The following is a 138698-nucleotide window of genomic DNA, read 5'->3' as shown; positions in this document are numbered from 1 at the left end:
CTAGCCTCAAGAAATACTATGCGTAAGCCTACGAATGCCAAATCATGATCACCTCAACGCATCGTCGGGGACAGGGTACAACCCGTGACCTTCGGACTCATAGGCTGCCTTTCTTCTCATTGAGCTAGAGATATGGTAACCCTGGTGGTGTCTGTTTGTTATATATAAGTCTTTCCGTCCCTGATGAACCAAGCCTCTGTTTTGCTAACTACTCTAGATCACTGGTTCCCTAACCATCTACCGATAGAGAAATTGTACGTCTCCTCGGAACCGAAACTAGTGAAAGTAGCCGATCTACAAGCTCAGAAACACGTTGCTATCAGAAAAGCTGTGAGATTGTAGCACGCCCACGTGGGACCCATATGGGCCCAATGCGGGCTACTTGGGTACCAAGTGGGCATGGGCTTGAACTGGGCAAATTATGAGGGTCCAACGTGGGCTGCATGTGGGCTAACTGGGCGTGGGTTGGAAGCGGGCAAGCCCACGTGGTTCCCGCGTGGGCTGCATGTGGGCTAACCGCCATGGGTTGGAAGCGGGCAAGCCCACGTGGTTCCCGCGTGGGCTGCATGTGGGCTAACCGGCATGGGTTGGAAGAGGGCAAGCCCACGTGGTTCCCGCGTGGGCTGCATGTGGGCTAACCGGCATGGGTTGGAAGCAGGCAAGCCCACGTGTTTCCCGCGTTGTCTGCATGTGGGCTAACCGGCATGGGGTGGAAGCGGGCTAGCCCACGTGGTTCCCACGTGGCCTGCATGTGGGCTTACCGGCATGGGTTGGAAGTGGGCAAGCCCACGTGGTCTGCATGTGGGCTAACCGGCATGGGTTGGAAGCGGTTAAGCCCACGTGATTCCCACGTGGTGTACATGTGGGCTAACTGGCATGTACATATGGGCTAACTGGGCTTTGGTTGGAACACCATTAAGATAGAGCCTGCCTGCTCAGGGGATGATTTCAATCTTGACCATCGGGTCAGAATTTGTGTCAGATCCTGTGTCTAGGTGAGACATGACCTTTGACACAATCAAAATGTCTCAATAGAAGAGCAGGGAGACAAAATGCAACCACCCCAATAATATAGTATAAGCTATATTGTATGAACATACTCTACCATACAGATTGGAAATTACATTGTATTTTTAAGTTTTTAAGTATTTGTGTTTGTTTATTAGAGATGGCCATGGCAGGTTAACTGTTTAACTGTTAACCGTTTAACTGGTAACCATTAAAAGGATCCCTGGCTAATAAACCAATCTACAAGCTCAAGCTTGTAGATCGGCTATTTTTGGCAAAGAGGTTTGGTGTAGAGGGGGGAAAAAGAGCAGACAAAGTACAAGTTTACTAAGGGTTTAAGTGGTTAAAGGGGAAGCTACCCAACTCACGTTTTAAAACTTTTTTTTAAGTATAAATGTGTCGTTTGTGATAGGGAGCAATGATAATACAATTTGTTCATAAGCTTGTGGATTCAGAGCTTTCTGCTTTCTTTCAGTTACATGTGCCTCTTCAAGTCAAAGCATTTTTGTATTCTCCTGGTCAAATCCAGACTAAATCCCCTCCCCCTGCCTGCCTGTTAATGGCTGTCTCTCTGTGTGTGACCCTGTGGGGGTCACACATAGCAACAATGAAACAATGGGTATTCAAATTATCACTTCAAAGCCATGCCAGACTAGTCTGGGGTTGGAGGTTGGTGGTTTAGTTTATTTCATTCTTTAAAAGTTAGTTTTCATTTTTTATTGTAATATGGATTAGTCAGAAAATGTTTTTTTTTTAAATGGCCTTAGCTTAGGCAGCAGTGGGGACACACATTTCTTCCTTTTAGAAAGACAGAGAGTCTTTTTTTTTTAAACATAATGAAAACAAGAAGCTGTGTGTGTGTGTGTGTGTGTGTGTGTGTGTGTGTGTGTGTGTGTGTGTGTGTGTGTGTGTGTGTGTGTGTGTGTGTGTGTGTGTGTGTGTGTGTGTGCACACGTGTGTGTGTGTGTGTGTGTGTGTGTGTGTGTGTGTGTGTGTGTGTGTGTGTGTGTGTGTGTGTGTGTGTGTGTGTGTGTGTGTGTGTGTGTGTGTGTGTGTGTACTAATCATTGTGTATATTCCGGCACTATACCTGCACCCAGTGATCTTGGTACATAGAAATTGATCTATTGAAGATTCTGACTTTCAAATGTACATTTTTTTTTTTTTGATTGTATTGCTGTATTGTTGTATTGTGCTTTCTGCTTTGGCAATGTAAACGTATGTTTTCTCATGCCAATAAAGCCCTTTGAATTGAATTGAATTGAATTGAATTGTGTGTGTGTGTGTGTGTGTGTGTGTGTGTGTGTGTGTGTGTGTGTGTGTGTGTGTGTGTGTGTGTGTGTGTGTGTGTGTGTGTGTGTGTGTGTGTGTGTGTGAGAGAGAGCTCGGGTGTTCATTTAGAAAGTCGAATGTTTACATCAGCACAGGTTATGTTGATAAAGGCTGGTGATGTTTGCTTGTATGCAGTATTACACACTTTACTTGAGACAGGCAAGGCCAATGTATTAAGTTTTCAGTTAGTATTTTATTGTTATTTATTTATTGTTTATTTGCTCAGGCATTTCTAAGGACAGCTAAAGGTCCTGCTTGCTTTGGGTCCTAAAGGCCCCTTTTTGCCCACTAAATTCAAATTTAAACTGACAAAGGAATCAAGGAGCAAACAGCAAAGCAGAGAGGAGGATTGCCTTGTGATGGATTTCTGCTTTAACTAAGTAAGTAAATACTTAAATGCTGTACTGATCTCTTTAAGTAGTAGATTGTGCATTACTCTGTTCTCAAGCTAAACTTTATTTTCATGCTGTTTTATGCTGCTCAGTTTGGGCATTCTTCCTGCTTGTCTTGGTGAATCATTATAGTATGCTAGCCAAGGCATTAGCTGAAACCTTTACAAGTATTATATATATATATATATGTATATGTATATATATATATATATATATATATATGTATATGTATATGTATATGTATATGTATATGTATATGTATATGTATATATATATATATATATATATATATATATATATGTATATGTATATGTATATGTATATGTATATGTATATGTATATGTATATATATATATATATATATATATATATATATATATATATATATATATATATATATATATATAGATATATATATATATATATATATAGTTGGTTCAAATAGTTCTGGAGGGGCCCAAGTATAGACCCCTGGGAACACCGGTCATTATATGGTTTACGTTTAAAGTTTAACATTTTGAATATTTTTTTTCTTGTAGATGCCAATGATTGTTTTGTCCAGGCTAAAGTTGCCATGGTTGGAGATATCGGAGGCTCTTCACTGGATGATGCTACCAATGTCGTACCTCCTCTCACATGATTTGGCACTCCAGTTCAACCTTTTTGCGCCTAACGGCAAGAGTAAGTTCAGAGACCTGCTTCTTTATGATGTTTGTAAGTTTGGATATTTAATTTTCCTTTATCTGTCTAACTTTAAATGTAATTTGGCAACACATTTGATGTATACCAGTAGAAGGCATGCCACAGCATATACAGTAATGGAAAGTTTTATAATTCTATAATTTCTAACAGTTGGCTTCTTGTCATTTCTATTAGGAGGACTGAAGAACACAAGGATGCCGAGAAGGCTCTCTCCAAGTGGTTCACTGGGGCTCGTGATAGAGGTGGAAACAAAGTTTGAGCTCAGAGACAGCTTCCACAACTGGATGATGCACCACCCCAGTAGACAATGTCTCTGTCTGTCTGTCTCTCTTTCTCTCCCCTTAGCAGCACAATGCTTGGTTGGTTCTGTCACTGGGGATTTAAACAGAAAGGCTCAAGAGACACCCAGGCACACAGAGGGCCCAGATTCATCTGCAACATGAAACTGGATCTCAGAATCCCTCAGCCCTGTTACATGGACAATGGAAGATTTTGATGCACACTATTTTTTTTATACCATTTTTATTACACTGCTTGGACTCAGAATCCCTCGGCCCTGTTACATGGACAATGGAAGATTTTGATTGTTATTCTTATATTTTGTTCTGATATTAGTCTCTGTGGAGGATTGTGAGAATATTTTTTTGCATTTTAAGTGTACAATTTTTTATGTATATACTGTATGTACACCTGCACATTTGATGTGTGTGCCTTCTCTTCCTGCACATTTACATTGCTGCACATTTACACTGCTGCTTTTTTTTCTCCTTTCTTTCCCCTAAATTAGAGCCAATTATTTTTTAACCCTTTTCTCCCCAATTTAGTTGTTATGCCAATTGATTCCTCCCCACACACATTTGTGTGTTGTCACTGCTGTTGTATCTTACTGACTCACCTGCCAGTGAGGAGCCCCCACCAGGAGGACGCAGAGCCTTCGTGGAGCATTGTGGGAATATTTTTTTGCATTTTAAGCGTACAATTTGTATGTATATACTGTATGTACACCTGCACATTTGATGTGTGCCTTCTTTTCCTGCACCTTTACACTGCTGCTATCTTTATTCCCATTTTTATTGTCATTGTATTTTCATTATCTTGTAATATTGTTTTTAATAAATTTGTCAAAATATATATTGTCTATTTTCATCCTGGTAAAACTGAAGACGTGTAAAATCTTATACCCAATTTTTACTTTAGGTGTGCTTACAAGAATTAACACGGTTCATGTTTGCTGCTTAATCTATTTTATTTATATTTAAATCTTATTAGGACCCACGTTGGAAATCAAAGGAACCATTGCACAAACAAACTCAGTTAGGACCCACCTCGGTCCCATATAGACTTGCCTAGTTGGGGCCCACCTGGGGCCCAGGTAGAACCCACCTAAAGCCCACATGGGCATCCCAGTTGGGACCCACCTCGGTCCCATATAGACTTGCCTAGTTGTTGCCCAGGTAGAACCCACCTAAAGCCCACATGGGGCCCATGTGGGGCCCAGGTAGAACCCACCTAAAGCCCACATGGGGCCCAGGTAGTACCCACGTAAGGCCCACATGGGCATCCCAGATGGGACCCAAGTGGATCCCACTGACATGCCGACATGGGGCCTGTTACGAACATTCGGGGCATACTCGCCTATCCCCATAAATGGAGACAAAGTCTGACAGTATAGAATAGCTAGAAAAGGAGATTCCTAAAAACTACCTAGCTCTGACATCAGAACACTCCTTCTAGAAACCCCATATACGGAGATAACCGGAACCATCCAGGACTGACATCATAGTCCCCGGTTTGGGCATGACAGACATAGCCAGCTCCATATGTGGGAATGCCTGACACCACCTGACATCACCGCCGTGATGTCAGGAGCCACCCTCAGTGGTATAAAACAAGCCGTATGTCAGGGTTGAACTAGTCTCATCATCGGCATTAGACCCAGTCCTAACCCTTCCAGAGTGAACAACATAGACCCAATCAGGAATAGCTCATCAGACAATCCAGTGTAATCAGCGACGCTCGAGGAACATATTTACCCTATACAGAGTACCAGGACAACTGGCTGGCCGTACAAACCAGCTAGGCCTCTCAGTGGCTCTTGAGCCCGGTTCTAAACAATCAGCCGATTATCAGTGTTACAATGGTCCTTCGAGCCGGATTCAAGGCTTACTGTAGGGGCAACATGCCAAAAGTCACAAGGAAAAGGAAACACCAAGGGTGGCGAGAGGACTCTGATCCTGCCGTGACCCGATGGAAGGGGTCCGGGCACCCACCACTGCATTAGATGCCTACGGGGATGAGCTGGTGGTGGGCCTCCGACATGAAGGAACACCGAGAGAGCTCCAGCAGCGGATTCAACAGCAGTCCCGAACGATCCAAGAACTGTCAGAAGGAATGAGGAATGGTACAGACACAAGCAGTCCAGTGCCAACCAATGGTTCCTCACAGGGACTCCGGACTGGTCCCGACACACAGGGACCCATCAACCCCCCACCGGAGCCGCAGGCCGGTCCCAGCACGCAGGGACCCCCAGCTCAGATCACGGAGCCCATCACCAAGGCAGGGTTCCTCCGCGACCGATCAGGGTTCGGCACGCAGGAGACGCCGCTCGAGGCCTGAACGACGGTCCCATAGGGCGACCCGTTCAAGGCAGAGCTCATCAGCGACCGATCAGAGTTCGGCACGCAGGGTACGATACTCGAGGCCTGAACGGCGGTCCCATAGGGTGACCCGTTCAAGGCAGAGTTCCAGTTCCTCCACGACCGATCAGGGTTCGGCACGCAGGAGACGACGCTCGAGGCCTGAACGGCGGTCCCAGAGGGTGACCCGTTCAAGGCAGAGCTCATCAGCGACCGATCAGAGTTCGGCACGCAAGAGACGACACTCGAGGCCTGAACGGCAGTTCCATAGGGCGACCCGTTCCAGGCAAAGTTCTTCTTCGACCAATCGGGGTTCGGCAACCGGAGGTACGCAGTCCACGCAACACTGCTCGGACACATAGGATCCGAAGTCCACAGAGAGCTACCCAGCCGTATAAGAGACCTGTGAATATAATGATGAATACCACAACTACGAACCTTGCACAGTCTAGAAGGCAGAACAGAGGCACGAGGTACCAAGGGCATTGCCCGTACTGTAAACAGGCTTATCACACACTGAACTCCTGTGCGGGGTTCAAGCAGCTAACTACAGTTCAGAAACGGCGCTGGATCATGGATGAAAGGATGTGCTGGAGGTGCGGTAGATCTCACCAGGCCAGGGATTGCGACCTACTCAAGAAATGCTCACAATGCAACCAAACCCATTTGGACATTCTCCATGACGTACAATCTCGAGAATGGATGAAGGAAGGACAGGGGCCTGGAGAGGATGAGCACCCGCAGGTCGAGAGCCGTGACAATCAACCAACGACCAACGACGGATCACAACCTGTCACCAAGATCATGCATACCACCGATGGGTTCCTGTACGTGGACCACTCTCCCAGAGGACGGAATGTAATGCTGAAGATTGTTAAAGTGTTGATTAGAAACGGTGACCAGGCAACAGAGGCCTACGCGGTGCTAGATGACGGGTCGGAGTGGACAATTCTGCTACAAGCTGCTGCTCAACGGATGGGTTTTGTCTGGGCAGCCTGAGGTATGACGTCTCAGAACTGTAAGGGAGCTCCAAGTTCTGCACGGGGCGGCAAAATATCCTCCTCATGGGGCGGCGGGACGCATCTCTACCGCAAGTACTGTATGATGAGTCAGAAATGATGAGCAGAAAAAGATGGAGACACAGCCAAATCCTCGCCGACCAGTTCTGGAAACATTTCTTGAGGTGTTACCTATAAAACCTCCAAGTCCGGCAGAAATGGCAGATCGAGATGGCAGACCGAAAGGAGGAAAGGAGGTGGGGGAAAAAGGAGAAGAAAAAAAAAAAGGGGGGGAGGAATAAGAGAAGGAAGCGGATGCTAGGGAACATCCTGGAATGTTTACGTATTTCCACCGGAAATCCGTGGGGCGGCGTATGCCAGGAATGTTCTTGAAAATATTTTACGTGTTTCCACGGGAAACCCGTGGGGCGGCTGTTACGAACATTCGGGGCATACTCGCCTATCCCCATAAATGGAGACAAAGTCTGACAGTATAGAATAGCTAGAAAAGGAGATTCCTAAAAACTACCTAGCTCTGACATCAGAACACTCCTTCTAGAAACCCCATATACGGAGATAACCGGAACCATCCAGGACTGACATCATAGTCCCCGGTTTGGGCATGACAGACATAGCCAGCTCCATATGTGGGAATGCCTGACACCACCTGACATCACCGCCGTGATGTCAGGAGCCACCCTCAGTGGTATAAAACAAGCCGTATGTCAGGGTTGAACTAGTCTCATCATCGGCATTAGACCCAGTCCTAACCCTTCCAGAGTGAACAACATAGACCCAATCAGGAATAGCTCATCAGACAATCCAGTGTAATCAGCGACGCTCGAGGAACATATTTACCCTATACAGAGTACCAGGACAACTGGCTGGCCGTACAAACCAGCTAGGCCTCTCAGTGGCTCTTGAGCCCGGTTCTAAACAATCAGCCGATTATCAGTGTTACAGGGCCCATATGGTTTAGCCCACCTTGAACCCATATGGGACCCACGTGGGCGTGCTGGCTGGGGGGTGGGCCGCCATAAGTCGGCCCCGTCGAGGGTGGGCACCCCGGAGAGAGGTAGGAGATGACATAGGCGACTAGTCGACCACGAAGGCGGCTAGTTGCGGCTAGTCGTGGCTACCGTCGAACGTTGATCTTGGATTTGGCCCCTCCTGGAAACAGTGACAATTGTAGAATGTGTTGCGTCCCCTATGGGTGGAAGTGAAATCGCATTGACTCTGTGTTTATTATTGGCCCCTCAATGATACAAATTTGGGAGAGATAGGACGCTGTGTTCATGATTTGTGCCATTTTTTGTCCCCAGCGAACATGACACACGTTTTAGTCATGTCCCCGCCTACAAGGCAACTGGACTGCTATTTTTAAACACCTTGCTGAAGCTTGGAACATAGAGCTTTCACCGTGTGCAGAGATGGTGGTTTTTTGGAGTTTTATCAGATCAGCAACTTATGGGGAGGGGTATAAAGCAGAATCTTGCCTTTGATTCTTTATTAGCAAGAAGAAGGATATTATTGGAGTGGAAATAAACACTGGCCCCTAAAGCATCTATATGGCTTAAAGACCTCATGATGTATCTAAATTTGGAGAAAATAAAATTCAATCTGAGCCGGATCAACGGGAAAAATTTATCAGGTATGGGGCCCTATGATTAAACATATAACTAAATTAAAGACGCTACAGAACAAATAAAACAACTACCACCATCGATACGTTGACAAAATCTAGGTTAAGAAATGTTTCGTTTTTTTGTATACACACAATATGTACCATGAAGTAGTACCAGGAGGAATAGCAAGGTAAATCATAATTACTATATGAATTGAATATTTTTTATTTATTATAATGTATTTTTCTTTTGAGTTATGTAATTGTCTGTATGTTGCATGTTGTATGTTGGACCCGGGGTGGGGTGTAGATGTAAAGGCACAACAAAAAACTTTTGACACCCTATGGCTATTGGATACCTTTGTATTTGTCAAAAGAAATAAATACAGATGAAAAGAAAATAGCAGATCCACAAGCTTACAACGCGTCACGTGGAACGCGTTGTAAGCTTGTAGATCTTCTATTTTCCGCTAAGTCATTTAATGTAGAGCGAAAACAGAATTGACACTAACAGAGCCCTGAGGGACTCCGCTCAACCATATGGGGTTTAAGTGGCTAATGATATTAAGTTTTGCAGTTACATTTTGGATGATAATTTTGTAAGATACAAAATGTGTTACTGAAATATAGTATGGAATTAAATGTACTGTATTTCCCAACTGAAATTATTGAAATTATTGAATTAAACACATCAAAGCAGATCCTTTGACATCACAGTTTTATTTCAAGTTAAATGAATGGTTGATTAATGGTTGAAACAAACAGTTCGCATCAATTCAGGAAATGCTATTAAACTGACTGAACAATCTTAAAGTTGCAACATTCTAAACATTCTAATTTACCAACTTGTCTGCATGATAGATAATAGATGTTGGCATCTCTGACTGGATTACTGCTTTTAGTTTAATCTGGTAGAAAACATAATCTATAACTGATAATGTTTTCAGAAATCAAGGATGTATTGTTATAAAATACACACAGAAAAAAATGATCATAATTGAATTTCTGCTTCTATGTCTTCGTGGCACCGCGACCCATGATGGACTTCTTAGTGTTTCTCTCAGGTTGCAAAAGCATTATATAACACTTTGGTCCAAACAGTACCATCAAAAGGCCAAAACTAGATGCTAAAATAGCAAATACCTCCACTACATCTGCATATTTGCCTGGAGAGCTGATATATGCTGGGATGAAGGCTATCCACACGGCACAGAAGATCAACATGCTGAAAGTGATTAACTTGGCTTCATTGAAGTTGTCTGGACGATTCCTTGCCATGAATGCTAGGACGAAGCTGAGGAGTGCCAGTAAACCAATATAACCTAGTAACACTGCAAAACCAACTGTTGATCCGACTTCACACTCATAGACAACCCTATCAGTGTGGTATTCTGTGTTTTTATGAGGAGTTGGTGAGGCAGACACAAGCCAGGCTGTGCAGATTATTGCCTGGATGGAAGTAAGAACCAGAACTGTTCCTCTCTGCTGCATGGCACCAAACCACTTCATAATGTCTGCACCCCCAGGCTTGGAGGCCCTGAACACAGCCAACACCACCATAGTCTTTACCAGGATACAGGAGACACACAGCACAAAGCTGAGCCCAAATATTGCATGCCTCAGCTGACAAGTCCAGAGTCTGGGACGGCCAATGAACAGAAGTGAACACAGGAAACACAGTTTGAGTGACAGCAAAAGTTGGAAGCTGAGTTCTGAGTTGTTGGCACGTACCATAGGTGTGTCTCTATGATAGATGAAGATTCCCAGGACAATGGCACAGGTAAGTGTGCCTAGCAATGAGATGGTTGTCAAGGAGATACCCAGGGCCTCATGGTAGGAGAGGAACTCGATGCTCTTAGGGACACAGTGGTCACGCTGGGGATTGGACCAGAGGTGCTCTGGACAACTGGTGCACTCTGTAGAGTCTAAAAAAAAGATATGACACAGTCATATTATACCAGGTTGCTTATTTCTCTCACTAAACATGGCAACGTTTTTATATCCCATATTCTGAGAGGACATTAAGCAACAGCGCCACTTACCAACCTGGTATAAAGATGGCATCAATGGGACAGACAAGTAAAGTATCATATTAAAGATTACATTACATTACATTATATGACAGTCATTTAGCAGACGCTTTTATCCAAAGCGACTTACAATATGTGCATTCAACATAGGTAGGGAACGAAACTACTAATCACCAGAAGCATTAAGTGCATTCTCTTCTAAAACAAGCAACCAAGAGTATACTTAGCGCTAAAGTAAAAGTACAATATATCAGCTACCTACTTTCATAATCAGATGAGACAAAATAGGAAAATCAAATGAGCAAGAGCTAAAACAAATAAGTGTATCGAATAAACAAGATCCAATAAAACAATAAAACAAGAGTTCGTACAACTAGTTAACAACAAGTAAGCAAGGCAAAGAGGAAGGGTAGTGTTTCCTGAAGAGGTGGGTTTTCAGCCTGCGGCGAAAGATGGGCAGTGACTCTGCTGTCCTGACATCAGTGGGGAGTTCATTTGACCACTGTCTTACCTGGAGGGAAGAGAACAAGTGGTTGACATCAACGGAACCATGTCCTCATCCCTCCCAGTGAGCTGTGGGGTTCCTCAGGGCAGCATTCTAGGGCCGTTACTGTTTCTTCTATACATTAACGACATGAATGCTGCCTGTAACTGCAAATTGTTCCTGTTCGCTGATGACTCGGCACTCCTGATCTCGGGAGAGGACAAGTTGCAAGTTGAGGAGGCGCTCAGCTCCGAACTCTCAAAAATCCGTACTTGGCTTACCGATAACAAACTGTCACTACACCTTGGGAAAACTGAATCCATTCTCTTTGGGACCAAACATTCCCTCAGACAGATGGATGTAAATGATTTCAAGGTCAAAGTCGATGACACAATTATCTCTAGCAAAGAAGAGATTACCTATTTGGGTTGTATTCTTGACAAATACCTGACAGGTGAAAGCATGGCTACAAAGGTGGTCAAAAGAGTAAACCAGAGAACCAAATTTATGGGCAGAGTTTCCTCTTTTGTCAACCCTCAGGCCCTCAGGACCCTCTCTGGGGCCCTGATTCAACCACTTTTTGACTATGCTTGCACCTCCTGGTACTCCAACACCTCAGTGTCACTGAAGACTAAGCTTCAAACCTCCCAAAACAAACTGATTCGGCTACTCCTCGGATTGGGGCCCATGACCCACCTTTCTCCCACCCATTTTGCCAGCCTAGGCTGGCTCAGGGTGGAAGACAGGGTTAAACAACAAAAAATGGGACTGGCCTTCAAAATTGTAAATGCAAATTTGCCCGATATGCCCCCTATTCCCGCATATCTGAGTAAATACCTCCAAAAGGTTAGCGACACCCACAGTCACAATACCAGAGGGAGCGTTAACAACAATTTGGTACCACCCACCCATAAAACAAACATGGGCAAATTCTCCTTCTACAGCACTGCCACCCAGGATTGGAATAGTCTAACTCCATCCCTCAAAAAATGCAGTTCGCTGGGCTCATTTAAAAGAGCCTTAAAAAATCACCTTTCAGGAGGCCAAAAGAGGAGGTAGTACCATTTTTCCGTTAGACAGCAGACCCCCCCCCCCCTGTTCTTGTACATATTTTTTTCCCCTTTTTTTTATTTTATTTTTGTTGTACATAGTGTTTTTTTTGTTGCTGTTTTTTTGTAATGATATTTGAACTGTGGTGCCACTATATATGTCTATGAATTGAATACCAAGGCCCTCATTGGAAACAAGTCCGCAAGGACTTTTATGAACGGACCTGTTAGACAAAGTATTTTAAATGTAACTGTGCTGTTTTAAAAATGTTTGCCTAATAAAATATTCAATCAATATTCAATCAAAAAACTGTGGGGCCAGAACAGAAAAAAGTGGTGACCGTGTAGATCGGCCAGAAGGACCCTTGAGCGACGAGGCGATCAGTCGCCCCGAGGTGGCCGACCGAAGTGGTCGGGCAGGGGTGTAAGCATCGACCATAGCCCGGAGGTAAGAAGGAGCTGTTCCTTTCACTGCCCTATAGGCTAGCACCAGGGTTTTAAACTGGATGCGAGCCGCTATGGGGAGCCAGGGCCCCATTCTGTGGCAAAAAATTCCCCGTTAAATCGGGATAATGGACCTGCGCCGCCCCAATAGGTTATTCTAGCACCTGCTCTACCCGTCACCATTATGCCGACACCGTTATTTGCGCATGGAGGTGTGCCCGTGGGCGTGTTGTTGCTATATCCCCCACATTGCAATTCTACAGACACACATGGGTACGGCTTGGGGAGGGGGGATAGTGGATTCTAGAAGCACCCGCTGGTTTATAAAATCACCCGTCAAGTGCACACAGACACTACAATGGCTTTGTGCGTTGGACCATGAGCCGTGTTGCCAGCCTTGGAGAGAAATAAGCAACCGCAGTCCGCAGGTCTATGAAAACAAAAAGAAGCAACTATAAGGCCACATGAGCACTTCAAACTACTAACTAGAGCTTTCATATCCCCTAAATATTTCAGCCTGGCTCGACTAATAATTGACAAATTAGACCCAGCCCAGCCCGTCAGTCATTTTTCTAAAGAAGCCTTATTTCTCATTAAATCTTGGTAATTCGTTAAGAACAGGAGTCATTCTACCCTAACAGTCTATATTTTATTTAAAAAACAGCTTGGAGCAAATAGGGCTATATAAATATATACACTTCCCCATAACCATTTTAAAAATGATTATGGTTATTCTATGAAATATATGTTTCATAGAATAACCGTAATCATTTTTGCAATGGAGAAATCACATCCAGTGTTACCTTCTGGCCGATGCCTGTGCTTTCATTTGAAGAAATAATCCAACATTTACTTTGAGGTGAAAAAGACATGAAGAAAGCTCTGAAGATCCATTATTTATGTCATGTTATGGTTTAAACTTTAAAGGGAGCTCTCTACTGCTGCGTCATGACAAGACAGTGATTGATTTGACCTAGGCTACTTTAGCGTTGCGCTGCCCTGTTGATTAATTATTTGGCATCAGCTGTGTAGGAATATATAACTATTTTAAATGGCTTTCATATACTCTTGGGGATCTGACTAATATGACAAGTTGCTTATTGTGAACACAATAGCCTACGCTACAAATTAATTAATATGTGAATTTATTTGGATGTAAAAAAAACGTAGACCCAGCTCAGCCGGTGCCGACGGGCCGGGTCGGGTCCCGTTGGGTTTGGGCTAAAATCTTAATTATATTATTATTATATTCCCCGTGTAAACGCTACGTTCATGACCCCCCAAAATAACCATATTTGAACTGGGGACCCCCCCCATTTTGTTTGACTCGGTTCCACAGATAAATATTGTGAAAATAGCAGATCTACAAGCTCGCCAGGCGTTGGGTGCTCCATTGTGGTCTCGACCCACAGGTTGAGAACCACTGCATTAAAAGCTCCAAGCAAGTTACATGTCTAGTATGTTGTTGACCACGTAATGTAATGTTTTTGGTTTAGTGATAGGCTACTCCGTGGCGCGCGCGCGCCTCATTGTATGCTGTCCAAAATAACAGATCTGTAAGCTGTCGACACGACATGACGCAGCGCCGTTGATAGCTTGTATGTCTGTTATTTTGGGTAGGTAGTCGACGCACATACGCATCGCAGCAATGTGTCTGGGTTTGAGAGGCTTTGATTGATGTAAACTTAAAGTTTAGCTCTGTTCGGGATTACTGAACAAAGGTGGATGATGAAAGATAACGGGGACAATATGGATGTAAGTTAACTTTAACTGCGTCACTTCAGAGGAAACTATGGAGCAACTTCAGAGATGTTTACACACCCCTGGAACCCATTAGAATGGTGGAAATAGAACGATAACAGCCAACGTGAGTACATAGGCTATAGACCTTTCCTAAAACTGTCCAATTTATTATACCCATGTGCTACATGTTTGTCTGTGTACCACGTAGGAGCGTAACATGATGTAATTAATTATTTGGGAGCAGCCGGTGTGTACCAATAGTATAAATATTTTAAATGGCTTTCATATACTATTCCGGATCTGACTAATATGACAAGCTTATTGTGAACACAATAGGCTACAAATTAATATTAAAATATAATTTGGATAAAATAAAAAAAAGAAGGAAAACAAGCCCAATGTGGCTTATAATAATCAGACCAGGCAACAGTGCAGACAGGTAGATAGGCTAGAGCATATATTGGATCGGGATGACGGCTAGCGCAGTCTTCTCTTAAAGGCAATGGCTTCTGGCACGGTGATTGGTTTTATCATTGTAACGCCCAAACCACACCTATGCATAATGTAACGGGTAGCTCAGGTGTTTGGCGGGTCACGGGGGTGCCATAGAATACCGAATTTTGCGGGGAAACGCCTCTTGCCTAGTCCGAAATCCCTAATTAGTGGTTTGTTCAAATTTCCCTTGGAATAGGGCCCCCAGTGTAGAGAACGGAGAAGGATAGTTGTGTGGGAGAACTTGGGGCGGTTGAACACCAGACGAGCCGCATCTTTCTGAACAAGCTCCATAGGTCTGATGGCAGATGCCGGAGCACCAGCAAGTCTGTCTGTCTGTCTGTCTGTCTGTCTGTCTGTCTGTCTGTCTGTCTGTCTGTCTGTCTGTCTGTCTGTCTGTCTGTCTGTCTGTCTGTCCGTCCGTCCGTCTGTCCGTCTGTCCGTCCGTCCGTCCGTCCGTCCGTCTGTCTGTCTTCCTTCATCCATTTATCTCCTCATTGAGTTGACCAATCGATCTGAACTTGCACATGGGCATTGACTGGGAATGAATGGATATATGCCTTTGCTTCCAAGTTGTCAACTCCAACTACGGAACAACATTTGTTTTAGTTTTAGTTTTTGGTCTTTTTGGGGGGTTCTATGGCCTCCTTTCTACAAAAGAAAAGGATAAAAAAAAAAACACTCAGTGGTTTATTTGTGGTCAGGGTATTTCTGAATGATGTGTGCACTCAAACGGTACTCTGATGCTCCCTGACAATGACGTAATTGTCGGGGCTAATCCCACCCACCAGGGAGAGACTTAAAAAAAAGTATGCCCAGCATAATTTTTTTTATTTGTTTGCCAGTTTCGCGATTAATTTTTCTTTTTATTAGTTTGTTTAATCGTAGCAAAATTATTTCTTACATAAGCAATATTCTCTACGCACAGCAGTCATGTTGGAAAGAACTTGGGCCTCTTCCTTACTTCCTTCACAGGCATTACCAATTATAATAATTAACGCTCTGTTCAATTCTGGTCAAACAGAGTCAGGGTGCTGACATTGTACATGTTGGCTCACTGGAAACACTCTGCTACACCAGTGCGTCTCAAAGTGGGGTCCAGGTACCCTCATGGTTCCTTGAGGGGGATCCAAATGGCTCCTTACGGGTGTGTAACTCTGAGAATTATGGCGGTCCTTGAAATTAAAACAAGTTTGAGAAGAACTGTGCTACACTAAATGGAACAGCCTTAATAAGTATAATTGGTAAGACCTGTGAAGGAAGTAATTAATAGGCCCAATTTCTATGCTTTGAGCCCATTTTATAACCAGCACCACTGAGAAGCACTTTGTTCATCTAAAATGATGAAACTAAGAGAGATGACGGCGAAAGAAGGGACTAGCGGAAGTGGCAACGGTTTTGTGTCAACATAGATTGGGATCAATTCGCTTTGCATGTTGCAGTTCCTGTCTACGGAAAAGGCTCCTGTATTTCCATGTATGTGTGCGTGGAAAATATTAGATATAGTAGGCGGGCTCTAGATCGGATCTGTGCTCTGAACAGTAAATAGAAACCAGGCTTTCCAACATTACTGTTGATGTAAGGCTAGTGGCAACAGCTTCATACCGTGGGTAAAGGGTGGAATTTAGCCTGGGGGGGGGGACATTTAGTAGGAAAAATTAACAAATAACTGATGGTAATTTCACTGATTCAGTCACTGATTCATTCTTTGAGCCATAACACCTAGGGTTAGACACCAAAACTACCTTTCTAAGTTTAGTAGTAATAGAGATTTTAAGCTCCCGGCAGCCAACTTGGACACCATCTTGAATATGACGTCTTTCCGGAAGTTACATTTTTCATATATTGACCAGTCTATAACATTTCCACTCTACTGGATGGCGGCCATCTTGGATTTATGGGTCAAAAATATGTTACAATATAAAACTATGTAAAACTAGAAAAAGTGCTCCTCGGAGCACAGGTCTCCGCCAGGTCAGGTAGGTTATTGTGGCCTCCTGGTGGCGCTATAATAGGCCAAAGTGAAAAGGGTGCCATTTCTTCTTAGGACTTGCAAGGCAATCGGACACTGCATTCATGATTTGAGGCATTTTGTTCAATTTTTTTGTTTGTTGCTAAATTAGACCTGCTGGTGGCGCTATAACAGGCCAATGTTAAAAGGGTGGCATTTGCTCCTCAATATAGTGTGAATGTGTGTGCAAAGTTTGACCGCAATCGGATGCTTTTCATTCATGATTTGCGGCATTTTGTTCAAAACAAGCCACTACTGCGAACTTTAGATGTCAAACTTAGCCAATCAGGATGGAATATGAAAAATCAAACACATCTGTCTTGATCACATGACTATAGAGATCATGTGTACAAAGTTTTACACAGATCGGTACAGTTATGGTAAAAACACGAATCGGTCTGTTATAGCGCCACCATGAGGCTGATTTGAAAAATTTCAAGTGGCATTTCTTCCTCGATATAGTGGAAATATGTGTGCAAAATTTCAAGGAAATCGCATGCTGTGTTCATGATTTGAGGCATTTTGTTCAAAACGGAGCACTCCTGCAAACTTTGGAAGCCATTTTTAGCCAATCAGGATGGAATATGAAAAATCTGAAAGACCAGTTTTGTTTAATGACTATAGAGATACTGTGTACCGATTTGCGGGGTTTTTGGACAAAATCTGTAGGAGTACTGTCAAAAAATAGGTTTTGCACAAATCGGCCTCCTGGTGGCGCTATAAAAGGCCCATGTGAAAAATTTGGGGCAGAGGTTCTGCTGTGCCATCCAGGGAGTGTGTGTGCACAGTTTCACTGCGAGCAAGCAAACGATGCCGGAGATTAGCTGTACACAGACAGAATGACGGACGGACACACGGACGGACGGACACACGGACGGACGGACAGGGGGCAAAACATACTCTCTCGCCATGCCTTTCGGCCTGGCGGAGACAATAAATAGGAATCCTCATGGTCGACTTCTATGAAAAAGTGTCTTCATATACATGATTCTTGGTGCTCTGGTTCAGAAATTACATTTTCACGATGGCACCAGGGGCCATTTTGGATTTGCCGCTTTTTTAAATCAATAATCAAAACATCTTAGCTAGAGAATGGTCACGGATTTGTTTCAGACTCCACTATACAATATGGATTCACCTGCTATGTTACGTATGAAATGGGTCAGCCAAATGTAGGCTACTGTGCTCCGAGGTTTTGGGTCACAATGAAAAGGTATTACACCAAACATCCAAATCACATTGATAAACCAGCAAAGTTTACGTGATTGTTCAGTGCGTGTAGTATCTAGATCGGTGAGTTGTAGGGGGGGTCGCAAGATTATGTTGGGCGTTGCAGGCCAAAAAGGTTGAGTATGAGAACCACTGGTCACTCTAGTCTGGGACAGTTGCAACGTGCTTCAAGTCATGCTGAATGGCAACGTTGGGTTCAGAGAGTCTGTATTGTTTGTGTGTTCTTTGCCTCTAACAATGATCTATACGCAATGTAATCTATTTGATGTAAATGCTTGCCCGGGGAGTGGCCGAATATTGTAGTAATCGTTATTAATAGTGTTATAAAATAATATCATGCTTACAAGAACATGGTAGTTTGCATGTAGTTTGGGTGTGAATATCCCCGGATATGGACTAATGTAAACCAACCTGTCTTGTTGCTGATCTCTCCCTCAGAACAAGCAATGCAGTCATAGCAGCAGACAGGTTCTCCTTTCCTGAAGGCCCCCCAGGTTCCAGGAGAACATCTCTCATTGCACTTCGACCGAACAGGCTACAGAGTAAAGTAACCATAGTCAATATCAGCTTACACTAAATTACATTCAAACCATGAGCTCAACATTAGCTATTTCAGAAAGCGGACGTGACCTTTTTGGATTCAAAGTTCCAGAAGATTTTGTCTTCATCAAGGATGAATTCTACATCTCCAGAGGCTGTCTCCTTGAACACACCTACAGTCTGAACCTTTACACTTCCATCAGGGAGCCACACCCAATTCACAATATCCCAGATTGATAAAGCATAACCATTCTCATCAAATGATACTTGATCCCCAAATGATGTTGTGAAGTTGACCTTTTCCAGGTAATACGCAAGCTAGAAATGGTGATGAGCAAAATTATGAGTTATGAGTGTGTGTACACATATAAACAAATTAAATCTCCTGTATACAATATACACTATACTTACGTGTGTGTGTGTGTGTGTGTGTGTGTGTGTGTGTGTGTGTGTGTGTGTGTGTGTGTGTGTGTGTGTGTGTGTGTGTGTGTGTGTGTGTGTGTGTGTGTGTGCGCGTGTACGTGTGCGTGTGCGTGTGCGTGTGCGTGCGCGCGTGTGTGTGTGTGTGTGTGTCTTTGTTTTCAACAAATATCACAACACATTTAATTTGTTTTTAGCATGAATACATGTATTTCTGTGTCCCAGGAACATCTACCTCGTCATAATAAGTACCCCCCACCCCCCTCCCCCCAGCTTTTCACAATTTCATATTTACATAATATTCTAAATTTGAGTACAACTTAAAGCATTCACAGAAACTGTGAATTCATACCACACCTGCCATGGTTGTATTGTATGCAAACTGGCACAGCTGTGCCCAATGAAAGGCCCGTTTCCTGGCACACATTGTAACATGTCATGGAGGGCATGGGCCAGAGCATACACAGACTTGTACACATTATACTCTGTCCTTATTGTTGACATATCCAAAATGTCTCCAATAGAATTGACTTGAATTTGTAGGTCCTCTTGTCCAGTACAAATCGGTAACCCCCACCACCACCATGGTGGAGTGGGTGCAAATGTACACCCAAAATTATGCTCCCAAAACTCCCTCACCTGAAGAAACACCATGAAGTCTTAAGCATAAATAAAATACAATGTGAATTACTTTAAAACACACAGTTTGACATTGGAGCTTAAATACTAAATGAAACAGAAGACTCACTAATATGTTGTAAGGGATATTGTAAGGATGTATTGTTGACAAGAAGTCCTTGAGACCTGGTATCTCTGCATGGTGGTAGGTCGTACCCAGGAGGCTTGTCAAGACAGGCATGTGCTTGGGTATCAGGAGATGTTCGGCTGTCGTCGCGCTCGCATCTGTTATCCATTGCAGACCTGTCACGTTCTGCTTTATCAGCTGTTGTGTTGAACAACATATATTGGAGTATATCATTGCTAATACTTTTCATTGGTTAAATACAAATATTTATAAAACCCACAGACAAACGTTATAACAATTAGGTAGCCTATAGCATTGAGATGTGTGAATGGTGTGATTGTCTGTTTGCTTATTATGCAGAGAATTAACCTACTTACCAGACCCAAAGCAAAAGAAAAATAAGAAAAGGTCAGTGTAAAAAACTAAACTAAACAAAAAAACAATAATACACAATTACAAAATGATGAACCTAGAGAGTGATTGAATTGAATTGCAATTAAAAAAAATGCATGCCAAAATATTTTACATTCCTTATAAAATTATGAATCCCCAAATTAACTATCATAACTCCAACCTCATTCATGAGTATATCCATATACGGTAGACGTATGATGACAACACGAGCTGTTGATTTCTTTATCACAGTGACAATCCTCTGAATTTCAGCATTGTCAGCGTTCTTGGGCACAACCTCCACGTATGCCAGACAACCCAACCCAGTCCGTTCTAGCCAAAACTGGTCAACCACTAGATCAGTACTAGTCACCAATCCAACCCATGTCCATCCAAACCGCTTCATAATGTGGAGAAAAGCGTACTCCTGCTGATTGATTACAGAATGGGGAAGTGTTATTAATCACATAGTGGTACATCAGTGAATGAATCACCAGATTCCACAAATAAAAGGAAGTGGTCTAATCATTCTCTTTTGACAGTGACACTGTCTAGTAGCCTACTAGCCTACTTGATATCAACACATCTTAAGAAATTCACCAGAAATCTGGGACTTGGGACGGTTGTAAAGAAGGAGGGGCACCTCGGGTATAGAGGGGTAAGGTAACCGACCTGCAAAAGGTACAAAACATCTGAAATATACAATTTTTTAACAAATGCCCCATGCAAGCAGAGATTATGAGCATGAGAATATAACAATAAATCTTGTGGGATAATCCCCCCCCCCTGTATATTCATACATACAATACTCATTAAATGAGTGTGGTATAAGCAGCAGAAAGCCGACAATTCAATTTCAAATTGTAGCCTATCATTTGATTGAGTGATGATGAAAAAAAAAAAAGAAAACTGACAAAGGAATTAACCATCAGACTTTGCGGATTACAGAGAAATTTGAATGACAGAAATATGATCGAAATGCATTTTATATTATTGTTGTAACCTTATTATATATTGATCACAGTGATTGATAGATAAGGTTAAGGTTACAATATCATACATAACATTGTGAATATGGACTTGGGGACATTCGGATTATTTTCACACCAAGCACGATAACTATAACTGTAACAATAACAATAATTATGTGGGAATCCACACTGATGAACATTACATTCTGAAAGTGGCACCAAACAGTAACATCTGCACAGTTCAGCTGTGTGAGCCTGTTTCTGTGTCAGAGCCCACACGGAGGGGGGGGGGTTGGGGCAGAAAAAGAGAGTGAGAGAGTGTGAGACAGACAGACACAGAGAAAGAGAGAAAGAGAGAGAGATATGGGCTAAGGTGGAGTCTGAAGAGGTGAGTCCTCAGATTATGGCAGTCCTACCTGCAGACAAGTAAACTGTACTCCTGTAAGAATATTGTTACTTTAAAATGATATTGCTCAAGTATGAGCAAAAAGTACTTTACATTTTCCAAAGAGTACAGAAATACACAAAAGTTAGTTGAGTAAATGAAACAAAGAGCATAATACCTACCCAGAGCAGTGATTCAATGAGAAGCGGCACACACATACAAGGTTTCCTTGGTATGAGGTTTCTTTAGTGACACACAGAGTGAACATTCAGAGAGCCGTAGGGGAGGGGGGAGGGGGGAGCCACACACACACACAGGCAGTCAATGAGAGGAGAGAGAGAGACAGAGAGAGAGAGAGAGAGAGAGAGAGAGAGAGAGAGAGAGAAAGAGAGAGAGAGAGAGATTATCTCCATCTCGGTGGTGCTGAAAGACACATGCATGTGGACTCTGCCACCCACTTCAGTAAGAATGATTTTTAAAACAACATATTTATAGTTATCGTTATAGTTATTGTGCCCGGTGTGAACAGTGCTTACACAGGTGCACTCTGACCATCTGAAAACCTGCTTCACACTCCATGTAAAATCTGCCTGCCCCACTCACATTCTCTGCCTGCAAGCTGCAAGTAAATATACATATTATATGTATTTCAAGCTGTAAAAAAATAATAAACACTTTTATATTTGTAGGTTAAATAAATAATCAAAATAAAGCATAATCAAATTGGTGATGGTAAAAGGGGATTCAAGTATGAAACTTACCATGGGCACGCTGTACAAACATAATACACTAGCGATGACATTAGAACTTAACATATGAGGATTACTCAATATTCCGAGCACTGGAGGGGAGCCAACACAGCTCTCATTCAGTTGAAACCGCTCCTCTCTCCCATTGACCAATGACAATGATCCATCGAGTGCAGCTCTCATATTGACACAACTATCATGGAGATCATATCCCAGAGTCACATTGGGAAGTAGGCTGGTGTTCTTGTTGATCTCATTAATGGCAAAGATCATGGTCTGGGCCTCCCTGAACCGCTTAAGGGAAAACCTAGCACACAAAAGTCCACTGTAGGCCTAATCTTGAACATTTATCTTTGTAGAGATACACAACATATTATCTATCAAAACAAGTTCCCCGTTCTCTTGCTTACCATTTGCAATAGGTTTCCTGCTGTGGCTTGGAGGTGTAAGACAAATCACCTAGCCGTGGTACCTCGCTGTGGATTGAAAATGAACCACCCAGAACAAAGTCCCCAGCCTTGTAAAATCTGTTGAGATGAAACTGTGCCTGTAACTCACAAGAAGAGGAAGGTGAGGAAGACAAAGCAGAGAATGAAGAGAACAATATCAAGATCAAGTGCAAGTATGAAAGCAGGTGTATGTCTGGAGAAGCCCTCATGACTGCCCTCCTCTTTCTAACCCCCTCCCCCCTTTTCTAAATCGTCTGTCCAGTTGCTAGGTTTTATACACAGTGCTGTGCCATCCCCTGTGCCAACGCATCTGTGCTGTGCCATCCCTAGCTGTGCCAACGTATGCCCCTACGTAATCTTTCACAACACCCATCTGGGCTGAGGCAGAAGTATGGGCAGGACTTACCACACATTAACAATGTATTGGTATTGTTGTGTGTGTGTGTGTGTGTGTGTGTGTGTGTGTGTGTGTGTGTGTGTGTGTGTGTGTGTGTGTGTGTGTGTGTGTGTGTGTGTGTGTGTGTGTGTGTGTGTGTGTGTGTGTGTGCGCACGTCCACGCGTGTACGTGTGTGTGCCATAATGTGCATTATTTTGCTAACTAGTCACCCACTGATTTTAGAAAATAATTTATATAAGAAAATAATAGTAACAATCACGTGTGGCCATAATGTTCGTTTGATGTTCTGACAGTTAGTGTTTTCCCATGATGCTTTTAGGGCAGAGTGGAATTGCCTGCATGTTTTGATCTGTGGGTGCATGCAAACACACTCTAGCCCCAGAATTCACTCTGTTGCCCACTAGTTGGTACTATTGAAGTGGACCATTAATGAGGTTCAGGCCCCTGTCACGTGGTGGTGAGTGAGATCACAGGCAGGCCCAAATTGGGCCCCTCATCCACAACCACTCCAGCACATGATCCATGTCTTAACACCCTATACCCTCTTTTCAATTACAATAGGTCAAAGTTCAAGTTTTTGATCATTATCAATAACAGAAAGTGCTACCCAATAGTATACAAATATGATTGAATTATTCTAATATGAAGTTGCGTAATACATATAAATCTGCTAAAAGTGAAACTGTACAATATACTTATTAATATTACAAATTACAATGTAGTAAATTGACGGTACAAACTGTTAAATGCCACCGGTCACATTTCTGGGAGCTCTAAAGGTGTTGTTTTTGGCTCTGGGTTACAAATTCAACTCGAAAGAAAAGATTGTCAATATTTAAATGTGACAGTGTCATGTGACTAGTGTGAAAGGTCACAGAACCAGGTACGTTTATTTCCAGCTTGCACCTCTGGAGGAAAATGTCTTCCTCAAACTTCTACTAAATTAATTAATTGAAACACCTTAATTAACAGATAGAACTGGGCCGTGAACACTTACAATATTTTCAAGTGAGCTCCGATCCAGAAAAGGTTGAGGGCCTAGACCTGCATGACCCCCCAAATGCTGTTTGCACCACTTGGATGATAGGGCATGTTCAACGCACGCATGCACGCACGCACGCACGCATGCGCGCACACGCACACACACCGATGGCTCTTTGCAGGCTTTGCTGCACAGTGTTGTGTGCACTGGTTTTCCATATGCTTCATGCACTGTGAGGAGTGACACAGTCCGGGCAGGAAGCAAAGAGGGGCTGATCCTACATCTCTTCAGTGTGGTTTCAGCTGGTCTTTGAATTGCTTCTTCTGCCCACCAGCTGGTCAGCGTGCAGCTTGGTCTTTGAATTGCTTCTTCTGCCCACCAACTGGTCAGCGTGTAGCTGGCCGTCATTAGCCTGGGCAGCATTCCTTTTCGGGTATATGATCCGGTCGGGGGCGGAAGTAGCCCTACGTCACCGGGCGCGTCATCCGTGTCATCAGCGACCGGATCGCGACAAACCGGAAAGACGTCTCACCCCAAAATAGGTCCGTCCTATAAAATCCTTCATGCGGCGTAGTTTAGATTATTTTTTAAATATAAATGTGAGTGTACTTTCCGGAGACTATTTAGCGTCTGTATTATCCATATTATCCCACGGGGAAATTCTATTCCATTTAAATAGGGATTGGGGAACCAAAACAAAGCGGCACCGCAAAACCGGATCGCGACAATCCGGAAAGAGGATTCTTTTTTCTTTTCTTTTTTTCAGTAGGCGTGGCCTAGACCGGATCATATGGGTCTTTAGTAACGCATACCAGGCTTTCCTCCGAGGTGGAAAGACTGGTGACGCGAGGTTAGGCCGTCATAGAGGACTTTGCTTGGGTGTCTGTGACAGGCCATGCTAGTAACTCAGGCCCAAGACACCTGAGTTGATGGTGGTTCAGGTTAGACTCCACACTGCAACTGCCTGCCGGTTCCAGCACCCTGTCCTCCCAAGTGATGCTGATGATCTTCCAGGGGCATCTCACATGGAAGGCCTCCAGGCTTCTGAGATGACGGCTGTAGATGGGCCACGCCTCACACCATATAGTAATGTGGAGATGCATACTGCCCTGTATACACTTACTTTGGGTGTGAAGACTGAGGTTGCTCACTCTGGAAAATAAATATATATATATACTATATATAGTACTATGTACGAAGAGTGGCCAGTTGTTGCCCTTCTGCTGCGAAGGTGGGCGGCCAGCACACATCTGACAGATTACTGCGTTTTGGGTGCTGATGGTCAGTCCCATGCTACAGGTACTGTACGTACGTACGTAGTCTATGTACATACATACGTACGTTCATACATACAAACATACTGTACATATATTCAAACATACTGTACATACATACATACATACATACATACATACATACATACATACGTACATACATACGTACATACGTACGTACATACGTACATATGTACGTACATACGTACGTACATACGTACGTACATACATACATACTTACATACATACACCCACAGACACGCACACACTCACACACTCACTCACGCACGCACGCACGCACGCACGCACGCACGCACGCACGCACGCACGCAGGCAGGTGCGCACACTCGCACATATGCACACGCACACACCACATACATACATGTTATGTTTAGCTCTCTTTATTACTAAGTTAATATACATTAATATTAATATTTTATACCTGACTTTGAAATATGTCTTAATGTTCATCTAATTTTCATTTTGTTTTCCATAGTGAAGTAGAAGAAGAAAAAAAGAAAGAATAAAGAAACAATCAATGTCATCCTTGTGTTCCCAAGAGGAACAGGTTGTTTGTGAGCTCCAGCACCTGGAAAATTACCAGTGAGTCTCTAAAAATGTCACTCAACAAGAGAATGATGCAATCTCCCTGCTTCGTTTGGAAAACTGGGAGGATTTCAACTATTAGTTGAAAAAATAAAAAGTGCAATGCAGAACCAATCAAAAGGTTATAGGGCGGTCTTTCATTTGGTGTGATGTTATGATTGGTTTCTAAAACAGTGGGTGTAGATTTGTGTTCTCGCTGGTGTTCTTGCAACTATCTTGCATTCAGAAGTGTCCAGACGCATTGGTAGGCGGACATCTCTGACCGTCTGGCACCAGACTATGCCCAGGTGGTTACAAATTAATGAGCAGTGCAAAGCCAGGTGTGTTTTTCCCAGTGATGACATCTGGCCCAGGGGTGATGAAATAGTGGTTCAACAGGTGCAATGTTGGAAGATAATTAATTTTCATCTCCAATGAGACAATTGAGTCTAACCGTAACCCTTCAAAACATCAATTAAAGGACACAGGGGTGGCATATTTACAACTGCTCTAAGTCTACTGTAGTACAGTAATACAGACAGCTATGGACAACATCCAAAATGGTTGTCAATACAAAATACCCAAAATGTAGATATATCAAAAGTAAACTACAGTATTGTAAGACTGTTGGGCTTCAGATCATTCTTGTATTTGTGACACAGCAAACCAGACACATGAGGAAATGGAGAGGGGAGGACACCACAACTACCCCTCTCTACCATGCTGATGTGACACATACACATTGATTACAACACATAACACATGAACCTCATGACAGATTCAACCCTATAAACACATTGCATTTAAAATACTAAATAAATAAATGAATAGCACATTATGCATAACAGACAAAGCACGCCAAGGCAGACCTTCCCTCCACCACCAACAGACACTACACAGTCCCCACCAGAGATGTTCTGCTGACCCCAGTAACCCACTCACCCAACACAAAGTCCACATGAGATGTTCTACTGACCCCACTAACCCACTCCCCCTACGCATTAAGTTGAACAGCTCTCTTGTTTCTCTTGGGCCCGGAGGCTCAGACGCCTCAGTGTTAGGGTCGCATGGTGTGGAGGTGCTCTCTGTCTCCTCCCGGTTCTCTTCCTCTCAAATGGGTCAAGCGGCCACACCTGTGCTTTCAATGGAAACTAATCACATCAGTACTCACAGGACCATTTTGGGTGCCATTGTCAGCATGAACATTCTGCGTGTCACAGCCAAAAAGATTCTGAATAGGTCAATAGGTCAATTAAACTAATGCAGTCTCTATGCACTCGTCTCTAGGTTATAAAGAGCAATCTCCTGCAGTGAATTCATATATATTCAACAGGTCAACACATGTTGTAAAACGTGCTTTTGCAAGCGTGATTACCTGTACGCAACGGTGTGGATCTTATCAGTGTGACGTTGTATTATAAGGGGTCTATTGGAAGAACGACTAAATTGTGGTGAAAAAATAAGAACAAAATAAAATAAAATAGAAGCGTCATCAACACGTCCTCTTCCTCAATGTAAATCCACCGGACAATCACTGAATCCATTCACACATTGAGCTGTTTTGGGATCAATCGGACATTACCCCGACTTAACTCAAGGGAGCTGGCAGCGTGAAGTCTGTTTCATGTCAGGTCCTACTGAGTCGGACATTTGCATTCAAACATACTCTGATTAAAGTCTGGAAAACGTATTAGTGAAAGTATGGGTGAAAGTGGCTTATGGGTGTGATGTTGGGTTGCGATCTTGATTTTTTTATGTGCATAGACAGATGATTTCTATCTTTGAAATGTAGAATGAAAAGTGGCCTTGTGAACCAGGCTCTGTATCAGTATAGAGTGACAAAGGACATGTGGTATATTTCTTTATGCAGTAATGTGTGTATTCATTTATTTGATATTTTTCATGTGGTTATTACTTTTCTTTCTTATGGTTAGTGTATTTCTAATACGCTACAGAGTACATGGGATGGACTGGAGACTGTAATGCGATCCGGATGGGTGCCGAGTGCAGGATAATGATTTACACGTATGTAATGCATGCATTCAGCCACATAGCAAGTTAATGATAATATCATTAATTGTGGGACGTACTGTACATCAATTGTCAAGCAGTGTCTGTTGGTACATAAATCAAGTCCTGGAAAACATTCCATCAGATCCTAAGAAAACATTATAAATATTGGGGACTATGCGCCCCACCTCGGTTTCGTCCGAACCGTGTGTTTTGGTTATGTTCATCATTTTTTTTTAGCCTGGCTTGGATATTCCTCTCTCTCCTTGCAATGCTTTACAAATTATGAAGCATTAAAAGTAGCTCCACTACTACAACATAATGGTGTCACGAACAGGATGTGGTTTACAGCGACTAACTCAAACTAACTTGTGAGTTGTTTTCTTTAACCAGTAACGCAGATTTAGTACTCCACTAGTGATGTGTAATGTTCTCACCTTTTAGCAGTGGCTTTGAACTAATTAACCCCCCAGTAAAAGAAGATCAGTTAAATGTATATAATATTTAAGTGGTCTCTCACTATACATGCTCTTACAGTGAATATATGCCACCCACAGAAGTTGAATTAGAGTTATTTGCCTTTGCTGCACGATTACATTTGAACGTGTTGTGTTCAAGCCCCAGAGTTGCTGAGAAACATTGAAGCCGCCAGTGGCCAAAGCTGGAACTGCAGGCGGGGAGAAATACATGCACGAGCAAAACATACTGAGAGATATTTATATATATAAATATAAATATGTAAACATATTATACATAAATATATATGCATTTACATATAAATACTCGAGTGTATTTAATAAATATCTCGCGTTCATTTCTTGACACACGGGCTGCTGTAGGGCGCAAAAAGGACACTAGTGCGCATGCTCATAACTCTATGGCTGCTCGAAATGTCCCCAAAAACGTCTCAATAATTCTACTTCCGGCAGGCTTCCGGGTGCTTCAAATCGCCACTGAGCAATTTCATTGAAATGAATAGCTGGGGGCGGGGCAATCCGCCCTCTAGTTATATTATACCTCTATGGTTGTGTTAGGTAATTATATAGTTGAAGGATGAGTTCTGCTACGACGAGGTAGCCTATAATGCTGTAGGCTTTATTAACAGGAAGGAATCTACAGGAATGTTTGTCACACCGGCTCTCAGGAATGTCATTCCTTGAATAGCACGTTACATCCGTGCACGCCACTTCCGGTGTCCCGGGCGATACCAACTAAAGGGATGTCTAGGCTAAACCATTACACAGTGTATCTAACAGATTACACCACAGAACGCATGTGTGGGTTTTTATGTCCAGATCAGGGGTGGGCAACTTTGATGATGGAGAGGGCCACTATATTTCCACACTCACTCCATAAGGCCACATTGCATATCGTTGCTGTCCGGCAGAAACTCAATTTTTCCGCTTTTGCATTTTTTTTCCATAAATCAGTGCTATTGAACACCCTTTACGTCTGTGTGTTGATTAAAAAAATATTGAACCAATGAAAAGTATTAAAAAGCGCTTCTGACAAAACCAGCTAACTCCATTGGATCCTCAAACTTCAAGCGCTTCTGACAAAACCAGCTAACTCCATTGGATCCTCAAACTTTCTGCTAAACCAGCTAACTCCACCAAAGGGGGTGGAGTTAGCTGGTTTCGCTGACTCCAGGCTCCACCCCCTTTTGACCTCCAACCTCATTGTGAGCTTGGAGGTCCATTCAACTGTTCTTATCAATGATGAAAAACTAACTCCACTTTTTGTTATGTTTTCTTTTTTTTTTTTTCCTGAAAAATGAACATTTTGGAGCTGGTTTCTGCCAGACAGCAGAGATATACTGTTGGGCAGACACCTTATATCCGTATTTTAACTTTTTTCAGAAAAAGTAATAAACTGAGTGAACATCCTCTGTGGGATGAAAAAAGGTAAAATGTATACAATAATGTCAGCAAATAACAGTTTAGTGAATTAAGAACATAAATGTACTGTACCCACAAAGTTCATGCCCTTTTAAATTGTTATGTGGGTGGGTATACATAATCACTTCACTTATTAAAGACGGGGTGCCGTGATTTTCAGTGATTCCCCCCCCCCCCCCTAAAACATAATCATCAGGTATTATGGTTATACTAGGAGGAAGATTTTTTTCAAAAAAATGTACAGAAATTGTTAAAATTATGTTTTTATGTGGACACGCCTCCAGTTCATTAAGTATACCTGGTTCTCACCTTAGCACCTCCTCCACCACCTTAGCACCACCCACCTGTCCTAGTCCCTCCTCCTCCTCATGCCCACACCTGTTGTGTTATGATAATGAGGGGGAGGGTATGTTTTTACTATGTCACTAAAGCGCTGTTTCTCTATTGGCACGTTTGACCCTCAAGGTTTCAACCTCCAGGTAGAAACCCAAAATAGTCAGAGAAGACATAAAACACCATAAAAACACCACCAGGGGGCTTAATGAAGTTCTATCAACCTCATAGACACATGAAAAACAGAAAAAGTGAAAAACCATGGCACCACCTCTTTAACGTTAATGAATAAATAATATCAATAACAATTAGGCTACAGTAGAAAAAGTGCTCCTCGGAGCACAGGTCTCCGCCAGGTCAGGTAGGTTATTGGTGGCCAGCAATGTTCGGAATTCACCAATCAGGATGGTCTTGATCACTTGACTATAGACATAATGTTTACCGTGATGTTTGGACACAATTTGTAAGAGTAATATAAAAATCACACCCAGTGTGAAGTGGGCGGTGCGGTCACAGTGGTCATCACAGTGATGGAAGTTCACTTAAAGAAAAGTAATATTTCTGAAGTGGGTGGTGCTATTTATTAATAATAAACAATAAATAAACAATGGTTGGTCCACAATGGGTGATTCACTTTAAAAAAAGTGTGTCATGTGTTTCACTAGCCAATCACAGTCCTGAATAGAGTCAGCCAATAAAGTCAGCCAATCATATTACAGCTAGCATTGAATGTGTAGGGGTTCGGGGTGTACAATGGTGGCCAATCACGGTGCAGGGTTAGGGGGGTACAATGGTGGCAAGTGATTTGCATTGAATGTGTAGGGGTTAGGGGTGTAGGGGGGTACAATGGTGGCCAATCACAGTGTGAAGTGGGCGGTGTGGTCATCACAGTGGTCATCACAGTGATGGAAGCTCACTTAAAAAAAAAGTGTTTTTTTTAAGTGCATAGTCCTATTTATAGGTTATTAATGTCATCATGTGTCTCGCTAGCCAATCACAGTGCTGAATAGAGTCAGCCAATAGAGTCAGCCAATCACAGTACAGCTAGGGGTGTACTAATGCTAGGGGTGTACTATTATGGGCCAATCACAGTGCAGCAAAGGGTGTACTAATGCTAGGGGTGTACTATTATGGGCCAATCACAGTGCAGCAAAGGGTGTACTAATGAGGTGTCCCAACCCCACTTATAGGGGCGGCTACACCGCCCAAAAATTAATAGTTTTGCAAAAATCGGCCTCCTGGTGGCGTTATAATAGGGCAATGTTAAAAGGGTGGCATTTCATCAACGTAGTACAAAATGTGCGTGCAAAGTTTAACCGCAATCGGATGCTGCATTCATGATTTGCAGCATTTTGTTCCAAACGGGCCACTCCTGCAAACTTTAGAAGTCAATCTTAACCAATCAGGATGGAATATGACAAAAACAGATCCGTCACCTCCTGGTGGCGCTATAAAAGGCAGATGTGAAAAATGCAGGGCAAAGCTTTTTCCTTGGCCTACGGATTGCGCATACAGAGCCTTATTTTCGTCCGAAGATCCTATAGCCACTATTTGGGGATTTAGCATTGCGCAAGGGGCGTTCCCGTGCAAAAGTTGACATCAGCCTTATCCCTAAAACTGTGGCGCTACCCGTTAAATTATGCATAGGTGTGGTTTGGGGTTTACAATAATAAAACCAATCACCGTGCCAGATGCCATTGCCTTTAAGAGAAGACTATTCAAGCCATTATCCCCAGTGCAATCTTACGCTCTCTCCCTCTCTGCCCAATGCGCCATGGCCATGGAAGAGCGACGTTGCCTTGGAATAAAATTATATTTGATACACAGAATTATCACTCACACATTGCTGTTTATAGACAACTTTAAATTACAGCAATCTGCTTGTGTTCTGCATTAATCAAACGAACTCTGGAGCCGCACTGGGGCGACGAAACATTGGACACTATACCCAATGTTTGCTTCATACGCTGTAGCCTTTGATTGCCTTTGAATAAAACCATATTTAATCGACATAATTATCACCCACATGTTGCTGATTATAGAGAATGTTATATTATTGTAATCCGTTCATTATTTCCGTCACGCCGGTCCCAACTATATTTTGAAAGTAGCAGATCTATAAGCTCACAAAACGTCATATCGCGACCAGTTGTGAGCTTGTAGATCTGCTATTTTCAAATAGCCAATGCAGCCAGATCTGCAATCTTATCTGAATGACTGTCAAAGCAGTTTAGTTTGTTTAAATGAGTGAATGATTAAGCACCTAACTTGTAACATTTCAAATAGGCTATGTTAGATTTTAATTGCTTGTCATTGTCACTTGGAAATAAAATGGGCGTGCATGTCCATGATGTATGCCTTTATAAAATGTTATATTTTCACAGGGATTATTTATTAGTGTGTTAGATATACATTTTGGAGTGGATACATGTGTCCAGATGCCTGTCAGAAGGTCAGACAATGCTGCTCTTAATGTCTAAGATGCGAGCAGCGCATTTTGCAGTGATCTCGCCGTACGCCCATTATTTGGTCTACACCACTTTGATAAATGAGGGTCTCTCTCTCCCTCTCTCTCTCTCTCTCTGTCTCTCCCCCCTATCATTGAGTGCCTGTGTGTGTGTGGCTCCCCCTCCCCTACAGCTCTCTGAATGTTCTGTGTTCTGTGTGTCACTAAGGAAACCTCATACCAAGGAAACCTTGTATGTGTGAGTCCGTGTCGCTTCTGATTGAATCACTGCTCTGGTTAGGTATTATGTACTCTGTTTCATTTACTCAACTAACTTTTGTGTATTTCTATACTCTTTTGAGTATAGAAAGTACTTTTTGCTCGTACTTACTTATTTTAAAGTAACAATATTTTTTTACAGGAGTAAAGTTTACTTGTCTGCAGTTAGGACTGCAGACTCACTCCCAATCTTCCGCCATAATCTGAGGACTCACCTCTTCAGACTCTACCGTAGCCTGTAGCACTTGCCGTAGCACTTGCCCTAGCCTTGATGACCTTGGAAGCTTATGCAAAGGCTAAAATGCAATTTAGATAGCATGTAGACTAGCCAGGCATCCTATAGTGTGTATAGTTTCTATATCTATTTCCTAGATTACAATTTCTATGCATTTGATGTATTACCTTGTATTTACCTGCTTACTGTAAATTGCTCTGGAATAAAAGCATCTGCTAAACACCTAAATTGTAAATTGTTGTGGCTGTGACCGACAACATCAAACTAGCACAGAAGTTGACTGCAAGGAGGAAGGCATAAAAGGACAAGGCATGGGAAGACAGGATTAAAGGACCACGGGGTAATACTTAAAATGTTTGCATAATGTCTGGTTTTATTTGTTTTGCCCTCATGGCCACTGTAACTACTGTAAATGTAAACGGGTTACGGAATATGGAGAAGGTTGTTGTATGTATACAGGAGTGATATTTTGTGCTTACAGGAAACCAATTGGGATGGGGTGGTGGTGAAGGATGGGAGAAAGGAATGGGAGGGGGACATCTTCTATAATAATGGTGCTAGGAATGCAAGGGGCGTTGCAATAATGCTCTAAAAAGACAAAGTAGAGAATGTAAAAGAGGTTTATAAGGACAGCACGGGGAGGATATTGGTAATAGAATTTGAATATAGGAAGTTGGGCTTTAGGCTAATTAATATTTACGTACCTAATGTAGAAGCAGACAGGAGGATTATTATAGCAGAGTTGTGAGAGCTATGTGGTGGGGAGGAGTATTATAGTGGGGGACTTCAATATTAGGTGTAGTAGGTTAGATGTTGGTAGAGGGGTGGAGTCAAGGGGTATGTTAATGGAGGTGATGAGAGATAAAGACTTGATAGATGTGTGGAGGTATGAGAATCCCGAGAAGAGAGAATATACAAGAAGGCAGATGAGGGATGGTATTGAAACAGAGTAGGATAGATTTCGTGTTGGTGCATGGGGAGATTATTGATTGTGAATGTTTATGACTTTCACTCTACTACATTTCAAAGACAAATATTGTACTTTTGACTCCACCACAATTAACCACTTAAAGGGCAAGACCACTTTGGTAGAGGTTTGGGTTGTGTAGTTACCTTGCCATGATGTAACTCCAAAGGTGGGCAAGAAATCCAAAATAATTGCTCCATTGATTAGAAATTGATAATTCAAAATATGCCCCTCATTGACTTACATTGTACGGTAAAACAGCTCTCAAAGTCACTCTTTTAGCACATAAATGAACACAAACAAAGTTGATTCAGATATATAGAATATAGAACATCACCAAACCCAGTACTGTTTTTTTTTTAAATACAAATGTCAACTTCCTGTTGATTTTACAATTTGAAGATCTGGATCCGGATCCGCGGATCCAGTCCGGGTTTTCTACTTATTAAAAATGGCAAAATCAACAGGAAGTTGACATTTTTATATAAAAAAAAAAAACAGTACTGGGTTTAGTGGTGTTCTATATTGTCTGAATCAACTTTGTTTGCGTTCGTTTTTGTGCTAAAAGAGTGACCTTGAGAGCAGTTTTACCGTACAATGTAAGTCAATGAGGAGCATATTTTGAATTATCAATTTCTAATCAATGGTGCAATTATTTTTTATTTCTTGTCCACCTTTGGAGTTACATCATGGCAAGGTAACTACACAACCCAAACCTCTACCAAAGTGGTCTTGCCCTTTAAGCCATATTTCGAATATAGCAAAAAATAGCAGAACTACTGTACAAGCTCACAACGTGTCAATGTGATGCGTTGTCACATTGTGAGGCAGTGAGCGTTGTGAGATCTATAATTGATTGATTGATTGATTGATTGATATGTTTATTGACAATGTTTATGTACAGAAAAGACAATGATACACCACCGTCAAAAGGATAAAACGAAAGCTAAAAGCTCATTTCCATCGCGGTCCCTTGTAAAATGTGAGATGTATCTGAAAAATGATAAAAAGTGATTGTGTGTGAATGAGTGTGTGTGCGTGAGTGTTTAACCCTTGCATTGTGTTAGAAAACTGCATCCACTTGTGGTGTTAGCGGGTCAAATTTGACCCGTGATTTAAATCAGCCCAAAATACTCAAAAAATAAGTATTTTCATTAATTTTTTTCTCCCACCTCATAGCTGACTTGTAATACATTCATATCCATGTAAACACTTTTAAAAATATTATGTTGGGTTAGGGCTAGGGTTTCACCTTTCAAAATATCTCGTTTTCTATTATAAAAATGTTAAAATTCACTCATTAAATTTCCTATGATGAAGGCAATGGATAATTATGTTATCTAGCTAGAATAGAATAATTAAGAATAATAATTAGAACACACTTCTAAAAAAAATATAAAAAAAATACTTTTTTGTTTTGTTTTTGTTTAACTTTAAAAAATGTTAAAATTATAAAAAATAGTGACACTAGTGGTGTTAGGGTCCGAAATGACCCGTATACCATAGAAGGTAAAAAGTCATTTATTTTTCATAAACTCAAACTTTATTTTACTTCTGATAGCAAATGCTAATTGAGGACAAGTCTCTCTCACTCTCAAACATGTAAACATTGAATATTGACAATTTGGGGGGGAATTGAGCCACACTTCTTTGCCGGGTCATTTCGGACCCTAACACCACAAGTGACACAAATTATGATAAATAATTTTGTTGCGTTAAAATGGCTATTTCTGAGGATATCATGAAGCCTCGTTCCAATAAAGAAATGTAAAGGGTACTTTTTACCTATTCAAACTTGAAAACGGGTCAAAAAAGACCCTAACACAATGGAAGGGTTAATTAGGAATGTTAAATTATTATTATTTTCTTTTTGTGTGTGTGTGTGTGTGTGTGTGTGTGTGTGTGTGTGTGTGTGTGTGTGTGTGTGTGTGTGTGACACACAAAAGGCAGGAGGATAAGCAAAAGTATAAAGATACAGCATTTAGTACAATGTACAATACATTTAAAAAATAATAATAATAAAGATAAAAAAACATTACAATTAAACGTGACTGGGGAAACTGAAACAAAATATATGGGAAGGATGTATCCTGCTTGACAGACTAAGGTTCAAGTAGGTCCAGCTGCTATACAGCCATATCTTCAGGGAGGACTTAAAGGTGATAGGGGAGCTGATAGTCCTTATACAGGTGTTGTAAGCTTTTTTTTCATTTGGCAGACTGAATGAACAATGGCCATGACAAAATACTATCATACTGTACTGTATGTGCAGCAGCAGCACTAACTTATTGGCTGCTGCTGAGAAATGTCACTTCTAAACTTTAGAAGGCCGAGTCGAGCGGCTCGAGCCTAAGTACAATAAACACACTCAGGCCACTGTCATATAACACATACCGGCCGCTGTCACTGTTGCTTATGGCCATACCACCCTGAACACGCCCGATGACCGATCTCGTCCGATTTCGGAAGCTATTAAGCAGAGTCGGACCTGGTTAGTAGTAGGCCTACTTGGATGGGAGACCGCCTGGGAATACCAGGCACTGTAAGCTTTTTTCATTTGGCAGACTGAATGAGCAATGTGGTCATTTATGAATGGCCATGACAAAATACTGCATCATACTGTAGGCCGGTCACCAGAGATTTCGACCCAGGACAACTCGCCCAACCGCGAATTCGAGTCAGTTCGACCCAAATTTACCGGGTCGAATTATCTTTATTATTATCGAATTATTAACCCCTAGAGGGTAGTAGAGTACAAGGTGACGGTGGTGAGGTCCTGGAGGTACAAGGTGCGTGCATTCAGACCCAGTTCTTCATCTCATAAGCTAGCTGTCCTGACTTAAATCTTACTCTGCATGTACGTACTTCATCACTTTAACTGACACAACAAACTTTATATACAGGGGGCTGGCGGGCTATGTTAGTGCAGTGAGTGGCAGTTGGGGCAAACCATAGCGGGGCAAACGCAGTCCCCACAACATCATTTACGATTCTGTGCCTATCGGTACATAACTCGGACGGCACTTAGTCGACTAGGAGACCATCGGCCGGTCGTCGTGGGCACTCGCGCCTGGAGGCGCTCGGGCGCGACGCCTCGGCCTCAAGGTCTCCTGAGTCGGCGTGCCTCCGTCATGGTCCAAAACTATACTTTATCGGCGAAAAAAAATTGTTGTTTGAAAAAGTAATGTCCCGAGCGGGAGTCAAACCCAGACTCCCAGCAATGTACATATTATTATTATTATTATGTCTCTGTCTCTCTCTCTCTCTCTCTGTCTCTCTCTCTCTCTCTCGCGGTCCGGGTCGAAATGTCAGGTCCAAGCGGGTCGAGAGCGGGTCGAATGGTCCGGGTCGAATCGTCCTGGGTCGAAATCTCTGGTGACCCTGTAGGCCTATGTGCAGCAGCAGCACTCACTTATTGGCTGCTGCTGAGAAATTAGTAACATTTAACCAGTAATTGAAGTGCTAATTTAGGTCTGATAAATCAAGTGTTCAAATCATACAAACTTGACATTATTTCCAACCACTTACCTTTTTATTTTCTTTTTGTAAAAAACAGCAAATGTAATGCTGCGGTGCCCACTGTTCATGTATCCTTTCTATTCACCGGAGCGCACATACAGTATTCACTTTTATACCACCAGAGGGCGTAACTGATTCAATATAGCTAACATACAGGTGGACAAAATCAGAGCCTTATCTGGACAAAATACTCAACCCCAGAACTTAAAGTAGGCCTCCGGTCAAATATTACTCAATTGCAAGTAAAAACGTCTTAACATGCTTTAAAAGTAAATGTTTCTGAAAATAGTTAAGTAATCAAAAGTAGCTTTTGAAAATAGTTAAGTAATCAAAAGTAGGCCTATCAATTACAAATCATGAATCCCTAATTTTCCCTTCCTAGAAATATAGTGGTCAAAATCACAATATTTAGATTTAGTGGAGTAAAGCATCTCCACAAAACAAATACTCAAGTATAGTGCAGACATTACGATACTGAAAAAAAGATTTAAGTAGGCTACAGAGCTCAATTAAACGTACTTTGTTACTATCCACCGTTGCAAATACAGTAGCTCTATTGGGACATTTTATTTTAGGCAGAGTAGGCCTATTTCAAATATTATGTCTACTGTTACTAAAATGGTATTATTTATTTATAATTATTCCTGAATATACTGAGGAGGTATCCATGCTTCTGCCACAGGCCTGATTACTTTGTCGTATGATGACGTTGTTTGCTGAAAAATAGCTGATCTACAAGCTCACAAGGCTTTGCAATATCATGACACGCATTGTGAGCGTGTAGCTCGGTTATTTTCGGCGTGCAACACCTTTGTACGACGGAGCATGATGACTATTAACCAACCCTGATTATTCTATGTGGAGCCCCGTCAGATAAGTGTATAAAACGCTCCATCACTATTTTAGTGTTGTTCTACTTTCGTCTAGCCTTATGCCTTTTTCATACCTTGTTTTAGTTATCATTACAATGTTGATGAATGCTTTGAAAAGCACCATACAAACTATACATATAAAGTATTATTTTTAAATATACGTTTGCTTTATTTACATTACAGTATGTACTTGAAACTGAAGGCAGAGGGAGGGACAGACTTTTCACACTGGTATGGAAATTAAACCATTCTGTGTTGCAAGTAAGCAGTCAACACGATCTGTTGAGCTACCCGAGTGTCCCAAAAGCTCATTCACTTGTATGAATAAATTACCTGAAGAAAAAAAAGAAATGAAAGGAGAAAAAAAAACACTTTAAGACGTACATGGGATAGATTAGTCATTCAAAGGAACTATACATCACAGACACACATACAAAGACTTCACTTTATTTGCAATTTAAAATTGGGTACAAGATAGAAGTAAATAATTCAACCTGCCTGAATATTGTTGTATATGACCCGGATAATTTGATTCAAGACAAAATGATTTAATGACAAAACATTAAGACAGTTAAGGGGTATATTTGAACAGAATATCAAAATAAACATGGATGCTTAAGGATTTGACACAACATAACATAAAAAGTCAAATTTATCCCAACTGGAGCTACTAATAGCTCTCTAAAATACATCACAAAGCTTTAGTTTCCAGAGATGTCAAGAATCAAGAGGGTTTCTTGATTTTGTTTTAAATGTGTAGATCAATACCTACAGTTGGATGATACATAATAGATACCCATCTTTAATACACACACCGAGTTGGGAAACAAATGCCATCACTGTTCAGATTTTAGAATGCACTCTCGTATGCCTTTTTTATACTTTGTTAGGTGACCGTGTCATACACTAAATAGCTAAACTACAAGCTCACAAGAGCTTGTAGATTAGCTATTTTCCGTGCGGGACACCAGCGTGCAACTAAGTATAGATGAGGCTTTAGCTCTCTAGATGTTTTGTGCAATGACAGAGCACAGACTAATGGGGGTGCTCAGGCTCTGCTTTTCTTGCATTTCATGCAGGCTGGTTGTAGATGTAAACCCTGCAAATCGTCACTCATGACAAAAGGCCATCATTAAAAGTTTAAAAGTGGTTATGACTGTTTCTAAACTGTAGTCATTTTCAGTACACTTTTCCTTGCTTCAATTTGTAGATTGACATGTCAAATATCAGGAAATTATACGTGTATCAAGAACGAGTTATAATTGGGGTGTTTAATAATACCGTAGAGAGTGGGACAAAACTAAAACAAAAATTAATTTACAAATCAAATTTAAAAAACCAGAGAAACAGGTTTTGGAAATGGGCACCCACAACATCTGCATGCAAACACACCTCACATATCTGCTAAATCCAGGAAAATAATACCAGTTGTCTCCGGTTTGTTCTCGTGTGGTCTGTGATAAACCAAGAGACTGATTTTCCCTGTGTCATGTAATGTTGCCCAGATGGGACTGAGATATCTGTATTCATAACAATATTAAAGTATAAATAAGACAGACGCTGAGGGAGCGGTACGGCTCAGGACTCCCGTGATTGGCTGTGAGAGTCTAAGTGGGCACAGTGATACTGCGGGCTAGTAGTGTCAGCAGAGCTAGTTCCACAATGCCATGGGCTTGTTCCAGCGCCTCTGCAGCCTCCCTGGCAGAAAACCCTGCTGCCTGGATCCTCTGGATGTGCTCCGCTGGAAACGGTTCTGTAAAGGGACGTGGAGCAGAGGATGGAGGGGCCAGAGATGTGGACTGGGGAGCCTGAGCGAGAGAAGGAACAGAGGGGGCCGAGGTGGTAGAGCCCTCCACAGATGAGCCTACAGCCATAAACAGGGGGCTCTGATGAGTGTGCTCGGGTTCGTCTGGGCTGTCGCCGCCAGAGGCACTACCATCTGCAACCCCTCTCCCCTGCTGGCCCTGCTGCCCCTCAGGGGGTTCCCTGAACTCCAGGTCCCCCGTCTGAGCAGAGGGACCCACTGGCTCAGGCCCAGAAATAGTGGGCGCAGTGGCATCACTGACATCATCTTGCGCACTTCTGTCTGGCCTCCTTTCCCGGGAGCCGTCTGGGCTCTGCAGAGGTCCGTGCCCCTCCGCAGTCTCTGTCGTATCTCTGCCCGGGTGTTCATCCTGACCAGAGGGGCCAGGCGCAACACACACAGACGGTCCCTCATCAGATACAGCAGCAAGATTGGCTTTGGCATCACTTAGTTCTGCACTGGCTGTAATGGCAGTAGAGGGGGTAGGCTGGGTGTTTTCAGGGGTCAGGTTGAGGGGCTCGGGGATGGGGTTGCCGTCATCCAGTCCGTCTGCGTCCTGTCTGAACGGGTGCGAGGGGGAGCATGAGGCACTGCGTTCCTGGGACTGACCGTGGCTGTTGGATACCAGCAGCTGGTGAAGCTCCATTAGAGCTGCTGCCAGAGAGGGGATATTTTCAGAGCTGGGGCAGCGCTCCCCCTCAGGCTGGTCCCTCTCAGATGGCACAGAGGCAGTGTCAGCACAGCACAGATCAGGAGTCACATCCTTCTGGGGTGGAGAGTCAGCTGGACAAGAGCCCAGGTCGAGGGACAGGGGAACGGGTAAGGGTCGATGTTCATGCATTTCTTCTCCTTCATGGTTCTGCTGACCAGTAGCACTTAGGCAGGGTTTTGTGGCCTCAGCAGCTGTGCCCGATCCGTCCGCCTCCTCCTCCTCCATGGGTTGAACTGGAGAAAGCTCCTCTGGATTGGTGAATTTAGAGTAATTTGCTGCCTCGCCTGATTCAGCGTCCATCTCCGTGACTGTGGATGGTACCTCGCACTTCGGATCGCCAAAGGCAAGAGAGCAATTCGCAGGCGTTTCTGCAGGAAGGGTGTCTTTCTCCATGTGCTGAACTGGGGAGAGTTCCTCTAGGTTGGTGCGCATCGAGCCGCTTTCCATACTGTCAAATTCAGCATCCATCTCTGTGGCTGTACATGGCACCCCACTCTCTGAATTTCCAAAGGCTAGAGTGCAACTCACAGGCTTGTCCAGCGGAGGGATGTCTCTCTCCATAGGCTGAACAGGGGAAAGTTCTGCTTGACTGGGAAGCATGGAGCTCTTCACCAGACTGATGCATTCAGTATCCATCTCTGTGGTTGTAGATAGCACCTCATTCTCTGGATCTCCAAAGCCTGGACTGCCACTCACTGCCTTGTCTTGAGGAGAGGTGGATTCAGGCAGGTCGTCTGTCGGGGGATTAGTTATAGGGCTGGAGTGCGAGTTGGTCGGGGCCGGGAGGGTGTGAGGGTTAACTTGATTGCTTGTAGAAATGGACTCTTCTTCTTGGGGTGAAGGCCCTGGAAGCCCCTGAAAGCCAGGCTGACTCTGGTACTGCCCTGGCGTTGGGGCATGCATTGCGGCCGGGGCAGACTGCGAGCGGTCCAGGGTTAGACTTTGGGGATGGCCACACGAAGGGGGTTGGGAGGAGAAGGAGGTGGATGAGGCCATTTGGTCTAAGGGTTCGGGCACTGGGAATGGTGGGGATTTCTGTGAGGTAGTTTGTCCATCTGCAGTGTCTAACATGAGAGAAAATGCATTTGAGAATTAAACGGGTTGAAGATATCAAAAATCAGGACCACGATCTTTCTAAACATGCATTTGATTTTCCATGCCAGCCTCTGAAATGAAATGATGGCAAATTATATGGAGACGCTGATCAAATAATTAGTATATACTCTCCATTGTCAAATGCTAAAATATTTTTGCTACAGTAGTTGCTTCACAAATTTAGAATCCAAATTTTCTCCATAATAAAAAAAAAGGAAAGAAAAACTGAATGAAAGCAAAAACGAAAGAAATCAATTGAGAATGAGCAACAAAATGTGTAACAAAATAAATAAATAAACAGCAATGGACTTATAATTCTTCCTGTAGATTTGTAGTACCTGGTTGGCAGGGCCCTCTCCAGCCTTCTCTTCCAAATGCATCAGTGCTGTCCTGCTCAGAATTAGGGCACACCACACACATCATGCAAAGGGACGCAGAGAGTTAGCACTCACACACAGCACAAAGCATGCGCTAAACTGTCCACCCTTTCACCAGTGGTGAAAGGTGTCAGCCAAGAGAACAGCTACACTATGACCTGAAGGAATGGTCACTGTGATCACAAATTCTGTCATCTAACCTCAGGTCACTATATTTGGTTTAGAAAGGCTTGTGTCAATTATAATCAATACGTATGCTAGTGTGTATAATTTGTTAAAATTACACTCATTTTACTAGTATATAGGGCTGTGGGCAATATATTGATTGATTGAATATTGTATTAGACAGAAATGCAAAACAGCACGAGTAAAGTCAAACACTTGGTCTAAAAGGATAACACCAAAAAAGTCCTTGCGGTCTTGTTTGCATTGGGGTCCGATCAATATTACATTGATAGTGTGTTAAGAGACTAGATATCTTCTGGGATTTAGGTTATCGTAATATGGCATAAAAGTTGTCTTTGACTGGTGGTGAAAAGCTCAGTATGAGCTTGTAGATCTGTTAGCCTCACTTTACTAGTAGAGGGGATAGTTTTGTTCTTTTGTTTGTTTTTCATTTGAATAATGCCCACTTGGTACCCATTGTACACTCGTCCACCCTGGATGGGGTCCGGTCAACTCTTCCCAAGGTTTCTACCCTTTCTTTTCCCATTAAGGGTTAGAGTTTTTTGTTGAATTTTTACTCGCCCGATTGAGGGTCTAAAGCTGTGTTCACACTATCGCATTAAGGCAAGGCAGCTACAAACAGACACCCAACCATTGTCACAGCGTGACAGGCATGACGTACTACAAATCAAGGTTGAGCTGAATTAAACTTTCTTTTTTACTTTTTTCAGCGTTCCGATGATGTAGTGAAGCGTCAATCAATGTTTTTGTTTCACAGTTTTCACTCCCCTTCCTTCTCGTCACAATTCCTGCTCTGTTCCGTAAAAAAGAACACAAACTCATTCTTGCCCTTTTGCTATTTTAGCCCTACCCTTTGGCTTTTCCATTTACACAGTTGAGCAACACTTCAAAGGCAATGTAGCTGGCCATGCTTGGTTGTTTTGCAGCTTTTGTCAGCGCTAGTGTGACTGTGAACACAGCCAGGGCAGGGGTATCATTTTGTTTCCTTTGTTAAATGTGGGCCTGTATAAAACTCTAACGGTGATTAAAGGCCCATACAAATACATGTGACTTCACATGACAGTGGTGAGATAAGTGAAAGCGAAGTGTCGCTAATATTAATGCAAGTATACCCAAAAAAGCTAAGTTTTGCCTGACAACATATTTATCTTCTATATCCTCTTAAACCCTATATACTTCAAAAACCGGGCTCCCACAGGGCTCTGTACTTGGATCCCATCCGTTTTCCCTCTACACCAAATTTCTTTGCCGAAATAGCAAGACATACAAAGCTCATAGATCTGCCATTTTTGTCTACCTATTTTTGCAGAATATTTGCCCATGACAAACCTAGAATAGGGACGCATGGGTTCATGTGGTTACATTTGTCTGGCGGTTAGGTGTCATGTGACTATAAAACGTATACAATTTGCTGAGGTGATGACACAAAGTGATCATGTGACTGAAAATCCAAGATGACTGCAGGAATACAGATCGAGAGTAAGAAGCATAAAATGGCACATGCAAAAATGTCACTTCTTGCTGATATGTTTTTTTTCAGCTGAGAAAAACGTCAGCTGAAAATAATAAAGGAGGCTAATGTGCAGATCCGAGGAAACCACCACAGACGTGCACGGTGTGTACTGTCAAACACCCGCCTTACCGCTTTCCTGTATAGACCTCTGAAGTGCCTCTGCCAGTTCCCTGTCAGCCATCTCCTCTGGACGAGCGTCCTCACGCCCCTCGGACCCGTACGACAGCCGGGCGCAGTCCGGCAGCTCCGCTTCAGGTAGGAAATGAGTTTCGGTGCCCGTTGTGCCAATTAGCAGCACAGACTTCTTCAGGTCGATGGCACACTAAGGGAAGGAGGAATGATTTGCCTAAATTTGTTCTTATTCAAAGTGATTTCTTTTGCAGTACAGTGCTGCATGGAGACCCCAATACATTTACAATCTTTCCGACGTATGAAGCAATTGTGTCATCACATTCTTGGATGGGATGATGATAGTCTCTCAGGCCAAAACAACTATTCCACGATCAACTGTTCCACGATCTTTGAATGCTAGAGTGTCTGTAACTACACCTGCTGAGAGCCACGAACGGACACTGTCATCTGTGAGTCATTTCTGTTCACAAAATATATTTAGCCAAAGAGAAAGAGAACAAATAGTTACATCAGAGTCCTTATTCGACTACTCCTCTAATGATATTCTGATATCCCAAGGGACTTACTCTCCCTCTCCAAACGAAGATTGAGACTACACCTGCATGCAGTCACCCTGAGTGACTACATTCGCCAGAGCATTATTCCCAAAGGACTGAGGTGGCAGAAGGAACCCTCACTGGGCCAACGCACAGGAGGACTTCTGTGACCGTTGGTGTGCCATACTAAATAAGTGTTTTTGATTTAATGACTGATAATAGACCTGAAAAAAGATTGTCAACTATTGTAGATAAGCGCACTGCTTTGGAGAGTTCTCTGAATGATTTAAACAGATAATTCACTCCAATGAGTGAATGGGAGATTCTGAATAAGCTACAGGCTAAACTAAAGGAGAGAAAAATCTGAAAGTCTGAAAGGGGTGGGGTGGTGTTGTAAAACTTAAGCCACTTCCTGACTTGCCTACGTAATTGAAATACGAGTCAAATAGGAATGTAGCGAATCTGCCGAATGTAGCGAAACAGCCTGGATTCCAGGCTAAAAAGACACAGGTCATATGATCACCATAGTGGAGTCCCTAGATCCACTCCCACTTGGATTGCATTTTAGTTACTTTTGATGTTGAATCTTTATACATTTCCACATTATGGAGGCATTCAAGCCCTCGAAAATGTTTTACAGTTGTGTAATACAAACTCAAGTCTGTCTAACCATTGTATCACAACACTAATTACTTTAAATTCCAGGATGCTTTTTTTGTGCAATGCAAGGGTGTGGCTATGGGCTCCAAAATGTTGTGCAACTTTGCAAGCCTATAGGTCCTTACACACCGGGGCGATTTTTTTCATGCGAATAAAATGTTTTTTTAAAAAACCTTATAAAGTCAATGCAAGCTTACATGGAGCGAAAAAGCGAAGTGAAAAAGCGTCTTTTAATTATTCGGAACGAGTCCAAATTTTGCGGTGTGTAACCGCCTTAACTGTTGGCTTTTTTGAGAAAACATCTAACCCTTTCTTTTCCAATTTATTGGTTTACAAACAATATGTTGATATCTTTTGCCTTTTCAGGGGTGAAAAATATTATGTAGGTAAAACCACACGTGCCCTCAAGGCAGAAGCAGAAGCATCTGAAAATTGTGTGAGTCAACAGTCTGTCTCGAGAGACTAGTACGATGATGAAGGCTCATACCTGATGTCTCTTCAGCATGTCTAGTCCAAGCAGCATGTCCATTGGCTGGTCCTCCAGGATGGAGAAAGAACAAGGCAGGAAGTCTCCCTCTATCTGAACCTGAGCTAGAGGAGTGAAGCATGACGCATCGCTATTTAAGCTACAGTTAAATATCATGCAGAAACATCAAATAAATGTCATGTCATTTTTCTTTTCCTCTCTTGGAAACATGTTTGAACTTGTGGCCGCAGGAACACTGTTGCTTTAACCCATTAAGACCGGGAACGCATCTCTGTCATTTTTAGATTTCTTTGGCTATTCAAAAATAGCAGATCTACAAGCTCATAGCGTGGCACCGAGTGCCGCGCTATGAACTTGTAGATCTGCTATGTTTTGAAAAATCATGAAGATTTGTGCAAATCATTGAATATATATTTTTTAAAGCGAAAATTTTAAACTAAAATCTTTGCTTCTGGAGGTCCCTGGAACAAAATATTTTGAGATGGAGGTCCACGGCCAAATACATATCCTTTTGGGGGTACTTGACATGAAAAAAGTTTGAGAACCACTGATATTATAGCAACATACGTTTTTTCAAAAAACGGTTTTAATTTAGAAGATATTTGTAGAATCCCCAGAAGCAAAGATTTGAGTTACAAATGTTTGCTTTAAAAATATATATATATATATTCAAAGATTTGCACACATTTTCCACTTTGAAAAAAAAAGCAGAGCTACAATCTCATAGTGCGGCACTCTGTGTATATCTGCTATTTTTGAATAGCCAAAAAAAATTCTTAAAATGACAGAGATGCGTTCCCGGTCTTAATGGGTTAAAGAGATACTTGAAAAACCCACCCAAATGAACTCTGCCGATGATCTTCTGGGTGCCCACGCCCTTGGCGATCCCCGCCCAGCGCCGGTCCACCAGACGCATGATATTACAGCGCTCGGCACACGCCTGGCTCATAATCGTCATCTGGGCTCCTGGAATGGAAGGACCCGGGGGGAAGCAGATGATCAAAGAACATCAAGTTCTAAACATTAAACCTGTTCAGAGTATTCAAAACTACCAAGTAGGGTTCTTATGAGACCCAAATGGTATAACCTGGCTAGGAATAGCAAAATGCTAATCTATAAGAATTTCTTCAACTTTGAGGAAAGATTGGATGGACACGGAAAAACAAGATATTTTCTGGAGTCTTCTACTATTACTACTACTACAAAAAAGGGTGGATATCCAATATTTCACACAATAGACATAACAGGCAAATGAACCAAATAAAAAAGATAAAATCATAGCAAAAAATATCCACTTTTTTCCATTTTGCGAAAGGTCTAGTAGAAATATCAAATGACCCATTAATGATTGTTCCAAAAGAAGTTAAATACTTCTTTTATCAGTACATTGTCATAGTAATTTATGTACAGAGTAGGCCGACATTATTGACAGAATCAAATATCTGTCAAGATTCAAAACCACAGAGCAGCACCCACAGTCACACACAATTTAGTACAAGCACTTTCACAATCAAGATGGTCAAGTCATGCTTTTGCGCTCATTTTCAGCTCATTACCTGAGTCAACAAAAGCTTTCACAGGATGTCCGTTCACGACGCAGTTGATGTAAAGCATAACCACCTGTCCAAAGCTTTCTGGGGCCTCCTCCATTGCAATAGTCATATTTTCTTCCACATTGTGCTGCCTAAAATACAAATGCAATCGTAAGCATCAACTTATCAACCACTTTCAACATGACATTCCTATTCTGGGAAATTTGTGTTGAGCGCTTGTAGATTGCTGCTATTTGATGTACAACAAAGTATATAGGACATAAGTGGTTAAAATGCCTAGAACACAAATCCAATCGTAAGCATTCATGTTTAAACCTTTACTTACTGTACATTAGGGGTGTGCCGATACACTAATTTCACGAAACGATACGATACGACATTGGGCTCACAACTTCGATACGATACGCACTTTTTTATTATGAAAATATATGGGGGAGGAAAAAAAGCAAATGCAAACAAATAATTCTGTTTTTGCATTATTCAGACATGCAAACTTTTTGAATCCAAATAGGGCAATAGTGTGACACCTGACCCGAAATAAAACAACATGTTGTCACCCTTTTCACCTCGGGGCTGTTTGCATGCCTGATTATTATTATTGTAAAAAAATATATATATATATATATACCGTATATATATATATATAAACGATATATTTTTTCCAAAACGATACATATCGTCACGAAAACATATCGCGGGACGATATATCGGCACACCCCTACTGTTCATGCTTGATTGCCACTGCGTATCAATGGCAAGCTGCCTTTCCAGCATTTGTTACACCAAACAATGCAGTCGTGCTCCAACAAACATTGTTTGAGGAATAGCAGCATCACCCATCTCTCTGTTACTATACCATGCTAATCTCATCTCAACACGTTATTTGGAGTGGAAGGCTCCCGTTTTGTGACAGGTTATAGAATTGTTTAATATTTAAAAGGTAAGGCAACAGATAAGGGACAACTTCACATATAGTTCATAATATCTAACAATATCGGTTGCAAAATAAAAAAATAAGATATATATAATATATAGTAACACACACACACACACACACACACGTACGTATATATGAAAAAGAAAAGTTCATAACTGCTGAAAAAGCATCATTGTAAATGTCTAGCATTAAAAAGCAGCTACGTATACATGCAATGCTCTGGAAGCCTCTCTACTGTTAATGTGAAAGTAAATGTATGCGGATGATAGGTATCCTTGTATTTGTCTATATGGAACTTGGAGTTTAGCAGGGACTTCTTCCACTCCTGACATCACATAACGTTATTTACTGGATATTTTTTATGTTGGGATCTGGGCAAACTGTATGTACAGTATTTATTGTTTTTGAGAATGCCAAATTAGAATATAAGTTTTCACATTGTTTGAATTTCCAGCATTTAAGCACTTAACCCCTATTCACTTTATTAATATAAGGGACTCTATCCTTAAGTTGGCCCATTCCTTTATTTTTCCCTCTACACCAAATCTCTTCACTGAAATAGCCGATCTACAAGCACACAATGTGCCACGTGGCTTGTAGATGTGCTATTTTCACTGACTATTCGCCTATTATGACATGCCCAGAATACTATTATGAACAGGGACGCCAGGGTTCAAAGTGGTTAAAATGACTCTAGATTGTACCTGATGTCCTCTTCAATCTTTGCCTGGGCATCCAGATCAAATGGATCAGCAGTCAGTAGCCTGATCCTCTCTTGCTCCCTGCGGGACCGATCCTGTTGCTGCTCCTGCAGAACTTTGGTGAAGCGCTCTGTGGGAACATTGTTGGACGTACTCAGAAAGGACTAATTCGTGGGTTTAAAGCTCTGACCCCAGATCAAAACTGGGCAGCTCAAATCAAAACCAGCAGTACTAACTCTGGGCCCTTAGGGGGCCAGAGCTTAGAACCTCTGATGTAATCCAGTCATGCTTGTGAGGTGAATTATACAGAATTTTAAGTGGAAGAGATTTTCTCAGTGGCCAGACGTTCCACTGTTCACCTGTTGGGCATGTGCTAAATATAGGGACATCAGGTTGAAAGTGGTTAATATCTGTTGCTGGTCTCACCGCTTGCACTACTTGCATATCTACACAAGCCTTTTTTCACAGTCACTATATCCTCAGGATCTAGGACTATGTTACATAAAAGGTATTATTTGCATTAGCATTTTCTTCCTACTCAGTACGGATTTCTCATAGTATGTTACTCCAATGAACGGCTGGACTATCGTACTATCACACACAGGTGTAACTAACTGCATCAACACAAACTAACAAAACTGTACAACGTAAACAAGTTAGTATGAAATATACACATAACGGAAGAATTTAGCAGTCTGGCATCTCATATATGGGACACATTTAGGACACTCTTTTTCACCTAGATCTCCACTTAGCAGGGCCTCAGCCAACGGTGGGTTGCGCTCCTTGAGGAGGGACAGCTCGTGTGGATTGGCCAGTAGCATCTGCTGGAGTAAGGCCGGGTCGTCCAGTCCCTGCGGAGATGAGCCCGAGCCCGAGCCGAGCCCGGAGCCGGTGCTGGGCCCAGGAACGGCACTGGGACCGGGAGCGGAGGCACGAACAGCCATTGGCGTAGTTTGCTGTGGAGAGCGCTGCTGCTGTTGCTGTGGGGTGGCATTCTGCTGCCTCAGAGCAGCACGCTGATTGCTTGAAGACGAGCCTGGGACTGTGATGGAACGAAAGTCAATGTGTGGCAGACCTGAGGAGCAAAGAGGAGACAAGAGGGACAAGTCAGCAGGTTGCACATACACAACCTAAATATACAGTTCAAAGTAACATTACTGACAAGTACAAAACGTGGCACTTCGCGCTACGTAATCAGCTTGCCCAGCGCTGCCAGGGTTAGTTGTTGCGCTGACAATACGCCACAAAGCTACGTGTATCAGCGCGTTCAGGTTTTGGTACGTTAACCAGCATTGGCAATCCATGGGTAAAATAGGCTCTCTTTACCTCTCCAGGTTAAAGAGGAATTTTGGCCCACGGTTTTCTTACCTTTTCTATGATGTTATGATATCCTAGGATGAATGGTACAGTAGAAAAAAATGGGAGCGTGTCTATGTTCCCCGGGTTCTATGTTCCTCGGGTTCTATGTTCCCCGCTTACCTAACCCTAACCCTAGTGGGGAACATAGAACCCGGGGAACATAGGGATGACCCGGAAAAAAATCATAACTCCATCCCAGGTCCGCCACAGCTTAAAACACGCGCCAATAGGCCTTGCGCTAGATCGTGTATTTTAATAGCTTTTTTTAAGAGAGAGAGAGATCCGACGTTCATAATGACAGAACACTATGCAACGTGATTATCTTGAATGCGCCCCACCGGAAGTCTCGCTAGACGAGATTTCAATCTCGTCTAGCGAGACTTCCGGTGGGGCTCTAGCGCGAGGCCTATTGGCGCGCGTTTTAAGCTGTGGCGAACCCGGGATGGAGTTATGACATTTTTCTACTGTACCATTCATCCTAAGATATCATATCATAGAAAAGGTAAGTAAACCGTGGGGAAAAATTCCCCTTTAATGTGCAAGAGAAATAGGTTCTCTCTCTGTGCCCTCCCTCCCCTGCCCCGTCGCTCTCGCTGAGCTCTGGTCTGAGTTACAACACACACACACACACTTTCGTGTGTGTGTTAAGCAAATTAAGTATTACCACGGTTGATTTGCAGAGCCTGTCACACAGTTTTGCACTGCAGGTCACCTGTAGCTAGCTAGCTGCTGCCTCTGCCTGGCATGGTTCACTTCCCAGTGCAGTGAGTGAATCTAGCTTACTGTAAGTTGCTACAGACACTGGTCGGTTTGAAAAAAAAAGAGCAAAGTTTGAGAGTACTTTGATGGGAAAGCATTGCGATGGAGAAATCACATCCAATATAAACACCTACTGGATGTGAATCACTCGTCACCTCGTACTGCCCGCTGCCTCTGTGATCTGGTCGATTTGAAGAATTAATCCAGGTTTTTGAGGTGAGAACATGGAGAATGCAGAGTACGCCTAATCATAACTGGCATTAAAATGCTTAAGGGTTCAATATTTTTAATTGCTTAACCCTGTCTTCTATCCTGAGCCATCCCAGCTTGCATTTTGTCCTCACCCCAGACCAGGAGTGCTGAGTCATCAGCGAACAGGAACAACTTGCAGTTAGAGGCTGCATTCATGTCGTTAATGTATAGAAGGAAAGTAACGGCCCTCGTATGCTTCCTCCGTAAGGCATGGTCATTCTACGTGCCAAGGCCTGTGCGTTAAGCATGGCAGCGTTGTGTGTGTCAGCACCTGTTGTCAGAGTACTTACAGGCCAGTCTATGACGTCAGAACTATGATATCAGCCTTATGATGAGCACAGTGTGTATATGTATCCATTGCATGGGCGAAATAGGCACATAGTACTAGAGCCCACTCTATGATGTCAGCACTGTGTCTGTCCCTTTATATAATGTAATCTCCAGCATTGCCCAGGTTATTGCCCGGTAGTTCAAGGCCAGTCTATGATTTCAGTGAGTCAGCTATGACGTCAACACTGATGTTGGCACACTAGAACGTCAGGCATGTCCATACATGGGCATGATCTGGGCACACAAACATGCATTAGACAACGAAGAAGTAATAACACCCTCTGACATAAATATAAATGCGTGTCTCTGTCCTTCTGTGTGTGTCTTACATGTCTCGAGAACGGTCCTACCGATCGACTTCACACTTGGTGTGTGTATCGCCGAGGGCCAAAGGGAGTGATGTGCCGAATTGGGAAGTTGGTTGGATCAGTGGTTGTCCAGAAATATCTAGAGGCGCTCGGGTGGCGCACTGGTGAAAGTGCCAGCCCACCACAGCGGAGGCTGGGGGTTTGAATCTACTGCGGTGCATTCAGCAAACAGACTACTTAGTTCAGACTACTACAGACTGGCAGCAGGGTCCTACGTCAGATGATTTTCAAATGTCCAAAAGTTCTGGTCGTCACACCGCATAAACCGTCGGCCGATGGCACTTTGTCGTGCGCATGCGTCAGAGGAAATCAGATGAAATAACTCGGAACCGATAGTTGAGGCAGCATGGACCAAAACAAAAAACAACTTCACAGAGCATTTTTGCACTAGTTGTAGTAGTTCTTTGCTTTGGAGTTGATCGGTATAGGGAATTGAGAGTTGAGTATATGGTATCTAGTTCAAATGTGCAACGGGCAATGTCTCTGGCTTATCTAGACTGGCTCCTGCACCCCAGAAGCAGACGAGAGGGAAGAAACTAAAACAGATTTGCTCTGGCCAAACAAGCTAAACAACCAACCAGGGAGCTCTACGCAGCCTTTACCTTCCATCTCTCCCCCTTCTCCTCCAGCCCGCTGCTACCGACGGGCAGTGGCTGGCGGTAGCTGAACTAGCAAGTCTGGTCGGCTTTCGACGCCTCGCCACAACTTATGACCTGACACGACAGCGTGCAAAAAAATTCGGCTATAGACGCTTTCCAACACTTAGCACGCCGACGTCGGTTTGGTGGGGAGGGACCTTAAATGAACTCAATTGGCCCGTGTTCGGGGGAAGGAGATATTTATCATTGCACGTACTCGTACAGGCTGGGGCGGCGCCTGTCAGCAGGGACTGTTGGGCGGGAGGAGCAGGACGGAGGCTCTGCGTCCTCCCGGTGGGGGCTCCTCGCTGGCAGGTGAGCCAGTAGGATACGACAGCAGTGACAACACAGAAACGTCATGTGTGGGGAGGAATTAATTGACATAACGACTAAATTGGGAGTAAAAAACTAAAATAAGTACATAAATATCCGTCTGTCTGTGTCACTTTCATGGCCATATATGGAGATCTCTGTATCCGTCTGTCCCCTTTATGCCCATATATGGAGATCTGATGTCATCACTACGACATCATCACGTACTCTTGATGTACATCAAGTACTCTCACAACGGACACAATGGGTACACTCTGACAACGGGTATTATTGCATAGCCGGAGGGTCATGCGTTCCCAACCCTATTACTTCTAAGCACACGTTTACCTGGGAAGGCTGGCTGGGTTGGTGGTGGTGGCCTTCTGTCTGCTTGTCTGAGAACCACAACATCTCCGTCCTTGACACCATAGTTCCCCAAGGCACGAGTAGGGTCTTTCAGGGCCTGCTCTATATACAAGATCTAAAGTGAATTCAAACGGATGTTAAAATAATTTGCTGTAAATACAAATGCTACGAGAGACATGTCAGACTTAGTTAATGCAAAACATGATCGAGAATGGACACAGCTCTAGCATTTCATTAGCTGCTGGTATAATAATAGAAGGTTTGGAGTGTATGTCTTGCCAGCGCTTTTTTGCCACATTTTATCTGGTCTTGTTTTTCTTGTTCTTTGAAACCCAAGTATAATCTTGTGTATACCATTGCTGTATTGCTGCCTGTGGTTGAGCAGTCTTATGAACATGCCACACCAACATTTCGCTGCTTGTACCTGTATGAGTGAGTGACAAATAAAGCCCTTCTTGATTCTAATTATAGCAAGGGATATAGGTTGACCACACATAACCTCAGGCTATACTAACAGTAGTATAGTTGAAATATTGGCTGTTGATATGTCATTATCCAAATAATGTTGTAGTTTGGACTCTTTTAGCGTTGACATCAACCAGATAATGGTACAACTACCCAACCATTAATGTACAAACGTTTGGTGACAACCATAAATCAGTGAAGACCAGACTTGTTTGTATGAGATTTCGCAACACTTTAAAGCCCAGATTCATGCTAGCATGGGAGCTAGTTAGCACAATGTGGCTAATGCTCTGTCAGGCGCCCTGCTATTCTCATAGACCGAAAATTACACTACCGTGCGAGGTCTCCAACTTTAGTAAGAAATAAACAAAACTATTTCGCTTTTCACCGAAACAAAGGCTGTTTTGTGTTGTTGAAAGTCTATTCTCCAGGGTGGGAAGCCTCTCGGGACCCCACCTTCTCTGTATAATACACTTTTTGGGCAGAAAATAAAACATGTCCGCCAGTTAGAAATTATTGTATTTACTCCACTGCGCCCCCTACAGGTCTGGTTAATATAAATTACCATTCACCAGATCTGTAGGGGGCGCAGTGGAGCAAACACAATAATTTCCATCTGACGGACATATTTTATCTTCTGCCCAAAAAGTGTATTATACAGAGAAGGTGGGGTCCTGAGACGTCTCCCACCCTGGAGAATAGACTTTCAACAACACAATACAGCCTTTGTTTCGGTGAGTAGCGAAATAGTTGTGTTTATTTGTTACTAAAGACGAAGACCTCGCACGGCACTGGAATGTTCAGTCTATGAGAATAGCAGCGCGACTGCCGGAGCGTTAGAGAGAACTCAATAACGCTTTGGACCAGAGCAGAACCGAACACGCTGTGTGTGTTTGTTAGTGCTTTTTACCTGGATCTCCCCTGCTGGGATCCCTGATTCTAGTTCACAAAGTGCTACGAAGTCTCTGAGCTCCAGCTCTGGAGACACATCGAGGGAGAAGGTGCTTTCTGGCCGCTCCCTCGGCGCGCAGAACACGGTCACCAGCATCGCTGTCCAACCCGCTGTGCTTTTCCTCCTATTTTGTTGTATTAACACCTCGTTTTCGGCTTTTATCGTGTTATAGTGGAGAGAAAAAAACAACACATGAAAGGTGATGTACTATATGGACGCCTGGACACACTATAAAGCTATTAAACGGCGTTCTTCTTTCTCTATCAACAACTTGCATCAACTGAACTGCCACCGCTAGTGTTGCCGTATTTTGGGGGTTTGTGTTTCGACGTGTCGGGTTACAGGATTTGATGTCGTGAGAGGACACATCTTCTTCTTCACGTGGCCGACCGTGAATTGTTGTGCTCTACTGCCACCTGCCGGTCCATGGGTATAGGAAGGTAGATATCTCTGCAGAGAAATTGATTGATTGAATACTTTATTAACAGAAGTACAGTTTCATACCAAAGGATGCTAAAAGGATTAAACCCAAGTAAGCACGATGGCTTGTTGTTTCCATTGGGGTCCTGTGTATTCAATTCATCGAAACATTTAATAATCAGCCACCTGTAATAGTCTAGATGGGAAGTGGGGTTCACGTGCATAGGGTGATTTATTTTTATTTTTATCTCCACCTGGTTTTTCTTCATCCTTGAAGTGTGTATTTTAAGATTCTGCCAGCTAGGTAACAGGCTGAAATGATGTTCCATGGGGTTCATTTTTAACCCTTTATTACAAATATCCTGAACCCAAACCCGACAATGGAAGAAATAGAAATGAGCATAACTTTTGAAGGAAACAGCCAGAGACAAATACAAACAAATTCCCATACAATTTGGACCCAAGGAATTCATAAAAGTGGTTGTTAAAGATTCAAGCCCATCTTGACTCTATTAGGCTACAGGACAAAAATAGCACCCAAAAAAAAGGACTGGAAAATGTTCACATATATATATCTGTTTTTACTACTTTTTCTTACTAAGTGCATTTTCTTAATCCTTGAAGTGTGTATTATAAGATTCTGCCACAGGTACCACACTGAAATAATGTCTTACAGGGTTCATTTTTCACCCTATGTTACACATACCCAAACCCAAAAAGGGAAACATAGCAAATCTTAGGAGGTATACAACATACAAATGAACACATTTCCATACAATTTGGACTCCATGAATTCATTAAGATTGGTGTTATTAAGATTCAAGCATATCCTGACAAAAAATATTTTAAAAAACTGAGACAACAATTTTCAGATTACATCTACATTTATCTTTTTACTAAATACTTGTTGTTGATTTTTTTCTTCCAGATTATCTTCTCATAATCATTGGAGTGTGTATTTAAAGATGCTGCCTGAAATAAAGGTGCGTGCGTGCGTGCGTGCGTGCGTGCGTGCGAACGTGCGTGCGTGCGTGCGTGCGTGCGTGCGTGCGTGCGTGCGTGCGTGCGTGCGTGCGTGCGTGCGTGCGTGCGTGCGTGCGTGTGTGTGTGTGTGTGTGTGTGTGAGAGCATGCACGTGTGTGCGTCCCTGCATTCCCAGTAGGCTATGAATGCTTTTGTGGCCCCTGGAATCTCCAAGAGAGAACTTTCAACTATCAGGCTCCTCTCCTGTGGAACCATCTTTGAGGTTTGGTCCAGGACGCAGACACCCTAAGTTTAAGAGCAGGCTAGCTTCAAACTTTACTTCCATTGACCATTTGGAGAACAACAGCACCATCATCATCCATAGTCTCTAATGTCACCATAGCCAGTGCAGTGCCACGTTTGATTAACAAATGGCATGACCTGCCTGGTGAGACATGTTCAACAACTCTTTTGAACTGTAGTGTGGTGTCTACATATATACAAGCTCACAACGCGTCACGGCAGCGCTGAGCTTAAGTAGATCTGATCTGCTATTACAATTTCTGGAAAAGAAATGCATTGATATTGATAGGAAAATGTTTTACTTTTGAAGACCTACGTATATTTAAAAGCATGTACTTTTGAATACTCTAACTCAAGTAAATTTGACTTGGCAACTTTCACTTGTAGTAGTCGAGTAGCATAATATTAGACCAGGAGTCTCTATACTTTGACTGAAGTACTGGGTCCAGTTCAGTACTTTGTCCACCACTCATTAGATGATATTGATGATGGTGATGATAATGATGATGATGATGATGATGATGATGATGATGATGATGATGATGATGATGATGATGACGATGATGATGATCCATCATGACTACTAGGCCTTTTCAGTAAAAACAACAGGCCAATAATTCTCTGAATTCTGAATTCTCTGTCATTGATCAGTGTCAGTGATTGTGACTCTCTGACCTGATTTTTATAAACACACCCCTTTGAATCTTGACTCTTGATCAGAGGCTTTCAGTCTAATGTGTGGGTGGTTGACTTGACATGGCCTTTTTGTGGTTCCGATGCTTGTCAAGTAATATATACACCTATATAATTAATCATTCATTTTTGATATTCTTTTTGTTCATTCTTATAGTTTTTTAAGAGACGCTGTTGGAGAAATTAATGATGAATTGCATGAATCATCATTAGGTACCGTGCATTCGCCGAACATTCTCACATTAATCAGCACAGTAACTATACTGATGATGATTCATCCAATTCATCACTAATCATCCCCACTATTTTCAACAGAACATGAGCTCATAGTTTGACTATCCAGTATCCCAATAATTTTTTGCAACTGAAATAAAACTAAGAAATATTTGTGCAACTATTTGGACACCCTTGCGGAAGAAGCGTCCTTCAACCCAGAAGGACAGAAAACACATTCTTAGGAAACAGAGGAGTCAGTCCCTGTTCTTTTAATAGATCCATGGTTGTCACAAGGAGAGATTTATCTTGTCACTTTCCCTATAATGAATCTAATACATTTGTCACATCAAAATCTATGTTTCCATGTTGCCAGAGGTGTTTTTTTTACCCTACCATGCTCTCTAGGAAAGATCTCTAAAAGAGAGCCCATATGTTCATACGTCCAACTTTCTACACAGTAAATCCTCAGTGTTAATTTACAGTATCTATTTGTAACTCTTAGTGTGTACGAATGAACCAATCGGACACTCAGAGTTAAATGAGCAATCATTGTTTCACTGTGTAAGTTTGCACATGAAGTGCACTGTAGGCCTTTTTATGAGATCTCAGAACAGTTTACTGTCAATGACAGTTCCCAGATATTTGTAGTTTGTAACCTGTGTGTGCGTGCATGCTTACATGTGTGTGGTGTGTGTGTGTGTGTGTGTGTGTGTGTGTGTGTGTGTGTGTGTGTGTGTGTGTGTGTGTGTGTGTGTGTGTGTGTGTGTGTGTGTGTGTGTGTGTGTCAGCTGCTCTAAGGTGAAGAACAATGTTGATTTTATTGGTGTTCAGGTGGAGAGAGATTCCTGTACACCACTCTGTAGATTGTCTTATTGTAGAACGAGTCATCAGAAAACTTGATGGTAATTACATTTGCAGGAGTTATTGCTTCTGCAGTCATTTGTGAACCGAATGAATGAGGCCGCTGAACTGAAACTCCTTTGGGGACTTCACCCCTAATACACTGAACCCATCTTTGTTAACCCATTACGACCTGAGACCGTTTCTACAAATGCCTTCTAAATCCTAACACTTTTCTGAAAAGAATTATGTTGCTATATCAGTGGTGCTCAAACATTTTCATGTCAAGGACCCCCAAAATGATATGTATTTGGCCACGACCCCCACCTTCAGCGGAAATAGAAATTTTTTCAGTGAAGAGATTTAGTGTAGAGGGAAAACAGGGGGCCTGGTATTAACCCCTGGGGTGGGGGATTCCGGTCAACTATAGGGTTTAAGTGGTTAAGTCGACTTACTCACTCTGATTCGGGCGGCTCTACTAGTTGCTCCTAAATCTAGGCTGGTGACCTAGGGTGACTCCTCCCATTGGACCTCAGGCTTGCTAGTTAACAATAACAATCTTTAAATCGAAATAAAAAAACAAAACAAAAGAAAGAAGCCTTTTTAACCCCCTAATGGCAAAAATGTATGCATCTATTGTCACTGAAACTGTTATTGTGTGTTGCTGTCTTGTCATCCATTTTTTTTGTTCAAATTGAGTTTGATAAGTTGTTAAGCACTTTGTAACTTTGTTTAAAAAGGTGCTATATAAATAAAGTTTATTATTATTATTATATTATTAGTAAGTCATGATTCATTCTGGTGCAGGGGTTTCATTGTCATTATTGTCATTATTGTTATTATATTGTAATTTTCTTCTCACTGGAAATAATGATATGAGATTGACTGGATTTTTGATTGATTGATTGAATACGTTATTAACAGTTTACAAAAAGTACAGAGATACAGCTTTACAATAATGTTAAAAGGATAACACAAAACGCCCTCAGGGCTTGTTTCCATTGTGGTCCTAGGGAACTTCTTTAGTACTACCACTCTATTGCAGTGTCTGCTGATGTTGTTGGAGATGAAGGACAAATTTGGGCTAAATTGTAACCTCGCATCACCAGGCTTTCGCAAAATTATGATGTTTTCCGTAAATGTTTCCTTTAACCACATAAACCCTTATTCTGGTCATGTCATAATAGGCGAACCCTCGCAGAAAATACCCGATCTACAAGCTTGTAAAGTGAGCAAAAATAAACGAATAGTTGACAGCATATTTTTTGCAGCAATACGATAAAACTGTATAGGCATATTGCATGGTAGGTAATTCAGATGAATGTTCTTGGTACATTTACTCTGTACTATAATCTGTATAGGTACATTCACTCTGTACTTTATTCTGTACTCGTTAATTTACTCATTGATACATTTATCAATTTATCATAGAGCTTGTACTCTTCTTGGAATATATCTTTGTTTCTATCCCACCTGGAATTCAGAGCACCCTAAAATGGTCACTTTAAAAACCAATTTTGCACCCATAATTGATTTGTTTATATCTTGTATATATTTTATTAACTCTACTTGCATACTTTTTTAATTGATTGCTTTTTTTCTTCATCTTGCATGTTTTATTATTATTTTATGTGTTCTGCAGTCCATGATTTGCAGAAAACTTTTGCTTGCTTTTCACTCAAAGCAATGGTTTTAGGACAGTTCTTGTTCAGATTATAATTTCATAATTTCCTTTGCGGTGACATTAATTCTCATTTAGTGTCTTCATCTTCATCAATGAATGATAGCTGTGAGAAACGACAAAAAAGGTTGTTTTCAACATCCTTTCCAAGAAACCATCGCGTGGTTGTACTTTGCAAATTTTAATATGGCGTTTCCACCTCTCATGTGGTTATTATCTGATCTTCTCTCATGGCAAAACAATGAAATCTGCATATTTCCACCACAGACGTCACATATCTTTCCTTTGTTTTCTCGATGAGAGGCAAAAACATTAATTATAGCCATAAATGTATGGAACCCAACATTACTAATATAAACTACTCCCCATACATTAACTTCATGTAACTTATAATTAGCTTAAAATAGAAAAAAGTAATTCTAATGGTGAAAAATCTCTAACAGAGCTTCTTGGCTAGACTGCCCCAACGCTCCTGATTTCGTGTATAGAGGGGCGGGTGTATGAGCCGGCGAGAGATTGCGCCTGATCCCCATTGGTTCACCGATCTGTCCGTCAACCCCCGCCCCGTTAACACAACATTACGAGCGACGCCCACTGCACTCTGGTTGGTTGGGAAATGAAACACTTCCTCATACCGAGTACACCGACTCGCTGGGCCAGGCTTTTATTTTTTAGCAAAACTAAACAATAAAAGCCTGGAGATCGAGGCTACTTCTTGGCTGAAAGATGGTGCTTTAAAATGCTGCTAAAGAATGATTTGTCAGAATTGTAAGGGAACAATGGAATTATTTGTCAAATTAATAATGATATGAATGATAGCCAAAGCTCAACTGAGTGTGAAGTGTGTTCTGTGAAAGGGTATGACGCAAAGACCATTATTCAAATGTGTGTGTGTGTGCGTGCGTGCGTGCGTGCGTGCGTGCGTGCGTGCGTGCGTGCGTGCGTGCGTGCGTGCGTGCGTGCGTGCGTGCGTGCGTGCGTAAATCCACCATCACCATTGTTCGTCAACATGTAATGTAAGGGCCAAGATGATCTCACTGCAATGATTTTGAGCAGATCCGTCTGGTATCCATGCAGGCTATAGGTTGTGTCTCCATACCACACAGAAGACGAGGACACACTCCTCAGTAGCTCTGTAAAAGTGCAGCATCACCTCCCCAGTCAAGAAGTAAAGCATCTGGTGGGCCTTGTGAATGTGAGCTGGTGCTGATCGCCCACTTTGAAGCGTAGGCTAACCACTTAACCCATTAAAACCCGGGAAAGCATCTGTGTCATTTTAGATTTTAGCGTTGGCCATTCAAAAACAGCAGATCTACAAGTGTTTGTAAAATCTTGAAAGAACTACTGGTTTAGAGGGCATTTGTAGAATCGGCCTCAGGTCTTAAAGGAGTACTAAACCCAAAATATTACTTATTTTCTATCAATTACACACCCCGAGAAGCCTTGAATTCATGGAGATGTCTTTGTTTTTGTATCATTCCGAAGCCAATAATCTGATGACCGGCAGAGTCTCCTACTGAGTGTCCTCCTGACTGATGACCCGGTCATCGAATTATTGGCTTAGGAATGCGACAAAAACAAAAGAATCTCCATGAATTTACGGCTTCATGGGGTGTGTAAATTATTTTGGGTGAACTACTCCTTCAATGGGTTGAACCCATACTTTACTTCGTGTAGTGAACTTGTCGATCTGCTATTTTCGCCGATAGGTGAAATGGGAGGATAACTGCCTCTTCCCTCTGGAAGTCAATTTGTTTTGTCCTAGCAGTATTTCAAACCAGGTTGTGTGCCCTACTAGGGCCCCACCTCACCCCCTGGCCCCTATGGGCTGATTCATCATCTTTCCTTATCATACCTCTGTTACCACTATTGTGTCATCTAGGTATTTAAAAATCTGCACATATTCAGAATGGGATACACACTCATTGGTATGTTACTGTAATGAATGATGAGTTGTGCAGAAATGACAGAACACAGGCCGCAGTGTTGAGAGTCATAGACCTCGAGAACATCATATTACTTAACCACCTGCTTCACATCTGACAGAAACTCTAAAAAACTATTTGCATAGAAACAGATTCATTCCCAGCACCTGCAGGTTTATCATATAGTTAAGGGGCATGATGGTTTATACGCTGAACTGAAGTCAATAAACACAACCCTTACATACAGTGTGGCACTGGCAGGGGTCTCCAGATGCTACAAGATATTGTGAAGGCACAGAAACTCAGTATGCTCTATATATGACAACAGCAGATTTAAAACATGTAGAGACTTTGTATAGCCTCAGAGACCAGTTAGAAAATTCAGTAAAACAGAGGCAAGTTGGTTGTTGCAGTATACTTAAAGTGAATGCAAACACATTCTCTGGCCCTGCTGCTTTCCTGCCATTTGGTTTGCAGAGTGGGACTTTGATTGTCTTCGCCAGGCCGAAGGCATGGCAAAGACTATTCTTTGCACTCCGTCCGTCCGTCCGTCCGTCCGTCCGTCCTGCGCGCGTGTGTGTGTCCGTCTGTCTGTGGACAGCTAAACTAATTGGCCCGATCGCAGCAAAACTGTGAAAACTGTGCACACACACTCCCTGGATGCCAGAGCAGAACCTCTGCCCCGAATTCTTCAGATCGGCCTGTTATAGTGCCACCAAGCCTATTTTTTTATATTACTCCCACAGATTTTGTCGAAACATCACGCAAATTACATAGTATCTCTATAGTCATTAAACCAAACAGAGTTTGCAGGAGTAGTCTGTTTTGAACAAAATGCCTCAAATCATGGACACAGCGTTCGATTTCCGTGAAACTTTGCACGCACATTGTCAGTAGGCCGAGGAAGAAGTGCCACACAATTTTTTTCAAATCTGCCTCATGGTGACACTATAACAGGCCGATTCGTGTTTTTACCTATAACTGGACCGATCGGCGTGAAACTTTGCACGCACACTTCCTAGAGGCCAAGGAAAAACCTTTGCTCTGCATTTTTCACGTCGGCTTTTTGTAGCGCCACCAGGAGGCCGATTTTTGCAAAACATATTTCTTGATATTACTCCTACATATTTTGTCCAAACATCACGCAAATCGGTACACATTATCTCTTTAGTCATGTGACCTACACGCAATTTTTCATAATCCATCCTGATTGGCTAAGATTGACATGTAAAGTTTGCAGGAGTGGCTTGTTTTGAACTAAATGCCTCAAATCATAAACGCAGCGTCCGATTGCCGTGAAACTTTGCACGCACATTCCCACTAGGCCGAGGAAAACATACCACCCTTCACATTGCCCTATTATAGCGCCACCAGGAGGCCGTTTTTTGCAAAACACATTTTTTTATATTGCTCCTACAGATTTTGTCCAAACATCACACAAATTGGTACACATTGTCTCTATACTCATGTGATCAAGACAGATCTGTCAGATTTTTCCTTTGCCATCCTGATTGGGGAATTCCGAACATTGCTGGCCCACAATAACCTACCTGACCTGGCGGAGACCTGTGCTCCGAGGAGCACTTTTTCTAGTTAACATTGTGCTTTAAAGAGGAATTTCACTCACGTCTGGGGTTGATTTTTAAGATTTTAAAGTAAATGCTGGAGACAACAACTTGATTGTAGTGGGAGCAGTGAAGGAGTTAAATCGTCATCATCGCGGTGTGGGAACAAAGTTGAGAATAAAGGTTTGAAGTGATGACTCAGATAAAGCTAGCATATGCACATACGATTTAAATATCTTGAATCACACGTCACACTTCTCTTCACACTTTGGTTTCTTGACAGGATTTCCCACTTGCACCTGACACTTCATACAAACCACACTATGCTTCTGTTCAAACGTGGTTTACCCTGCGCCTTCGTGTGCATTTTCTACTTTTTTCAACTTATAGATGTTTTGGAAGCCGTCAAATGCCCTGCAGGTAAAGAATTTGTTTATTTCTCATATATTGTATATTGTTAAAACTAGACTAGTTAACCATATCTACAAGCTTACAGTGTGTCACATTGCAACATGTTGTGAACTTGTAGATCTGTATTTTTTTGCAGAATATTCACCTATATTTTCACAGAAATTTGAATGTTCACTATTTTCACAGAATGTTCACTTATTTTTATGGCATGCCCAGAAGATTGATGCTAGGGGTTCATGTGGTTAAAAGTCTTGTTCTTCTAACATTGATGCTTTCCCTGTGAGACATAAAGATAAGATAAGATTAAAGTAACATGTTTCCATTGACACTGTTAATAAATTCAAGGTAAGAGGGTAAATGGAGGAAGATGTGAAGACTGTCTTGCTGACCAGTTCCATCCTGGAGACAATGAATCGCAACAATGCAAACGTTGCACAACGTGCCAAATGGGTAGGTTTTATAGCATCAAACATTGTTTATTTCAATATGACTATTACTTGACATTACATTATTATTATGAATTACGGAATATAATAATAATAAATTGTACTTCTAGCTATGTAGGTATGAACTATTAAACAGCGATTAAATTACCATTTAAGTTATACTTTCAGTTTCACAAATATTGAAATCATAATATGATAATGTTTTGCTATTCTATCTAAGCAGCTCAAATTTAAAACGTATGTTTTGTTTCTCTACTCAGGGAGTGAAGTTGTATCACGCTGCTCGCCAACAGAAGATACAAAATGCCGGTGTCATTCAGGATACAGTCCCAGGTTCCCTGATTCTACTGTCTGCAAATGTGACCCTGGCTCTGGACTGAAAACAACAGGTACAGATATGGATCACACCCTTTGATTAAGATATCAATGAGATTTGTTTAAATGAATTTTAGGGAAATAAAGGTGACTTACTTAATCACTTAATTTCTTATTTCAGGGAAATCCATTGAGACCAAGGTTTCTTTTTTCAATGGTACCCTTACAGAAGGAACATTTACAGCAATAGGATTTTACCGACAAGACGTACACACAGAGAGACACACAATTCATAATACAGAAAGAATACAGTATATAAACCGTTTAAAATACATTCGTTAAGACAATTGTGTACGCCAGGCAGGTGCATATGGCTTCTTCGTTGAATCTGCTAATAATCTTAGTATCAAAGGGAACAAATTAGTCCAGTGACAAACTGTCCTGACATTTGTTCCATACAGTACATAAGGTGCACACGTGCTGAAGGCAATATTTCCCAGCTTTATGATACTACGTATGTCATTATTTTTGTATTCATTTGTTTTCCAGGAGGGATACCTGAATGCCATGAATGTGAAGATGGATATTTCTCCAAAGACGTGAACACATACTGTGTTAAATGGAGAGAGTACGTCGCATTGCTTTCGCTGCTCTGCATTCATTAATAATTATAAATATACAGTACACATTGGATACAAAAGAGCATTAGCATATTGAACACATCATTTCTGAAGACATGTTATCCTGTTAACATCGTTTCACTTATTTTCCTTTGGCCTAGATGTAACAGAAGTGGTGTCAAGTTTGCTGGAAACAAGACAGCCGATGCCATATGTAATGATGAGGGTGAACAACCTCAAGTCATTACACCGCAGCCCACCTCAATAAATGATACCCCCCGCAGCGCGCCCCAGACCCACAGTCCAGATGTGCCTAAGCATAGGACCACTGTTACACCCCTAGGGAAGCCTGCTGGGACCCTCCAAATGCCCGACATTGGTAAATGCTCTAAGCTTTCTCCTACTGCATGATACAAACATTTATTCTAGGTCTTATAATAGACCCTTGAACAGTGGTGTAAAGTAACTAAGTACATTTACTCAAGTACTGTACTTAAGTAAAATTTTGAGGTACTTTTACTTTACTGGAGTATTTCCAATGGTCTCTATACTTTTACTTCTACTCCACTACATTTCAGAGGCAAATATTGTACTTTTACTCCACTACAGTTTAAAAAAAACTTTAGTTACTAGTTACTTTGCAGATATAAATGATTACATTATAAAACATATACATTAACCACTTTAGCCCTATTTTATACCTAGGCTATTTGATATAGGCTAGGCTATTTTGATATAGACCCAATAGTGTTGTACTTTTACTCAAGTACATTTTTAATTCCGAACTTTTACTTGTAACAGAGTACTTCTACATTGCAGTATTGATACTTTTACTCAAGTAAAACATTTGAGTACTTTTTCCACCACTGCCCTTGAACTGCATAAACCACATGAACCATAGCATTCTGGGGCAAAAAAATGGCAAAAAAAAATCTACAACCTCACAACGTGTCCCATTGTCCCATTGTGAGCTTGTAGATCAGCTATTTTCGCACAAGAGATCATGTAGATGCAAAAAAGGAGGGGCTCCATACCCCCATGGAGAGGACTCTGGTCAGTGAAGTATATAGGCTTTAAATGGTTAATAACTCCCTGTTATTTCTTTACTGCAGCTTTAATGCTTCTTGGTTTTGGATTCATCACACTGCTGGTAGTGACTATATTGAGCTGTAAGATGATTATCAAGCCCTGCATGAAAACCTACAAGCAGCCAATGGCAAATGGTATGTAACACTCATTATTATAATTGAAGTGATACCACACACCATTCATATTCTTTGAGTTAATTCAGTGGTTCTCAAACCTTTTGTTTCAAGGGACCCCCCGTAACTGTGATTTGTACACTCTCAGAGTACAGAGCTGTACAGGGGGGGTCCCTGGACCCAACTTTGAGAACCGCTGAGCTCATTTCTGAAAGTCTTAACTTTGTAACTGTCTATTTTCAGCAAAACCAGGTTCTTTGTGTCGGAGCCCAGTTGAGGAAAGTGGTGACAAGGAAAGTGATGACAACAGTGACTCCACTCTGATCAAACTGGACGTGTGATACTGCGCTGTGTCAAATGACACAATGGGCTCTATGCAGCCATTTTGGAGAGAGATTGGGCCTCTTCTTACTTCCTTCCTTCCATTCTGGTTAAACAGAGTCAGGGTGCTGATATTGTGCATGTTGGCTCACTGGAAACACTCTGCTACACCAGTGGGTCTCAACTTGTGGTCCAGGGACCCTCATGGCTCCTTGAGGGGGTTCCAAATGGCCGCTTAAAAGGTGCGTAACTCTGAGAGGGGTCCTTGAAATTAAAAGGTTTGAGAACCACTGTGATACATGAAATGGAACAAAGCCTTCGTTATATCATTGGTAAAACCTTTGAAGGAAGTAAGGAAGAGGGCCCAATTTCTTTCTAACATGGCAGCTGTGCATAGTGACGTCCAAGGTCTGTGATCTATTGAAACTGAAAACACATTGAAACACTGAAAAGTGTTTGTAAACAGTAGCTCATATGAGGTAAAACAGATTATCTTTTGATTATCTTCAGTTGTAATTCAATATTTTGTGAATGATATGTTAACGGCGTTCATATACTATCTTACACATTTCTAGGTATCTAATGTAATTTAAACTTAAAATGTAGTTATGTGAATTTATTCTTGTCATCTTCTTTGATGCATAATGCATCGATGTTTAACAATATGTTTTGTATGCCTATCCTACTTATTATCCAAATTGGATTATTATTACATACTTTGGAAAAGGTATCCATGAAAATCTGCCTTTAAATGTATAACATAAATTCACAAAACTCATTGTCAACCAATTATCGTAATGCATATACAATATATTGTCGGTCAGAATCCTCGTTATTTCATCTTTTTTTAAATGATAAATTAATGCCCTATTTTATACTTTGGCATATGACTGTGTTGCGCAAAAGTAGTCACAATAGCGATCTACAAGCTCATGACATCTTGCATTGCAGATGCAAGTAGATCTGACTAAATAATAACTATGGATCTATTGGAACACAAATTTCCTTAAAAGTGACGTAGCCTAAGTAAAGTTTAAACCACCCGTCAGCAACGATATGAAATGTACATTATGTAGATACTTTTGTTTCACACGTTGTAATGAAGATGTATGGGCATGAGACAAACCCCTGAGACATTGTATATTCCAATAACATCAGAAACACTGAGTCATACATATTACCAATCATTGTAAAACTTTGTATCAAGACAGAAGGTTTTGTTGTGTCACTTTGCCAAAGCTGTGCCTATCAGGGCAGAGCAGATGCAATAACAAGTGTCAGTCTTGTCTTGTCTGTCTGTCTGTCTGTCTTTTTTTTGTCTGTGACAGTAGTAACTATATATTTCACTTATTAAGCAGTACATAGTGGAAATTGCTGATCTACAAGCTCACAACGTGTTGCATTGCGATGCATGGTGAGCTTGTAGGTCTGCGTTTTTTGAAAGTTTTGTCAAAGTTTAGCCCTATGCACATGGATCATATATGTACAATGACCCTGACAGACCATATGGCGTGGGTGTAGTTGTAGCATTTGAGTGCTTTTCTAGTGCTTTTCTGAAAGTGAACTTATTTTCCAGTAAAATGTTTCCATTCCTCTGTTTTTCTTATGTTTTATTTGATCAAGTTCCACTGTTTTTCTCATCTTAAAGCTGTTGATAGATGGTTTCCGAGGGTAGGTAGGGTGGAAGTTTCTTATTTGCTAAAATCATGCTCTTTTTCCTCCACATTTATACCTCACAGATACTCTCATTTCTCACTCTCATCATTCTCATTTCAAGCCTTGGAAACTTGCTGCAAATGTGAAAGATGTCATTGTTTCATTCCTTGTGTTACATTTTCCCCAGTACGAATCATCCTTACTGTCAGACAAACTATGAAAACAAGTCTTCAATGTTTTCCTTTTATTTTTTTCATATGCTTTAAAAAAACAAACAACCAACTTCAGCAAAGAAATATAGTTCTTACACTAGTATCCGGTATTTGCTCTGCTAAAGATTCCGTTCTTTAATGGGACTTCCAGTGACGCAATGAAATAGAAGAAACCACTAACATACTGTAGGCTATAGTATACAGACCACAAACGTGCAGATTTCAAAACTGTGAATCTATACTTTACAAACTAAGTTGCGGCACTTTGTACTGTGTGAATGCAAGTTAGTAATCCAGGAACTCAAAGCGTGGCTTCAAAGAAATATTGTTTTCTGTGGTTTCATACTTCATAGACATGACCACAATGCTGCACAAGTGTTTTGCTGATGTGACATACTGTAGGCTACAATTGTGAAGGATATATTTGTATACATTTATATTTTCAGTAAATACTTTGCATTATATCCAAAAATATATATTAAAAAAAACATGTTTTATTGTCATTATGTATGTCTTATTCATTTATATTGTGAAGCATGAAGGTCTGAAGGCCAATATATGCCTGCTCAGTATTATTATATATAATATATATATTCTTTGTTTTTCTTGTCTTAGCTGTTCTTTTCTTTTTTTATTGCTATATTGTCGTTGTTGTAACACAGTATGTTGTGGACCGCACAAAACTGTATTTCGCTTCTTGTACTGTACAAGAATAGTGTATTGTACAGTATGAATAGTGACAAATAAAAACTTTTTTATTCTGGTAAAACATTGTCACATTACAAATCATAACATTACATATCCTACTCCGTATAGATTTGAGCCAGGTATTCAAGTACTTGCTGACAAAACAGCATGTATTTTAACCACATGTACAGTGCATCCTGAATTTCCTTATTTTTAAGCAATGAACTTGGTCACCAGTTTTAACCTTACAGTGTTTTGCTGTATTGGAACTTACAACTAAAGGTTAAACCACAACATGTGACAGCACAAGCGAAATGTAACCCAATGTAACCTAAGCTGTGGGTGTTTCAGACTGAACAACCACGGAAATACGTACGTGGCGTGCGGCGTGCACTATGGAGGGAAATTCTGTATTCTGCAGTGGCTGCTATATGGCTAAGAAAAGCCCCACTTACTTTCCGTAAATACTACTGTAGAACTGACAAGAGAGTGCAATTGTAGGCTAATCATGGCAGGAGTGAGTGACCAGAGCCACTGAGAAAGCCAATGACAATGGCTCTGGGAGTGACGCATCATGCACTATAGTGCCTTGTTGGTGCAGAAGTGTGAGTGTAGGTGGGGGATTAGCTTAGCAGTTGTAGCCAGATGACGTAATATGGTGGGTTTGTCCACATGAGTGTTATACCCGAGAGAGACAGTTTCAGAAACCTTTTCATGACACTGACATATTAACTGGCTTCTGGGGGGTGTTTCATGTTAGTGTTGACTCAAATGACGCAACTGTAGAGATAATGAATTATAGAATAGTGTCCTTACCTCTTTATTATTTCTAATAAAGAAATTACATGTTATTATAGGCTATTGGTTGTTATTATTTATTTTATTGTTATTGTACTGTTTTGCTCTCTTTAAAAAAAAATCTCAAAGGCTCTTTACCAGTGGTGGACGAAGTACTCAACCCCAGTACTTGAATACAAGTACAGATACTAATCTTCCCATTTACTCCACTACAAGTAAAAGTAGTTCAATCAAAATGTTACTCGAGTAAAAGTACAAAAGTAATTTCCTTTAAATATACTTAAGTGCAAGTAAAAGTAGAGGTACATTATATATATATATATATATATATATATATATATATATATATATATATATATATATATATATATATATATCAATGCATTGCTGTAATGTTTTCACAATGAATTTATAGAACCTTGTAAGCGATGTAGTTTGTCGTCGTTAAACGCGGCAATCATTTGAAAATGTATTTACAAATTTGTATTTTTTTGTAAATTTGTGCTTTTTTCATAAAATGGGCTTCAGATAAGGCCATGGGTGTTCTTGGAGGTTTGTCAGGCTGATTCAGCTCGTTCTTCTCAAGTTTTGTTTTGAGTTGAAACAAGAACTCAAAAAAGTGGTGGATATATGGATAGGTTTGCAGGCCTGGATGACGTATTTCCGCTTTTATGTAGATCAGTCAGCGTTTTTCGGGCCAAGGACCTCTTAGCTCAGGGGTGGGCAGCATTTATTTCCAGAGGGCCATACTGACTTCACTAAAGTGAGTGAAGGGCCACACATTGTACAATTGAATTGAAACTTGAAACAAATAGTACTTAATTATGTTAAAACTGCATGAATTTGGTAGACATGCCAGACAACTTTACAACAACAACAATTTTCAGTTACAAAATGTTGATCCTCTTTTTCTTTTTTTTCAGCTGTACTGTACTGTATCACTCTAGTGTACTCTGGACTCTACATAAAACAATCCACGTCAATGCCGTATCAACTTTTAAATGAGCCTATAAATCTATACAGTATCTTATCTGATATGCACCACTCCATAGGTCACTGATAAAACTCATTGCATTATGTTATAAATATGGACTCAAACAAACAGGAGAAGGCCGCACACCAGTATTGATGAGGTGCTGCTGACCTTGGTAAATACTTCTAAAAGTGAAGAAAAGGCTGCACACTAATGCTGCGTTCACACGGACAGATACAAAGATACATGCTACCATTCATTTTCAATGGATATGACCACCCTGTTATGCGCTGTGCACAGACCCATAGCTCGGGGGGGGCGTAACCATGGCGACATTATTTTACAGAAAACCGCTAATAAACAGCTGACATTTGGGGAAAGTGAAAAACGGGCGTCTGTGTTCCGTGCACATGGTAATGGTCAATGGCTGTGTGCAAATGCAGATCAATTGCTCCAGCCACTGAGGAGAATCGGGCAGAAGAGATTTCGGGGACGCACGCACGCACGCACAGACAGACGCACAGAGCTTTGTAGAATTATAGGATGATAAAACATTTGAGTACATATGGATGGAGGAATGCAGGTATGTACTCAAATGGTAAATATTAATTACTATTAAATGGAGTCTAGTTAAATTAATTTGTCTCAAAACCATTAACATATATTAGAATGTAGATCTTGTGGGGGGCGTCATTTTCCCGTTTTTTTAGGACTTGGAGGGCCGGGAGGGCAGGTACCCACTGCATTCTTATTTTTTAGAATGCTTTCCATTCTGTCATACAGAATGCAGTTTAACCTGTAACCTGTGTAGCATGCAGTTTAACCTGTGACCTGTGTAGCATGCAGTTTAACCTGTAACCTGTGTAGCATGCAGTTTAACCAGTGACCTGTGTAGCATGCAGTTTAACCTGTGACCTGTGTAGCATACAGTGCCTCCATCAGGTGCACACATAGGAGCCAAGCATTGCTTTCATAGGATAAATTGCCCTTCTCTTATTTACATATTGATCTTCATTAACCACAGTTGCTCTCCACCCTGTTCTCATTCAATACAATGTAGGTTAGGTCGCTTTGTTTTCTCATCCTGATAAGTCTGAAAACATTTTAGTTAAGCATGGCAGTCTCCATGTTTCTTGTTAAAACCAGAGTATAAAAGGCACGAAAATAGCAAATGAAGTTGTCAACACTCGCTATGCAACACTTTTAAAAACACGCAGCAGTAGAAGGAAATGTAAACCTTTCTTAGACATAATGTGGGTGTGAAGTGTGGTTTACATTATAGGACATTATGCAAGTAACACTCAAAAGTGTGACCTTGCTACAGTACTGTTGACAGGCTTTTTAGCTTATCTATGAATCATTATCATTCATATTTGTAATTATATGAAGTATGTACACTTTTACTAGACTGCTGGGTCTATATTGTTTAACTTATCTGCTGCCTAAATTGCTACTGTCCTCCACACAGTGGGGGTTGCGGTAGTTCTTACAATTTATATTCGCTAATAATATGTTGGATTCATGCATCTTTCCAGACATTTAAAACAAAACAAAAAAAGTATCTGGAAAGAAAAAAAGGGTGGCCCCCCTGCAGTGACTCCAAGGACCGCCTATGGGTCAAGGACCCCCTGTTGAATACCCAGTGGAGAGTGCATACTGTGATAGGTTTCCTTCTTTGAAGAACACACCGTGTGGCCATTTGCATTTTAGGGAAGAACAGCCAACCTAAAAGTAACTACTACTTCACAGCCTTCCTCTTCTTCTTCTTCTTCGTGCAATCAATGCACGAAGAAGAAGGATAATGTTACTGATGATGATGATGATGATGAAACAAGCACTTTATGACCGGCACTTTATATTTCTGAATGTAGCCTTTTGTTTTATCTCTTGCACTAGATGCGCCCAGACTTATGTTTTATGCTATGGTGTTTCATGTATGTTGTTGTCCTGTATTGTCTGTATGTTTTAAACCACTACTCCGGCTGTAAACCTAATTGCCCTTCTGGGACATTAATAAAGACCTTGACCTTGACTTGACTTCCTAGAAATGCACTTACACAAATATTTGTAAAAAGTATCAAAAAAATCGAATACTCAAGTAAAGCAAATACTCAAAATCTGTACTTAAGTACAGCACCCCAAGTACATTTACTCCATTACTGTCCACCACTGCTTTTTACAGATACAATTTCAATGAGACCACCTGGGTGCAAATCAAGTTTTAAAGCTGCTTGCCTGGACCTATTGGATTGTGACATTCGGTAGGTGTTTTGAAGACACCACTTTTGGTGTAACACCATACAATGGCCATTGGCCAGTCACAGCTTTTAGAGTTAAATGGCAACTGTCTCCCATTGAGGAAAGAAGCAGAGGCTGGTTAACCACAATGATACAGACGCCTCTTACGTCAGCAGAGGGGTATCATAAAAGTCTGTGGAACAAGATAACTGAGTCACCATTGCACTCGTATACTGATCATGATGGCATGTTTGAATCTTCACCTGGGAGTTGTATGGATAATTAATATTATTGCTATTGGTTTTGCTGCATCCTGCAATGAAAAACAGCTTGAGAATAATGCTGGGAGATGCTGTGATCTCTGTCCTCCAGGTAAGATGTCATAATAATTGCTTGTCAGCCAGTAAGGCTTCGACAAGGTTGTTTTGTGATTCGTTTAAAATCTTGAAATGAATAATCCTTATATATCCTATATATACAGTAGGTGAATAACTATTTCTGAGTATGTGTTTCTGATTATAGTGCTCATATTGAATTGCATATAACTTTTGAAGGTAAAGTCATGAAGGAGATCTGCTCGGAATCGGAAACTGTCTGTGGTTTGTGTGAGAAGGGTTACTACTCTGAAGGATATACCCCCCTCCCTTGTGTCCAGTGCACTACATGCCCCCATGGTAAGACTGAAAATACCGACTTATGACATATTAATCTATAGCGATGTTTGATGTAAAAATGTATTACAAAAACAACGTAAAGCAAGTAAACCTTTTTTTGACTGTGGAGACACCGCAGTCTAACGATAATTAAGTTTTTTAGAGGCGTTTCTTTGCAAAAAAAAGGGTGTGCTCTTAAAATGTGGGCATTTCATTATTTATTTAGCCGGCAAAATTGTGAGAAAAAAAATAATTTTCTGCAAAGTGTGGGGTTGAGACCTCTGTGATGATTGGTTCGCTCTCGCTTGGGTGTGTGTGTGTGGCCCTCGCCCGCCCCTCTCCATTCCGTCAGGCAGTAAACCTTGCAGTTTTTTGCCTAACTCATTTACTTTAATATTAGGGGCTGTAGTCTGTTCTTACCTCACTGGAGGCGTTCCCGCGCCAAGTGGGGTGAGTGGTCCCCTGCTGCGGGCGAGCGTTCCACGCCAAGCGGGGCGAGTATTCCCCGAAAAGAATAGGGGCGAGTGTGTTTTGGGGCGAGTGTTCCTTCAAAATACGTTTTCCTGGCACCAAATCTCTTCAAATGGGGGTCCGGGGCCAAATATACTGAATCAATTTGTGTGTCCTTCACGTGATTTTTTTTTTGAGGACCACTGTATAAGGGGTATACAAATGTGATTTGACCGAAAGTTTTCACACTCTTTTGGAACTATTACTAGGCCTGTATGTATTCACACCGTCTATTTGAACTCGCTCAGAGTTAAACTAACTCTCACTCAGTGGTGACCGAAACTGTTGTACAGAAGTACATAAAATATATATTTCCGGACAATGTGACATGGAACATGTGTGGTTGTTTTCTTATCTCTCTACAGTCTATGAAAGGAACTGTACACCAACCACAGACGCAGCATGCTCATGCCGTTCTGGCTTCCTGTGTTCCGACAACGTCTGTTCAGAATGTCTGCTCAAACAATGCAGTAAGGGAGAACAACTGGAGAGACATGGTAAGAATGGTCATATTTGTTTAGTTAAATTCATGATATGAAGACGTGATACTTTGATGTCCGTTAACACAAACGTGTGTCTTGCATCGCATGCTTCAACTAGAAAGATATGCTCTGTGCGTATCTCTGCCAGGCTGGGTGGGCTACCCAGGGGTGTGTAAGTCATGGGGTGTGCAGCAGTCAGGACCCAAGGAAGCTGTGGGGTGAAATAGCATTTCTGCGATATACAGTTCAGCTTTCGTATTTCTGGCAGCCCCTATGGTGGTCATAAGTGAACGTGCTTTTGAAGGGCCCCTCAACATGCGATTCCAATTTGGTCTTGTATTTTGCACAATGTTGAACATTTTGGAAGCCAATCACAGGCAAGCATTATGGAATATCAAAAAGCTGTTTGACACTCCTTGTTACATGACTTCTAAGATCATGTGTACCTAATTTGGTGAAGATTTGTAAGACAAAAATCACGTTTCTGCAGTAAACAGCAGTTGTGGCCATTGACTTATGGGTCAATAGGTCAAATACAGACACAGACAGACAGACAGACAGACAGACAGGGGCAAACACATAATCTCCGTCCCTGGCCTTCGGCCTGGCGAAGATAACAGTGATCAACAACATTAAATCTGACATAAAAGTTAAAGTACACATGACGTCTAAACATCTGAACACCAGTTTGCCATATGTCTAGAAATGTCTAGACGTGACATGATTTGAGACATCAAATAACACAAAACTAAGTCAACCTATGTTATAAAGCTTTTGCACCATTTCAAGTGCACGCTGGGCACCGGCCTACTCTGGAACGATGCAAATAGGGAATGCATGCCCCACCCTGTTATACAATACCCGTTATACCCGTTGTCAGACTACCCGTTGTAACCATCTGTCTGTGTCCCATCTGTCTGTCTGCCTGTGTCCCTTTTATGCCCATATATGAAGATCTCTGATGTTATCAGTATATGGCCATACAGTATATATGGGCATATCAGGGGGATCTGTGGTTCTGGAAAGTCCTTGTGCAGTGATAAATGTCTGTGGAGAAGGTGTGAAGAGTGCAAACTGACTGTGGAAAGTGGACAGACTAACTAATCAAATGGCAGGTGTGGGGAATTAGACAGGTGTGGGGAATTTGCCAAATCAAGCCTAGGCTGGGGTTGCCATGGCAATCGTTTGGCTCATTTGGGCCGCGGTTCTCGAGATACCTGGATTACAGACGATTCTGTGCATTTATTGTAAGATGGACATTAACCAGAAACCATTTGCTTCCTTGCAGGACAAATTGAATATAAATATAAATGTGAACCATGCCCAGATAATACATATTCTGACACAAATGACGGCAACTGCAAGACATTGACACAGTAAGAACCACCATTCCAATAATGTTCTGAGACAATTTTATGCCGTTTTGCAATCCTGATCAATCAATCAATCAATCAATCAATCAATCAATCAATCAATCAATCAATCCATATAAATAGTTTCTTCCTCTGATCAACAGGTGCAGTGCAAATGGCATGATGGCACTATTTCCAGGGAACAAAACCCACAATGCAATTTGTCAGATTTTTGGTATGAAGATATTTAACAACACAATACTGATAATGTTTTCATTTGATTTACATTTGAGTGCAGTCATTTTTATTTTCAGTGAAAGCAGGTGACGGAGATCCCACCAAAGTGATTCTCACAGTAGGCTTTGTTACCATTGCCTTCGCCTTCCTTATCTTCCTGATGCATGCCTACATAAAGAACAATAGGAAGCGCAAAGACAGTAAGCATACCTGAATATGTTGACTAATGCATGTACGTGAAGATTATGTGCATTATCACGTACAGGGCTCCCAAATCAAGAGTCAAAATGATTTCGTTAAAATGTAGCATGCTGTTTTCTTTCTACCTCAGAGAACTGCCATGCTGCCAACAGTGTTATGATGTCACCAGAGTCACATGAATGTTCCTTGTCAAAGGAGGAGAGCAGAGGACAGCTCATCCACCAGGCTGAATCCAGCGATGATGACAGTTCTGCTCAGTCCCTGAAACACATCACAGTTTGCTAAATGGTTAAACTGACTGCAAGTTGTTGCCACCAGCCACCTCATGTGGCTTGGCTGTCCTCTGCCATTCATAGACGCAGTCAAGTAATAGATGTCCAAACACATTTATTGTTTAGCTGTTCCTGTTCGCAGATGACTCGGCTCTGCTGTTCTCAGACAGGGACAGGCTGCAGGTTGAGAAAACTCTCAGCTCTGAACTCGACACGATCCGCATCTGGCTCGCTGACAACAAACTGTCATTACACTTGGGTAAAACTGAATCCATTCTCTTCGGGTCCAATGCTAACCTTAGCAAGGCTGTGAGTTTCACAATCAAAGCGGGTGATGATGTTATCTCAAGAAAGGAGGAAATTACCTACCTGGGTTCCATCTTGGAGGCTAACCTCTCGCTGGTGATAAAATGGCCGATAGAGTGATCAAAAAAGTCAACCAAAGAACACTGTATAGGATTTCCCTTCTAGTCAGTAAGAATACCTTGAAGATTCTTGCAGATGCCCTCATAAAAGGTCATTTTGATTATGCATGCCTCTCATGGTATCACAACACCACCAAGGCCTTAAAAATAAGGCTCCAAACATCCCAAAACAAACTAGTAAGGCTACTTCTTGGCCTCAACCACAAAGCCCATCTAACCCCTGCTCATTTTGCTAGGGTTGGATGGCTCAGGGTTGAGGACAGAGTACAGCAACTTGCTATGGGCCTGGTCTACAAGATTCGACAAAACATTGGGATCCCCCTGTATTTGTCAAAATACTTCCAAAACATAAATGAAGTCCACGATCATAACACCAGAGGCAGCTCCACGGATCATGTTCAACCCAGATTTGGCTCAACAAAGGGAATCTCGTTCTCATGCTATTCAACAAAAATGTGGAATGCCCTACCAAAAGGAGTAAAGGAGTGTAAAAGCCTACTCACTTTCAAAAATGCCCTAAAGATACACCTTCAGGAGGCTGCAATTCGAAAATGGCCCCTGTCAAAGTCTTAACCCAACCCCCCAACCCCCCCCCCCTGAACTTTTCTTCTATATTTTTTACCTTTCATACCAGTAACCTGTAAGCTGATTGTATGACGTTCTATATAGTAGTGTGTATATCTGTCTGTCTCTTATATGTCATCATGATTTGTGTGCATGGGGATCTCATTTTAAACAAGCTTAGTGCTTTATGAGTCTTCCAGTTTAGCAGACCTTGTATTGTGAATTTGTACTTTCATGTACTGTTGTTCTCATGTCTTACTAAATAAAGTACATCAATCAATCAATCAATCAATCAATCAATCAAGCCTAGATGGAATTTCTGTCATGACAGAGGCTCCCGTCTGAGTGTGTGTGGTGTGACAGATTACTGTCACGCCCAGCTCAGAGTCTAATTAGTTTGGATTTGGGCTCAGGTGACTGCTTGAATTAACCATCACCCACACCACAATGACACACTCATCATGGTTGACTGGAAGTCATTACATAGGCCAGTAAAGGTCAGATTGTGAACATGTTCATCTGTACGCTCACTACCTATTTGCATGGGCAATAGTATGCTGTCATAGTCTACTATGGCTTGAAAAAGTATGTTGGGAATCTGTCCTGTAATGTTAAGCAACCCACTCACAATTTGGGTGTGATCTTTGACTCTGAGCTTTGAAACCACATTATTAAAATGCTTTCTCCAAATTAGATAGAAAGGTTTGTATGTATATGTATATTTTTTGTATCAAGCGGACCTTGAAAGGTTATTCATTTTGTCATGACTGGGACAGGGTTATTGTAATTCCCTGTATTCGAAGGCCATCTCCCATCTCCAGCAGCTTGTTTGAAAAAAATCATCTGCCAGACGTTTAACAAATCCCACAAGCCAAGACTACTCTCCCAACCATGCCCGATTACACTGGCTACCTGTTAGGTATAGAACTGATTTAAAAAAAATACATTTATCAATGACTTCTAAATCCCTACATGGCCTTGCCATTACCCATATCATAGATTTACCAATGCCCTATGAGCCTGCGCTCTTCGGGTATAGGACCCTCTGAACTGTTCCCACAGCCTGCCTTCTTACAAAAGGTAACCTGGGTGTTTTCCATTTGAGCCCTGTAGCTGTGTCTCTGTATACCCTGTGAGGAATTATAGGTTGTAAAACCCAGTGCCTTCTTTTAAATCACTTCTCAAAACATACGTTTACAGGACGGCCTTGTAAATGTTTAAAAGATTCTATTCCTCTTTTTCCAAAATATTTTTTTGGTTTGATTATGTTTTTTTTGTTTATATCCTGGCTATTGTGCACTATTTTATATTGTTCTGTGAAGCACTATGTAACTGTTTTGAAAAGTGGTATTCAAATAAAGTCTATTTTTTTATAAACATAAGCCTGTGTGAGGGTAACACATTACCTAAGTAACATTACATAATAACATCAATTAAGCTATAAAATAAATTACTTTTACCAACTGCAACTGGGTAATAGTTATTACTATGTAATGCATTACTTTCACAATTATAATAATAATATAACGATATAAATAACCTTACTGTGGTATTGTTATATTCTATTTAGTCTACAGCAGGCGCGTACGGTGGGTTCTAACGTCGACCGGGCAAGATTCTTAATGACTCCCCCCTTCCCCCCGGCCCCCCCACCCACTGCGTCGCCGGCGCGCGCGAGATTTTTTTACTTAATTAATTCATTAAATGACCATAAAACAACATTAACAACACTCTACCCATCCCTCAGTGTGTTCCATCCTCAAATGTTTTACTTAAGTAAAAGTATCAAGGGTTAGAAAACTTTTTTTTCACATTTGAAAACTTGTGAAATGGGACCTTCTGCATAATGAGTAGCCTACTTTTACTTTTGGTACTTTAAATACATTTTGATACCAATACTTTTCTACTTTTACTCAAGTATATTTTGAATACCTTACTTTTACTTGTAACAGAGTATTTTTACATCGCAGAATTGATACTTTTGTTTAAGTAAAAAATTTGAGTACTTTTTCCATCACTGGTATTCAGTGCATGCAGTGACTGTTAGTGCACACAGGACAAGGGAGGGACACAGCATAGCGACCCTTCATTTCAATAAGGGCAGACGGTAGAGCCAAAACCTGCAGAACATGTTTAGCACAGCCACAGAGATCATGACTTGTTTATTAGAGGCAATTAGCATGTCTGGCTGGGGCCGCTTGACAATGGGAACGGTGGGGTGGGCGGAGGCTGCGGAGCTACTGCGCCGTTTTTTTTTTTAAATATAAAAAAATAGGGGAGCAGAGTTTTCCAGACCGGGCCATGGCCCCATTGGCCTCTATGACGGTACGCCCTTGGTCTACAGCTTCCATTTAATATTATGTCATTTGGGCGTGTTTAAGACAAAAGTAAATATTACTGCATTGGCTACTTGGGACGGGGAGTAATATTGTAATATCTCATTACTTTTAATTGAAAGTATATATAAATGTTATATTTTGTATGCAACCTCCCCATCACTCATGACTACTGTCTGTTTTGGCAGCAAACATTTAATATTACAAGCTTACAATAGATGGGCGAGGCAGGGTTTTATGCAAAGATAGTTAATAGTTATACAAATAATTGCACATTTCTACAATAAGTTATGACAATATTGTCTTTGGCCAGTAATGCAAAACAAACCTCTGAATTACCTTCCAGAAGAGATAGTCTGAACCCTCGAAGAGCTGATGGTTGTGCTATGCGTTTTCATAGTGCTGATACATGACTGTCATATATTATGAGATTCATGGATGAACTTTAACATAGTGTTTGTTTGCACTTTCTCCCTTTTTGGTCATCTACATAAACGTTCATATTTCAAATATAAAGTGCTTACCCCACGGCCACAAATGTTACAATTATATACGGGCCCTCAAATCATGTACCCATATAGTCCGTATTGTTCACTAAAAAGCATTTTAACCCGACTGGTGGCCATTTTCCTGTATTTTTTCCAAATGCTTTCAACTACGTGACCCTATCGGTTGGGACGTGTACTGCACTCTGATACATTATAACTCTATGAGAAAATGGCCACCAATCGGGTTAAAATGCTTTTTTTATTGAACAATATAGAACATACGGGTACTTTTGAGGACCCGTACATAATTATAACATCTGTGGCCATGGGGTAAGCACTTTACATTTGAAATTTAAACTTTCATGTAGATGTACGGGCCAAAATAAAAAAAGTGCAAACACTATGTTTGAAGTTCATCCATGACGGTCATGACAGATGAGTGTTTTCATGGCTCTGTATTTTGGATGCATTTCCGTGATGTTCCCGACGGGGGCGCTGGCGGACAATTTTGTTTGGGTCCGCTGGTCATATGACAGCTGGCCGCAAAGCACACTTCCCCTCACAACAACAAGTCACACACACACACACACACACACACACACACACACAGCACCGATCAGACACAGCGTTGAGTGTGTGTGAGCATCAACATCATCACCATGCTGGTCCTCATCAACCGGCTCCTGGACTGGTTCAAGGCTCTGTTCTGGAAGGAGGAGATGGAGCTGACGCTGGTCGGCCTGCAGTACTCTGGGAAAACCACGTTTGTCAACGTGATCGCCGTGAGTTACTGTGATGCTAGCAGCACCACCGGTGCTAATGGCTAGCTGTGCTAATGCTTCCATCATTGTGTGTGTGTGTGTGTGTGTGTGTGTGTGATCAACGTCAGCCCTGTGCTACACACACAGTGGTGGAAACAGTACTACAGGTTTTACTTCAGTAAAAGTATCACTACTGCAATGTGTAAATACTCTGTTACAAGTAGAAGGCCCTTGTTCAAAATGTTACTTGAGTAAAACGTACAAAAGTATTGGCATCAAATAGGGCTGAAGTGGTTAATGTATGTTTTATAATATGATTTATATCTGCAAAGTAACTAGTAACTACTGTAATTGTAGTGGAGTAAAAAAAAAGTACAATATTTGCCTCTGAGATGTAGTGAAGTGAAAATACTGAAAACTGGAAATACTCCAGTAAAGTAAAAATACCAAAACACTGTACTTATAAGTACAGTGTCTGCCAGCAGTAGGTCAGCCTACACACATTTGCATGCTCATTGCTTATCGAGGTGGCCACCTGTTTTTGGCCACCATTTATGTTACAGCCCCACTAGTTAACTTATGGTTTAATTTAAACACCATTTATGTTACAGCCCCACTAGTTAACTTATGGTTGAGTTTTAATGCAACTACTACTACTTGCATACATATGGAGGATGGCCATGATCTAACATTGTTAGTCTTACATTGTTAGTTACTGAGCTGGGCTCTTAAGAACTGTTGTCCATTCCAATACAGAATTTATGTCACTTTCAGCACTCTTATGAATCTTATGCCAGAAATGATGCCTAAACCTAACCTCAAAACCCTGTCCATCTGGGCAAAACACCGGGAAAATAGACTCTCCCTTATACTAGGCACCCCCTTTTTCCCTCTACACCAAATATCTATTCTATAAGCATGTAGATCTGATCAAATTTCACCAAATGTTTGCCTCACAATATGGACGCCAGGGTTCAGTTGATGGTTGGTATTAAGAGTAGACTTCATTGCCCTTAGGCTTTAGATCATTTAGCAGTCATTTGGGGCATGTTGAAACTGGTGAAGTGACCAGACCTGTTTCCTGGTCTCCAAGAGGTTATGTTGTCCTGGAAGTCATTCAAGCCCACACATTTTAGCATCTCTGTGCTATCTATCTTCTCAGCTCCCTGTATGTGATCATACATTATTGCAGCTCATCAGTGTATGCTGAAAGCAAACGCTGTCCTATCATTCAACCTGAAGCATACATCTCTGGGTTGAGCACATTAATAGTTCAAGCCTATTTCAGTGTAGGTAAGCCTATTTTCAAGTGTGGTAAGTAGTGTTGCACTTGAGGTCACACTCACAGACTATGACACAGAGACAGAATCAGATGTTGCAGTGACAGTACAGTAGCAGTGATGATGACTCCCTCTGTTGTCATCAGTGCCACATTGTTCATACTGGCATATCGAGCAAAGATTGACTCTCCTGAAACTTGGAATTCTTGGAATTCCACTGCACATGTTGGATTCCTGGAGGGCCCTGCCTAATGTTGTGAGATCACTCTACCAGCAAATACTGGTGTTTTCTAGTTCAATTCAAAAGTGTTGTTATATTGTAAACATAGTAACATACACTAGCCTAAATCACACCAATAGAAGCTACAACTATATCCACAAAGCACTGTAAAATACATATACAGCTATTAAAGCTATTATGGTTGTAGGATTTACTGTGCAGCGCATTCCTTGTCTGTTGTGTGTTTTGGCAAAACAAGGAAGTGAGTAGGCGTTGTATGGTCTTAACACACTGTGGTTGAGGCTGTAAAAAATACCCTGCTTTTGAATGCTTTTCAATTTAGCAGCCACTTCTCTTGCGTAAATGCTTTTTTCTTTTTCCTATATTTTAATGTGATTTCTCAGTAGTAATCTGAGAAAAACCAGTTTCTTTGCTGGTGGGTCTATTTCCAAAAGCCAATCACCCAATGTTGACTGTACTATTAGCAATGTCTTGCCTGTTTGCAAGGCTACAGTTAATTGGACGGGATGCATTGGATGAAAGCTGACCTTATAGATCAGTGGTTCTCAACCAGTGGTCCTTGAGGGGGTTCCAGGTGGTCCCCAGCTAAATGATGGAGAGTTGGTAACCAAATGGACCCTTATAGATCTTTAACTCTTGAGAGCGTAAAATGAAACCAAATGAACCCTTACGGGTCCATTTGGTTTCATTTTACGCTCTCAAGAGTTACTTAAATCATTGTTAAACATCTGCATTACTTAATTAAAGAATTGTTATTTTGATCAACGTTTGCCTGTTATCTCTCCTACGGCACCACATCAATACAGCATGAAATTGTGGACAAAATCGTATCCAATTATAACAAAATATTCTAAGTCTTGGGTCTGAGAGTCTAAATCTCATCAAACGGTGGTTCCGTGGCTCAATTTCCGAATAAATAATGGACCTTGATGTGAAAAGGGTTGAAAACCACTGTTATAGATCATGAAAAGCTAACTTAGTTCATCAAGGGGTTGTCTCCTATCACCCAATCTGTCGTTGCTGTATTTGCAATGCGTGGAGGCTGTACTGTAGGTGATTTCCTCAGTATTTCAAGCGGAAGTGAAGGAAAGGGAATATTTACTGACGTAGGTTTTGCCCTATATATGTTTTGTGAGAGAGTGGTTGGAGTGGGGGTGGTTCTTCCTGTCACCTACCCAGTCATGAGACTTGTGCACCAACTTCCACTTAGCTTTGTCAGCTGACTACAGGCAGGTCATGTGCTTTCAAAAGTGTATGCCAGCCAGACGCGCCGTACTAGTCTGTTCATCCTGTTTGGGTTCATCACCATGGATAAGAGAAGGAACATGTTAAAGGAGAAGTTCACCCAAAAAATGACTTATTTTATATCAATTGCACACCCCATGAAGCCTTGAATTCATGGATTTATTTTTGTTTTTGTGGCATTCCTAAGCCAATAATTTGATGACCGGGTGTGTATCCGGTAGGAGACACAAATAATCTACTTTGTGTCTCCTACCGGATACATTAGCCGGTAGGAGACGGGAATCAAATTATTGGCTTAGGAATGCCACAAAAACAAAAATAAATCTATGGATTCAAGGCTTCATGGGGTGTGCAATTGATAGAAAATAAGTCATTTTTTGGGTGAACTCCTCCTTTAAGGCTGAAACTATCCATTATTTATTTTCTTGGTGATCATTCTACTGATGACTTTTTCGATTAATCAAATCATCGAGCAAATACTTATTTAAAAAAAGAAATGCATACATACACACACGTATATACAGTGTGTGTGTATATAGTGTATATATATCTATCACAACTAAATTGATTAGTCTGATTAATCACTTAAGCCCTATTTTGTACAACAGTGTCATGCAAAAATAGTGAAAATAGCCAATCTTGTTGATCTGCTATTTTCTGTATTTTTGTTTTACATTTTTGGAAAAAATACATTTAAAAATGTCCCCCCAAATTGATTATTATAAGAAATTAAATAATTAGACTGATTAGTTTGATTAATTATTGCATCCTTAGGACATACTGTAAAAGCACTATGGACAAAAATTTGAAAATGAAAGCTCCCAGGATTATTTTATATACTATGCATTGGCCGTCTACATGTAATTGCTTGCGTTACAAGAATGGCCTTATTCAAATAATTTTAACATTATTAAAATAAAACATTTAACCTATTAATCCGGGAAAGCATCTGTTTCATTTTATATTTTATCTATATACAGTGTATATATAGAATCTCTAGTTTTTCAGAAAACTGTCGGCCTCAGGTCTAAATGGCTTAAAACATTGATTCAGTCATTAAGACAATTAGACTTCTAGACATTAGTGTTTCCCCACGTCACCATTCAATTCACTGAATTTATTATAGGAGGTAATTTGGCAATTGATTTGGATGAAATTGACATTCCCCATTCTGAACTATCTCCCCAATAATGTTGTTTTACACTGTTTAACAAAATGCAACATATAAATCCTTCATATCTTGGTAATATGTGCATCTTTCAGCCTTTTTTGTAATCAGTCAGTAGTAGTATATATTGCTCAGCTATTCCTCTGGGAACTCCCATGTATATTATCCGAATGGAACAGGAAAATATAGGTATAATTAATTTTATTGCTACATTTAAGAACACATTTGATTCTCACCGCATTGCATTATATACCTTAAATGTCTTGAAATAGCCCATGTGTACACAAACACACAAAGCCCATAAAAAAAATGGTTCTGCAAGCAAAACGCATACAACTGCATCAGTAAAGGTGCATTTCTAATGTATTTTTCTCTTTTATTTCAGTCTGGGCAGTTCAGTGAAGACATGATCCCCACAGTCGGCTTCAATATGAGGAAGGTCACTAAAGGAAACGTCACCATCAAGGTAGATATGTGAACATTTATCCAGCTGTTACCTCATGTCGTATGTTCCAGGGAACCCCAGGGGTCCTTGAGGGGGTTCCGGGGGGTCCCCAGCAAAATGAGTTCACTTTAACCCTATCTTATACTTTAAAAATATTAAAGTATAAGACGCGTTGATCAGCTGGGGAAGAGAAGTTAATCCGTTTTGTAGTCCCAACATGTCAAAAGAAAAATCTAAGATATCTACATGTATACACACAGCATAAAACAGCAGCAGTTATAGACATGAGGTTAGACATACAGTATGGTGCACTCTCCTATGCAGAGGGCTGGACGTCTGCATGAGGAGGCCGTCCAATCTTCAGTTGAAAACAAAGTAAGGCGAGTAGAATTTAGTCCAGTTGAGTATATAACCAAAGATTGTTAATTTAGGAAGATACACCATCCCAATTGTAGCCACTAGAGGCAACATGGTACACAAATCCTACAAATGGTCTCCTAAGTGGGCGCCGGCGTCTGACGGTAAATCTCGCGAACGTCCAATGTTTCTCTGTGTACTGGTGCTAGATCCCGCGAGAGTGTGTTGCTGGGACAGAGAAATGTCGATAATAAAGTTGATTTTCTCCTGAATTGTCTCTCTGAAAAAAAACATTTTAGTTTCAAAATGTTCTGAATATTATGTGGCTTCTGGCTTGTGACGATCTGGTCCAATATTTAGTTAAGTGACCATGGGGCTAAAGAATGGTTCAGAAGCTGTTCACGTTCACTCTCCCATTGAAATGAATAGACTCCAACCTGCTTCCGGTCTCCTAAAATCCTCACACAGATAAGGGAAGTAAACCGGAGATGGTGGGTCTTGCTATTTCCGTCTTCGGTGTAACTGACTCAACACCATACTGCAGTGGTTTCCAACCTGCGGGCCCAGGGCCGCAGGCCCACTGGCAAAAATAGCAGATATACAAGCTCATAGCGTGACACAGAGTGCTGCGCGCTATGACCTTGTAGATCTGCTATTTTTGAAAAACAAATTGTGAAAATGCGTGCAAATCTTTGAATATAAATTTTTAACTCAAATCTTTGCTTCTGTATGAAATATTTTGAGATAGGGCGGTCCGCGGACAAATACATATCATTTAGGGTGTTCCTTGACCTGAAAAAAGTTTTGAGAACCACTGATATTATAGCAACATAAGTTATTTTCGAAGACAGTTAGGATTTAGAAGACATTTGTAGAATCCACCAGAAGCAAAGATTTGAGTTTAAAATGTCTTTTTTTAACTTGCGCTTTAAAAACATAATATTCAAAGATTTGCGTGAATTTTCACGATTAAAAATAAATAAATAGCCAAAGTATAAAATAATGGTTGTAGCTAAACATTTTAAATGACACGGTATGCGTTCCCGGGTTGAATAGGTTAAGTGGTCAGATGGGTGGGCTGCGAACACTTGTTTTGAGATGTTCAAGTGGTCCCTGATCCAGAAAGGGTTGGGGACCACTACTGTACTGCTTATCGCTTAAACTAATCTATGGATCTGAACTATGTTGGTATTCCAAATTGGTAATGTCATCACAAGGGCCATATTGCACCTGTTTATGTATTTTAGCTATTTTTAGTTCTTGACCCTGTTTTGCGTTAACAGGATATTGTGTTTCACTCGGCAGTGGTGCGTCATAGTCGCATTTGTCTGTATCATTTGTTTGTTTCATTGTTGTAACAGTGTACATGCTGCTCTCTTGGCCAGGTCACTCTTGGAAAAGAGATGTTAATCTCAATGAGACTTTTACCTGATTAAGTAAAGGATGTGATGATGTGATTTTTGAAACCGTAGCCTTCTGACATTGTGCTCTTAATTCATTAGATCTGGGATATAGGAGGGCAACCAAGATTCCGGAGCATGTGGGAACGCTACTGTCGAGGAGTTAATGCAATTGTGTGAGTATTTAATTTAGGCCTCATTGGATTTCTATAGGGATGTGTTGTGACCTGAAACATAAGCAGAACATTAACCACCTAAGCACTATTTTAATACTTTAATCATAGGTCTGCACGATTTGGGCCAAAATGATTATTTTGATCAAAATTGAGATCATAATTATGAATCAAGATTATTTATTGAGATAAATATAACACAAATATTTGTAATATTCATTTAATTGTGTGAAGTGGAACATTTGATTAATTGTGCAGACCAACTTAATCGTATGTTGTTGCGTGGCAAAAATTGCTGATCTATAAGCTACAACATTTTTGTCTATAATGACATGCTTCAAACAGGGACTCCAGGTTGATTAAGCTGAACAAAATTGAACACTGACCCTTGGAAGTGACTGTGCCAGACTTTTAATTGTTGTAATGTTTCTCATTTTATAGATACATGGTTGATGCAGCGGATCGAGAAAAGGTGGAGGCGTCAAGAAATGAGCTTCATAATTTATTAGAAAAACCTCAGTTGCAAGGAATTCCTGTAAGTAACCCCCATAAATAAGCTTCTTAATTCCTATTATTCATTGATTGTAGAAAGGAATATTTAATTGTGGGACCTAGCCATTCCATGTAGCGTTTGCATTAGAAATCCTGGTGTCCTAGAGGTTAAAATTGTTCTGGACTTTCAGGTTTTGGTACTTGGTAATAAAAGAGATCTCCCAAGCGCTCTAGACGAGAAACAGCTCATCGAAAAAATGTGAGTATGAAATATTTGAAGGTCTGTCTGCAAGACCTGTATTGTATTCTGTTGTGGACTTGGTATAGTAATTAGTTGTGCATTGTTTTAATGTCTTCCAGGCAACATTTTAATGTAAGACCTTTGGCTTTGATATAGAAACATACATATACAGCAAAATGTCATCCCATCCCTGGGGTAGATAAAAAATCACTCTAGATCCTCGTTATATAATGGTTTATTTGCACACTGTATACAACCATACAACATTTAAAAGCTTCTGTTTCTATGCCATACTTTTAATGTACCCAAAACCATTTGAAACAATTCACCTTGTATTGGAAATGTTAATTGACTAGTAACCCATTTTCTCTTGTAGCATTTGTATATGTGTATCTTCATTTGCCAGTAAAACAAATGACACTCATGACAAAATGTTTAAAGCAAGCAAACATGATGTTGTTATTACTGCTTTTCACTCCTGTGAAGGGATGTGGGATAGTAATACTTTCATTTTGAAAATGAAGCAGCTCCCTCTGGTGGCAAGTAGATGTATTTGCCGGCTGCTCTATTCGACCTGTTGGCATGCCACAAACATTGGCAGGGGAATAAGATTTCAAGAGTCATATTAATAACAATTAAGTAATAGTAATAATAATATAGTAATACAATTAATAATCATATTTATTTGTTCATTTACCCCTTTTACATACCTGTAAAGGAACCTGGCAGCTATTCAAGACCGGGAGATCTGCTGCTACTCTATTTCCTGCAAAGAGAAAGACAACATAGGTGAGTTGGTGGTGTGATTGGCCAAGGAGTGGAAACATAAAAGACTACTCTGATTTATACTTAGTGGAGCGGGTTTCGCACACCAAAAGTAGCAGATCTCCAAGCTCACAATGTGTTCCAGTGGCTATTCTTGGTGCGCAAGACATGCACACTAAGTATGAATCGATCTTAAAATATGTGGTTATAAATCTTTTTTTTATGTCGGAGCCCTCTGAAATCAGTAACGGTCAGATTGGATACTCATTAACTAACGTTGCCATTATATGTCTTCCTCCACCGTTGTGGTCACAATGTTATGTTGTATATTGTGTGAAAATAACAGATCTACAAGCTTTCATCACATTGCAATGCAGCGTGAGCGTGTTGCTTGCTAGATAGGCTATTTTTTATTACATTTTTTAAAATTTGAAATCACATTTGAATATATCAAATCTGATTTACAAAAAACAATCTGATTAAAATGCGTTATGGGGGTCCCTTGAAACAAAACGTTTGAGAACCACTGAATGAACTCAAAGAATATGAATGGTGTGTTGTATCACTTCAATTATAATAATCACTGTGACATACCGGTACGTTGCTTGTAGGTTTTGATGCAGGGCATGATAGTCATCTTACAGATCACCACAGTCACTACCAGCAGTGTAATGAATCCAAAACCAAGAAGCATTAAAGCTGCAGTAAAGAAATAACAGAGTTATTAACCATTTAAATCATGTACAATTCACTGACCAGAGTCCCGAGCGGGGTCTATACTAGGCCCCCTCCTTTTTTCCATCTACGCCAAATCTTTTCACCAAAATAGCTGATCTGCAAGCTCACATCGTGTTGCTATGTGACATGTTGTGAGCTTTTAGATTTGCTTTTTTTGCCAAATGTTTGCCCCAGAATCGGGACGTTAGTGTTCAAGGTTTTATCATAAGACCTAGAAGAAACTTTTGGAACACATAAAGTAATAGGTGAAAAGAAGCTCAGAACATTTACCAATGTTGGACATGTGGAGCGTCCCAGCAGGCCCCCCTAGGGGTGTAACAGTGGTCCTATGCTTAGGCAAATCTGGTCTGGGGCGTGCTGGGGGGGTTATCTTTTCTTGAGGTGGGCTGCGGTGTAATGACTTGAGGTTGTTCACCCTCATCATTACATATGGCATCGGCTGTCTTGTTTCCAGTAAACTTGACACCACTTCTGTTACATCTAGGCCAAAGGAAAATAAGTAAAAAGCTGTTAACAGGATAAAATGTCCTTGAAAATCCAATGTGTACTGTATATTTCTAATTATTAGGGAATATACGGTGTTACAGAGCAAACACGGCAATATATGCGACATACTCTCTCCATTTAACACAGTATGTGTTGATGTCTTTGGAGAAATATCCATCTTCACATTCGAGGCATTCAGGTATCCCTCCTAGGGAAAAGAAAAATGTATACAAAATAATACATGTATCATACAGCTGGGAAATTCTGCATGTGTGCACCTTAGCGATAGAGAGATGAAGCAGGGACCCCATACGGTATATTCTTATTTTTTTGAATTTCTTCCATTCTGTCATACAGAAAAACGTGAATGGCGCGTGCATTGCGGCTTTGCATAGAACTTTAAAATTCTGCTCACAACCCACACATCGTCATCGAAATTGTCAGCCAGCTCTGTGCAGTTTTGGAGAAGTAAAAACAGACGCATAACTTAAACTTGCGTAACAACACTGTTCCGTGTGAAATCCATCGAACCTCAGAATGGTGAGAGCAGTGTGTTCTTCACAGCTTCTTCACAGCTTTCATGACATCTGACAATTCAGCGCTAATTTCTTTGGCAACAAGTGACTCCCTAGTCCCTGTGTAGGATGCAGTTTAACCTGTGACCTGTGTAGCATGCAGTGCCTCCATCAGGTGCACACATACTGTAGGAGCCAACCAGTGCTCGAGCACCTGCCAATTTGCTTTCATAGGATAAGGAAGGCACGAAAATGGCAAAATAAGTTGTCAGCACTCACTATGCAACACTTTTAAAAACACTCAGCAGAAGAAGGAAATGTAAGCTTTCTCAGACATAATGTGGGTGTGAAGTGTGGTTTACATTACAGGACATTATGCAAGTAACACTCAAAAGTGGGAACTTGCTACAGGTTAAACTGTCAAAATGCATCATTATCATTCATATTTGTAATTACTATATGAAGTATGTACACTTTTACTAGACTGGGTCTGCGGCAAAAACAATCCCTCATAACATGGGGTCGTCGTATAAAAAAGTTTGAGAACCCCTGGTCTAGACAGCTTGAAACTGGATTAATGTGTTCCCTTTGATACTTAGATTATTAGTAGATTCAATGCTGGAAGAAGCCATATGCACCTGCCGTGGCGTACAAAATTTATTTTAATAAATGTAGATTATGGTCTTAACAAATTTATTTTAACTCATTGGCCGCCATTATCGCATTAACGCGATCTAATAAATAGCGCGCTTGGCCGCCAGGATCGCGTTAATGCGATCTATGGTCTTTATTGATCTTTATGCTCTGATCACGCTATTCTGTTATGAATCAGGCTAAGTTTCGGGTTCCACTTACTTCAACCACCACTGCATCCGGTTCCATGACTTGGGTTCCGTTTTCGGTTTTACATTTTTCCCCCCAGTCATTTTCGACCATAATAGGGAAACAAATGTTTTTTCACACGCTATGAAAAACGATCGGAGACCTCCCCTCCTATAATCTATGGTCTGGGTGACGAACAGTCATCCCCGTTGTGTATCACAAAGTAATTTTCGCCGATAACAGAATCTGAGACATTTCACTTCCGGTTCATGTGTTTCACTGTGTGAGTGGGTCTGGGAGGGGGCGAGTGTGATCGAGAGGCGATCAAGCTTGGTATGTGCTGCACTCTAGTGGTGGAACGATCAAAACGATTCAAGTGTCAAGCCAGACTTTCTAGATGTGAATTAAATAACAAAATAACGAAACAAAAAAACACGAAAATCGCTGGCAAGGGCTGCTATGAACGAGGTTTTAACTCTGGCAGTCAATGAGTTAATAAATGTAGATTTATTTTAAACTATTTATATAGTGTATATTCGTTCTGTATTATGAATTGTGTGTATTTCTGTGTGTAGGTCATGTCTGTAAAATCCTATTGCTGTAAATGTTCCTTCTGTAAGGGCACCATTGAAAAGAGACCTTGGTCTCAGTGGAAGTAGTTGATTAATTAAGTCACCTTTATTTTCCTGAAATAACAATATTTCCCTGAAATAAAGGTTTCAGTCAATAGAAAGAAAAGAAAAACATCATATCGATATATTGTGCAGGGTGTGATCCATCTCTGTACCTGTTGTTTTCAGTCCAGAGCCAGGGTCACATTTGCAGACAGTAGAATCAGAGAACCTGGGATTGTATCCTGAATGACACCGGAATCTTGTATCTTCTGTTGGAGAGCAGTGTGATGCAACTTCACTCCCTGAGTAGAGAAACAAAACATACATCTACGTGTTAAATATGAACTATATGTTGGGTAGAATAGCAAAACATTATGATATAAATACACAAATACAATATTTGTCAAACTGAAATTATAAATTAAATGGTCATTTAGACCATTTAGTCCTTTGTTAGTTCATACATACATAGCTAGAAGTAACATTTCAGGTTCACTTCAGAAAGAGAACTATTTATTCCATTAGATGAATCACATGAGTCTGACATTTTGTCTGTATTAGTGCCACGTTTGAGGCTAACATTATTCTACTGTAATTCATAATAATAATTTAATGTCAAGTAATAGTTCTATTGAGCTCAACAATGTTTAATGCTATAAAACCTACCCATTTGGCACTTTGTGCAACGTTTGCATTGTTGAAATTCATTGTCTCCAGGATGGTACTGGTCAGCAGGGCAGTTTTCACATCCTAGTCCTTTTACCCTCTTACCTTGAATTTATAAACGGAGTCAATGGAAACATGTTACTTTATCTTATCTTATCTTTATGTCTCACAGTCACAGGGAAAGCATCAATGTTAGAAGAGCAAGAATTTTAACCACATGAACCCTAGAATCAATATTCTGGGCATGTCATCATAATAGGCGAACATTTGGCAAACATACTGTAGGTTAACATAAAACACGTTTTAACAATATACGATTGGTGAGAAATAAACACATTCTTTACCTGCAGCGCATTTGACAGCTTCCAAAACCTCTATAAGTTGAGAAAAAAAGAAAATGCACATGAGGGTCCAGGGCACGCAACGTTTGAACAGAAGCATAGTGTGGTTTGTATGAAGTTTGAAGTGAAAATGAGAACTTATCAAGAAACCAAAGTGGAAAAAAAAGTGCTAACTACGCGTAAACAACTGCACTGGCTTCCTGTTAAATTCCGGTAAATGTCAAAACGCCCTCGCTCCACAGTACCTCTCAAGCCTACTCCATAAACGGACCCTGCGTTCCACAGACTTAGACCTCCTCTCTGTCCCCAAGGCAAACAAGCGAACCTTCGGGGACAGAGCTTTCATGGTGGCAGCCCCCACCCTGTGGAACTCTCTCCCAATAGGGATTCGCCATGCTCCAACACTGGACTTTTAAAGCTGCCTTGAAAAGACACCTATTCTCTTAACCCATTTTGGACGGGAACCCCTTTTTGTAACTATACCTTTCAGGACGGGAACCCCTTTTGGGGTTCCTGTTGCTATGTACAGTATAGCAATATATATTTTTTTAAAGTTTTGAATAAATATTTGAACAGGCTTTAGAAGGCGTTGTAGAATCGGCCTCAGGTCTAAATGGGTTAAGTTTATGGCATGTAGTGGTTTGTTGTTTTGTTTGTTCGTTTGTCTGTTAGTTGTTCATTGTTTTTGATGTAAAGCGTCCTTGGGTTTATGAAAGGTGCTATATAAATTCAAGCTATTTTAAGTGTGAAGAGAAAAATTGTGACGTGTTGATTCAATAGTATGTGACACACTGTAGCCTGGAACCCAGACGGAGGCGCTCGTTCCCCATTTGGATTTTTTCACTTCTCCTTTCCGTCTGGTCTGGTGGCCTGGAGCCTTCCAATGTAAAGGCCTGTGGGCAGGGCGGGACAGAGTCTTCCAATGTAAAATTAGATTCACTTCCCTTTCGACTGTGACGTTTGGAAATCAGGCTAAAATAGGATGAAGTGAAGGAAAAAGAAAAACTCTGCACGAGCGCCTCTGTCTGGATTCTAGGCCAAGTCATTATGCGCTAACCGGGTCCATTTGGCTCAATTTGTACAGTTTCAGAGTTCTGGGGTTCGTGGAAATAAAAGCGTTTGAGAACCACTGGCCTAACTCTGCGCACCTTCCTCTTTCATTCCAGACATCACACTTCAGTGGCTCATCCAGCACTCGAAATCACGGAGAAGCTGAAAGAGCGAGAGGTGTTCCTCAGCTGCATCTGCCATGTTACCTTCATGTCACACCCTCTTCACTCTGTGATGATGTACAGTTGTCTCTCCAGCTCACACACTGCACCGTTCTGCTCATGTTGCCCCCTTTCTATCGTCTCACACCGTAACCCAAACAATGCACTACTAAAACGCGTCACACCTGAAACCAAATTTAGGGAGTCACAGAATCGGCATTATACCTCCTTGTTAAAGCCTCTGCTCCAGCCCTGTGGAGGAAGACTTGAATATTTAATGTACCTTTTTTACCACGCCGGCATTACCCAATTGATAAGGCAACCCCAGCAGATTGTAACACTAGTGTCCAACGTCACTCAAAGGATGGACGGCTTAGTCAAACTGGCCTCTTTAGGTCACGCGAAATGTTCTTCGCACATGCCAGTGGAAAGTTGAAGCGGACATGTTGTTGTTCCCTGTTTTGGACTTGTCCTTCTGTGAGATTGTATCCGTTTGATGATGGCTGTCAACCTTTTGCCAAATCAAAGCGTTTTCTCCTAAGGACATTTCTGTTATTTTAGAAAAGACAGCAATGAAATTGTCATGAATTAAGCGGGTATATACAAAAATCTAGTTGGTGAACTTTTTACTGATGGGAGATATGCTTGAATGAAGATAATGATTCTATTTAAAGTTTGAATGTACAGAAGGATAAAGCTGTAGTGGGTCAGTATGCTGGAATGCTGTGGTTTTGTGCTGGCCCTGAGCTGAGAGCGTGGCAGGATTCAAAGTGCCTTGTGCAATATCTCTCACCTCGGAAGCAAAGCAGCATGTAAGGTGTGCCTACCGGAGCAAAGCACTCGAATATATTCAAGAAATAAAATGGCATGCTTTTTAATTTAGACAGTGTACTGTTCTTTGTAAATCGGTGGTCTAGTGGAGGGTATATGAACGTATACGCTTCATATACCCACCTTTTTACAGTGGACATTGTGTATGCTCACTTCTAGTGTGTGCAGCAGTTTTTGTATTGTCACAAATATACACTTCAGTACATTCTGAATACTTAAAACTGTTTGAGTGCTCATTTGTCGCACTATCGATACCATTCACACGTTCTCCTATGACTTGTTTTCTGCCTTGTGGAAAAGTCTCTGCTCTGTAGTGACACAGGCTGCCATACACACACTTTTGAGTCAAATGATTGTGCTTCCTCTTTCGATCTCCCTAGTGTGATATGGCTTAACTTTAGTTCAGAACAGCCAGCATTTCCAAACTGCACTCTGTTTGAGGCGGATTAAAAAGGAAAGGCAGCAAGGATGCCAATAAGCATATATCATGCAAGCAATACAGAGCAGAATGTTAACATACCACATTTAGCAGATTTGTTGCAGAGCACATTCAATTTGTGGCTAATCCAATTGTATGTGATTTTTTAAATGTTTTATCTTGCATTGAAAACAGCCAATAAAGTAATGTTTACATGACCAGTGGCTAAAACCTACAGTATTCTGTTTGGTTGGTCATTCAGTTTCAGAACGATACATTCATTAAGTAGAAGAGAAAAACATCACCCCACTGTGTGGAACCATTATTAAGCACATAATAAAGAACAACTTAAAGGAGTAGTTCACCCAAAACATTACTTATTTTCTATCAATTACACACCCCATGAAGGATTGAATTCATGGAGATTTTTTTTGTTTTTATCGCATTCCTAAGCCAATAATTTGATGACCGGCGGTCTTTCCGGTAGGTCCTACCGGATACATTAGCATCTTTATTTTTATCATCAAATTATTCTCAGGAATGTGACAAAAACAAAAAAATCTCCATGAATTCAATGCTTCATGGGGTGTGTAATTGATAGAAAATAAGTCATTTTTAGTCCTCACTAATGCTCATATGTTTTTTTCCACCTACTTTGTCTCGGCCTGTGGACATTAGAAACCAGTCTACCAGTGACATCATCATTAGCCAGGGTTTATTCAAACAAGATTAACATTTTTGCCCCATATTTTTTTCTTAACGCAAGAACTGTGGCTTCCATTATAGCATGCTAACTTTCCAGGAATAGAAAGCCTGCTGTTTCTATTGGCTTGGATTCCCCATCGATGATGCCACTGGTAGGCGGGTTTCTGAACTGTCCACAGCCCTCCTCTGAGACAGAGTGAGTAGACAGAAATGGTACCATATTATCATGAGCATTAGTGAGCACCAATTATATGAAGATAGGTTGAAAATGGGTGAAGTTGTCCTTTAATGCAGCAGGAGTTAAATGACCTTGCAGACACTACTGTCCCATACTGTATAAGAAACTATTTTACATTGTGAAATTTTTGTGTACTCCATCACTTTAAAGCATCACTTTAAATTGGCCCGTAAATATAATCATATTTGGCAGCATTCAGAGTGCATGTCACTGTTAATGAGAATGTTTTACGCTGTGCTCTTCCTGTATGGCAGTGATTGTCAAGTTGGGGATCGGGGGTTCCAGGGGGTCCCTAGCAAAATAGAAAAATAGATCATCTTCACCATTACATGTACTGTACAAGTAAATACAGATAGAGAACATACGAGAATCGCCATTTTGATCAAGAGTTTCTGCTATCTCTATACCTACAGTACATAATTCTGGCCCACATGACAGACCATATGGGATCAAATCATGTCTAACATTAAAAATGTTCTTATTTTGCGGTCGTAAAAAAAATGGGGTCTGTGGCCTATACTCCAGCAGCTAAGCGACACATACATACATACATACATACAGTGGTGTAAAGTAACTTAAGTACATTTACTCAAGTACTGTACTTAAGTACACTTTTGAGGATTTTTTTTACTTTACTGGAGTATTTCCCATTTTCAATACTTTTACTTTTACTTCACTACATCTCAGAGGCAAATATTGTACTTTTACTCTATTACAATTATTTAACAGATTTAGTTACTAGTTACTTTGCAGATTTAGATTATTATCACAAAACACACATTAACCACTTTAGCCCTCTATTATTTCGGCCATTTGAAAATATTGTGAGCTTGTAGATCTGCTATTTTCAAAATATGTTTATACATTAGAAAACGTATGAAATGGGATATTCTGCACAATAAGTACTTTAACTTTTGGTACTTTAAGTATGTTTTGATGCCAATACTTTTGTACTTTTACTCAAGTTAATTAAGGATTACCATACTTCTTGTATTTCTGCACTGCAGTATTGATACTCTTACTTAAAGGGATATATCACTTTTTAAAAAACTGATTTTATCGTCTACTCAGGCTTTTGTGAACACCACAGACAGTTTTTAAGTTGCTTGATTAAATATTTAGATATTAGATATTCATTTTATCAGACACACCCCCTTCCTATACAAACCCATTGTAACTTCAAACTCAATTTTTAACATGTTAGATTCATCAAAAACACCCGTCCTTGGTTCTGGTGACTCATACCGCCCCCCTAATACGCGAGGGGCCGTGTTTTTTCAATTACTTTTTTCATTAATCTTTAAAAAAAATATGGAAATGAAAAAAATAAAATACAATAAAAATTTTAAATAAAATAAATGAAAATAATTCTCGGAAAAACACGGCCCCTCACGCATTAGGAGGGCAGGGTGAGTCACCAGAACCAAGGACAGGTGTTTTTGATGAATCTAACATGGTTAAAATGGAGTTTGAAGTTACAATGGGTTTGTATAGGAAGGGGGCGTGTCTGATAAAATGAATATCAAATATCTAAATACTGAATCGAGCAACTTAAATACTGAATCGAGCAACTTAAAAACTGTCTGGGGGGCTCACAAAGGCTTGAGTAGATGATAAAATCACCAAAAGTTTTTTTTAAAGTGAAATATCCCTTAAGTAAAACAAAATAGTACTTTTTCCACCACTGCATACATATATATATTTAATATATACATATATAAATAATATATTATATATATGCATATTATACATATATATTGTATATGTGCTGAATGCTGTATATATACTGTGCATTTAAACGTATGTATTTACTTATGTATTATTATTTGTGATTCCTTGACATAAACATTTTTGAGAAGCAACACCAGTACTACCAAGGAGTAGTATCAAGCCACACACATCTCATGCTGGTGGCTGGATCCTATTGGAGCTCCACACTAAACGCCAGGCATGCCACGATACCCAACCCAAGTACACGTCACCACGTGAGTGACAGGCCGCCTGGCCAATCACCGAAGACCTCACACCTGTTTCACGTACGTCACGTGGAACCGAGGAGCCAATCACACTACAAAGTCGGGGAGAGTGGGAGGAGGGATAGCGTTGCCATGTCCGCTTATTATAAGCGACTTTGGGCTTATTTTTCTGTGAAGTTGCTTGTAAATATTGGTAGAGTGTAGTTGCTTATTTTGGCTTGCTTCACAATTTTTATTTTATTTTTTAATTATTTGAACCAGTGGTTCTCAAATATGTCATGTCATGGACCCTCAAATGAATGTGCATTTGTCCATATAAACCCTATCTGAAAAAGACAAAATAATATTCCAAATATTCCACATTTTATTTCAAGATTTTTTTGAAAATAGCAGATCTACTCTGTAGTCTAGTGCCCTAGTACAGTGGTTGGTTCCCAAACCTTTTAGCTCAAGACCCTAAAGACCCAAACTAGTGAAAGACCCTAAAGACCCAAACTAGTGAAAATAGCAGATCTACAAGCTCACAACGCGTCGCTTTGCGTTGCGTTGTGAGCTTGTGGATCTGCTATTTTCACCTCAGAAACTTTTTTTAAATGTATTTATGGAAATTATTTCATTTTTTAATTGTATTCATGAAATACTTTTGAAAAACGTTGGAACTGGTTTTAATTGATGAAAAATTGTGATTTAGTTTTGTCTTCGGAAATAATATATTCATCCTTTATTATTATTCTTTTAATAATCGTTCAAATGTATTTAAATGAAGAAAACGGGAAAAATGGGCATATTCAATCGCGATTCGCGACCCCTATGCTCGCGACCCATAAAAATTGGTCCGCGACCCAAAGATGGGTCCCGACCCAGCGTTTGGGAAACAGTGCCCTAGTAGTTGCTTATCTATGGTTGCTTCCCCTTGGGCTTGTCTTCCTGCACCAGGTTGCTTATTTCCCTCTCACAACCTGGCAACACTGAGGAGGAACCCCTTTTGTTGACAGGAAGTGCACTGCAGCAGCAGACAGCAGGGAGGACAGAGACACTTCTAACCTGCTCCCCGGGTCCAAAAAAAAAAACTTCTACGGGGTTTGAATTCCTTTACCCTTTATTCATTAAGGTTTACGTGAGTAAACTATGAGTTTAAGATGCAATGGAGGTCAATAGTGCTGGGTCTGGTCGTGCTGAGGCTGAGTGTGAGCTGTGTGCTGTGGCTCTGCTTCGGGCTGATGGGACCTGGCGTCAGCTGGGGCTTCAACTTCAACCCGCTGACCTTTAACCTGCACACCTTGGACCTGAGCCTGTTCAGGGAGGAGAGAGGAGGGTCTGGGTCTGCTGCTGGGCAGGGGGTCCAAGGGCTGAAGACCACCTCATGGTCCCAGAGGATCCCAGGAGGATCAGGCCACAGCAGCAAGGATGATGATGTAAGGGGGGCTGCTGGGCTGCTTGGCTTTTTTCATTGATTGATTGATTGAATACTTTATTAACAGTTTGCCAAAGGGCCACATCAAGGATGAAGTATAGGGCTGGGCTACTGGGCAAAATTGATATTGTCTATATGTCCTGATGTGCAGTACTCAGATATTTTAAAGTAGCAATAACACAATATAAAAATATTCTTGTTGCAAGTAAAAGGCTCGTGTTCAAATTGTTACTTGAGTAAAAGTATTGGCATCAAAATATACTTAAAAGTACTACAATGTTTGAAAATAGCAGATCTACAAGCTCGCGAGTCGCGACGCATTGTGAGCTCGTAGTTCTGCTATTTTCAAATGGCTGAAATGTACAGTATATAGGGCTGAAGTGGTTAATGTTTTATATTTTGTAATAATAATAAATCTACAAAGAAACTAGTAAGTTAGTAACTAAAGTTTTCAAATAATTGTAGTGGAGTAAAAGTATAATATTTGCCTTTCAGATGTAGTGGAGTAGAAGCAAAAATACTGAAAATTGGAAATAGTTAAAACACCTCAAAATTGTACTGAAGTAAAGTACTTGAGTAAATGTACTTAGTTACTTTACACCACTGCGCATATCTATCATAGAAACGAAAGTAAAAGTCCAGACTCCATAAAATACATCTATGATAGTCTTGATCCAAGGCTAGATAGTATCGATATGTCGTGATATGAGACTATATTGTCTGGGATTTGGGATATTGTAATATCGTGACATGTATGGCATACGATTACATGTCTTGTCTTTTCCTGGTTTTAATCACTTTAAGCCTTATTTTATAAGCTACTTTCAGCAATTGACTTTGTAAAACAATTTGAAAAAAATAGTGGAAAATAGCCTATCTACAAGCTCACGTGACGCATTGTGAGCTTGTAGATAGGCTATTTTAGCTATTAAAAAAACAATTCAAAAGAAAATGTATATTATCATCACGATCCTGACCTGATATGTTAATATAGTTTGTCATAACATCGATAGTTATTTGGTTAAGAAGTACCAGCTGTTGAATGTGATCTTGTCCATATGGCACTTCCCCAGCGTGAAGAAGAGAGCTGGCTCGCCTCTTGTCAGGGTCCTGCCGGGTCTCCTCAGACGTCCTACCTGAGCCTCTTCGACGGGCACCAGGACGAATACGTGAGGAGGTACAGCTCCTTCCCGCACGCCCTCAAAGCCAAGATGAAGGCCATGGCCAAAGACATGTTCTATTTTGGATATGATAATTACATGAAATATGCCTTTCCAGAGGACGAGCTGAATCCCATCGACTGTGCGGGCCGGGGACCAGATAGACTCAACCCGTGAGTACTCGCAATGCTTTGACCACCTAATCCATTAAGACCGGGACAGCGTCTATGTCATTTTAAGATTTCTTTGGCTATTAAAAAAATACTCTTTTTCGTGCTACGAGCTTGTAGATCTGTGATTTTTTTTTTTTAATCGTGAATTTCTTTCTTTAACTCCAATCTTTGCTTTTGTGGGGGTCCCTGGAACAACATATTTAGAGATTAGGGTCTGCGGCCAAATACATATAATTTTTGGGGGTCCTAGACATGAAAAAAGTTTGAGAACCACTGATTATAGCAACATACGGTTTTTTTTATATTAAAAAAACGGTAAGATTTAGAAGACATTTGTATAATCCCCCAGAAGCAAAGATTTGAGTTACAAATGTTCACAAAAATATATATATTCAAAGATTTGCACAAATCTTCATGATTTAAGAAAAAGAAATAGCAGATCTACGAGCTCATACCGCAGCACTCGGTAGCTTGTATATCTGCTATTTTTGAACAGCCAACTAAATCAAAAAATGACAGATGCATTCCCGGTCTTAATGGGTTAAAGCCTCTAGACTGTCTTAGTGAAACGGACTTAAATGTACTCTCGTACGTACAGCTTTTTTCCTTTCACACCAAATGTCTCCGCCAAAAATAGCCGATCTACAAGCTCAAAACGCGTCGCTATGCGACACGTTTTGAGCTTGTAGATCAGCTATTTTTGGCAAATGTTCCCCCAGAATAGGCATGCTCATGCTGGGGTTAAAGTCATAGACACTAGTAAGAGCAAGGTGACAGACGCATGCATGCTGGTCACGTCATGCCATGTATACGGTACAGTACAGCATTGACCAGTTTGATAATATCAGGATTTTTATCTCCGGGACCCCAAACTAAGAACATTTGTATTCTTAGACATGATTTGGTGTCATTTCATCCAGAATTCCTTTATTTACTATGTACTTGTAGGTATAGAGATAACATGGGGGAAAACTCTGATCATTATAGACATTCTTGTACATTCTCTAGTCTAAGTAAATACAACATTTACTTGTATTAATGGTGAACTATAATTTACCGTGGGAACCCCTGGAAGCCCCTCAAGGACCCCTGGGGGTTCCTGGATCCCACGTTGAGAACCTGAACAGTTTGATCACGGGCACACAGTTAAATCGTCCGTTAATTCAACTCTTGAGTCTTGAGTGTGTACAAATGTAACCAAATGCATCCGTATCTTAGAAATGGACAAATTAACTGTGAGTGTTTTACTGTGCACAGCACTGGCTAGTTTGCCTCTTAACTGTCCACTGAGGTTTAGCATTTGCATGTCAGTAGTTGTAAACAAATGAGGCACACGGGTGTGTTCAGCCTACCCAGAAGCCAGCAGCAGGTTACTGTTGAATCGTCCCGACTCCGTATCTTATTTACATGACACACTGGCACGGCCTCCATGGCTGAAGATCTTTAGTCAGCGATGCAGTCCAGCAACATTCAGTCAGTGGTGGAAAAAAGTACTCAAATTTTAACTTAAGTAAAAGTATCAATACTGTTATGTAGAAATACTCTGTTATAAAACAGGGCTAAAGTGGTTCATGTATGTTTTATAATGTAATGTATATCTACAAAGTAACTAGTAACTAAAGTTTTCAAATAACTGTAGTGGAGTAAAAGTACAATATTTGCCTCTGAGATGTAGTGGAGTAAAAGTATTTAAAATTGGAAATACTCCAGTAAAGTAAAAATTCCTCAGAATTGTACTTAAGTACAGTACTTGAGTAAATGCACTTAGTTACTTTCCACCACTGGCAACATTCTTCACAGAAAGTACAGAACATACAGTAACAGTATTGTTACTATAACTTAAGGGGCCGTGTCACACACAGAAAGGTGCTTTAAAAAAAGCACCTTAAGCACCCAGTGACTTTCTGCCATGCAATTCTATGGTAATGACACTGGACGCTCCTCTTCACAGCACCGAGCTTCGCGTTTCAGCACTTTCGGCGAATCGGCGTCCGGTCTACCGTTTTTTGGGCGGAGCGCTCGGGGCACTTCAAGCAGAAAATTATAGTTCAACTTTTGGAGAGGAGTGCCGCTCAATGTCACGTTTGATCCTCCTGGCTGCGCCTGACAAGCCGGTCATTTACTACCTGACATTGAATCATTTACCACAACAACCATGAGATGTCCATGTTTACCGTTGTTTCAGCAGCAAGTAACTCAGATGACACAATGTTTGAGCACAGCAATGGTTGATAGGTTTGAACCAGTGTTCATTTTGACTGCAATTATTTTTGTTTTAGTCATAGTCTTTTGAATAAAATTGTATTTACCGGTAGTTTTAGTCATATTTGAGTCATCTGAAATGTTTTAGTTTAGTTTTTGTTGACTAAATAAGATTTCAGTCAACTAAATCTACAGCTGATTTAGTCGCCTAATATTTATTTTTTTGGCAGCCCTTAACACATTCCCTGCCAGAGGGTTTTTTTTATTTTACTTCCCCCAGTGCCAGTGTTTAAATTTTTTTTTTTAAGGAGCCGAGATACAGGATTTTAAAGTAATAAGTTAACCAAGGAGTGAATGGAGCTAGAAATCTTTGGATCGTGATATCTCTGGTTCTGTGTGGATAAATTGAAAAAAAAAAAAAAAAACTTTTTTTTTTTTTTTTTGAAAAACGGTTATACTCGTGGATGGATTTTTTTGGCAGTAAACGGGTGTATTTTTCATCAACGGTTATACTCGTGATTGGCAGGTAAAGTGTTAATGGCGTTTTGTAATGCCTGATTTGTAGATCTACAAGCTCCCAACGTGTAGATCGGCTATATTCGTAGCACGACACCCGATCACATAAAATGACTTGTCTTAGTGTTCTACTGGATCTCTTCTCCACTAGTCCCTCCTTAATATCTTTGTACCTCCCTAATATTTTCGTCTAGTTTTTATTTGTCAGTATATTCAGTCATAGCTTTGGTCATCATAGCTTAGTTTTTATTTAGTTTTCATCAGTTGTCATAGCTTTAGTCAACGAAATTTACACTGGTTTGACCGTTGCGGGCATCGATTAATGAACGCTCTGGACACGATATCCAGAGCGCTCCTCTGCTCATAAATCGCTTTCTGTGGACCGTAGACACAGCCCCTTAGGATGTACACTTTGTATTAATGTGTCTATTCTACCCTTTAACACTTGGGTTCAATTGAGGTTGTTTTGCCTTTCTCATTTCAGGTCAAACATCAACATAAATGACGTTTTGGGGAACTACTCCTTGACACTAATTGATACCTTAGACACCTTACTGGTAAGCTGGCTCACACTGTGCATTTATCTAGTGTACAACAGTACAACATGCTGCTATGATACCGAATCATCTGTCTATATTGTTACATTACAGGTGTAAAGAAATTATTTTAGTGCACGCTTCTTCATTTTGTAGTTTTCATGAGAAGAGAGGATAGAGTAAGAACAGAAGAGACAAGAAAAAAACAGGATAGAACGGGTCAAATGGTCATTGATGAGGTGAGTCATCAGTCAAATCAACTTGTGTAGCACCCTTCATGCAAAACATGCAGCTCTAAGTGCTAGATTAAAAGGAAGCATACAAGAAATACAAAGTGGAAATAAAACACCATATGAGTGGAAATAGTGGCTTAGGTTAACCTTTTCTTTTTGTTGGAGTGCTGCCACTATTTCCACTGGGTGTTTGTTTTTTCTAACAGGGAGTCTGTGATGTAGGTCGGCACTAACACGTTGACAGCTTTAGAAACAAATGGGACTTTAGAATTGATTCTGGATGACACAGGGAGCCAGTGTAGTCTAGTTAAAGGTAGGGTAAGTGATATTTTTGGGTTAAAACAAAAAGTATTTTGTTAAAAGGTTAAAGCACTACATTCTGATAGTAATCATTGCTATAGAGTGTTTGTTCAGTAACAGGAGTCTCCCCGTCTCTCCAGCTCTTTAATAAACAGAAAATACATTTTCCGGTAGGTGTCAAAATCTCAGCCAATCAGGAGAAATTACCAATTTTTAAGCTTCATTTTTATAGTGTTCCAGTTCCAATTTTGCCTGCTCATTTCTTAGTGTCATCACTTCCAATTTCACTTGTTTAATCTATATCCTGATTGAGTTATCTATCCTGATTGGATAAAATTGGAAATGAAACTGAAACTGAAACGAAAATGCATTTTCTGTTTTATAAAGAGCTGGAGAGACAATGAGACTCCTTTTACTGAACAAACACTCTATAGCAATGAGTACTATCAGAATATAGAGCTATTTAAAGTTGTACAATGCAGAATCACAAATAACGATTTTTAGCAACCTCTGCTGGTCACTACCGTCACTGCATACAATTTCCCTAGTCCTCGATTACCCAGAATTCCATTCGTTTTCACCGGAAGCCGGAAGCGTTTCAAAAAGCGATCTTTTAATTGTTTTATACTATCTACGGATCGTTTCTCTTAGCCAGTGGAGCATTAGTTACCATGAGCTGTGCTTTCTTTTTCTGTTCTTTTTCGATCTTCCAATCCTACATTATCTTAAAATCAGCGTGAGGTTCCTTTTTGTTAATAGCGCGGTAGTTCCTGGCCAAACAGGAAACCGTTGCGGTAGTTCCTGAGGACGTCGGCCACGACGTCATGACGTTGGCCAGGAACGTCATTTTCCCGGGAAAGTCCCCCCCGTACACGTTCAATAGAAAATATATAAATAAAAGGCTTCCGGGGGTGAAATTCACGGAGTGGGTGTTGTGAAACTTTTGCCACTCGCAAAAGATATACAATTTAACTTTAGTTTTGTTGAAAACGTTACCTAGTATTACTTTAACATTTATTTTAACCAAAGAAAATCACTTACCCTACCTTTAACACATCGACCGCCAAAGGTTAATCTCATAATGTACTCACCAGTGCCAAGGTGTTTTTGTTGTTTTTGTTGTTTTTTTCATGTCGCCATAGATCTTGTTAAAATCCTTAAGATTGAGCCGTACACGGTCTGTTTACATCCGCGACATCCCACTGTATCTCCCAGTGAAAACCACGTGTCAAACGGGGTATCCATGTTGTAGTTAGAGCGGATTACGTTAAACAGTGAAATGCGAGGAGAAAAAACTACAGGAAGAGAATTGAGTTTCAGTTTCGTCTGTAGAACGAGGGCGGACGTGATCGTCAAAACCGGATCCCAAATAATTCCCCCGGAAATTTTTAGCGCGAAAAGACCGTGGACCGTAGGGCTACGGTCACGGCGCTTAACAGTTGGATTTAACGGACTTCTACGTTCTTGGCGGTTAATGTGTTAAGAGTGAAGTGTTTTTGAATGAATGAATGACTCAAAACTGTATTCCTGAATTATTTTACTTTTTAATGCTTTTTTAAATCTCCTGTACATCTGAGATGTACACAACTTCAACCCATCACTAAGGCTATTCCATAGTATAACTCCCAAAATTGAAACACATCTAGCTTTTACATTAGTTCTTGTTTTTTTACTGGTTTTAAAAATACACAAACCTCTTAAATTATACTTTCCTTCTCTTGGTTTAAAAAGACATTGAATACAAACTGGTAGGCTTTTACCAAGGTTTTTATGAACACCATATCTACATTATGAACACCATATCTGCACATTTTAATGTGCAGGACTTTATGAATAATGAATTTGTCTATTCAAGGTAACTAGCTTTGTTGATTATTCAAATATTTTGTGTTAGTCAAGTCTAGTTTTGTCAGTAATGACTACCTAGTATTATAGCTTGTGACTATTATCACTATTTTGTGATATTCCCCTTTGGGGCACATATTAAATGATGATAAAAATAGGTAGACTTGATCTTTAGGTTAAAAAAAAGAAGAAGAAAAAAGGCAGTATACTGTAGATTGATAGTTAATTTGTGAAATAGTAGCCTATAATGTGACTTCTCTTCACAGGTTCTTGGCAATGTGACAGAATTCCACAAAGCTGTGCAGTTGGTCATAGATACTGTATCTTTTGACAAGGATTCAACCGTGCAGGTGTTTGAGGCCAACATCAGGTAGAAATGTCACTTCTATTATTCATTTACGCATTTTGAGTTAATGTACCAGCCATTCCCAACCTGTGGGCGGTGAAGATTTTAATGATAATAGAGTACAGAAGTCCTGACGTCACTCGTTCATCCCCTGGTTCGTAAAGTAATTTCTCTACGGAGAATAACATTGGGTCATTTTAGAATCGTCTCATATAAGAATTATGGTCCAGAAATAAGCAAACGGCGATATTGTCAGGGAGGAGGTTCTGTATCGTTTATGATCGTCAGTCACTTATATTTGATACAGTCTGTTTCTGGTGAAAATTTAACTAATTAGGCGGAAGTAACATTATCGTTTTCTCACCGTCAGTTGATGCTTCGTATCCATAAGAGTCAAACCGCCGGGATCATTTGTTTATTTTTGGAACACAGTTCTTATTTGACGCGATATTAAAGGAATTCAGAACAGGGGTGGAAAACCGCAAACTAGGTAGGATGTGTAAATTACGTCAGACTTCGGTGCTCTATTTAACATTAATATTAAAACACTTATGCTAAAAAATACTTTAATACTCATTGTTCAACACAATGAATAATGAATAAAATAAACATGTTCTGAAAATGCATGCGACCCACCCTTCTGACCACTTAACATGGCAGCCGAATGTCTTGACACTTTTATTTCATGTTAGTAAATGACAAAGTTAGTAAACGACTCTGACACAGTGACAGAGTAATAACTACCCCTTTGACCTGTAATTATTAGTACTATTAAATAAATATAGTACATTGTACTTTTATTAATGTATACAATTAATACTTCATAGTGGAAGTGTTTCCATGTTAAATCCACCCCCCAGGAATAAAGCTTGTACTAGATCTTGTTAGCATAAACCACTTGAATCCATGAAACCGTCTTCCACAGAAAACACAACAACGCATATCTATTGCTATGACAACAATACTCTGCTCAGTTCATCCCATAATATCCAACTTGCCCACAGCTAGATGCCACAGGTGCTTACAGGATGAGGTAAACTGTAGCACCGGCTGTGCTATGACATGCTATGTTGGCAAAGAGGTTCTCTGTCATTGTAATTACCACAGACACGGCAGGACAATGATTAGTTTTATGATATGACTGACTTCAGTAGGTTCAAGTACATTGTTCTTCGACCCTGCTGCACATCAACGCTCAGTCAACGACTGTCCTCTTCCCTGTCACAGACAGCTGCCATGTGCTCATAAAGTACCCAAAATATGCTTCCATCCTGAAGAATGATACTCTTACAATATACCGTTTAGGCATTTAGCAGTCGCTCCTATCCAGAGCGAATTACAAGTACGGAATCTGAATATGCAGTGTAAGCATTAGTTCTAGTCAATAAACAATAATGATCTTGTTGGCTGAAAATAGCAGATCTACTAGATCGCATGGTGAGCTTGTACATCAGATGTAGCCGTAGCCTATAAATATTATCCATGATGGTGATTGACATTTACTAAGCTTAGATTCCAATGTTCGTATCTTTGTCTTTTTTTAGGATCTTAGGAAGCCTGATCTCCTCTCACATTCTGCTGACTGACCCTAAACATCCCTTTGGTAAGGTGGGCCTTGAGGGCTACGACAATGAGCTTCTCCACTTGGCCCATGACCTGGCCGTCCGTCTGCTGCCAGCCTTCGAGAACACCAGCACGGGCATTCCCTACCCCAGGGTGAGCTGGACTGTTCTTGTTTTGGTTTATACAGATGCCAAACATATTTTTATGCTAAGATGTGAGAAAGTCCACATTATTTAAGTGTTGAACTGGATTGTAGCACCCAATTATTATTATTTGCAAGAGAATGCGAGCACAATTTGTTTCCTTTAACTTAATTTACCGGGTGCAGGGTCTAGAAAAGTTCATTGCACAATCAAAGAGAAAATCAGCACTCATGGAAATGTCCTTTCACTTTTATTTAGTTGGCACATGCAGCAAAAAGGAAACTTACAGTACATGTTTCTGCCTTAACCACTTGAAACCTACGCCTCTACCCTGGGCATGTCATAATAGACGAACATTTGCCGGAAATAGCTGATCTGCAAGCTCCCAATGCATCACATTGTGAGCTTGCAGATCAGCTATTTCCGGCCAATGTTCGTCTATTATTAATGCATCACATTGTGAGCTTGTAGATTGGCTATTTTAGGTGAAGAAACTTGGGGTACTACAGGGTAAAAAGTAGATGCCCAAGTAAGTATAGACACCGATCAATAAAGTATATAGGGTTTAAGTGGTTTAGGACATTTCCCCGAGTGCTGGTTTTCTCTTTGATAGCAATTATTGTAGCAATTATTAGTCATGTCACAAGTGAACTCGGAGGACAAACAAGACAGAGATATTTCTCAGTAGACTTCCTTGTTCCTTGAATTGTATATTTGAAACTTGTAAAGTGAGAATATGTAAAATATATATGCGTTTCAGTTTTGGGACTCAAACTATGGAATGGTCTTAGTGATAGATAAACGAGCTCTTTGTTGAATTTTAAAAAGCCATAAAATATGAAATAATTAAAGTAAATCGTTTTTTGTCATTCTGTATTTTGTTTTGTTTATACTGCTGATATTTTGGATTAGCTTTTTTTTTATGGATTATATTGGATAGGCAATAATAAGCCCAGGGCTTCAGCCTTTTTGCTCATTATGTAAATCTTTTGTGTGAAATGGACTGCGGAATGAATCTATGAGGTGTTGACATTCACACAATTTGTCAATTGTTTTCCTTCATAATGTACGACCAAAATAAACCATTCATTCATTCAATTGCAGGTGAACCTTAAGACTGGAGTCCCACCTGATAGCATCAATGAGACTTGTACAGCGGGAGCTGGTTCCCTATTGGTGGAGTTTGGGATTTTGAGCCGTTTGATTGGAGACTCCACATTCGAGTGGGTGGCGAGGCGGGCTGTGAGAGCCCTGTGGAACCTGAGGAGCAACGAAACCGGTCTGCTGGGTGAGCATGCCTTCTCACTTCTGTCACGAATACATTATGTTCCATTATACAAACAACACTCAAATCTTATCTGTCCACATCGGTTTCTCTCTTCTAACCTCCCAACCCCTTTCTATTCCTGTCACTTCACCTCTGTCTCTCTGTGTGTCTCTCTCTCTGGTCTGCCTGTCATAAAACTTCCAGGCAACGTGGTGAACATCCAGACAGGCCAGTGGGTGGGCAAGCAGAGTGGTCTAGGGGCCGGTATGGACTCCTTTTATGAGTATCTGCTGAAGTCTTACATCCTGTTCGGTGAGAAGGAGGACTACCGGATGTTCAAAGCTTCTTATGAGAGCATCCAGAATCACATGAGAAGAGGGTCAGTCCTCCATACTGTACAATAGGGCTATATGGGTCAGGTCTACATGGGTGTTTTTGTTTGGGACGGGGAAGTGAATGAGTAACACTTACTCATCCCTCCCTCTACAACCACTGTTGAAATGCCCTTGAGCAAAGCACTTAAAGCTATAATCCAGGACATATTTCATTAATAAAATGTTGTCGAGGAGAGTATGTTAATACAATATAACTAGCACACGTGTAGTGGTTGGAGGTGGTCTCCCTACCAGGCCAGGAATTACATGGAAGCCATGGCTGTCGTGGACCCTCAGTTTGGCCTTTTTGCACCTAAAAAAATGATATGCCTTGAGGTTAAAATCCTTTATTTGATGTCCTTCCTGCCCTGGCATTTGTGCCCTCAACAAAATTAGAACACCAAAGGCCAAGTGGCCCCTAACATGACGAAATTCCAGCCCTGCTCCCTATTCTTCCATTGAGAAATGTAGACCCTGGTGTCATAGGACACCTACTGGTTGACAATGTCAATAAAGTTATTTGAAGCAGACGACACGCAATTACAGTGCACCTCTCCATCGGGAGAGACATAAAATGAACGGATTATAGCTTTAACCTCCCACTGCTCAGTGGCCAGCAGTGTGAGACTGGGTAACGTTTTCACTTGATATAAAAACATAATGGTGGTATGGTGCAGGCCGTGCCACCATGGTCAAAACTTTAATAGACAAAATGACAAACTCAAACAAACACATAGTAGATAATGTGGCAACACTGAGTTGTGAGGCGGTGCGTTTTCTCCTGCAAAATGGTTGCGTTTTTGTTAATACTTTACTCATCTTTGTGCGACATCAACTCTCAACAGAAACGTGTTTGTGTTTCATTGAGCATGTGATGCACCGCCCTTGGGAGGTGCTTTTATATGCCTTTTCAATGGGTAACTCTGCCCTCAGCATTAATGACAAAGCGGCGCACCGGGGCATTTAAAACAAGTCCACCCACTGTGATTGTACTGCAACTCCCAGGTGTAAACTTCATGGGTGTGAGGGCGTTGGCTGAAAGAGTATCCGTGTTCAGCAAATATTGTCGCTGTTGCGTAGAAACCTTGTATGCAGTATTTTTCAATGTATCATAATAACAGGATTTTAACAAATAAAAGAAATACCACAATACAAAATATAAATGAATTTAGAAAACAAACGTGAAACAAGAAACAAACCAAAGCATACATAACAAACCAACATAATACATAACACAACCAAAAGACATACAAAAAAAACAATAGGCTGATGACGGCACACACCCAGAGGGCAAAACGGACAGCATCGCGTTCTAGCACAGTACAAAGGCATACAACAGGTATGAACCCAGGGGGCAGCACTACACTATGCTCGCTCACTGTATCTTATCGAGCAGCCCAAGAATAGGTGCCCAGATCTTCTGGAATAGGGGCTCCCTGTCAGTCAAGGTGAACCTTATCCGCTCTAGATGCAACACACCTCCCAGCTCCCTTAGCCACATGTTGATTGTTGGGGGATTCTCTGATTTCCAGGCCTGAATAATTAACTTCCTGGCTATCAGGGTAGATAGCAAGATGGCCTGGATTTCATATTTGTTTTGGACCCATCCCGGTTCCACTATTCCAAAGAGAGCGGTCAAAGGGGCAGGGGGGAAGTCTCTTTCATAAGCTTTAGAGAGAAAATCAAACAGTTGACCCCAGAATTGTTGTAACCTATGACATAAAACAAATTGGTGGGATAAAGTTCCTTGTTCTATAGAGCACTTCCCACACAAGGGAGAAGAGTTGGGAAATATTTTATGTAATTTAGTTGGGGAAATATTATTTCTGACTCCGTCATACACTTATTATTAAAGTTAGGGTAAGCACTATATTCCGATAGTAATCATTGCTATCCACCTGTTTCCGCGGGAATTTACTGGAGCAAAAATCCTGTGTGGGAAACATCCTGCGGGGGGACCGGAAGTAGGAAATAGCGGCTCAGTGTGTTTACATTTGCCAGCAGAACGTAGCTCGTTCGCAGCTGGCGAACGGGCCTTTTGCATGTAGTTGAAGCGCAAGGGGGCGGGGGGGCGGTGCATGGGGAGAGAGTCAGCGCACTGAAGTCAAGGCACACTACAGACTACTGTGTTGTTGACAGACAACGGATGCACGCTTATTATGAGAAACAACACAAATAAAACATGGCAAAACAGTTGCGTGCATTAGTGCAAGATGAGGGTAAAGGAAACATTCAGTCTAAATGTCCAGTAATTCGCACGCGAAAAGGAAACATTAATGTCCAGTTTGCTAATCCACAACTACTGTGCCAGATAATCACCAAGAGAGTTAAAAAAGAAAAAACGTTTCAGTCATTCAGTCCGACTTCACTGTAGCCTATAGTAGCCTTTTCATAAATTATATTTGTATTAGGCTGTCCTAAGAGTTTATAATATTTAGAGAAATGTAAGGTTTCAAATACAAAAGTATTGGTAGTAGTTGCTGGACATTTAGACTGAATGTTTCATTTATCCTCATCTTGCGCTAATGCACGCAACTGTTTTGCCAGGTTTTATTTGTGTTGTTTCTCATAAGCGTGCATCCGTTGTCCGTCAACAACACAGTAGTCTGTGCCTTGACTTCAGTGCGCTGACTCTCTCCCCCCCCGCCCCCCGCCCCCTTGCGCTTCAACTACATGCAAAAGGCCCGTTCGCAGTACAGCTACGTTCTGCTGGCAAATGTAAACACACTGAGCCGCTATTTCCTACTTCCGGTCCCCCCGCAGGATGTTTCCCACACAGGATTTTTGCTCCAGTAAATTCCCGCGGAAACAGGTGGATAGAGTGTTTGTTCAGTAACGGTCTTTCCAGGTGGGTGGTCAAATTTCAGCCAATCAGGAGAGAGTACCCATTTATCAGCTTTCATTTTATAGTGTTCCAATTCTATCTGCTTGTTTTGTTTGTGTCCGTTTGTCCTGACCTGTATCCTGTGTGAGTTCTCTCTCCTGATTGGATAAAATTGGTATCCCGACCTGAAAATGCATTTTCTGTTTTCTAAAAAGCTAGAGAGACAGGGAGACACCACTCTTATTGAACGAACACTCTATAGCAATGATTACTATCCGAATATAGAGCTACGGCGTACAGCCCTTTAAGCTTAATTTGCACTCCATCACACGACAGTGTCACTTGCTGAGCTTGTAAATCAGTCAGCATGTGACACCGTTGTACCACAGAGTATGAATTAGGCATAATAACAACATTGGAGTAGAATTGCATGTTTTGTAAAGCCTCTCTCTGTGTTTTGGGGGTTTCCAGAAGGGAGTCATGTAACGAGGGAGAGGGTGACCCGCCTCTCTACGTCAACGTCAACATGTTCAACGGTCAGATCATGAACACATGGATTGACTCTCTCCAGGCCTTCTTCCCCGGGCTGCAGGTAAGATTGTGGAGCATTCACATTGATACAAATTCTCAGTCGCCCACGACTGGGGTCCATTCATAGAAGCCAGCGATGCATCGTAAAACAGCCTACTGTTAAAGCCTCAATCTGTGATTTCGTCACCTGTTTGGCAGTATGTAAGAACAGCAGCCAGGAACTAAAACATCATCATTTTTAGACATTGTGTTAATTGTTTAGGAAACAGCGCTAGTATTGGGGGCTCCTTTCACTCAATCGCACATTTAATTAGAACTTGGCCCATACACACACTTTCAGTCGTGAGATTTTATTTTGCTTTAATCCATGCATTCAGCTATGATAACTCAGACATTTCTGTGTGCGTTGTTGACCTAATGGTACTGTGTTCTAGGTGCTGAATGGTGATGTAGAGAATGCCATCTGCCTACATGCCTTCTATTATGCCATCTGGAAGCGCTTCGGGGCTCTGCCAGAGAGGTACAACTGGCAGCTGCAAACTCCTGATGTGCTTTTCTACCCACTTCGACCTGAGCTGGTGGAGTCCACCTACCTGCTGTATCAGGTATCCATCCAGACCCGCTCTTGGCGGGCGTTCACACCCAGGTGCATCGCTATAGGCGTCAACACTTTAAAAAAAATGCTTCGGCGAAACAGCATGGTGCACATGTGAAACGGTCCTGCATGCGTAACCGGGTGATCAAATAATGAATCATGGAGGAAAAATGGATTCAGGCAAGCGGTCTTGGGTCTAGTATCAAACTTTGATCTGCATTTGCCGTTGTCCCACCCTTCCTACCACATCTACCAGCATCAAAACAGGAAGGAGTGGTGCGACTCTGTGGCTTGCGCTGGAAATTTAAGAATATTTTAATTTATCTAAAAAACGCTAGAAAAACACAGCATGCTAATTAAATATTAGACCCTCCCAGACAAAAATGCAAGTCATACCTTTTTGAAAAGGATTTTCCGCACAAAACTAAAAACTATTCTGGTAATTGTAACATTTTGTAGGAATATTAACCACTGTAACACCGGTGTCACAAGGATTTTCTTTTTATACGGCTTAAGTGGTTAACGATTATTGAATTATTGTCTTCATGTAGCCTGCTTATAATTCTTTTCTCATCAGGAAAGTCTTATAATGTTAGTGATTCTGTGTGAGTGAGTTGTTGCTTCTTTCCTCCCAGGCCACCAAGAATCCTTTCTATCTCCATGTTGGAATGGACATTCTTCATAGCCTGGAGAAAAATGCCAAAGTCAGGTATGGCTATGAAATAAGATCAAAAAGAATATTTTTTTCAGTGCATCAACTTTTTGTGGCATCTGTGGTGAAGTCTTGAAACTAAGCGGTGTCATTTTTCAGATGTGGATATGCAACTCTCCACCATGTGGTGGACAAGTCCAAAGAGGATCGCATGGAGAGCTTCTTTCTCAGCGAGACCTGCAAATACCTTTACCTGGTACGTCTGCTTTGTCAAGAGTAAAACATTATCAAATCAAAAGAACAATTTTTATTTCACACAATGAAAAAGTATATACTGTTAAAGCTACACTCCAGGGCTTATTTGAATGAGTAAAATGTTATTTTAACCATTCTCTGCTGTAGAGTATATTAATACAATATAGCAGCACATCTGCAGTGGTTGCAGGTGGTTCCCCTAGCACATGCATTTTAGATAATAAAGCCTTATCAAATGATCATAAAGTAACAAATGACCACTTATAATAACTTATCGTATTATAATAATGCATTACAATAATTATGCACACATTATAACAGTGATAATAAAGCATTATCAATTGATTTATAATGGATTATAACTATGAGAATTAATTTGGGATGCATAGCAAGTGTTACCAATTTGGCAGCAATTATAAAGTATTATAACACTTGATTCTTATAAGTAATTATAAAATGCCTTATAATGTGTTATGGTTATTATGAAACATGAGTATTTATGAGCTCTTATAAATCTGATTATACAGGGTTATGAGCAGATAATAATGCCTTATAAGTATGTTCATGATGCGTTATACACATAGGATGCATAGCAAGTGCTACCGTAACTTGTTTCAGCTTTGTAGGACAGAGATGTCTTGGTGGTAACTTAACTTGGTATACCGTACAATGTACATATTGCACAGTGTGCTGATGTAAATGACTATATACCCATTTCTTGCTGTGCTTTTGCTGTGCAATTATGATGATGTCTGTGTGCACGAAGGACAGAACATTCCATTCTGTTAAGGCCGCCATGCAGCAGGGTTAAGATGAACTAACCAACCACATGCCACTTAGCAGGATTACTAATGCTGCCTGTGACGCTGATGAAACCACACTGTAGCGCTGGGCAATTCACCGAAAATATATCAAAATCGACATTTGGAAGAAATAACTGACTTAATCTACAGTAGCTTATGTAGGTTAATAGAATAATCGAAAAGCAAGTTTCTCATATATATTATTATTAATATTATATTATTATTATTATTATTATATTATGTATCAACAAATCAACAAGAAAAAGTTCTTATCAATTTGTCTAATTAACCTCTTGTTTTTAAACTTTGTTGTACAATGGCAACGTGCAAAAATAATCAATTTTCAAGCTCACAACACGTTGCATCAAAATGAGCTTTGAGCTTGTAGATGTGCTATTTTCACTCTTTCTCTTTTTAATAATAGTTCATTAATCAATCAGAATCGAGGCAAGAGTTTGAAATAATAGTGATATTGGACTTGAAGTGAAATTTCCCAGCCCCTTGCCACACTGTAACACCAACACCTGTCTGTCCGTCCGTCCCTGTCCCTCTTGTCAGCTTTTCGACGACGACAACCCACTGCACAAGTCCGAGAACAAATACATCTTCACCACCGAGGGACACGTGGTGCCTATAGACAAGCGTTTCAGGGAGAAGCAGTGGAACGACCTGTCCCCCCGCGAGGAGGGTGTGCCGCTGGACAACCAGCCCGAGGACACGGCTCCAAGCAACACCAGCAATGTAAGACCATTATCCTTCTAGTCTGGCCTAATAGCCCATAATCGCAGCCCTCTCATTTTCAATAGGCTCTATGCACAGCAGCCATGTTGGAAAGAAATTGGGCCGCTTCTTACTTCCTTCACGTGTTACCAATCATGCTAATTAACCCTTTAAGACCTGGAGCGCATCTGTGTCATTTTTAGATTTCTTTTGGCTATTCAAAAATAGCAGATCTACAAGCTCATAGCGCGGCACCGAGTGCCGCGCTATGAGCTTGTAGATCTGCTATTTTTGAAAAATCGTGAAAATGTGTGTAAATCTTTGAATATGTATATATATTTTTAAAGCTAACTCAAATCTTAGCTTCTGGGGGATTCTACAAATATCTTCTAAATCCTACAGTTTTTGGGAAAAAAAAAAACCAAAATGTATTTGGCCGCGGACCCCCCCATCTCAAAATATTTAGTTCCAGGGACCCCCTCAAAGATTTGAGTTACAAATGTTTGCTTTAAAATATATATATATATATATATATTCAAAGATTTGCACAAATTTTCGTGATTTTTCAAAAATAGCAGATCTACAAGCTCATAGTGCGGCACTCGGTGCCGCGCTATGAGCTTGTAGATCTGCTATTTTTTAAAAGCTAAAGAAATCAAAAATTGACACAGATGCATTCCAGGTCTTAATGGGTTAAGGTTGTGTTCCAAACAGGGTGCTGATATTGTTCATGTTGGCTCACTGTAAACACTGCTACACCAGTGGGTCTCAAAAGGTCCAGGGACCCTCATGGTTCCTTGAGGGCATTCCAATGTAACTCTGAGAGTCACAAATGGAACCAAATGGACCCGTAAGTCTAAGGCAGTGTATATCAACCCTGGCAAACGTCCCAATTTTGGGCCGGGGCTACTGCTGAGGTGTGCCGCGCCGTTTGAAGGAGGTTTGAAAAAAAACAATAATAATAATCAGCATGCAAACAGCCCCGAGGTGAAAAGGGTGACAACATGCTGTTTTTTTTCGGGTCAGGTGTCACACTATTGCCCTATTTGGATTCAAAACGGCTAGTGGAAGCTGAAAAGCTACAAGTTTGCATGTCTGAATAATGCAAAAACAGAAATATTTGTTTGCATTTGCTTTTTTTCTCCCCCATATATTTTCATGATAAAAAAGTGCGTATCGTATCGAAATCGTATCGAAGTTGTGTGCCCAATATCGTATCGTATCGTTTCGTGAAATGTGAAAATCGGCACACCCCTAGTGTGTGTATATAGATATACCGTATATATATATATAATTATATATACCGTATATCTAGGTGTGCCCTGGGATTTTTTGGCTATGCCAGGTGTGCCTTGGCACAAAAAAGGTTGATAGACACTGGTCTAAGGCACTTGCCCTAGCCTTGACGACCTTGCAGCATGTTGTGTAGACAGATGCCAGGTCATTGTTGGCCTGGCCTCCTATAGTGTCAATGTAGGCTGATGGGTTCTTGGTTTACGGATGTATTCGTTATTATTAGATTATTGGTTATGTATTCCTTTATTATTAGATTACTATTTTTATGCATTTGATGTATTATGTGTATTATGATGTATTATCTTCTGTTCTTGCTTACTGTAAATCGCTCTGGATTAAGAGCGTCTGCTAAATGCCTAAACTGTAAACTGTAAGGAAGCAGCCCAATTTCTTTCCAATATGGCTGCTCTGCATAGAGCCTATTGTACAGTACATCACTTTCTAGCAAGCATGTTCACTACTGGTTGTTTAGATCCACCCAGACCTCTAATGGCAGTTGTAAAGTGGTTAACTTTGGTAGTGCTGTTGGACTTCAGTCTATTTATGCTATATGTATTCATTTATTTGAGTTGCACTTAACTGTATTTGAAAAAAAAAAAAAATCTTTCCCCCAAAATCTATTATTTTATTAAAATCAATGATCCTATATTAAAATTGGCTCAGAGGACCGGCCGGCAGGCGGACCACGGGCCACGTCACTCTGACTCAGACATGACCATAAACAAACCCCATACGCCCATATATAGGCAGGACCACGGCCAGTCGACCCCTTTTACCGAACAAACACTATATAGCAATGATTACTATATAGTGCTTTAACCATTTCACAAAATAATGTTTTGTTTTAATAAAAAATTATCACTTACCCTACCTTTTAACTGTTGCACCCCCACTCGATGACTTGAATACACAGGACCCCAATGGAAACAATAGTGCAGTCTTGGGTTTAATCCTTTTAGCATCCTTTTGTATTGAACTGCACTTCCTGTGCTTTTTTTTGGCAAACTGTTAATAAAGTATTCAATCAATCAACCAAACTCTTTTCCTCTGTCTCTCCCATCCTCCTGAAAGTGTGACAGAATCCCAGAGGAGCGACGGTACTCTCTGCCCCTGAAGAGCATCTACATGAGGCAGATTGACCACATGGTGGGGCTGTTCTGAGGAAGCACTGCCCGAACCGCTCTGGGATCACGTTCCCTGGGATACAGACTTGATGAGGTCAGAAGGGATCAGATCTACCTGCTGCTTTCCTAAAGCGTTTCACCGCACAGGACCCACAAACTAGGATGTTTCCAACACTCTAAAAGACACGCTGAGATCAGCAGTTTGATTATTCACTGTATTCATTGAAAGTATAATGTTTTCACCGTTTTTACGGTGGTGGGGAAGGGAACAAGGTGAAGAAATAAGTTGCGCTGGAAGAGGCTGTAGAATCAAACTCTGCGACAGTTTAAGGTGGCTGCTCGATTGCAATTATGGATGTGGTTTTTAGAATGACTGGGATTGTTTTATTTTTGTTCAGGAACAAATTAAGCCAAAAAAGAAAGTGTGATTCAAACTTCAGGCGTGTGTGTGTGTCTGTGTGTGCGTGTGTGTGTGAATGTGTATTGAACACACAGCTGAGCTGTGAACAAATATATTGTGTTAAGAGGAACAGTGCCATCCAGACACTCATTTTGTTATAAGGTATAGACAATATAAATGAGCATATTCACACGGCAGTCATTTTGTTATGTTATGTTCTACTTGGGGGCATAACTTAAGTACGAAAATGGTCGCCATGTGAACATGGGTACACTCAGCATTCACATCTCACTGAACATGATGATTAGTGCCTCAGCCTGCAGTTTACTCTTGATTTGCCCGGTGCATTTGCATAAGGGCTAGCTAATCCACAAGCTCACAACACGTAGCACTGCGACATGTGAGCTTGTAGATCGGCAATTTTTGGAACATGTTCATAGTGCCTTTTTGAACTCCATTGCTCTTTTCCCCAAGTTGTCTTGTTTGCCAGAGCTACTATGTGTCAATGTGTCATGCTTTCCGTGTATAATTCCCCCTCATGAAGAGGACTGACCACAATGCGATAGTCAAACTGTTTGCTTAGGCTGCAAAACTTTAGGTAAACCTAGCATAGATGTTTTCTGTCAGGGGAGTAAAGCGCGGCCCATACTCCCTCTGACGCCCGAACTTTTCTTCGGAAAGGGATGTGATATAGAAATTATACAAATTGACGTCTTCCGAGCTTTGGAAAGGCGGTCCCAGAAAACGTCCTCGGAACCCATGCACCTCCAGATGTCCTGACTTGCCGAACTATAGTTCGGGAAGCCTTTCCTAACCGGGAGATTGTCTGACGTCGGAAGGAGTATGTATTGGCCTTTACAGAAGAAATGTTTCATGCATGTTTGCTGTTTTTAACCCGTTCAGTTGCATCCTGGTCTCTGTTGTAACAGAGAAAAACCCAATGTATGTGTCTCTCAGGCTATATGTTACTTGATGTCTAATGGCAAATTCAGACTTTGTCTACGACTGTGTCTCTCGCTGGAATGTTTGAAAAAATCTCCTTTTTGGCAAGACGTGGCCAAGTACTGTATAAATTGGGCATTACAATGGGCCAACAGATGCTCCATTAGAATTAGACAGTTAAAGAGCTTTTAGGGATTACATTGGCTATTTTCAAGTGCCTTAAACTTTTTGTTTTGTACTTCTGGATGTTGTTTAGTGCATATTAGCCATTGGATGCTGTGGCTATGCCCCCCCACCACCGAGGTCACTTTTTATATGACACTATGCTAATCATTTCATGTAATATGTACAGTATTTACTCTAATGATGGCATAATGCTCACTTTTTAAAGGCACAACAGTTTGAACAAGCCATAAGTGTATTTTTATAAGGTTCAGTAGGCTGTTCCTGTCTTTAACAACCATTTCACTAGTAGACATGTGTAGTCAAACTTTTTTGAACTCTTTGTCACTGAACATAAACATAGCTTTTGTAAAATAATTTAAGTGTACTTGTGCATGGGTGTAGCTGTCCAAAAGGAAGCCTTCATGTGTTTTTATTTTTGACTTAATTTCACAACATATCTAGTAATGCTTATTTGGTAAAAACTCAGGGTTTAAAGGATTTTTTTGAGTGAAAACTTTCAGAAAAGGACTGTCTTGAAAGGGTGTCTCCTACATTGTCTTGGGACAGCCTTGGGTATGTATGTGGTAGATCCTAGAACTTCATTGCAGAGGTTAACACTGAATTTTAAATACGCTTTCTATTTACTCACTTTCCCTGGCATAGTTAAGAACTCACTGTTATTTCCTTAGAGACAGAAAACGGAGTCCGAGGACTTCATCATCAAACTTAAACTGTGATGTTAAATCGATGCACAGCTCTATTGACAGTGATTTTGATCAAATGGAGAGATATTTGGGATATGGGTGTATGTTATGTCTTATAAAATAAAGCTTATCAAAATGTAATTTTAAACTGAAGCATACAGTATGTCCCCAAAATGTTGGGATGCACTGCACAGCATCAGACTGTAGACATTGTTGACATAATTTGTCGATTAGAATGGTCTACTTGAGGGTAACATTAATTGTGAATACCTAAAATTGGTGACATTCCTCTTGAATAATTCCCTCTCTGGTTGACCTGAGGTTGGAATAAATCATAGTTGGACTCCGTCATGATGTAAAAAAATGTCCTCAAATCAGTCTGTGAAATTATTAATAATAAATACCAAAATAAGTAGACACGACGATGTGTTGCTGTTTATTTGTGAAAAATGGAAAAGTACATTTTCTACAGAAGCTTTAATACATTATTATGGTCTTTATTCTGTACAATATATTTGGCTCAGAGGCCTATACAGTATTTCAGCTTTTTCCAATGTTTCATAAATTAATGCACATGGCATCTTCACTACACTTGATGGTATAGCTCAACAATTAATTAATGATACAACAGAAATTGGTTTGATGTGATTTCCAACTATTGTGCAAAGTTACGTTTTCTGACATTAGAGTTGCCCATTGTATTTCAGCGTATTACCTCCCTACAATGTATAGCTCCAATTGTCCTATGCAGTACTGAACTTTTTGCTGTGTCTTTCCTACCCATTTCTACTGAAAAGACAGTTTTTATAATGTAACATAAGTGCGTATGCAGGTGATGAGTCCATCTTGTTTTCCATCTTAGCTGGGTTGCCTGACGCTTATTCTCTAGGGGTGCTCTGATTTATCGGCCACCAAAATGAATTAATAAATTGGCCGATATACACGGCAAATGACTTAATTTCTAGATCGCGAAATCAAATCTTTTATGATTTCTTGCTTTAATTAAAAGAGAGGTTACCAAATTCAAAATGTGTCACTTTATCCTTTGTGTTTAATAATGGACAACCAGAATCAAACCGCATGTCTATGCAAAGACAGTGTCATCATAGGGGTACAATAATAAGACCATTCTAAGAAGAACAGCCGGTACAGTTACTGTAGTAGCGAAGAGTAAACCTTTTCTTATAAAAGAAAAAAAAAGAAATTGGCTTTCGGTATCTGCCCCAAAAACCTGATCGGAGCACCCCTACTATTCACACTCTGGTAATACATCTGAGAGGAAATCACTGTCTGCTGAAAGAAGCTTTGAGATCATAACTACAGACTGCATAACACTGCGATGAAGAGTTCCTATTGGATGCCAGACTTAAGAGAAATGATAGCCTGACTAAAAATCAAGCTCGGCAGGAATGTACCTCTGACTTTATAACTCCCTTCTGGTCTCTCTTGACCTCGAACACCTTTTGTCAAAGTTATAATGTGAAATGTAATGCAATGATGACTCCATTTCTTTGCTTGTGTCTGCTTGAAAAATGGCTGTTTGCAGGGGAAAGTCTTCTGTCTTCTTTCACAGTTGATGTCCTGATTTGTTGAGTAGATTGTACTCACAGTTTGAAATGACAAGGGGCTATTCAGAATGGAACAGGCCTAAAGCAACAGCCTGTAAAAGAAGTCAAACGACAAATTTAACTAATCATTATCAGCAGGCAACAGCTGATGTCATCTTTCATCATGGTAATCTTAACTGAATGCCACCCACCTGCCTTTGGGTTCCTCAGCGTGGCTCTTAGAAGAGACCACAATCCTTGAGGTTTTCTTTGATGATGATGTCTGTTACGGCATCGAACACAAACTTGACGTTTTCTGTGTCTGTGGCGCAGGTCAAGTGGGAGTAGATTTCCTTGACGTCTTTACGCATGTTGAGTTCCAAGAACTGCATTTTGATGTAGCCTCCAGCATCTTCAAAAGTATTGGGGCCTGAGTGGAAAGTTTTCAAGGTAAGTTATTAGTGTGGTTGCCAGACTATAGTACTCTACCGACTTGATTCTTCTTTATTCTAGATAAACTTTATTTCATTGCGTTATTTCTCCCACAGTTTTTTTCCCCCAATTTCGTGCTATGTCAAAATCACCGGCTTCATCGGGAATCCAGGGCTTGTACTTTGCTAAGAGATAGGTTGTATAGTTTAATTGATATTGATTTATTAGTGAATTAAATGTCCCCATCCACTTTAATGGGAAAATGAAAAAACTAAAATTCAAGTATTTTTTTCTCAGAAACCGTAAGGGCTAGAGTTACAAGACTTGGAGGGGAGGTTCATAATTTAGTGTGAAATTATTAAAAGAAAAATTATATAATTCAGCCACATGGTGGCGCTATAAAAGCCCACTTTACGTTTTGGCCTATAATTCTTGAACCGTAGGTCGTAGAATAAAAAAATCTTGACCCCTGGATTCCTTGGGTTATGACGCAACTCCCCATATAGGCCACGCCCATTTGCGTCTGGATCGATTTTTTTTATATTGATTTATTAGTGCATTAAATTTCCCCATCCACTTCAATGGGAATTGCAAAATCTCCCATTCAAGTATTTTTGTCTCGGAAACCGTAAGGGCTACAGTTACAAGACTTGGAGGGGAGGTTAATTGTTTATTGCAAAATTATTTACAAAATAATTACACCAGTTGGCCACATGGTGGCGCTATAACAGCGCACTTTACGTTTTGGCCTATAACTCTTGAACCGTAGGTTGTATAATCAAAACATCTTTACCCCTGGATTTCTTTGGTCATGACGCAACTCTCCATATAGGCCACGCCCATTTCCGTCTGGATAGATTTCCCGCCATTTAGAATTTTCTTCAAAACACACTTTTCGCTCCTCCTACAGATTTTGTCCAAATCTCACAAAAGTCGGTACACATGATCTATGGACCCATGCGATAAACATCGTTCCAATATCCAATTTTGATAGTCTATACCGTTCGGCCGTAATTGGATTCCAAAGTTAGCGGGAGGGGCCCTTTCTACAAAAAATGCCTAAAATTGCGAACGAAACGTCCTGTCAATCCCAAATTTGAATCACATGTCGAGGATGGTTTACTCAACGAATCCCCAAAAGCATTTCCACTTTGATCCATAGGGGGTGCCACAAATGCGCAAAATGTAACCGTTTGATGCAAAAACCTGATTTTGGGGGGGATCAGGTCTTTCAAAAAGAAAAGCAAGTGATCTCAGGAGTGACGTGACGATGTCATTGGCCTGCTACATTTGTGGGAGGGGCCTGTTTCTTTAATGGGAGGGGCCTATTTACTCAAATCAAAACGGCACGTGTCACGAACGCGGGATCCGATCGGCAACGAATTCGAATCGCACGTCGCGCGGCCTCCGACGGTATTCCTCCAGGCGTATTCCTCGAGTCCCGGCGGCCGCCTGCGACCCGCGACCGGCGTCGGTGCAACCACACTTTGCAATTTCCCAGAATTGCGACGCGTCTAGTTTTGTTTGGTTTACGGCAGTGGCTCTCAAACATTTTAGTATGCATTAGACCACAGACCCCACATAACTCAGAGGGTTCCAACTATCAATAATTTTGTTGGGACGCCCTGAAACTCCCTCAAGGACCCCTGGGGGTCCCTGGACCCCACTATGAGAACCACTGGTTTACAGAGACGTTTGTGTTGCTGGTGATCTCACCATCGTAGTCAGGGAAGCACATGCTGAGATGAGCCTTCTTGATCTTCTCTAAGAACACATCTTTCTTGTTCAAGAAGAGCACAATTGAGGTGGTGATGAAGTAACGGTGGTTGCAGATACTGTTGAACAAGTGCAGACTCTCGTGCATTCGGTTCTAAACAAGAAGAAAAAAAAACATTTTGGGAAATAAGTCAAAGACATAATCGTTGGTTACGGTCAAATCAAAGTGGTTTACAGATGACAAAATGTTGAGTTAGAAATACTGTGTATTTTTTGTCTTTAGTCTCTCACCACTTCATCATCCTCGACCAACACCATGTCGTAGGCGCTCAGAGCAGCAATGAAGATGATACAGGTCACACCTTCAAAGCAATGGATCCACTTCTTCCTTTCAGATCTTTGTCCGCCCACGTCAAACATTCTGCATGGAAGGATAGCAGCATAATTGCCATTATTATCATCATCTAGGTTAGACGGGTTATTGGCGTTCTCATCTTGAAAAAAATACTGTATTGCCTTGTGTCTTCTCACCTGAAATTGAGATCTTTTAACCCGAAACAGGTCTCAATAATACCGGTGGTCTTCACTCTTGAGCGCAACACATCCTGCTCTGTTGGGCAGTAGCCGGGCGCAACCAGTCTCGCCAAGTCACACAGGTAGCTGCGAAACGATGAAGTTCTCTGATCACACAAGCCGTTTTCACACAAGACAAGATATCTTACCGATTTGCTCATCTTGTTATTAAGTACTGATATAACCACCGGGATTTGAACCCTGATCTCCCGCCAGGGAAACCAAAGACATAGGCCTACAGCACCACTCATCCAGTCCCCTCTTGGATTTGAGAGGTACTAGGCTACTTGTTTTCAGGCATAGCTACTCTGCTACATTTACACCCCACTATGAAGTTTCCCGTAGCGGGAAGAAAGAGATGACTTACTATGCGGCAGAGTCGTTGAGCTGGAATTCTGAGGCTCGCTCAAAGCATTGCTGGATACCAGTGTCTTTCCACAAACGTATTATGATGTCTGACAATTCCTTGGGCATGGTGCCCTCCTCGATGGTGTCTGCAAGGTGCTGGAGCTTCCTGGCATCATCCTACACAGACAGGTGGAGCCACAGACACAAACACAGTCACGGTTTGTTGTAGGAAGCCATATAAGTACCAAATAGACAATTTCTAACCCATTCAATCAGGGAAGGCATACTGTGTCATTTTCGATTTCATTAGATATAACCATTATTTATTTATAAAAAAAAAATACGAGCTTGTAGATCTACTATTTTCTTAGAAAAATTGTGAAAATGTGTGCGAATATAAATGTTTTTTAAAGCGAAAATCTTTAACTCAAATCTTTGCTTCTGGGGATTCTACAAATGTCTTCTAAAACGTATGTTGCTATGTCAGTGGTTCTCAAACTTTGTTCATGTCAAGGACCACCCAAAAAATATAAATTATTATGTATTATGTATTTGTCTGCGGACCCCCCCCCCCCCCATCTTAAAATATGTTGTTCCAGGGACCCCCCAGAAGCAAAGATTTGAGTTAAAAATGGATATACATATTCAAAGATTTGCACACATTTTCACGATTTGTTTCCAAAAAATAGCAGATCTACAAGCTCATAGCCACGCTATGAGCTTGTAGATCTGCTATTTTTGGATAGCCTAAAGAAATCTAAAAATGACACAGATGTGTTCCCGGTCTTAACTGATTCACTGCCAATCACGTAGATCTACACGAACCTATTTAAAGCCGCCACGTGCCAGTCGCGTAGATCTACGTGAACTAAAAAACTTTTATATATATATTTTTTCCAATTTGACCCAAAAAATTGACCAAGGAGATATGATTTTTCGAAGATCTAGACTCCTATCCACTTCCTTGTTAACTTAAAACTTAAAAATTCTGTATCTCGGCTCCTGAGTACTTTTTTTTTTTCAATGAAAAATCTCTGGCACTGGCTAAGAAAATATGAAAATACCTCTGGCAGTTTGGGTTCTAGTCTAATTCATACGTTGTACTAAAACGGTGTCACTTGCCAAAACAAACAAACAAACAGATTGTGAAGGTAACAAACTTGCAAGCGACACCGACGGGTGATGTAGTGCAAATGAATCTTAAATGATCTGTACCGACTGATCAGAGTGACCATAAGCAATATTGAATGTGCCCATGGCCTTGACGATGGCCATGATGGACTGAACGGTGTTGCTGTAGATGATGATAATGAATTCCATTAATTCCGCAGGTGAGTAACCATCTTGGTGGATAATTCTGTGGACAGATAAACAAATATGACCATGATAAGGTTGCAGTGGTGGAAAACGTGCTCAAATGTTTTACTTAAGTAAAAGTATCAATACTGCAATATAGAAGTACTCTGTTACAAGTAAGAGTCCGGAACTAAACATTTACTTGAGTAAAAGTACAAAAGTATTGGTATCAAAATGTACTTAAAGTACCAAAAGTAAAAGTACTAAAATGTTTGAAAATAGATCTAAAAGCTCACAACGCGATGCAATGCGTTGTGAGCTTGTAGATTGGCTATTTTGAAGTGGTTAATGTATGTTTTATAATGTAATCATTTATATCTGCAAAGTAATTACTAACAAAAGTTTTCACATAATTGTAGTGGAGAAAAAGTACAATCATTTGAAATACTCCAGTAAAGTAAAAGTACCTCAAAATTGTACTTAAGTACAGTACTTGAGTAAATAGTACTTAGTTACTTTACACCACTGGTTGTAACATTTTTAACAAGTGAGGCCTTCACAATGGGATGATAGGCGAGAGGTGAAATGTCCTACTTCATCTGTTTGACGATGGTGCTTTTCCCTGATTCTCCAGCACCTGTAGGAATTAGAGTAAATATATGAAACGGTGTCCACATTAAGCGTTTTATAAACATTTCTGCTTCATTTTTGATAGTGACAATGAGAGAGAGGTGGACGACATGCAACAAGGAGCCTCGGGTTGGATTCGAACCCGAGCCGGCTGGGATTCTAAGCCTTATCATGTTGCATGCATTTGTACCAGGTGAGCCATTTTAGTTTTACCCCTTTGTCTCCACAATTTAGCCAATTGAAATGGCAATGAATGCCTCATCACTGCTCGCCACTGCTGTTGCACCCCACTGGCTCACCTGCCAGTGAGGAGCCCCCACAGGGAAGGTGTAGGGCTCTACGTAGTTGATCGTTTGACCTACTCCTCCCACTCAACATTCCCCACTGACAATGCAATAGACGCCCGGCCAAACGGGATGCGGTGGTGGGCGCTTTACATGGAAGCATTTTCATTCATATAAAAGACATTATGGCCAGTGGCCATACACAGCCAGTAACTATTATAATTAGGTATTATTGATGAATTAAAATATATTAAGATTGACAGATTAATTATAACATTTTATGTTTAGATGACACAAACCAGTAATTTCTGATTTTGAACTGTTTATAAAGAAAATACAATCATATTTATTGAAGATTACCTCTAGGGTGCAGCACTAATCTGATAGGAGATAATGCTCCTTATTTCAAGCTTAAGCTCCTTCAAAGCTGATGTCAGGGGGAATTTTCTATCCCTGACCTACCTTGCAGTGTTGCCATGTCCGCCTATTGTACACGATTTTGGGCTCGCTTGTACAAATTGGTAGTTGCGGGTCGTGTTGCTTCCTAGGAAATTAAGTAAGTAAACGTTTTCATGTCGAGGACCCCCAATTTAATATGCATTTGTCCGCGGACCCTCATCTGAAAATATTTTGTGCCAGGGACCCCCATACAAGATGTGTGTTGTACTGTATGTGTTGTTTCTCAGGAAAAATCTGGCAACACTGCTACCTTGTCATGAGCATTTTATCTTTATCCGGCTGTTCTTCTCTTTTAACCACGTTCAACCTGGCACTGGTATTTTGGGCATATTTTGGGCATCAAACATTTTCGAGTGTCAGGTACATGTAGTAGGTGTTCAGGGATGCTGTGTTCAGTGTGTGTGTGTGTGTGTGTGTGGGGGAGGGGGGGGGGGGGGGGTAAGCCCTGTGTGTAATGGAACACATGATGTTTAAGGATTAGCAAGGGATTGAGGTGAGCATTTACTAAAATATCTAATCAGTACAATGACACAGTGATTAAGCTGGAGTTCTCCTCCTCACGGTTTCAAATGTATTGAAATGGTCCACGCTAAATGATGATGTTGGATAATGCTTTTCAACAGCAATGCAATACCCTGTTCATGTTATGTCATACTGTAGTCACGTCAGTGAGTTTACTCATTTTTGTTGTACATTTAACAATGACAATTAAGGAATTAAATACATCTAAATATCTAATAATAATACTTAGATAACAATAATAGTCTCTTGCTGAAGCATTGTTGTCTTTTATTTAGTTTTTTGGGGTTGGTTGTTTTTTTTTTCTGTGGGGGCCTGAAATGAGGTTAATTGAGTGAAAGAATAGAAGAGAGACAAAATAGCAACTGTGTCTGTATTAACTCCAGCATCACTACAAAAGATGCTCTAATCTTTTTATACAGCGTTCACATCCCTGCACTCTTTAACATAGACACAAGAAACTTTGGGAGAAAGAAATATCCAACATCTACAAAGCAACAATACAGCATTCATCACATGGATAGCTGGGCCCATAACATCACCTCATATTAGTCTGTAAATATAAACTGGCCTCATGAACCCTATGAGGGCCTTCAATTCACAAGAACAGATGTGGCGTCTTGTCTTGCATCGTGGCCCTTCGGTCCCCTCATTCTACGTCCCTACAGGGGAGTGTGTTTACCTAACAGCAGCAGCTTCACTGTCCTGGCTTCCCTGTCGCCCTCCTCCTTCAGCTTCTTGTCCAGCTCCCTGGAAGCTTTCGCCTCGGCGCTGCCTCCGGCCCCCATCCTGATCCCCTGGGTTCGGCCCCTGCACTCCAAAAACCACGCGGCAAGAAAAAGATGGAAGTAGGTCCTAGGTCCTAGTTGATGGCGGCTGATACGTAAACTACCCTCAGCAGACACTGGAGGATGTTTTGAGAGTCTTATGAAAGGATTTTGACTATCCTCTGGCCACCTGACCGAGGGTGACCAATGGGACACAAGGACAGGGCTCTTTTGGGGCAGGTGTGAGAAGGTGTAATGCGTAGGTGGGGCCCCGCTGTAGGAGCCATCTAAACTTTCGGGGGGAGCTTTGCTGTGCTCAGCGGAAAATGCACATCGGCTCAAGCGCTTATCTGTTTACGCCGTTCTTAGCTGCCTTTAAAAGAGAAAGTGTCCAGCAGCCACCAAGTCTTTGTCTGACATGAAAAAGAAAACCAAGTGTGTGTGTGTGTGTGTGTGTGTGTGTGTGTGTGTGTGTGTGTATATATATATATATATATTTTTTTTTTTTCTTTTTTAAATAAAACTATCAATACCCAATGCCATCAACATTCTTAGCGATCCCATGCTGTCACTTATTCCATGTGTCTTTTCAGAAATATTTTTATATCATTTTCATCGTTGATTAGTCACCTTTACAACGAGTTATAACTTGTAAGGAGGACAACTAAACGTGTGGGTAGCGCCTCCAAAAAAATTGCCAAAATCCCCCAATATGCTTCTGTTGGTAATCGCTCTTGTTTTGAGCGACCTGCCAGCACACGACTGCTGAGAGGTGTGTGCCAGGCACAGGTGTGTGACTGGCTCCTGAGCATGGGTCTTGCAACTTTGTTGAGTTTGTGTATGCTCCAAGCAGCAACACTGCCCCCATGGAAAGATGCCACGTTTGTCCCTTCAGGATAAGGCCTGTGCAATAGATGGGTTTCCGCGCGACGTCATCACAGAGCAGAGTGTGCAATCTGCGCATGCGCGGGGGAGAACGAACCGGAAGCGCCATTCACTCTATTGTTATTTTCGGGATTTAGATAGGCATAATGCTGCTATTATAGGCATAATAGGCATAATGCTGCTATTATATACTGTACAAACAGATCCAACTTCCGACAAATCATTTTTATTGAGTAAAGAAGATATTACAAACTGCATAATTTAATCTACTTTCATTAAACCTGGTGAAGACCATTTATTTTATGGGTAATAGGGTATAGGATATTTTTAGGGTAATAGCGCCCTCTACAGGCTCATCCCGCCACTGCGCGCGCATCATCCTCTCATGTTTACAAACAGGAAACCCATCTATAGGGCAAGTATGGCAAGTGAAGCTAGTGTTCCGTTACGCAGATTACGCATTAGTGTGACTGGCACCTGAGCATGGGTCCTGCGAAGTCACCTTCAGCCGACTCAACGCCGTCCGAGTTATGTACCGATAGGGACAGGGTCATAAGTCATTGTTGTAAATCAGTGGCTCAGGGGTAGAGTGGCCGGGTAGAGTAAACTGGAAACCAAGTTCCCTGTTCGATCCCGGGCTGGGGGGCTCCCCCAGAGTTAGTGTTAGTGTGGAAGTGTCCTTGGGCAAGACGCTGAACCCTTAATTGCTCCCGATGAGCAGGGCCCTATTCCACGAAAGGTGAATTAGAGCTAAAGCCTGGCTTTAACACCTATCCTGGCTTAATTTAGCCAGGATTAGGGATGAATCGGTTTCATGAAAGCTGAATTATCTTGAAGATTAGCTTAGCCAGTTCACCCTGGCTAAGTTTAGCCATGACTAGATTTCACGAAAGAGAATTGAAGCAAGCCTACCTTAGTTACCATGGCAATTTAGCTGTGAAGTTAGCCTGGTCAGGAGCAGGCTAACAGCCAAGCTTACTTAAACCAGTGCCTTGTTCTTCAAGTTTTTCCACAGTTAATTCAACACATGTGTTTGTATATGGACTCATTTGAATCCTGCATTCAAATAAAATGAAATCAATACAATAAGATATAATCAATGTAATTATATTACTGAAATAGTGTGTGACCATGAATCATAATTGTTTCACAATGACTCATGTGATATGTCATTGTCACTCTGTTAACACTATAGTTCATATTGTAGATGTTTGATAATATATTAGTTTTTTTTAGATTATAAAAAATGTCTGACATACATATATATATATACATAGGCTACTGTCACGGTCCGCTCCTCGGGCCGTGGACTTGACCTTATTATTTAGACCTTGAATGCCCTTTTATGGTGTTGGACTCTTTAGGGCTGTTTGTTAGGCCTGTTAGGCCACTATTATATTTTATCGTTCCAATGGTATTCTGTTGTTACCTTTTGCCCTGTTGTGTGTATCTTATTTTGTAGTATTGTTTCCTGTCTGCCTTGGTTGCTGTTTCCTGTCTTGTCTCACCAGTCCTCTGATGAACTCTGTCTTGCACCTGTGTCCTAGCCTATCCCTGTGTTGATTGTCAGTTAGTTTCACCTGTGTCCAGTTAACCGTGTGTCTATATATACTCCCTTGTTTGTTCAGTCCCTTGTGCGTTTGTAAAAGTAAGTCATACATCCATACATATATATATATATATGTCACAGGGTGAATGGAGAACCAGGTAGATTGAAGACAGAGCGCTCGTTTTTAGGCACAGGGCTTCGGGGCGAGGCGGGGCTTTTAGCGAGGCTCGCGAGGAGGAGGAGGAGAAGGAGGACGCTGCGAGGCGGGGGTTTATTACGTGAGGCTCGCGAGGAGGAGCTCCTCCTCGCGAAATAAACCGTCCTCTCCTCCGAGGAGGAGAAGGAGAACGCGGAGAGGCGGGGCTTTGATGTGCCGACGCGGACCTGTCTTTTGTTGTTCCCCCCCACATAGCAACCAGGAAGCTACGCTAGGGGAACGCTGAACACGCGTGCACACGCACACGCTTGTCCACGACGGAGGCGCGCCGACTTGTGGAGCTTGAGGCCGAGGAAGCGCGCCCTCGCGCCTCCAGGCGCGAGTGCCCGCGCTGACCGGCCGATGCTCTACTAGTCGACTCAGCGCCGTTTGAGTTGTAAACCGATAGGGACAGAATAGTTCTTTTCATGGATCACTGTGTGTGTGTGTGTGTGTGTGTGTGTGTGTGTGTGTCAGGGAGAAAGTAAAACAAAAGCCAGAACACAATAAAAGTATCTTAACAGTCCTGCTTTCAATAAACCAAAAAAAGCATGAGCGCGTGCGCGTGTGTGTGCGCTTGTGTGTGTGTGTGTGTGTGTGACTGTGTGTGTGTGGTCGCAGCCATATACATGTTTGTGCACAAGCCTGGCTTGTGGCTCCCTCTAGTGTTGCTTCTACAGAATTGCTGGGTGGGTGGTAAAAACGAACGCGCCTTCTTCAATCTACCTGGTTCTCCATTCACCCTGTAACATATACACACACACACATATATATATATATATATATATATATATATATATATATATATATATATATATATATATATATATATATATATATATATATATATATATATATATACACATACATACAAAACATACATACAAATATATATACACATACATACAAAACATACATACAAAATCGAAGATCTACAAGCCTGAAACTAAAAATTGGCTATACCTTTTGGCGGCCGGACCCTCGTTACCCCCGCGGGTAACGGCGACCCCCGGGGACCCCCGTGGACGGCACTGCAGATATAAATAGATGGATTCCATGTAATCTCAACATTGCATGCATGGCGCATTTAATAGCATTGTAGATTAGTAGGCGATATCGCCGATATTCACTTAAACTCCTCATGTTTAAGCCTAACAGAATTATATATATATACTATATATGTATGGACTTGTATATAAATTGTATATATTTTTGGACGACTTGTGCATTTAATTTGTCGGCCACGCTTTCTCCCTGGATCTATTTATTGCGGCCGTGTTTCCTTTATTGCTTATTATACATTTTACTTCCTCATATGATTCCATGAGCTGCTGCAGTGCTGCTATTCAGCCACAGAGAAGAACGCCGCTCTGGTTTTGGGCTCCATGATTGGTCAAGTTCAAGGATTCTGCTATCGACTTTCATGGTCTTTTACAGGAATACGTGAAGCCTGGCTTCATTATCCTGGCTCGACACAGCCTGGCTTGACGAGGCCTAGCTCGACAAAGTCGCTCCTTTTCAGCCTGGCTTGGCGTTCATGGAACGGAATAAACAAGGCTATACAGACCCGACTTTGTCAAGCCTGGATTTGATTTAAGGCCAGGCTTATTTAATTCACCTTTCGTGGAATAGGGCCCAGGTTGTTGCCTTGCATGGTTTCCTCTGCCATCGGTGTATGAATGGGTGAATGTAATGCACAATCTATGTAAAGCTTTGGATAAAAGTGCTACATATAAATGCACCATTTACCATTTAACACAGGCGTCCCTATTTTTGGCATGTCATTATAGGGATTTATTATTATTATTATTATTGTTGTTGTTTTTGTTGTTTTTGTTATTATTATGTTCAATAATAATATTATCTTATTATTATTATATTATTATTATTATTTGCTCAGATGATCAGAAATGTCTAAAATAGTGACAATAGCCGATCTACAAGCGATGCGACGCGTTGTGAGCTTGCAGTTCTGCTATTTCCACTATTTTGGAAATAGGGCTTATTTCACCCTTTTTCAACCTGTCTTCATATAACTGGTCCTCATTAATGCTCATTATAATATCGCACAATTTTTGTCTATTCACTCTGTGTGTGGACAGTTCAGAAACCCGCCTACCAGTGACATCATCGGTAGGCAGGTTTAGTCATTTCAAACAAGATTTCAACTGTTTTACTTTTATTTTATTTTTTATGAATGCAAGAACAATGGCTTCTATTTCAGCATGCTAACTTTATAGGAATAGAAAGCCTGCAGGGTCACAGCCCTCCTCTGAGACTCATAACGAGTAGACAAAAATGGTACCATAGTGAGCGTTAGTGAGGAGGACCAATTATACAGTATGAAGACAGGTTAAAAATGGGTCCTTTAATTGATTAATTCATATATATTTGTGAAAGTTTGGGTCCCGGGGAGACAAAAACAAATGTTGGTTTTGAACTGAAAGAGTTCCTGGGGCAGACAGTGTTACTTCCCAATGTATACGACAGATTGAAAGGTGCATTCTAAAGTGCTTTAAGAGCTTTGCAGTCTCGCCCACAGTTCTTATTGACCTCAATCTGAAGGTGGTGAGAGATCCTAATCCACTTGAGTCTGTGTGTCTGTGTGTCTGTCTGTCTGTCTGTCTGTCTGTCTGTCTCTCTCTTGCACTTTGTCTCCAACTCTATTGTCTCTATTTGTGTGTGTGTGTGTGTGTGTGTGTGTCTGAGTGTGTGTCATCACCACTCTATCTGTCTGTCTGTCTGTCTCTTGCACTTTGTCTCCAACTCTATTGTCTCTCGTGTGTGTGTGTGTGTGTGTGTGTGTGTGTGTGTGTGTGTGTGTGTGTGTGTGTGTGTGTGTGTGTGTGTGTGTGTGTGTGTGTGTGTGTGTGTGTGTGTGTGTGTGTGTGTGTGTGTGTGTGTGTGCGCGCTGCCCAAGTAAGTCCCTAAAAAGCCTGCAGCTAGTCCAAAATGCCGCTGCGCGCATACTGACAGGAACCAGAAGAAGAGATCATATCACTCCTTCATTGGCCTCGTTGCACTGGCTCCCGGTTAAATACAGAATAGAGTTTAAAGTTCTCCTCCTCACATACAAGGCTCTCAATGGACAGGCACCAGTATATCTCAAATAACTCATCGAGCCCTATAAACCAGCCAGAACACCATTGCGTCCACAGTATGAAAAAATGCTTACAGCTCCAAGAAACCCCAAAAAAATTAGAACAGGAGGTAGAGCATTTAAGTTTCAGGCACCTCAGCTGTGGAACCTTCTCCCAGTCTCAGTCCGTGAAGCAGACACACTCTGTAAATTTAAGACTAGACTAAAAACCTTTCTCTATGATAAAGCCTATAGCCAAAGTGTATAGACTCAGTCACCCTATAGTCATCCTCTCCCCCCCCCCTCCCCATCCCCCCCCCCCTTTTCCTCTCTCCTCTCGTCCTCTCTTTTCTCGTCCTCCCTTTGGTTGTGTGGGTTTGTGTCCCATTGGTACAATCGTAATTAACCCTGTACGGATTCACGCTCTAGTAAGGCCTGCCACTAATTCTACAACCGGGGACCTGCTCCCCGGAGTTTCTTTTATTTCCCACGTCGCAGGTCCATGGACCCCCAGCTGCGGCTCAATACTGTGACTGCGGACCAGGCCTCTCCATGGAGCACGACCGTGGATTTCTACTACATTACACTATACCACTACACTATACTGTATATTATCTTAACATTCTTTTATTATACCATTATATACTGCATACACACTATTGCTGTACTATATTATTTTATTATATTATATTATCATATACTATCTTACACTATTATATTTGCTGCTAGTGTTATTGTTACTACTTGCACTGTATCTCTTTCTGTCTCTCCTCTGTCTGTCTCTCCCTCTCTCTCTCTTCTTTTCCCCCGACACGGTCGAGGCAGAAGGCCGCCACCCTAGAGCCTAGGGTCTGCCTGACGTTTCTTCCAGTTAAGAGGGAGTTTTTCGTTGCCACTGTCGCAAAATTGCTTGCTCAGGGTGGGATGTCGGGTCTCTTCTCTACATGTAAAGTGTCTTGAGACAACTTGTTGTGATTTGACACTTTAATAAAATTGAATTGAATTGAAATTGAATTGTGTGTGTGTGTGTGTGTGTGTGCGTGCGTGCGTGCGCACAGAATGGACAGTTTCCACATCAAGGCCATCAGGCTCCTTTCTTTCCTCTTTCTACTGTCTCAGAATGTTCACCTACTTACTATGAAATGCCCAGCATAGGGCATAGTTATTCACAGTGTGGCCACTAGATGGCCACATCAGTCTTATATACTCATTTACATTAGTACTGACTCACTTCATGTGACTTCACAGTAGATACATTCCCATTCATTCCCAATGGGCGGACATTATAGCTTGCTTGGTAGAGGCAGTCTGATAAACAGAAGGTCACCGGTTCTCCTCCCGACACGTCCGAGTCTATACTATGTTGAAGTATTTTTTTATTTACTTTCACTTATGTTGTTCACACTCTTTCCCCGAACTTGTGATGTACCGTATGAACAGCAAAATACCAGTCCTCATGCAAATGTCTTTTACGGCACATGTACCTAAAAAAAAAGTACCTAAAGGACATTTCTGAGAGTGCTGCTAATTCTCTGTAAATATAAACTCTTCGGAGACATGCATGCACCCGGTAAGAAGACTACTTGTTGAGACTTGAGTTGTGCTCGCGTTCTCTATAAGCAAACTTGTGGTGTGACAATAAAGTGAAGTTGAAGTGTGGGTGTGAGAAAGGGCTAGATTGCATATTACACAATAGGCATAAGCATCAACCGTGCAGGCGTCTTGTAGAACAAACACTAGTTAATCTCCTCTGTCTCTAGCAACAGTAGTAACGAAGAAACCACTAGATCAGTGATCAACACCACGAATGGTCTTTGTAGTGTGGTTAATTATGGAGGGCCAGAGATGCCATATTTAAAAATAAAGAAATAAAGGAATACATTAAATAATAAATAAATACGTGTAGAATGATGGTGCTGACTATGGTTAATGGCTGTGGTACTGACTATGGTGCTGACTGGTCATTAATCATAGTCAGTACCATAGTATATATATGTGTATACATACATGCAAGTAACTTATGTTTATTTTCAAATGTTGTCCCATTTAACTAAACCATAGGGACACACAAAAAAATGGG

At 41.0% G+C, this 138698-nt stretch overlaps 7 protein-coding genes across 7 annotated transcripts; 4 read left to right on the top strand and 3 right to left on the bottom strand.

Moving 5' to 3' along the window:
- Window positions 1-42106: 42106 nt before the first annotated feature.
- On the bottom strand, window positions 42107-55423 carry ddi2 (DNA-damage inducible protein 2). Its single transcript, XM_080424065.1, has 10 exons — window positions 55080-55423; window positions 53687-53819; window positions 50057-50395; window positions 49321-49447; window positions 47683-47810; window positions 46964-47092; window positions 46127-46230; window positions 44441-44633; window positions 42574-42625; window positions 42107-42204 (listed from the first exon to the last, which is right to left on the bottom strand). The coding sequence occupies exons 1-9, from the start codon at window positions 55215-55217 to the stop codon at window positions 42615-42617; spliced, it is 1302 nt and encodes a 433-aa protein (XP_080280191.1). The 5' UTR covers window positions 55218-55423; the 3' UTR covers window positions 42107-42204; window positions 42574-42614.
- Window positions 55424-64039: 8616 nt separating this feature from the next.
- LOC308082378 (tumor necrosis factor receptor superfamily member 4) lies at window positions 64040-69413 on the top strand. Its single transcript, XM_080424104.1, has 7 exons — window positions 64040-64147; window positions 64484-64588; window positions 64845-64973; window positions 65449-65527; window positions 65681-65898; window positions 66632-66742; window positions 66965-69413. The coding sequence occupies exons 1-7, from the start codon at window positions 64051-64053 to the stop codon at window positions 67060-67062; spliced, it is 837 nt and encodes a 278-aa protein (XP_080280230.1). The 5' UTR covers window positions 64040-64050; the 3' UTR covers window positions 67063-69413.
- Window positions 69414-73860: 4447 nt separating this feature from the next.
- On the top strand, window positions 73861-79427 carry tnfrsf18 (tumor necrosis factor receptor superfamily, member 18). Its single transcript, XM_080424193.1, has 7 exons — window positions 73861-73978; window positions 74161-74280; window positions 75135-75266; window positions 76540-76627; window positions 76768-76838; window positions 76918-77040; window positions 77172-79427. The coding sequence occupies exons 2-7, from the start codon at window positions 74169-74171 to the stop codon at window positions 77324-77326; spliced, it is 681 nt and encodes a 226-aa protein (XP_080280319.1). The 5' UTR covers window positions 73861-73978; window positions 74161-74168; the 3' UTR covers window positions 77327-79427.
- Window positions 79428-81703: 2276 nt separating this feature from the next.
- On the top strand, window positions 81704-95969 carry arl8ba (ADP-ribosylation factor-like 8Ba). Its single transcript, XM_080424373.1, has 7 exons — window positions 81704-81908; window positions 86207-86287; window positions 88126-88199; window positions 88638-88731; window positions 88880-88947; window positions 89648-89718; window positions 95043-95969. The coding sequence occupies exons 1-7, from the start codon at window positions 81786-81788 to the stop codon at window positions 95090-95092; spliced, it is 561 nt and encodes a 186-aa protein (XP_080280499.1). The 5' UTR covers window positions 81704-81785; the 3' UTR covers window positions 95093-95969.
- LOC308082555 (uncharacterized protein) lies at window positions 89177-94047 on the bottom strand. The gene is made up of 8 exons (XM_080424374.1): window positions 93880-94047; window positions 93536-93640; window positions 93043-93171; window positions 91048-91126; window positions 90703-90912; window positions 90289-90393; window positions 89640-89695; window positions 89177-89503 (listed from the first exon to the last, which is right to left on the bottom strand). Exons 4-8 carry the CDS (start codon window positions 91094-91096, stop codon window positions 89495-89497), a joined length of 429 nt encoding a protein of 142 aa, XP_080280500.1. The 5' UTR covers window positions 91097-91126; window positions 93043-93171; window positions 93536-93640; window positions 93880-94047; the 3' UTR covers window positions 89177-89494.
- Window positions 95970-100233: 4264 nt separating the features above from the next.
- On the top strand, window positions 100234-122760 carry edem1 (ER degradation enhancer, mannosidase alpha-like 1). Its single transcript, XM_080424369.1, has 13 exons — window positions 100234-100670; window positions 101743-102002; window positions 105205-105277; window positions 107901-108004; window positions 109525-109696; window positions 110791-110974; window positions 111158-111332; window positions 114623-114743; window positions 115117-115287; window positions 115913-115986; window positions 116089-116185; window positions 117546-117728; window positions 120075-122760. The coding sequence occupies exons 1-13, from the start codon at window positions 100395-100397 to the stop codon at window positions 120162-120164; spliced, it is 1980 nt and encodes a 659-aa protein (XP_080280495.1). The 5' UTR covers window positions 100234-100394; the 3' UTR covers window positions 120165-122760.
- Window positions 122761-124124: 1364 nt separating this feature from the next.
- gnat1 (guanine nucleotide binding protein (G protein), alpha transducing activity polypeptide 1) lies at window positions 124125-130930 on the bottom strand (the record flags this gene model as incomplete). Its single annotated transcript, XM_080424217.1, has 8 exons — window positions 124125-124315; window positions 126034-126187; window positions 126325-126454; window positions 126565-126693; window positions 126974-127131; window positions 128170-128311; window positions 128845-128887; window positions 130825-130930. 8 exons carry the CDS (start codon window positions 130928-130930, stop codon window positions 124125-124127), a joined length of 1053 nt encoding a protein of 350 aa, XP_080280343.1.
- Between the last annotated feature and the right edge of the window lie 7768 nt (window positions 130931-138698).

The sequence above is a fragment of the Gymnoscopelus braueri genome, assembly GCF_963280865.1.
Source record: "Gymnoscopelus braueri genome assembly, chromosome: 3".
In the NCBI taxonomy this organism is placed as follows: domain Eukaryota; kingdom Metazoa; phylum Chordata; class Actinopteri; order Myctophiformes; family Myctophidae; genus Gymnoscopelus; species Gymnoscopelus braueri.
Note: the sequence above shows the minus strand (reverse complement) of the source record. Positions and strands in the feature narration are given on the sequence as shown.

What these genes read in the sequence shown, in the direction of transcription:
- ddi2 (XM_080424065.1), bottom strand. Translation starts at nt 55,217, where the DNA reads ATGCTGGTGACCGTGTTCTGCGCGCCGAGGGAGCGGCCAGAAAGCACC. An exon ending in TCCCAGCAGGGGAGATCCAG is followed by an intron (nt 53,820 to 55,079) that starts GTAAAAAGCACT and finishes AATTCACTTTAG; the next exon opens with ATCTTGTATATAGAGCAGGC. An exon ending in CATCGGCAGAGTTCATTTGG is followed by an intron (nt 46,231 to 46,963) that starts GTGGGTTTTTCA and finishes TCACTCCTCTAG; the next exon opens with CTCAGGTTCAGATAGAGGGA.
- LOC308082378 (XM_080424104.1), top strand. Translation starts at nt 64,051, where the DNA reads ATGCTTCTGTTCAAACGTGGTTTACCCTGCGCCTTCGTGTGCATTTTC. An exon ending in AGCCGTCAAATGCCCTGCAG is followed by an intron (nt 64,148 to 64,483) that starts GTAAAGAATTTG and finishes AATAAATTCAAG; the next exon opens with GTAAGAGGGTAAATGGAGGA. An exon ending in CTCTGGACTGAAAACAACAG is followed by an intron (nt 64,974 to 65,448) that starts GTACAGATATGG and finishes TTTGTTTTCCAG; the next exon opens with GAGGGATACCTGAATGCCAT.
- tnfrsf18 (XM_080424193.1), top strand. Translation starts at nt 74,169, where the DNA reads ATGAAGGAGATCTGCTCGGAATCGGAAACTGTCTGTGGTTTGTGTGAG. An exon ending in GTGCACTACATGCCCCCATG is followed by an intron (nt 74,281 to 75,134) that starts GTAAGACTGAAA and finishes ATCTCTCTACAG; the next exon opens with TCTATGAAAGGAACTGTACA. An exon ending in TGCAATTTGTCAGATTTTTG is followed by an intron (nt 76,839 to 76,917) that starts GTATGAAGATAT and finishes TTTTATTTTCAG; the next exon opens with TGAAAGCAGGTGACGGAGAT.
- arl8ba (XM_080424373.1), top strand. Translation starts at nt 81,786, where the DNA reads ATGCTGGTCCTCATCAACCGGCTCCTGGACTGGTTCAAGGCTCTGTTC. An exon ending in CGAGGAGTTAATGCAATTGT is followed by an intron (nt 88,200 to 88,637) that starts GTGAGTATTTAA and finishes CTCATTTTATAG; the next exon opens with ATACATGGTTGATGCAGCGG. An exon ending in CAAAGAGAAAGACAACATAG is followed by an intron (nt 89,719 to 95,042) that starts GTGAGTTGGTGG and finishes CTTTCATTCCAG; the next exon opens with ACATCACACTTCAGTGGCTC.
- LOC308082555 (XM_080424374.1), bottom strand. Translation starts at nt 91,096, where the DNA reads ATGGATATTTCTCCAAAGACATCAACACATACTGTGTTAAATGGAGAG. An exon ending in TACTGTGTTAAATGGAGAGA is followed by an intron (nt 90,913 to 91,047) that starts GTATGTCGCATA and finishes CCTTTGGCCTAG; the next exon opens with ATGTAACAGAAGTGGTGTCA. An exon ending in GCTCCACATGTCCAACATTG is followed by an intron (nt 90,394 to 90,702) that starts GTAAATGTTCTG and finishes TCTTTACTGCAG; the next exon opens with CTTTAATGCTTCTTGGTTTT.
- edem1 (XM_080424369.1), top strand. Translation starts at nt 100,395, where the DNA reads ATGCAATGGAGGTCAATAGTGCTGGGTCTGGTCGTGCTGAGGCTGAGT. An exon ending in ATACCTTAGACACCTTACTG is followed by an intron (nt 105,278 to 107,900) that starts GTAAGCTGGCTC and finishes TTCTCTTCACAG; the next exon opens with GTTCTTGGCAATGTGACAGA. An exon ending in CCACCTACCTGCTGTATCAG is followed by an intron (nt 115,288 to 115,912) that starts GTATCCATCCAG and finishes CTTTCCTCCCAG; the next exon opens with GCCACCAAGAATCCTTTCTA.